The sequence below is a fragment of the Typha latifolia genome, chromosome 8, assembly GCF_019914945.1.
Source record: "Typha latifolia isolate L0001 chromosome 8, TyphaL0001v2, whole genome shotgun sequence".
In the NCBI taxonomy this organism is placed as follows: Eukaryota; Viridiplantae; Streptophyta; class Magnoliopsida; order Poales; family Typhaceae; genus Typha; species Typha latifolia.
In genome coordinates this window covers 2,376,170-2,508,511 of record NC_133093.1, presented here as the reverse complement: position 1 = coordinate 2,508,511, position 132,342 = coordinate 2,376,170, and the positions used below count along the sequence as shown (strand labels likewise).

Genomic DNA, 132,342 nt, shown 5'->3' with positions numbered 1-132,342 from the left:
TTTTACCATTATAATTTATATATAAATAAATAATAATTATACAGAATCATACTTTTGATTATTATTTGTTTCTATGTAAATTATAATGATGAAATATATAAATTATGGTTACTTAAATAACCAAAAGCATAACTCTGTATGATTATTATTTGTTTTCATATAAATTATAATGGTGAAATATGTAAATTCCGCAATGCATGGAAAAATTTATATTTTGCCGTCTTTTAACAACTTTAATTTTTTTTTCTTCTATACACATTTCATCGTTTTTTAACAACTTCAATAATGAAATAGATTAAGAAGAAGACGCAACAACAAAAATAAGAAGAAAAAAATATATTAACAATTTTCATAATAATAACAATTTCGCAAATGTAATAACAACTTTCGCAAATATAATAACAACTTTCCCAGATATAGTAACAACTTTTATTGTTTTTTCTATATAAGTATATATTAATCATTCTTTTTTTCTATATGTCTCTATAATCGCTCTTTAATTAATAAAGTAAGTGATTAATTAGAGACAGTAGTGAGAATTTATATTGTATTATCTTTTAACAACTTTTATTATTTTTTTTCTATATACATTTTATTATCTTTTAACAATTTAAGTAGTGAAGTAAATTAAGAAGAAGGAGCAACAACAGAAAAGAAGAAGAAGAAACATATTAATAATTTTCATAAATATAATAACAACTTTCATAAATATAATAACAACTTTCGTTATTTTTTCTATAAGCTTTCTATACAAATCTTCTTCTTTCTTCTTGTTCTTGTTATTCTTTTTATTCTTTTTATTTTTCTTCTTCATCTTCTTCTTCATCTTCTATGTCTTAATTATTCTTTCTTTTCTATACAAGTCTCTTTAATCACTCTTTAATTAATAAAAGTAAGTGATTAATTAGAGATAGTTGTGAAAATTTATATTTCGTTGTATTTTAACAACTTTTATTTTTTATTTTTCTTATATACACATATAAATTAAGAATAATAAGCAACAATAGAAAATAAGAAGAAGAAACATATTAACAACTTTCGTAAATATAATAACAACTTTCGTAAATATAATAACAACTTTTGTAAATATAATAACAACTTTTGTAAATATAATAACAACTTTTGTAAATATAATAGCAACTTTTACAAATATAATAACAACTTTTATTGTTTTTTCTATACAAGTCTCTATTAATCATTCTTTTTTCTATATAAGTCTCTATAATCACTCTTTAATTAATAAAATAAGATCTTAATTAGAGATAGTGGTGAAAATTTATATTTCATTATCTTTTAACAATGAATTAGATTAAGAAGAGTGAGTAATAACAGAAAATAAGAAGAAGAAACATATTAACAACTTTCGTAAATGTAATAACAATTTTCATAAATATAATAACAACTTTCGTTATTTTTTTTGTACGCTTTCTACTTAAGTCTTTATTAATCATTATCTTTTTTTTTACATAAAAGTCTATATAATCGCTCTTTAATTAATTAGAAATAGTGGTGAGAATTTACATTTCGTTATCTTTTAACAACTTTTATTTTTTTTTCATACCCATTTCGTTGTCTTTTAACAATTTTAATGGCGAAGTAGAAATAGCGATTAAAGATTTGTATAAGAAGAAGATTAGAGTTAGAAAGCAATTAGAGACTTATATAAAAAAATTAAGAGATAAAAAAATGAGCAATTGAAGAAGAGAATGATGATGACGAAGAAGAATTACCGCCATCATAAGCAAAAGAAGAAGAGTATGGCTCATTTCTCTCTCTTTTATAGTGTCTCATCAATATTTAATGATGCACTAAATGACAAAAAGGGCAAAGTTGGAAAAAAAAATTAAAAAAAACCTCAAGTGTAAGGAAAACCGAAAATGACCCTAGGCTGCCAAATCGAAAACCAGGTAGGTTTCAGTGCAAATAACCCAATACAAAATTGTAAGTTCATAATAAAACTATAAAACAAAAATAAAAGTATATAATAACTATAAATTGTGTAAAAAACAATGAAACAAAAAATAAAGATATTAACTACGAAATTTATAATAAAATTGTAAAATAAAAAATACAAGTGTTCAGTAAGTACGAAATTCATAATAAAATTATAAAACACAACTAATTTTTTTTATCAAACACTAATTGATCGACTACCAGACCTATCCCTTCATAGCATAATAGCAAAATCGAAAGAAAAATAAAAAGAACCTTCGCTTGCAAGAGAAAATAAAACAAATCTAAGTGACAAAATTAAAAAAATCTAAGCATATTTTTAGCAAATTACTCTCATCGTTTTTCCAATTATTGCCACTTACATGCTATGTCTTACCCCTAAACCAAGGGGTATTTATGTCATTTATATTTAATTAAGTTAAGATGATACGTGAGTTAGTCCTAACTAATCCAAGGGTATTTTTTTGGCAATTAAGTAAAATATAGGATTAAAAAAAAAGCATATGTAAATTGCAGAGTGTAAACCATAATATATGTAAAAGGAATGAGAAAAAAAATTAAGTACCTCAGAAGAACACTCACTGATCTTGCTATCTACTATATGCAATGTAAGAAAAATCTCTTTTTCTAACTAAGATTTAATTTATAGTGTAATTGGGACACCGCGAGTTCCAATTATTCCTTACAAAAATCTAAACAAAAAGAAAAAATTATCAAATTATCGGATTATAAATAAATCAAAGACAGTGTGAACCAAAAAAATTCCATAAAAACATTATCAGCAGAACCAAAAAAAAAAGGTTTAAATTATAGGCAAAAAATAAGGATCGGATTACAAATAACTCAAAGATAAGGTGTCAACTACTAAATCGCTAGGGTTTTATTCAAAAATTTTTTATAAGACATTATCAGCAGTAAAAGGGAGAACATGAAAAAAGAGGGGTCGAAAAAATTCCCAAAAATATAATCAGCAGAACAAATACAAGGTTTTATGTGAAAACTAAAATGAGATGGAGTGTTCACTATGAAATAACTAAATATAGGGTTTTATGTGAAAACTTTCACAAATATATTGCCAACAAAACAAAGAATTTTTTTTAAAAAAATATATGCAAAAAGAAAGTATCATACTACAAATAACTTAAGCAGACATTAGTGACAACCACAAAATCACTAAAATATAAAGTGTTATTTGAAAACTTCCCAAAATGATAACAATAGAATCCACCACCTTCTTTCTTCCATTAGAACAATAACCCATGAAAGTTTAAACCCTAACCAGCGCAAGCCATGTAAGCTATCGCAGCCCCTTCACGTGACATCGCCGGGCTCTCGCCGGCTCCTCCTTGGCGACTGCCGCTGCCGCCACCGCCGTTGCTCGAAGGGTTGGAAACAGGAATTAAAGGAGATATCTTTGACGCCATCTCTACGTTTGCATTCATTCTTTTCTCTGTTCTCTTCATCCCTCCCTCTCTCTCTCTCACCTGGGCAAAGAGAAGGAAAAAAGTTTAACATATGGAATATATATATATATATATATATATATATATATATACCATGTCATATGTTTGTAGCTTTCTATTTGGTTTAAATAACGATATCACTTTTCGTATGTATTATCTTTTTACTCGTGTTACATAACACATAAAATATGTTATTCATCGGATCAGAAGCATTTACAAGGACATAGTAAAGACTGGCCACGTATATCCCAACGAGATTTCTTTCATATTTGGTGATTATAATAATTAATAGGTTACCTTAGGTGAATAATACTTCATTGATAGAGCTTTTAAGATATTCTCTCCCAATCTTCCTTTAATTAATAGGTTACCATAGGTGAATAATACTTCATTGATAGTGCTTTTAAGATATTCTCTCGCTCTCTTCCTTTGGTTCGAGAGAGTATTCTCCAAAAGGAAAGAAAAATTAGAGTATGGTCTAACTTAGATTCGTGTTCAGGTTCGGATTTCGAGTCCAAAAATATGTCGAACTAGGGTTTGATATATAAATATCTATTATAACTAGCGGTAAAAACGAATTGGATATAGATCAAATATCTAATTTTTTTATACTAATCTAGATAGGATAGTAAACGGATAGTGAACTTAATTATTATATTCATTAATTATAATTAATAATTACCTATTAGGATTTGATGTGGGCTGATCTTGAGTTTGTCCGAGCAACTAATAGGATATTCGCCAATACATCAATCATGTTTATTCGATGATTTTGATCATGCTCACTAAAATCATATGAATCTCTTGTATTCCCTTTTGGATGGAACAAATATATATAATTAATGCGCCAACATATACAATGATATATATTCATTTCATTATGATAGCTTTAGGAATAATCAGGTTTCAACAATCTGAAAATCCCAAATTCTTCTTAGGGTGGAACTTTTGAGGACTGTGGAAGATCTAACCGTCCAATATATTTGTAACTTGGACAGTGTTCCTCTTGAAGTAAGGAATCCAACGCATCTGAGATCATGTTGATCGGACTTGTAGATCAAAAATTATGGGGGAAATACTGACTGTGGGTCAGATGGTGGAGTGGGGAACGTGAGTAATGGAATGGAAAAATAATGGTTAGGTTTTGTGGAAGATGGTGATTATGGTGGTGGGGTAGAACATTAAGCTAAACAAAAGGGGAGAGAGTGGACCAATCCTTGAGAGGCAAGGGGGCATGGTCAGATTGAGGGAGGAAGAAGACGATGTCCAAGATTGGATGATGTTGGAGGAAAGAGAGAGGGTTGGGGAGGATAACTCCAATATTTTATCGATAATTCTCAATTAGTTTGCCTTCCACATATTTAGAGGCTAACTTATTAAAAAAATAATTAAAAGATAATCCTAGGATAATGTAGTTCGTCGATTGCGTTCAAACGCGGATTTCACATTCTCTATTGTTGCGAACGTATGCAGACGTTCGAACGGCTTGTTCAAATACAGTCGAATGCATTTGAACGCATTTGAACGCATTAAACACGTTCTCTGTTTTTGCGAACGTATGCAAGTGTTCGATAGTCGCAATTATTTGTGGTGATGGTGGTCATAGCTCGGTGGTGAAACTGGTAGAGATAACAAAATCTAGATGATGAAAGTAGAAGGGATAATGAAGATGATGATAACATTGGATAGATCTGTGAATTAGAAAGAAAGGAGGAAGAGAAGATAGTTGGCCCTAAAGAAGAATGATGATCGACGGATGAGGAAGGAGGGGCTAACTAGCGGCTAGAGTTTGAGGAAGGGAGGAGAAGATGGCTGGCCCTATTAGGCTAGGGGGATCGGTAGTTGAGGAGGAAGGGTACAACATCGGCTTCATGGCATTCTTGGATCGAAGAGACGAGAGGGAAGGAGATCGGGAAAAGAGAGATAGGAGAAGGTAGAAAATATTAACATTCTTCCATAAATCCAAAATGATTGCCTTCACATATTTAGAAGCTAGACAAACATTAAAAAAATATTCAAATTAAATCTTAACACGCAGTGACCTTGGCGTCGCGTTTGAATGCTTTGTTTAAAATTCAAATATGCACTATCGGGTGTGGGCATTTGAATGACAAAGGCAGCTTTGTTTAGGGCGTTCAAATGCTTTGACAAAGAATGCTCTCAGGTTAGGGTGTTCAAATGCTATTGGTCAGGTGTTTGAACATCTCAACGTTCTGCTACTCTTGAATTGTGACGTTCGAACACCTCAACAAAGATTGCTCATATGTTTCGCTGTCCGAATAATATTCATCGGGCATTTGACCACACAAGTTTAGGGGCGTCAAAATAAATAAGTAGCTCAAGCTCGGCTCAACTAAAGGTTGAGCTCAAGTTGGCTCGGCTCATACTGATATGAGCTTGAGCTTACATTTTAGGCTCGATTTGAATTTCGAGCCGAGCATCATTCCAAGCCTGCTTGCAGGATCAGCTCACCCCGCTAAGTTTTTGGAGGTGCTTTCATTATTAGCCTCATTCATCACTACTACTGACTGGAAACTTCTTGAGAGGAGGAATCCAAGCGCATGGCCTACCACCGCGGCGATGAGCACGCCCCCTATGCGAGGCCCATCCGAATGCCATTGACGACGATGAGAGCACCACAGAAGACACCTCTCCAGCTGTCGTAGATGGCGAAGAGGGCTTTGTTGATGGCGATGATGAAGACGAGGGAGAGAAAGTACATGCCAAGGCCGCGGTCGCCGGACCAGCCGGCGAACAGGACCTGCGTGTGCTTCCCCAAGAAGAAGGTCATGTACATCATAGTGCCATCGCCATGGCCACCGCCCATGTCATGCCCAATGTTGGTATAGGGGGGGGGCATCATCATGCCCATGCCCATGCCCATGCCCATGTCCCATTGCCATTTTTATTAATATTGGTAGGCAAGGGAGTGGCAGTAGTAGACTAGCTACCGAAGATAGGTTTTAATGAGTTTTGAGAGAGAGAGAGGAGTGGCGGTAGTAGACTAGCTGAGGAGTAGGTTTTAGTGAGTTTAGGGAGAGAGAGTAAGAGGGAGACGTGAGACGATTTGTGGTGATCTTCCATGAGAGAAACTGGTCCATATCTCAAATCGGCCAGGAGAAACAATATAAAATTAAACATTTAATCATGGGCAAATTCTATCACATCATCCTCTCAATATTTATTAAAAGCAACCGATTTGGTCGAAATTAGGAACAAAATCTCCATTTATAGGGGTGTGGAAGAACTTGTAGGCTACGAATGTCAAACGTGTCACCGCCTTCCTCTCCTCCTTCGGCAAGTTGTTTTGGCCGCTAGCCCACCACCTCCTCCAATCTAGCTCGAACTAGGGCTTGGGCTCTAGCTGGCTCAGCTATGAGCTAAGTCGAGCCTAAATATTAAACTAGGTTAGAAATTAATTTCGAGCTGAGTTCGAGCTAGAGCCGGCTTGCTTATGCTCGGTTCATTTACACTCATGTACAAGTTTAATACTAGAAGTTTATTAAGTATTTTACAAATCATACTATACCTTTTATCTATTTTGTGATTCAGACACCACACCGTTTTTAACAATTTTATAACTCAATATATTCTTTTCTCTATAATTCTCATTAAACATCCTAACATTATTTTAACTAACTGACCAAATTATTAAAATACTATCACCACTATTTTTTCTCCTCTATGCCTCTCCTTTAAAGAAGGCATGGTAATTTAAGTATTTTAAAATTATTTTATACATTATAATGAAATATATTTTTATCGATACTATTTAAATTAACTGAGAGTGTTAAATGAGAATTATAAGAAAAAGTAGGGGTCAAGTTACAAAACCTCAAAAACGGAATATGAATCATAAAATATATAATATTATTTTATAAAAATAATTAATTAATAGTATGATAAATAAGTTCGACCAAACGAACCAAATCTCACGAGAACGAACCAAATCTCCCTCGTGAGATGATACGATTAGACTTGAATCACATCAATTTTTTATAATTTAATTGTATTTAATTTTTTAATTTAACTATATAAAATTAAGTATATATATTTTATTATAATAGCGTTGACACAATTTATATATATGGTGCACATGATTCCATTGTTATAAGTTAAAAGGATAAATTATAATAAAATTGCAAAAGCCCCGTATTTTTAGATAATCACGAGTTCACAACAAACAGCCCCGATATTTTTATGCAAATGATCTAAAACTTGAGGCTACTAAATTAGTATACACGTTTCATGCTATCAGTGGAAGTGCCATCTTGGATTTAATGAGACTCCTTTTCATGTCCACTTTTCATGTCCACTTTGTTATATAAAGAGAGAGCGAATCCCGCGGAGTACGTGACACAAAAACTCTATCCATTAAAATCATCTGAAATTTTTTCCCACCACGATCTCCAACCGTCCATTCAATATTTCAACAGATAATAACCCTCCGATTAGAGGCACATGATTAGATTACACTTTATTGCAGGACCACCAGAAAAGGACTCACGATAAGATGCGGGCGTTGCTTTTTTGCTTTTTTTTCTCTCCCTGTTCCTTTCCCTCCATTTCTCTCCCTCTCAATCTCTCCTAGAATTTCTTGAAGCCATCTGATAGGAATCGGACATCTGCTATACGACTCCACCGGGTGGTCTCCTTCTCGATGGTTCTTGTGGCCGGCGAGGCTGGTGCGCTTCAGGAACGATGGCCTTCGTATCCGCTGCTCTCTGCGGCAATCTGTCGAGCATGTCTCGTGCACATACCGCTTCGTCAAGTGTAACAATTCCGCACCCCAACTCTTCTCTCTTCGTCGCGACTGCGCTTCTTGGGCTCTTTTCATTTTCATCTGTTCCGTGAATTGCCTGTTAGAAGCTCATGTTTGGTTGATTAGTAGAGAATTGAGGATTTCGGACTTTATCCTTTCTTCATTCTGCGGCTCTTTCCGGAATCTATTCTTGTTTTACTTTTGCCTCTAATCTTCTAGGTGTTTTTCTAGACGAAAGAAGTTAAATTGTGTTTTCTTGTTGAGCAAATGGGTTCAGCTTTAGAAATTGTATGTAGTTGTAATGTTTTGCAATAAAAAATGGAGTTTTGTAGCTTGAGAGGATCAGTGATTTTCTGAAGATTGTCTATGATTGGCATGGTATCCGACCATGTAGATTGAGGAGTTCTCTAATAGAGGGGATAAGGAGCCGTGCCCAAGTTGATGATCTTTCCTAACTGGCCCTTCCTTATCACCTCGAAGGTTTCATCAACTTATGTAGAATATTTAACTGTAACAAGACTGAGATTCTTATCCAGTTAGACTTTGAAATATTCAACTGCTTCACTTTGTGAGAAAATATGGCTCACAAATTGCATGCCATTTCTTATCAAGGTTAAATTGTACTTCTTAATTTGAGTAGATTAAAATACACAGATCTGTCTTAAGTTCAAATAGAGATTGCTGGGTTAAGGATATATCTTGTATGCTTGGTTCATCATGAGTCTGACTTTACTATCCACAGAAATGAGTTTGGACTTTGGAGATGATTAAGTTGCTTCTTTATTTGTGTTGTCAATTTCAAAGTGCAGTTGTTTGAAAAACATATCTCATTACTATCAGGTGCTATGGTTGTCGTAATCTAGTACACTAGTCCTTACGACAACTTATGATTGATACTTTTTTCTGAAATTAGTCCTTGGGTACTTTACGTGTCCATCCTAAAGTTGCGAGCCATCAAGATAAATTAATTACTCCATAGTCCATAGAGTTCTTGGAATGCATTCTTCCTGGAGTTTACTCTCAGTAAACAAGAAAGGTTGTGAAGTTCTAACTTCTAAGCATGTTGGCATGATAAGAAGAGATTTTTATGACGTTCTCAGGATTCCAACAGCATGGTTTCAAGTTTTTGCCTCAGCCAATCTTATTCAGTTGAAATGTTCCGTTTTCTCTAGGGGTCAAAATCATAAACAGCCTTAACTAAAACTTCAAACTATTCAAATCACATATCAGAAGGACTGAGCAGTTGTATTTGATGGGACTACCACAAGTACCTTTAGAATGCAATAAACAGATTGACTTTTAACTCTGCACCGGATTACCGAAGTTGTTTTCTCATTTTCTGTACATGCTGTTAACTCTGCTTCTGATGAGCAATTTGTACATCGAATTAGCTTCCCTTTGAAGGTCCATCTCATTAGCTTTGTCACCTATATCTTCCTAGATGGACCTTTTCAGTTTTCATGTAAAAGCTCAAACAGTTGATGTAGTTAACATAGATTCGGTGTAACCATGGATTAATTCTCACTCCCAGTGGCCATATTGGGAGCTAACTAGATAAGGATCTCATAAGATTTGGATCGATATGGACCTATGGAACTTATAGGATCCCCCCCTGTAGATGGCCAAAGAATTGCCCCATAGCAAATTCTTGTATGCGACAATAAGGTTGGTGTGTATGCTGCCACTTTCAAGTTGGTTGAATGACTTGCATCAAATATATTTGTCAGGAACTCTACCATGGTTGGCTTTGCGAATTCTTGCCATTGTCATAATGTCTTCTTTGCCTCCTGTTTTTAGTTGCTAGATTACTAAATAAACTTGGTATCAACTTTCTGCAGCATTGTCATCTGATACTCAACCAGAACTCAGGAGTCTTTCTAAATCTTGAAACTCAAAAGAGAAACAACTGTTCTCCACTTTTGATCAGATCAGTTGTTAAAAAGACTAAATCAGAAATTAGTAATGGCAATAATAAATCAACTGAACCTGCCAGGGTCCTTTTGGAGAGACTGTTTGCAAAGAAACGAAACCTAGATTCTAATCTGTCCGCAGGAACTGACCAAAATATGGACCGTGAGGTTTTAAAACCAGTCCTTGAAGCTGCCTTGAGGAAGAAGGAAGAAGACCTTCAGGATGCTGAAAATGAAGTCTTGCTAGAGAAAAAGAAATTGAACTGCACAAAGCAGGACTTGGATAGCCGAGAGGAAGAAATTGCTGCTGCATTTGCTATGCAACAACAAATGGAGAAAGAACTGGAGAAGGCAAATAGTGATCTGGCTTCACAAGCCAGGCAGATTAAAGATCTGAAGCTTTTGGTTGAGGAGCAAGGCAAGAAAGTTGGCAGCTCACAATCTTCCCTTTGTCAGAAAGAGGCTGAAGTTGATAAACTTAACTATGAAGTAAGGAGGAAGAATGAGGAGGCAGCAATCATGCATTCAGAAATCATCTCCAAGGAGAGGCTTCTGTATCAAGCCAATGAGGTCATTGAAAAGCAAGAGGCAGAAATTGAAGCGCTTCAAAGAGAAGTGAAAGGAAAAGAACATGAACTAGCTGAATCACATAAATTGAGGAAATCTAGGGAAGATGCCCTGAAAGTTGTGGAGGCCGAACTAGAAAGCCGGACTGTGGAATGGTTGGCAGCACGAGAAGAGTTAAAGGAACTGGCAGAGCAGGCATCCAAGAACCTGAGTGATATGAAGGAGGCTTCTGAGGATTTCAAACGAGTGAGATCTATCCTTGCTTCTGTGAGGTCTGAACTGATCAATTCCCATGAATCGCTTGTTTCCTCTCGCAGAAAAATTGAGGATCAAGCCCTTCAGTTTGAAAAACTAGCCCAAGAACTCAGTGAGCAAAGGCTCTTACTAGTATCTTACTCTGAATACGTAAAAGTTGCTCGATTGGATCTTGACAACAAGAAAACTGAGTTGAATTCTGTGCACACTCGGTGTAAGGAACTTGAATCACAATTATCACATGAGAGGGAAATGTTAGAACATCTAAAAGTGGAGTTAGCCAGAGATAGAGAATCCCTCGAGCAAAGAACCAAGGATATAGTCTTGCTTCAAAGGGAACTCGCGCAAAAGGAAGTTGACTACAAGAACACACAAAGTCTTCTTGCCTTGAAAGAGTCTGAACTGGTAGATGCCAGAGTTCAAATCCAGAATATGAAATCCGAGCTGGCTTCTGTCCAACTTATTATGCAAGAAAAGGATGCTGATCTTGTTGATGCACATAGTGAATTGGTGGAGGTTAAACATGACATTGTAGAACTGCAGCAGCTAATGAATAGTAAAGAAGAGGAGCTTGTTCAAGCCAGGGTCAAGCTACAGGGTAAGGAAGAAAACATTCAAATTATGCAACATGAGTTGGATGATATGAGGCTTAGGTCCTCGGAAGCTACATCTGTTGTTCAAAAGATAGTCCAGCTCACAGACCAAATTATCATTTCTATGAAAGATGAGAAGAGCACAATTTCTGGCAGGTTAAATGATGAAAGTGTGACTGTTGACATAGATCATAATGCAGCTTTCAGCAAGCAGAAGCAATTGGAGACTGAGCTTGAGATGTTTAAAGAATCATTGAGACAGAAGGAAATGGAATTTCTTTCTGTACAGAAAGCCCTGACAATCAAAGAAGAAGAGCTCTCGGCACTTCTTCAAAGGTGGGATGTGAGGGAAAGAGGATTGGAAGTGATTGAAAAGGAGTTACATGGAGATGCTCAGGAGAGGATAGGGGACAGAAGTATGAGTAACTTGGCAATTGAAAAGCTTCAACTTGAGGCTGCACAGTTGGAGGCTGAAGCTGCAACGGCAGCATTGCATAAACTTGCTGACATGACTAATCAGCTCTTGAAAGATGCTAATACAAGTATGAATTCTCCTACCAGTTTACTTGTGCCTTCAAAGGAGGAAGTTCAAGCTAATGGTAGCTATGATTTAAATCTGGATAAGAAAATAGATGTCCTTTTATATGCTGAGAAAGAAGTTGCCCGACTCTTTGCTTTGACAGAGCACCTTGTGAAGGAGACAGGAATTAGTATTACTGAATAGCAGTTGTGAGCTGATAATTGATCTACTGATCTCTATCTGATAAGTGATAACTGTCAGCATGAGAAAGAATCACTAATTTATTTCAACTTTCCACAATGTCCTTTGCAGGAAAAGATGGTCTAATTTCATCTACTATCTTTGTAAACTGAAGTGTTTGTTCTTCGGTATACACCCGTATGGTCGGTTGTTATCAAATTTGACAGATAACTGGCTTGATTTGGTTCGAGTGTGGTCCTTCGACATGTTTTGTTAACAGTCAAGTATAGCAGGTAGTTCGAGCATTTCATAGGTTGTCGAAAGATGACATTCTTTCTTTTTTGTATATTCTGTACATCTTGGACAGTTCATCCAGGAAAGGAATAAAAGATTGTTCAATTTTCCTAGTTTGACAAAAAAAAAATATGGAGTTAAATCAAAGGAGTTGTGCACAATATTTTGACAAAAATAGCTCTGCCAATCAATTTATTTTTTTCTTCCAGTTGACCAGAAATTATATGGAACTCTTAACTTGAATCTGTGGCACTAATACAAAAGAGCACCACATTTGACATGCATGGTGTGTTGTTCAATTATCCATCAGAGAAGATTTCCAGGAAGATGCGTATAACCTACTTGCTTAGGCTCCCATTGCGTAGAAGCAACCAGGCTTGGCTAGAGGTGGTAAACATAAAACGGCATCTCCACATTACGCTTAGCCTAATGTCTCGTATAAAGCCAAAAGTTCAAGTGGTTCATGGGAAAGTAGGATTGATGGATTGCCGTGATAGCTAGATATATATTAGTGAATTATCGACATTGATATGAGAGGAATATCTCAATGCTCTATAATGGCCACCCAATCTGACACAATTTGAGATCTCTTTCATTCTCTTTTCATACCTGTTTGTCTTTTGATGTATGATCAATATAAATTACACTTCAAATTCTCGAAATCAAGAAAAATTTTAGTTTCCCTTATTTGCTCCATCTTAGAAAATCCGAGACGAATTAGAAAATATTATGAGATTAGAATAATCTAATTGTATGAGTTACACTAATATCCAGTGCTTAAAGAGTTTAAATTAGCTCCTAAAATCTATTTAATTTAAGGCCTAAAATGGTTCAGAAAAAATAATAATTTTGAAGCAATATTTCAAAATCATCTCGATACGACGTGTGCTAGTAATATGTAACAAATCTTGTGCTGCCAGCACGATAGTCCCTCGTATGATCATTTGAGATCACATATTCTCGCTATCATCTAAATAACTAAATTATGAGATTTTGCTTAGATTTGATCCACAAAAGATGCTAACAACATCCCTAAACTAGTGGGGCGATAAGTTGACTGATTTAATGGGGGGCATAAGGAATAGATAGGTACAACCGTACAATGAATAATATAATATCATTAGAATATTGCATTATGTCTAAACAATTTAATTCATTAGTCGTTTGGTGTTACTCCGATTCAAGACAACCAAACAGATAGCTCCAAAAAAAAAAAATTATAAAAGAATAATCTAGGAGGAGTCAAAAGTTGGTGTGTTGGATGCTATACCTATCTGGACCCAGAGTGATTCTACTTTATCTGTTCGAATAGGTTGAGCTAGATAAATTTTATGATTAATTACATCTATGCTCCTTGAACTATTGCATATCTTCACTTCAGTTAAGTCCTAGCTAAGTTGGTGGCTAATCGGTTTGGTCTAGTCAAGTTAGCCTCTATTGTGAAGCAAAACTTATTAGATATGAAATGATGAATTAAGTTTGTCTAATCTTCTCCCTATCTCTTTCACTTTTAGCTTCTCCCCCTCTCGGCACTAGCATGTTACCCTAGCTCCACATAGAATACTTCCCCTACCATCTTCACTTTCAACCAAGACTAGCCTCACGCCAAAGGTCGTTAGCCCCACAACCTTAACTACCTCCTTTCAACCTTGAATCACAAACCTTAATAGTAGTTTTGCAATGTGCACCACTCTTAGTCCATTTGAGACAAATCCAAGCTACTAGATCACCTCGGTGTGCATTGCTTTTGGTCAAATCATAACTGCTAACATGTCTCAGTACGCACCGCTGAGCCTAGGTGTGCCCCCTTTACAAACCAAATATGAGGTATCTCCTCTCTTGGTCCTAGGGCCGCATCAAATCCTCGCCCACTATACTAGCCTTGATATCACATCCCTGACGGGGATAATGTACACGATCGTGACTCCAAAGCCAACTAATGCTCCTTGGTCAGATGACTAAGATATTGGTGGACTGTGCTCCCCCCTCGATGAACTCATGCGGTTCCAATGTGCCCAGGGGCCAGAGCCAAATTTGTTCACGATCCTAGGGAATGAGCTGAGGTTAGTCGCGCGGCCTTTGCCAGATATGCCTAGTATGCATGCACTAGCTTGCCTAGTGTTGCCTCAATGTGCACCACCTTCGATTTTGAGCCAAGCCCTTTCTCTTTGTGAGCTTGGTCTAGCCCTAGCCCTAGCATGTGGGCACCCTCCATTATGCAGTTGCATTCTATCTTAGCTAAGCACACCTTAGTGAAGGTAACTTGACTAGGCCCATTCACTTGTAGATACCTTTTACTTGGCATGAGTGATGGAAGAGAAGCTTCAAGAGCCTCAAATGGTTTGCAAATCATCACGGACACCTATGGCGACGATGAATGACCAATGAGTGAAGCACTTGAATGATTGCATAGCTATATTCCTCAAGTTCTCATATTAATGACAAGATTATTGGAAGCGTGGTGGAATGTTATGTGCTAGACCGAGTCTGAGTCTATGAGTCGGTCGAGTCCGAGTTGAATCTTTTACTTATGGCATTTAGATTAGGCGATTCCTTATTGTACTAGCTTGAATCCTTATATGGTGCAATCTAAACCTATTTAATTATGCTTTGTTTTAGTTAGGTCCTAGCGGAGTCGTCTAGTAGGTTAGGTTTGACTAGGTTAGCCTCTATAAATTGTTATGGAGTGCAGCCTAGTACAATATAGAACGATGAATTGAGTTAGTATAGTTTTCTCCATATTTCTTGCTTCTTTGAACCCTTCCCCCTTGTCCCTCTTAGCTCTAGTCATCCCATCCCTTTATACAACTTCTTCCTTGCTCTAGCCACACCAATCTATTATTGTTGTCACGGAACATCTACCCATAATGACACTCTCTCACACACTGACCATCATCCATTTGAGAGTCGTACCACCCATCAACTCTCCTCCATTCTTCTCTTGCTTGCCATCTATCTGTCGGCTTTCTCCTCGCACATGCCACCTTTGCTCCATCGAGAAAACCTCCACTACCATCTCCTTCTTCGGTGAAGACTAGCTGCAGGCTAAGGGCCACTAGGTCACGGCCCTAACTACCTCCCTTCAACCCTTGGTCAAAAACCCTGGTACTAGTTCTGCATTGGCGTGCACTTCTCCCAATCCATATGGGACAAACCTAACTGCCAAGCCGCTCAGTGTGCGCTACTTCTAGTCAAATCCTATTCACCAACTCTCATTAGTGTGCATTGCTGAGCCTAGATGCACACCCCTTATAGTCCAGATTTGAGGTACCTCCTCTCGTGGCCCTTGATCCATATCACACGATAAATAAATTAGAAGTCCTAAATAAAAGGGCAATAGTTTAAACTATCTTAATATAATTATTCCTTAATTTCAAGTAATTTCTAACAACTTGGGTCTCAACTTCTCATATTCTGAGTAGTTTAACTATTATAAACAAAGACTTTTAAAAGAAGAAAAAGATATCACTAGCTTGTTACTTTTGTATCTAGGTGTGTTATTGTCTATCCTGGGCTCTCTCCCAACATTTTGGGGGGTTCTCATTTAGACTTTCTACTAATACTTTGTCCTCTTTTTCTCTCTGCTCTTTGTCTCTCTTGTCTTCTTCTATATGGAGTGCAAGCATAAGAACATCATGTGTCAAAACAAATGCCTCCAACCACATGAATCATAATTTAGATGTCTACCTAACTTAATTAGTTACAAATGCAGTAAGATTAAACAACATATACATAGTTTGGACTCACTGATTTTTTATATTTTATATTTAACACTTTCTCTCATTTTTTAATATGAGATATTTTAATAGGCCGAAGAAGTACATTTGATTTAAATTATAAAATTTTTATATTTTAATTAATAGATAGATCTGGCATGATTCAAACTCAAAAACTCTATTTTGATGCTATGTTAACTCATCAATTGCTCTAAAAACTTATTATGTTGTAAATGACAATAATTTTTTATATATATTTTATATTCTAATAATTTGTAACTTGGTATTGTGGCTCTCTTTTGGGACCTCAATTTGCTAATTCTTTAAACTATTCAATTCACAATTGTTAAATAGATATTATTTTTACACAGTAAATTATACTATTGATAGGGAGATGATAGTTGACAACTTTAAATCTAATTGGAATTTAATGAATCAGATTTGAGAAGCAACATTGCCATTATTTTTAAGGAGGTGGTTGTGATATTTAAACAGCCGATCTCTTGGATGCAAAGGACAAGTTTATCATCACAGAGAGAGACCCCCTCTTTTAAGTTATTTTTTGGACCTCATTTCTATAGTTATTAAATGACAATAGGGTGTTTAATTTATTAAAATCATTCTACAACTTGTCTTTATTATCATCCACACTCTACTAGTATTTTCCTTTCAATGCCACACAAACATTCCGAGTTAATTTTAAAATAACAATAGCTAGCAAGTTTTTTTTTTATTACTTTTTCAAATAAAAAAAACTATAATAAAAAAACTAAATTACTTCTCATTTACCTTAAATACTTGTCCTAACCTTGAAAACTTAATTGGGATGTTAAGATCATTTTGAATCGAAGGTTAATTTAACTCATCTTCTTTACAAAATCTAACTATAGAGTATTTTTTAGGGATTAAAAAACATAGTCAAATGATAAATATTCATATGGTAAGATATTGGTGATAATAAAAATAAATATAAGAGTGTTTTAATATGTATATTTTTAGCATAATTGATAACATATTCACTGGTTATTAGGAAAATTTATAAAAAACGCTAACTTTTACTTTTATTATTGTTTATAGTCAACCAGTCTACTGATATTTATCATTTGACCTCTATATTTTTACTTAAAATGCTTCAAAAACACTCTATCATTTGGTTTGTTAACTGCCAATTACGAACTCGCCATATGGATAAGTTGTCGTAATACCTTGAATAGGTTTTTTCGATTAAGATAAAAATAAATTAAAAACTAGATTTTATATTCAGATGAGATGAGGATTATATTAGGTCTTTCAATTTTTTTAATGAAATATTTCCTATTTCGGTTAAATGTTGTCAAGGTAAAGTGAGCCCATGGTGTTTTTAATGCCTTAAAAGAAAAATGAAGGGTTCTTATGATAAATATTGATATGCTAGGGTATAAAAGATAATAAAATCGAAAGACACAAGGTGTTTTTGTACATAGTAATGTTATATCCACAAACACTTTATAAACATTATATAAATAAGATGATGTGGTATCATTTTGTTCATTGATAGTTTTTATCTCCATCTTATAGCTATCACTAATAAGATGATGCTGCATCAAAAATATTTATAGAGTGTTTGTGGGCATATCAAATAAAATTTCCACACATTTAATTTAAAGTTCCAAATGGGCTTTATTGTCTGACTTGCTTATGGAGGTCCTCTAATTGTAGTTATCTATTGTGCCAAATATTAGTCCACTCTTATTGCAGAGGCTTCAGCGGTGAAAGATGCTACTAATGGTTGGGAGCTAGGCAAAGTTTGGGTTGAAACAGATTCTTTACTATTGGCTAACATGCTGAATGGGCATACCTGCTCAACCTTGACTATCAAAATATATCACTGATGATATACTCCTGCTTCAAAAATACTAAAATTACAAAATCACTTATGTCTTTCGCAAAGTCGACAAAGTTTGTTGATTGTCTCATGAACTTTGATAGTCCCACAGTTTCGACGACACCTAGATTAGGGGTTTTCCTATTTTGACCTTTTTGGTACATTATGACTCTTTGAACGATAAAAAATACCTCACCTCTTGACACTGTTGACGAATTAGTGAATTGATCAAATTGCCCTTTCACTTATAATAGTAGGATAATTAAGTGATTTAGTAATATTTTATTTATTTTAAAATTATGTCATTGCCCTTATGCCCTAATGCCCCTTCCTCCTAAAATTCCATCATTCATCTCTCTGTCTCCTCGACATCTCCCCCTCTCTTGAGGGTCACCAACCGTGGAGGATGGGGTCATGGCTAATAGCGAAGCTGGTGTTCTCCTTCTCAAGCGAGTCATCTCATTGGACCCAGGAGACGAAAGTTGGTGGTGGTGAAACTCGCTTCATCGTTGCACATGTCGAACATGACTAGCATGCTCTCCCCTATTCCGACCACTTCACTTTCCTAGCTCGTGCATGTCTACTTCTCTCTCCCCCTACTTCCTTCCTATGATCGCACCTTTAACCCTAGACAGAACGAGGGCATCCCAATCACCCACACCTAGGCAGTCGTGTGGAGCTAGGACCGCGTGGCCTGGTGCACGACCATCTCCAAGGTGCCCCTGCGAGCAATGTTGCCCTTGTTGTGGGCCCACGTATTAGGGTACTTGGGATGGGTTTGCCCATGTGCGGGGATGCCCCCATGCTGTGCAATGAGATGTGCCCATTCTCCCATATGTCAGCTTGACCACCTTGTCATACTCCGACATGGATACGACGATGACAAATAAGGTTTGGGGTTGGTGGACTGAAGGGAGCTTGACCATCTCGTCATTTACATTGACTCATTTCTATCTCTATCTCAATCTCTTCTTTTTCTCCTAGTTACTATGTGGACAAGCATTTGGAGCTGGTCAGGTTGGCATGCTTGGTGTCTACATGCAACATTCATGGATCATCCTCATCGTCCATAGATACTTTCTCTGCCCACTTCGTATTTGCCACCCCTATCTTGAGGCTTTTAGGCTAAGAAGCCATTGTCATCGAAGCCAACGAATTCACCATCAGCATCATTCCTCAGTATTTGCATTGGCTATCAACTTCCTTAGAAGTTTCTCAAGGCATTAAGCAAGATTTACAACTATTGCTTGGATTGCCTTTTATGGCGCTCATAATTCATTCCATACTGTCGGTCCTCTTCATCTTTGCCTTCAACTAGGGGTTAGCTGGTGGAGTGCTGGCCTTCCACTTGTCAGCGTGGTTGGTGGCTGTATTACATGGGTTGGTGCAAAGATGGATGGATAGCATTGTCCTTGTCTGTGCTTAATGAGCTATGTCCCTTGTTAAGTTGTTATTCGCTTTAGCTGTGATGCTTTGCCTCGAGATCTAGTACATGATGGTTCTTATCGTACTCACTAGTCACCTCAATAATGTGGAGATCGCTATCAATTCCATTTTGATCTAGTGAGCTCTCAGCGGTGACTCACCATTCAAATTGATGCATTCTGCTAACATTTATGCTTTTGTTTCAACATGAACATAAATGATTAGGGAGCATGCTTTTTATTGGTTTAAATGTTGCTATAAGATGCAACCAACAGTAGGAGCAAAAGTATCGGTTGGAGAGCTACTAGCATCAGAGAAGTGGAGAGGATTTTATTTGACTATCTAAGGATATTTCATCATCATAAAATCTCTCTTAAGCATCGGTGTCAAAATAAACAAGCGACTCGAGCTCGGCTTGAGCTGAACCAAGCTTGAGCCTAAATTTGAGGCTCAAAATTAATTTTGAGCTGAGCCTGAGCTAGAGCCGGCTCGCCTAGGTTTGACTCAATATGATCAATATATATCGAGCATTATTCACACAACCCTAAATTATTATCCCTAAATTTCCAAATCCTTATACTCACTTAGTCGTGCCTCTGAGTCCTCTTGCTCATGTTGCCGCATCATTGTCCTTATCATCCTCCTCCTCCTCCCTCGCTTCCTCACCTGGCCTCCTCGTCCTCCATAAGTAAGTCATGCATCGTCTAGATGGAGGAGAGCCTTGTTGGAGAAAACAAGGAGCAGGAAGTTGTACTCCACCCCCATGCCTTTCATCGTCGTTCCCTCATTCACGAGCTCGAGAAGCTTCGCCTCCCCCTTGATCGTCACCACCCTCACTAAGGAGGTCTCCCACCCACCACCGCCACGCCATCGAACCACGAGGAGAAGGGAGCTGAGGATTCTTTGGAGGATCTCATATTATTGATCAACCTATCCACCGTGGGGCTTCGATGACATGTGCGATTTGGACTTGTGACTTGTTGATCTCTTTGGATGGTGTTTATGTGTTGGTGGGTTTAGGATATTTGGTTTAATTAGTTGCTTTGTAGATACTGGTTTTAAGGAAGCTGAAGAAAACCTGGTGTCAAACTTCTTCAGCATCGTCCCCTTTGCCATTGCCTCTTCCTCCTCCTCCTCATCTAATCAAGCTTGAGCTTAGTTTGGCTCGGCTCGAGCTCGACTCGAGTTGAGCTAAGCCGAGCTTAAACATCAAAGTAGGACTCCAAAGTAATTTTGAGCTGAGACTAAGCTAGAGTCAGCTCGCTCAAACTTGGCTCATTTATCCCCCTACTCTTAAGTTGTCACGAGTGTATTTTCGTCATATTGTAGTCATCTGACTATCATATGATAACTTATGGACGAAAATAGATCACAGAACTCTAACGAAATAGGTCAATTGATATATTTCTAATAGTTTAGAAAGTCATTGTGTATCAAAAAATGTTCATAGAGTCATTGTGGAAAAGAGAGATAGTTCGGGAGTAAAAATGAGATTATCACTATCACTATTTGTAATCGTGAAAATTAATTTATCTTAATATAAATTTTCCTTTTTTGAAAGAGGAAATTGAAAGTCTCAAATTTACCACTTTAGTTGGATTGGGAAGTTATTGGTACTCGATTTTTGCTTTCTTGTATAAAGAAATCACTTTTTTTATTCTTCTCGAGAAAAGATTCGAAATAAAAATGGTATCTTTGGCATTAAAAAATTTAGCTCTCAGATTGAGACACCCTCATCCCGTCATCCCCAGCCCACGAAAGCGAAACCAACAAAAATCCAAACTTTATATAAAACACCAACCGCTCACGCCTCTCCTTCTTTCTCGCCTCCTCCTCTCCGAGGAATTTTATTCTACTTCTCTTCCTGTTTCTTTATTTCTTTTTCGGGTTTATTTGCTTTTGTTTCTTTGATCAATCAATTCGTCGACATCACTTGGAAGAAGATTGCCAGAAGGAAAAGGAAGAGGAAGGATCTTTAGGTGAGCAAGTCGGTTTTCTTTGTTGTGTGCCGAATCTTCCGAGGATCCACGTTGGTGGATTTTATTCTGTATAAAGATTCGACTTTTTTGTTCTTTGGTTAGTTTTGATTTAGTTTTCGGGTCCGTATAACGTGAATTTGATTTGCGCTTATGATCAGCGAATTTTTGGGTGTTGGACGATGGAAATGGAGTTACTTGTTATTTGGTTGATTACTTGATTAGTATTTTGTTGCTTTGATGAATTATATTAAAAAGGGTTTACAGTGGATCCAAGTAAATTTATTTTCGGTATCTAAGTTTAGCTATTTACTGTTTCTTGCTTATTTTGGATGGACCGTACTGTGTACGGTGGCATGAATGATCGAATGGTGGCAAAATTTATGATGTTTTGATTGTAGACTATAGAATGTTTGGATTTTGGATTGTGGCATTTTATGGGTTTGAATTTCCCATCTGACATAATTTATCGAGAGATTATGTGACAGAATTTACGGGCCACTGGGCTAAATCTAGTTCATATCTTGCAGTTCTTTTGTCGCGTTTGTTTCGACAAAACAGTATACTTTTGTAGGATGCATTCTCTTGTTTGTCTTGTTTTTCTTGTTTTGTGCTTATGATTGCTGCAGAACAAGCGACAAATATCTTTAACGAATTACATCAAGAGCAGGGATTGCAAAATGGAAACAATAGGATGTTATAGAATCTGATACTTTTGCTAGTTATTGATCCTAGATTTGTAGCTTCCTACTGCTACTTTTACTAGGTTTAATTCTGCATCCCAGATAATTTTTAAATTGGGGAGTTCTTGGATTTTCTAGAAATTCTCAAGTTTAAACTGAAGAATTTGTTCTTCTTGGCTGAAAGAGTTAGTTAATTGTTATGGAGACTTGGACATGGCCATGCTTATTCTGGGTCATTGCCCTGGAGATGAATACTCATATGTTGTTCCTTTGTTCTAAATCCTCTTCTGAACAATTTGGATTATGCATTATGAATCTAGTTATATTCCTTTGCTTCAACATAATATAAAGCAGTGAAATTTGGTGGCAACATGGTAAAGCTGGTACAGTGACGAAATGGAGGCTTTTACATTACTAACTTGTAACATTGGGGGATCTTTCATGTTTCAACTCTTTTGGTTGAATCAAATCAGCAAGTAGGCATCAATATTCAATCCACAAATTTCTGATTAATGTATAGATACCTCTTTGGGACATCGGGTAGCTCTAAGAGGATGATGAAACACAAGAATATGACAGTAAAGAAATTGAAAATTGTGGATGTTTAGAAGCCCTGAAGGAAAATACAATGGTAATGAAGAAATCAGACTATCTGAGATTCTAGTTGGCAATTGAAGGATGAGGCGACTTCCGAACATCCCTTTACCCTTTCCTTTTTTTTGTCCTTTGTTTGTGATATCAATCTCGAGTGATCTTATTCTTATCATCATATTTATTTCTCGTTATTCATATTTTATTATGCCTGCACACAACCATGGTTATTGTTTCTTGCAAAGAAGTCTTTCTCCCATAATATACTTATTTGGTTTCTATGTTTGAGCAATTGAGATCTTTCTCATAGTACAAACCTATTTGCCTAGCATTTTATCTAGTCAATGCTCTTTCTTTAGTGGAAATCTTCTACTTAACCATTCTTTTATACAATTTCCTGTATTTGTTGGAGCAGATCTGTTATCTTTACAGCATGACAACTTTGTTAAGAGGTCTCCTCCCTTCATGCATAATATGTGAAGTTTTTGTTTCTATGTAGGATTTATGCCAAGCAACATAACAGTTTTGATTGTCTGCCATGAATATTATCAAGGAAGTTGTCATTAAGAAACATGGATACTTCCATACTCTTGGAATATCTGTATCGAATATGATATTTGTCAGATACTTTTGGATGCATATCAGATATTTTCTTAAAAGTATCTAATTTTTAAAATAAAATTAATGTTGTGTATACTTCTTAGATACTTTCGAGATTCCTATCAATATTAGTCAAATTGAAGGAGGCTATTACATTTCATTTCTTATTAGATCTAGAAAGTTTCTCTTTGTGAAAAAATTGAGTTCGTTTATTTATTTGGTTATCTACATTACGAAATCATGTTACAATGGTCAAATTTCTTTTTTGATTTATAGATTAAATTCTCTTATTTATCTTACATCTTAGTTAGTAGTATGCTACATTGCTACAAATATGTTGGACCTTTGTTACAAATGATGGTTCTTCTAATCGATAAATTGGAGGTCTCCTTATATAAACTATCATATGCAACAATAATATGTAATTTCTCAATTAAGAAAATGTAAGTACACAAGTTCACTAGTATATATGTGTAGACATAAATATATACATATATTAGCTACATATCCTGAGCATATTGTATCCTTATTTTTCAAGTTTGCTCTATTGGCATATCTGTATGCTGTATCTATATCTATGTTCTATAGGCTGTCATTTGGGTTGATGATTAGTTAAAAAAAGGATGTTACAAAAGTAGAAGGATTTACTTTCAAAGAAGAATCTGCATCTCTATTACAGATTGACTTTTAGTAGTTTCAAGTTTGCTGTATTGGCATATCCATATGCCGTATCTGTATCTATGTTCTATAGGCTGTCATTTGGGTTGATGACTAGTTAAACAAGGATGTTACAAAAATAGAAGGATTTACTTTCAAAGAAGAACCTGCATCTCTATTACAGATTGACTTTTAGTAGTTTCACATGTCAATAAGACATCTTATCACTAGTCAACTGGGATCAACATCTTTTCTAAGTTGAGAGTTGATTCAAATCATGAAGTATAACCTAAAGGGAGAAGTTGCATTTGCATGACATCTACTCTTTTGCCATCATCTATTATCTTCTGTTCATGTCAGATTACATGATATGGTAACGATTTAACATTTTCGGTGGTTTTATAACTTGCCAAGTTTCATGTTAACGTAATGCCCAGTCACTTGCATAGGGTTCCATTATCTCAGTCAACTTGGACTTCCATGATAGCTTTTGAGATTGACATCTGAAATGTATATGTCCATTTTGTCTTATTTTTTATTTGAATTGACATGGTAATACTTTTGTGATTTGTGGTCTCTTTGGATTTTCTTTAGACCACTGAATCTCTATGATCCTCCATCATGCAACAGTTACGAGTTATTCCCTAAAATCTATCTTGACTTTGGAAGAGTTCTGCTTTAGAATTAATAGATGATAGTGGTCATTTTGAGCCTCCAGCAATTTTGCCTGACTGAATTGCCGTTTCTTTTGCCTGTTTCAAATGCCTGCTGCAATCTATGTTCTAATTGTGATCCTATATGGAAAGCTTCTGGTTAGAACTCAATTCATGCAGCTTAAAAGAGTGTCTGAAGATTTGCCATTTTTTAGTTGACAGCTTACCATACCTAATGAAGTGTACTTTATCTTAATAGGACCTCTGTAGCGTGCTATTCTGATTCTTTGAAGAAATCATCCAAGCTTTTTCCCTTTGCTCAGTAGAAGTTTGTGTTTCTGTTATCTTTCCTTTTGATATTCTTTATGAGCTTTATGCAGCTTTTTATATATTTATCCTTCATGTTTGTGTTTGTATTCATCATGGCTGCTGGTCACCTTGGTTTGATTAAATGTCCTTTTTCTCCTATGCATATCACTTTCATGTTTCATATGTGCACATCCTTGCTCTCTTTTCGGTTTTGTTCACAGTTCAATGATACTCTTTCTTCATATATGACCTACTAAATGTCAAATATTCTATCTTTTTCTCAAGTTGCATAATTTCGTAGGTTTCTTGTAGTTGCTACTGTTCAGGCACTTTTGGACATATAGTTTGGCAGCTAATATTAATTTGTAACCATAAGAACAAACATCTGATGCATTTGCCAGATATGGCCTGATTCCCAGAGACCTTGTTTGTTTCCTTGTATAATTCTCTGTACCTAATCATATTAGATTCAATTAATCATAATGATCTGCTGTTCACTGTATCTCCAGAGCTCATATGTTTTTCTAGTCTGGATCCATCTGGATCCATACCTTTCTGTGACTTTCTTTCTTGTGCTCATACTATTCTTTCAACTTGCTCAAATGCAAAAGGGTCAGCGCAATTACCTTTTTTGTTTCACTAATGCATTTGGGACATGTTTGTATCAGTTAGTGCCATGTATTCTTCCTCATTTAGCTGCTTCCTAAGTAATACACATATTAACAGTCATTGCTTTAGGTCTTTTATCTTTTGATTTTACCTAGAATATCTGTAGGTTCATGCTATTATTTTCTTAGTGGATCTTAACAGTTATTTTGGATGCTTGGCATTTTACCTGCTCTTCTTGGGTTTGATCTTCCTGTGAATGGTGCCACTGCCAGATTTTGCTAGTCTACCAGAACACTGACATGACTAAGATTAGGTGTTTGGTATTCATTTTATCTCTCATGGTTCTTGCTTATTAGCCTTTATTGCATTTTTGCATTGTGGAAATTCAGATGAGCAAACTAATGCCATCTTGCACATAGTTGCTGAATGCTGACTTTTCCGTTTGTTCGCTTAGTACTACAACAATGATCCTTACTGGATTTCATAATCAAATGCCACAAGACAAGTCAATTATTACAATTGATTTTTACATTATTGTCCTAGAAAATCCACAAGGGTTCTATCTCGTCTTGTGCTTTTGTGCCTTTAACATATGTAATGTGCTGTTGTATAACCAATTCATCACAATGCATCATGTGGGATCATTATGAGAACAAGTTGTAGTTGTGGAGTCCCAATATGTCAGTTGGTTCCATGTATCAGTGAAGTATGTGAGTGATATGAGGGTGAAAACGGATCGGATAGTGCTCAATCCATATCCGGATCCATATTTTTAGTCCGGATACGGATTCGGATATGGATATTAAACGGATAGCAAAATTTAAAACCATATCCTAACTAAACAGATACAGATAATTTTCGGATAGAGAATTGGATCTTAAACGGATATTGATTGAATTTAAAAGAATTATAATATTTTATTTAGATATAGTTAACACAAAAATATTAAGAGTTTTACAACAATAAGCAAACTAAAAATATTAATAATGTATCTAAATAAAATATTAATCTCTATAAATAATATATAATGTATTATTAGTAACAATATTAATATTTACTATTTAAATAAGCAAACTAAAAATTGTAAATCATTCAAAAAAATATGCGGGTAAACGGATATCCGATATCCGATATCCGTATCCGAATCCGAAAAATATATCCGACCCGTATCTGAATTTTTTTTCAAAAACTTTATCTGTATCCGAATCCGTATCCGAATCGGATAGAAATTTTCTATCCGAATCCGATCCGAATCGGGACGGATAACGGGTCGGATCGGATTTTTTCCGACCCGTTTTCACCCCTAGAGTGATGCAATAATGCATAAATTTCCCACAAGTAATATGCTGTTTATTTAGTTTATTACTCTATGGCATAATAGACTCTATTATGACATTACAACCTATTTGGAATTATAATTAACTATTTGAATGATTTATTCAGGTAAATTGCCATATTTGATTAAAGCAATGGCTGGACAAGTTGCTTCTTCGCAAACTGCTGAATCATTTGAATACATGTTGCTTGAGGAAGATCCAGATCATCTTAGAACTGTTTTCTCTACCCCAAACCAGATAAGTCCATGGATTGATCCAAGTGTGCTGAAACTGAAGCACCGTATAGGAAGAGGTCCTTTTGGTGATGTTTGGATAGCAACTCATCATCAGTGCACTGAAGATTATGATCGTTACCATGAAATTGCTGTCAAGATGTTATGCCCAATTAAAGATGACAATCTGCAGGCTTTTTCGGCCAGGTTTGATGAAGTATTCTCCAAATGCCAAGGAACAGAGAGTGTTTGCTTTCTGCATGGAATCTCCCTCCAAAATGGAAGGGTAAGTTATTTATGATGTCTGTGTCACTTGCTCTCAAACTCACTGCTGAGTTTGTGTCAGCTATATCATACTACATTGTAGAAAATCTTGAGGTTCTTTTATTGCTTTACAGCTCTGCATAGCAATGAAATTTTACGAAGGGTCAGTTGGAGACAAGATGGCTCGTCTTAAAGGTGGAAGACTTTCACTATCTGATGTTTTAAGGTATATGGTGACCAACGTTTCACATGTTCTCAAACATGTTTAACCATGCTTTATGGCATGTTTTAACTGTTTCAAACCTTACCATGCTAGTATGCTACATGTCAATGTGCACTAGCACATGGAAGGGACCATATTTGGGCATGCTGACCATTCTTGGTGAGGCTTGTGCCGTGCCAACAACCAGCATGCCCTTGTGTCAGAAGTCTATAGGCATTCTTCCATGGCTCAGCAAATAAACCTTCCTATCAGTAAACTGCAGAATTTTTTTTCTGGAGCATTTTTGTTATGTGCTTGTTTTTGTTCTCTATAGGTATGGTTATGATTTGGCTCAGGGAGTATTGGACCTCCACTCAAAAGGCATCCTGGTCCTTAATCTTAAGCCTTGCAACTTTCTTATTGATCAACACGACCGAGCAGTCCTTGGGGATTTTGGAATTCCATTTTTGCTGCTTGGACTTTCACTCCCGAATCCAGATCTAGTTCAAAGGTTTGGGACACCAAATTACATGGCTCCTGAACAATGGCAACCAAATGTCAGGGGTCCAATTAGTTTTGAGACAGATACGTGGGGATTTGGGTGCAGCATTGTGGAGATGTTGACTGGCATTCAGCCTTGGCGTGGAAAGTCAGCTGATGAAATCTATCAATTGGTTGTGATAAAGAAAGAAAAGCCAAATATCCCTAGTGGTTTGCCTCCTGAGGTTGAAGATGTTCTTTTTGGTTGTTTTGAGTATGACCTTCGTAATCGCCCTTTAATGACTGATATTCTTCGTGCATTTGAAAGGTATAAGCTCTCTGCTACTGTTTAGTGGTTTCAGAATGGTGCAGGTTCTCATAGCTTTAGCTATTCAATAATTGGTTATAATAAGAATGCTTCTCTTGGAGTGAAATTACTTTTTCTAAATAAATTTTCTTGGAGATAACTTGTTGAAAACATCAAATCTTTTATGCCTTTCTCCATCATAGGAATATAGCGCTCACAAGCCTCAGTTTGAGGAAGAACTTTGATCTCATCCAGAACTTTGGATATTCTCAGATATAACTCATGTTTGTTCTGCTGACCCTTTAAGTAAAGGAGCAGAGGATATTAGCTTGTCTCTAAACCCTATAAGCATTAGTACTTCATGCAAGTAATGTTCTATCTGTCTTTTCCCTTTCTTGGGGTTTAGAAGATAGGGTTTTTTTTTCAATAGAGATAATTTTATGTTTTAATCTCACATTATATCTGTGTAAATTAGTTATCTTTAAAGGAGTAAAGGATTCAAAGAAGTAGCTGAGTAATAGAAAAATAAGAAGATAATAGGAAAAGGTTTCTAAAAAATATTCAACATTAGTTATCTTTAAAGGAGTAGAGGATTCAAAGAAGTAACTGAGTAATAGAGAAAAAAGAATATGAAGTTTATAGGAAAAGGTTTTTAAATCATATTCAACATTAGTTGTGTTTAAAGGAGTTGAGGATTCAAAGAAGTAGCCGAGTATTAGAGAAAAAAGAATATAAAGATGATGATAGGAAAAGGTTTCTAAATCATATTCAACAGTCCCATCTTGAAAATAAGAGAATAATCGAACCATTGAAGTTAGTTAGCTTTACTTAATATGGGGTTGACATTTGGAGGCTAATATCCTGCATATGTGTGCGTAAGCTAATTAGCGAAGATGTTTGGTCCGCCATATATCAGGGGCTACATTTCAACTTTTTTTTCCCTGCACTGTACAATTGATTGCTAAGTTCTAATAACATGTCTGAGGGTTTAGAAAAAGATGAAAGTTGTAGGTTAAAGGTTGATCTACTGATTCATGTGAAGTGATAGTTGTACAAGCCGTTTTTTAAGTGAAAAGTTGCGTACTGTATAATTTTATGGAAACAAAGAAATAAGGCATTGGGTTTTTTTTGGGACTTTTTCTCTTATTTTTTTTTTGTTCTTGCTGTGTATGAGATTAGTCATTCCATTTGTTGCACATTTTTATCATTATTTGACTCTTTTTATAGCCTTTCCTCACTCATGGACTGGGAAAACCCCTCTAAACCCTCTCAGGCTCTCTTGGTTACACACTATCATATTATATGGCTATTGTGAGTAGTTCAGATAACTTCGTTATATGCCCTTCTTGTTTTGGAATAACCAGGAAATAACAGCTTGGGCAAATTGTATTTGCATTCAAAAACTACTTGAAATGGTTTTGCCTTTTCATTAGTGGTAATAGGAAAGAACAATCTCTTAAACTTACAACTGCATATTATTTTTTCTTTTTATTAGTTGAAGTATGTTTAACATGTTTCCTTATAAAGTTTGCATATATTTGCGATCAATTATCTATATGAGCAAACCAAAATGAACTAGATCATAATATGTATTAAGGTCTTTATTTTCTTAATCATGTTTATTGCATCTTAGTTATAAGTGTTAGCTTATCAATTACTCTAAAACTTTAGTTATTAGAGAATGGTTTATTTTATATTTTATATTTAACATTCTTTCTCACTTTGGGGATTCTTCCTCACTTTGGGGCTAAGATATTTGATGGTTCCATAAAGTGGGCTTGATTTAACTGGGTGAAAGTTTTTATATTTTAAATAATAGATGGGCTTAGTAATATTTGAACTCAAACCTACTGTTTTAATACCATGTTAACTTACTAACTACTCTAAAAGTTTAAGCCATTAGAGAACAATGGCATATTTAACATTGGGAAAATGTACTTGTTATCATTAGGAAGTGAAAATTGAGTGCTAAAAAATATCTGATCGTGTGATCAGAAACATTATTATTCTCACACAGCTATAGCTGGATGTTAATTGTTGATATCTTCTTTGCAGTTGTAAGGATGCAGACTTGAGCAACGGATGCTGGAATGATACTGAAAACAAGATAACCCGCACAAGTTACACCAATTGGTCCCTCTTAAAGGACCATTTCCAAGTGGGTGACATGGTCCGTTCAAGAAAGACTACGAGCTCTTGCAGACCTGAAAGCATGGAGATCCCAGAGGGAATGATAGTTGGCATGGAGAAAGATGGGGATCGTGATGGTTTCATTCTTGTCAGAGTCCATGGTCTACATGATCCTCTGCGGGTGCACCCTTCTACAGTTGAAAGGGTGACATATGGTTTCTCAGCTGGTGACTGGGTGCGACTAAGGGAGGACGACAAGAAGCGGTCTCAGGTGGGCATTCTTCACAGCATCGAGCGTTATGGTGCAGTAACTGTAGGTTTGATCGGGATGGACACTCTCTGGAAGGGGAGCTATTCTGAGCTTCAAATGGCTGAATCCTATTGCGTCGGTCAGTTCCTGAGGGTGAAAGCCAGCATATCAAGTCCCAGGTTCGACTGGCCACGTAAGAATGGCGGACCCTGGGCCACAGGCAAGATCTCGCAAGTACTTCCAAATGGATGCCTTGTCGTCAAATTCCCTGGAAGATTCAGCCTTGGAGAAGCATGCAGCTCTTTGGCTGATCCTTCAGAGGTGGAGGTGGTAAGCTTCGATACATGTGAGGGGGTGGTGAAGAAATATCAGCACCTTGAGGACTTCCACTGGGCTGTGAGGCCACTTCTTATTGCTTTGGGTTTGTTTACAGCGCTAAGAATGGGTTTATTTGTCGGGAAGAACATTGGAAGATCGAGGAGGAAGGTAGCTAACATCTCAGACCAGGCAGGCGAGCAGCAGCAGGATGGACAGAGTGCCAACAGCGCAGCCTGGCTCCCTCCGAAGGTGGCAAACATCCTCTTCAGAGAAGGTACTGCACCTTCCCGATGATTTGGAACAAATCTCCTGAACTTGCTTCAATCTTCGATGCTGTTTATAAGTAACTCCTGGATGTATGTAGTACAGGCCATAAACCTTTAGGTCTCATCTCTGGTGTATATATGCTTTGAATGTTTAACTGTTGTTTTATTGAAGTATCAAAGGATCATATGGATTCCCAAATAATTCTTTCATGTTAAACACTAATAGTGAAGTTCTCATGCATCTGGGCATTTTTTTTTGCAAAAATGCACATTTCAATTGATTAATATTAGTCTTAGTTACACTTTGTCTCCTTATTTTTTGACTTGGTATCACTTTATCTCCTGTATTATAAATGCGTACAAATACTTCTCCTAGACTTTTGAAAACTATTAGGTTTTATTAGCCAATAAATTAAAATTACGTATCTACTCTTAGATAGTATAGATTGGAGGTCCTAACAATAATTCTTAATCTACATTGGTAAAATACATCTTCAAGTGAGGCTGATTTGATGTTACTATTGTTTTTATTAAGTTTAGGGCTTGAGAGAAAAGATGGCTTGGAAAGAAGAGGGCAAAACTTTTTTTAGTTTAAGAAAGGAGATAAGGGCAAAATTATTCGAGGATTATTTTTTGACTTGATAGTCTACTGAAAATAACTTATCATTCAGATGTTTGGCACATGATTTTTAACTCAAGAAAGGCTAACATATAAGTTTAGTTGTAGCTTTTCAAAAATCTAGCGGGATATTCATATGCTGGCAAAGTTTAATTAAGCCTTAATATTATATATATATGTTTAGAACCTTTGTTAACATTGGTTCATTAGGGTAGTGATAGAAACATACTTGATACTTTCTATTATGTAGTTAATATTCGAATAAACGCTTGCAATCTTTCTATGGTACTCTCCCTAGCAATAGACAACCACAATATTGTTCAGGCTAAATGGGAAGGGAGACCCTCTTAATGGTTTAATCTTACATAATTAACATTTTAATGTCATTTTGGCTTGCTGCAGTGCTTGGTTCACTAACTATTATTTTCACTGACATTATACAAGTATGAATGTACCTATTATTTATAAGTAGGATTTTCTTTAATAACTATAATTGATTTTGAACTTCATGCTAGATAGAAACTACAACAGTCAAGGGCTTTGCAAGTAAGAAAATTTGTTTTAGTTAGAGATCACATGACATACATAAATTTGTAATTTTGTTTTAAAAAAAAATCAACCATTCGTTTGAAAAAAATGGGTAATCCATTAGATGAAGTATCACAAATTTTAAAGATTACATAAATGAGGGAAAAAAGAGAGTAAAATACAGAACATTTTTGTAGATAACCTCTTTAAATCCATTTACTACTAGTCATTCTGATACAAAGGCTTTATAAAAATGACATTTTTCTTTCATATGGCAGTAGGCTGCTGATAATTGAGAGTGAGGAGACTGAAGATTTTTTTTTTACTTCCAAAGCTTACAAAGAGATATGTGAACAACTTGGATAACATAACAAACTAGTTCTCCCCTCTCAAAAAATTACTGATTTCAATTCTCATATAGGGCAATAAACAATAACATGATTACATGTTGATGAGCATTGCTACACTTTAAGGATTAGTTTGTTGTAACTTTTATAGCTAAAACTTGGTTCTCATGTTTTGAGGACATTTTACATAGAAATTTTATAACATAGACATTCACGATGGCTTAGAAACTATTAGGAAAGGGTTCGAGAAGAAGATGAAAACTAATAACTTATTAGGCTCAAGTATAGTTGAGCCTCAAATTGTTTAGTGAAAACAAAGGGTCGAGTTTAGTTTACTCTAATATCTCAACGGAGTGATGGGAAATTGAGATTTTAATGCTATAAGAGCATTAAAAAAAAAAATCTATCAAAGGTTTCTCTTTAAACTCACAAAGATTTCTAGTTGAGAGTTCTGAGTGTTCCTAACTATCAGTTTCTTAAAAAAACTCTCTTTCTGCAGTAGTTTTATGGGGTAGTTGAGGAGTCATAAATTCTTACTCTCTCTTAAAAAAACAGTCTTTTTTTGTCTAAATTAGTTAGATAGCACGCAGAATTTATGACATGAAAAAGAAAAGAAAAGAGGAATTCTATAACAACATATGAGCCTCATAAAATAGTGTCTGCATGATCCTTATTAGTGTTGCATGATAAATATTATTATCTTCATTGACTGCAATAGAGCAATATTGAAATGTCATGAATAAATTTTTTGAATTATACCCACCCATTCCCTGACGATCTAGTCACGAGGATTCTACTATTATTACTGGCAGTATTCTACTACAATAAAAAGGAAAAAAATTTAAAAAAAAAAAAAGAGAAAAAATTTTACATTCACTATTTTGGATGCTCCAAAAAGAAGTTTTCCATTAAGTGGTGATTCATATACTGATTGATTCTATGCTGCCATTTAGTGTATATATGCTTTGAGTGTTAACTGGTGTTTTATTGAAGTATCTATGGATTTCCCAAATAATTCATTCATGGAGAACACTGGTAGTGAAGCTCTGATGCATCTTGGTGTTTCTTGCCAGAATGCATTTGGATATATATATATATATATATATATATATATATATTTGTTTAGTTTGTAAACGTTTGTTTACATTGGTGTGTTAGCGTAGTAATAGAAACATAAGATCATTTTGCTACCATAGAAATCTAATTTGTTATGTAAGAGTAGAGTAGGAAATACCTTCTATTATGTGATTAATTTTTGGATTACTCTCACTAGCAATATATATGCTTGGTATTAAGATTTAATATATTGTTGCAATGCTTGGTTCATAGATCATATGAAATACATAAATTTTTTTTTCTTTAAATAAAAACAAAATCAACCAAAGAGAGAAGTGCAAAACATAAACTATTTGTGTAGATAACTTCTTTAAATCTATTTACTATAATGGTTCGCTTATTTAAAATTCTATTATTTTTCTCTAACCACAACCATTGCTACTAAATCAAGCATAAGAGTATAAAAGAAAAAAGTCAAAATTTCTCATATGGAGGTAGGTTGTTTGCCTACAATTGAGAGCAAGAGATCAAAATTTTTTTACACACTTACAAAGATAGGATTAATGCTTTCATCCACATCAGCGTAGAGGATACAAGCTAGATCTCTCATCAACAATTTAGATAACATAATAATTAAACAATTGATCTAATTCAATTACTCAATCAATTAGTTCTCTCCTCTTAAAAAAAAAAGGACATTTCTTTCAATTCTCATAAAGGGCAATAAATGAAAACATGATACAGGTTGATGAGCATCTCTTCCTGTTTAGGGACTTTTTACATAGAAATTTTGTAGCATAGACATTTATTATGGCGTAGAGAAAGGAGAAGATGAAATATTAATAGCTTATTTAGCTTAAGTAGAGTTGAGCTTTGAAAAGTAATAAGTTTCCTCTAACATCTCAAGAGAATGATAGAAAATTGAGATTTTAATGCTACAAGGGCATAAAAAGTTGGGGCAAAATTGATAAATTAAAGGTTTTTGTTTAAACTCACATAATTTCTAGTTGATAGTTTGAGTAGTGTTCAACTCCTTATTAGTGGTATTTTATGGCTTAATTTAAGAGACATAAATGTTAGGAATAGTAATATTTCTATGGTGTTATTTTAAAATAAATAATTTTGTGAGTAGATATTTAGATTAGACACATTTTCATGATTATAACTATTTGTTAGTTATTTAACTACCATAACTATATTTTAGTTATCTGACTACTCTTTAGTTATTTAACTACCATAACTACCTTTTAGTTATCTAACTATTTTTATAGTTATCTAGCTACTAGCATCTTTTAGTAAATGTCCTTTCATTTTCTAAAAAAGATGGTGCTATTATTTTGGATAATTCTAAAAAGACTTTAGTGCTTACTTTGTTACAATTAACTCTTGTTCATATTAAGGTTCAATTTTGCGAGTTACACTTTGATTCGTGATGGTCTTGTATTCCGAGAATAAATTGCTCATAATTTCCAATTGCAACAAGTGGACGATAAATCTGTTCAAGAGATAGATTTATCTTCGCCTGACCATTGCAAGAGTCTAGCCATTTAATTTCATTTATCTCTACTTTTTAATTTCCCCCAACGATAAATTCTTGCTTTCTCTCAAAAACAAAAGGTTTTTTGGGGGTTAAATTAGCTAAATAGCACCCAGAATTTGTGACATGAGAAAAAAAAAAACCATTCCAAAGCATAAAAGCCTCATAAAATAGTGTCTCCATGACCCTCATTAGTATATGATTGCAATAGATCAATTTTGAAATGTTATGAATAAATTTTTGGAATTATACCCACCCAGGATCTTAGTCATGAGGATTGATACAGGCGATATAGATTCCCAAACAAATAGAGTCTACTGCAATAAATAAAATTAAAAATAAATAAGCACATTAGTTGATATTTATAGCATTATACATTTGGGGAAATTTGCATATCTTTTTACATCCTATTTTTACTATTTACAAATCGAACCCCATAATTAAGCAAATATATATAGAAAACACTATTATCGATAGATCGGTTAGTTAAACTTAATTAAATCTCTGAGTTAAATTAACTATACTAAAAATTTATAAAAATATCCTCAATCAAATCATACTAAGAACATTTTAATTATTTTAGAAATAAAAATATTTTTTCATTTTAGAAATAAAATATCTCTATTCAACAGAACATTTTGACGGTGTTAGTTCAAATCTAACTCAAAATATTTTCTGCACATATTCGTTAAATTATATAACTCGATTTGTAAATAATAAAAATATATAGTATAAACCTCAGTTATACTATAAAGCAGAGTGTTATATACAAAATTTGATTCACAAAATTTTCAGAAATCAAGTTTGCACAAAAAGTGGAGCAAATGAATGATGACAGCCTTCTGGCAGATAGCAATTAATTTTATTTTCAAAACTATACAAGGACCTATATCATTCTGCATAAGAGCAGGCAGACACAACTGATAATATCCTGTCAACTGCAGCTAATTTCGCTAAGAAAGAGAATACATATTTTGACAATTCTACAGGGGTAATACCTCTGGGCTATCTGTCTGCCTCTCACCACTAAAGAGATGAATCTTCCAGAATTAGAGTTGCAACAATAAGGGAGTGAACTACCTCTTCTTCTACTACAACGGAGAAAAATTCAAGTGTAAGGGATGGACAGCATGGCCTCAGAAGACATCAGGATGGAAATGTCCTGAGATGGGACTATTTTGCTGTGCGCGGTACATATGCATCGTTAGCGCATAATTGTTTACCTGCAAGGGAATGAGGCAAAATTAAGTTTAATAATCACAGAATGATCACATGCTTATGCTGAGAATCTACCTCTAGTGTCCGTATCTGCTCTTGGTATTGGAACACCGTCTGTTTCAAGTGTTGCAGTTGTTGGCTCTTTTCATCGTAATCCTTTTGGCGCTCGTGTTGGATTGCAACTGCCCGTTTCAGGACACTGTTCTCACGAAGCAAAGCCTCGACCTGTTCCTCCAGCTTCTTGTTTTCCTGGATACAAGTATAACAAAAATTACTCATCTAGGCAGATTGATGGTGAGAAGCTTACAAATTCACAAAAGCGAAGTTTAGACAACCTTGTGAAAGCTCTCTGCTGACCCACTGCCAGTATGAACCACAATGGACTTCTCCAAGATCTCTAGCAATTTGAAAGCACGATGTCTTGCATCAGCCAAGTTGGAAGCAGTAGAAATTTCCCTCACAAACAGATCCACCCATCCAGAACCATCTGTTGGGATGCTCTCCGTGAGTGATGTATGCGCAGCCATTCCTCCATCATAGTCAGCTGCAAACAGAGTCCAATCACACACAGATTCTAAATGCAATAGCATCAAAGGCAGAGGAAATAAGCTTTCCAGCAGAGATTAATAATACACAGATAATCCTACTCAGATTGTCATTCATAGTTATTCCTGAGGCTATATACCTTATGAACACTACAACTTGAAGAAACAAACTGAAAAAGAGAAAATGTAAGGCAATATTTTCGTCATATCATTCAATAGTTCAGTATATATTGAAAAAACAATCTACCTATTGCTTTGATAAAGAGAAACATAACAAACATAAAGATGATGTCAATGAGAGGGAAAAAGGGACCGGAAAATTTTACAATCACTTGCTGGAGCATCTATTCAACCTATGGAATGTGACTAAACAAGACCATGGCTCTTGATGATGCAGGAAGAGTAAACCATTCCCTTTTTCAGCCCAAATAATTTTATAAAGAACAAGTTAAAACTGTACTGAGTGTACTCATAATGAGTGATGACACTGGGCATCACAAACTAAAAGAGGTCAAACATAAAAAGAGGACACCGAAGTGAGCAATGGTTCCACCACTGCTGGGTCTAGAGATAAATCTAGGAAGTCTAATTACTGGAGAGGTTCTTTCCAGTTCCATGACTCAACCATGAGACAAATGATGCACAGTGCAAAGTGGAAACCTCAGTCACACTGTGTGGCACAACTAAAGTAAGTCAAATATAAGATGTGAGTACAAATGAATATATTAATTAAAAGTTCCAGCTCTTGTTGATTTCCAAATGTATGGGTGTTAGTCCAAACATCTCAATCTCAGTCAAAACTGTAGGTTTCAAATAAAAATTAGTCAAAGAAAGCAATACCTACTCATGAATTTGAATTGGCTGAAAATCCCACTCCATAGGCATTTGGAGTTTCTACCCATATATAAGAAATCATGGATGGTGATTTTGGCCGATTTTGATCCAGATCAACTGAAACATATCGGAATTGGTCATAGCTGATCCTGATCATGCCCCGATCCTAGCCAAGTGGCTGGTATTGGGCTGGGATCGATAGATTAGCCAAAACGACCCGATATGGGTTGTTTGAAGTTTCAATTTTGGATCAAACCCCCCAGCTACTGTCTTTTCAAATTTGTCTTATATATTCTCTCTCTCCCTCCCTCTCTCTCTCTCTCTCACACACACACACACACACAAATTCTCACCCCTCACATTTCACTGAGCTCATCTGATGGCTAATCAAGTGAATTCGCACTCCGGTGAATTTGGATGAGTGCTCTTTTTCTCTCTTTCGGTTTACCTTTTATTTTTATTTTTTTTCACTTCTCTCTCCCCCACTCTCTAACTCCCTCTCTAACTGTTGCAAAACATCAATGAAAAGAGAGATAGATCTCTCTTCATCTCACCTCTGTAATAGTAATTTGCAAGCACAGAAATTTATTAGGTCCTAATTGTAGTTTTGAGTAAGTAATTTTTTAGTTTTTTAACTTCATATATGAGTAAGTTCTATTTTCCTAACATATTTTCTAGATTTTCAAAATGTTATGTAATTAAATAGTCTAATACCATATCGACCCATACAGGTGGCCAATATGTATTATTTTTTCGAGCCTTCAATCCCGATCCCGATACTCGAAACTTTGCAAGAAATATAGTTGATATCCAAAAGTTTAGTACTTGTATCATAAGATTTAACAGTCTCTAGAAGAAATATGTTCTCAATTTTTTTCCATATATTTATTTCTCTAGTTACTTATTTATTTATGTAATCATCCAAAAAAGTTCTCACTTGAAAGACCAGAAATTCAAGTTCATGTTAGTCTTTAGACCCTGTAGACTTGTAGACAGCAAGCTGCACATATTGACTAAGGTGCTAAAAACCTCAAAATTGTCCAACTTAAAATAACCTTACTGCACACTCGAACATTAAAACTCATTATAGTAGATTACTATCAATCTGGGCAGACTTATATGTAATTCTATGACAAATTTGTGGCAGTCTTTCATCCAAGAGATTGGCACAGCTACCAAAACTAGCAGGAGGGATAAAGTAGGAAAATGAAGTATCTATAGTAAGTATGATGTAATATCTAAAGAACATATAATTGCCACAATGAATGAAGTTAATCAAGGCAACAACAAGACAGAAACCAAATCACAAAACTAGAAAAGATCAATACGTACAAAAGGATGGTGGCAATGAAATAGCAACATCGTAATTAATGCAGCAATAGTTTCTACATACCTTCAAGTGAAACTGTTACATTTGTTCCATTATCAGGTAAATATTTGCTTGTAGTTAAGCCTAAGTCCCTTCCTTCTGATCCCGATTGAAGTTTGTTGATACCCTTGATAGCATAATCCAAGTCATTCCCCGAGGCTTCAAGAACCTTTTCCAGAACCTAAAACAATTTAACAGAAATTTTCAGTACAAGGTACAATATGAATATGTCTCCCAGGTGAAATAACACAAAACGTACTTCCTCAATTTAACAAATTTAAAGTGTTTTGAAGAAAAGGTTTCATAAATGTCAAATCAAGTAATCAAATTAAGGGACCAATGTTACATGGTTCATGCAATTTGCAAGACTAGTTACTCACTTAGTTGTTAGAGATAACATACATTTAGAAGTGTACTGGTGGTAGATAGATTACAGATATGTTTCTTAATACGTCAATAAAACTAACAGAAATGAAAGACAAAAAGTTGTCAACTACTTTCTTTTCTCTTTCTTCCCACCTTATTTCTCTGCAAAGCACATATTTCTCCAAGCAATCAGAAATTTCATATTTACAACAAGATGTTCTTTCTGATACTATTAGCAAAATTCTTCTATTTGAAGAGCAATTTTCAGCCTCTATTTACATTTTATCAAATTGTCTACTGTTATATGTATCTTTGAAGTTTCTGCATATCCTAGATTACTTGGCACCAAGACATCCTACACAGGTTACTGCAATCTCAACCAAGCTTGCTTGGCACCTGTTACAAGAACCTCCAAACATCATACTTCTGTTATAAGAAAGAGGTCGATTCCGTGCTCAAAATTGCACGATGACTTTTTTAGGTCTGTCCCCTGAACCTGTCCAAGATCGCAGGCATCTTTGGTGATCTTTTCAGATTAGTTGGCATCTGCGAGCTAAATTCAACCTAATTATAAGTAGATAGAGGATGATTCACCAACTTCAACTTAATGGGTCATTTTCTGTAAAGCAGGTAACCAAACATAGGGTATAATGGAGAAGTAGAGAAAAATTAGGGCCAAAATTCAAAATATTAGAGAGGAAACAGATGTTTCATGCCTGATCCATTTCCATCACAGCAAGAACCTTTCTATCCAATCACATTTAGTCATTTTAATGTTCTTTGGTTAACCTTGCCACTTTTCATAACTTTGATTCCTATAATTTGGCCGATTGGTTGGTTTTGGACCATAAAAATTATAAATTAGGCTCCCCTGCTCTCATCTCAATTAGAAAAGGCATGAGTTTTTAGGATTTCATCTGCCTCAATTTGACCGCAAGATCCAACCACCCCTGGGCAGAAGTTACAACGTCCTAGTGCATCCACCATATATGAAATACAGGTTACCGTACAGATCAATCACAAAGCAAAAATTTGTAGCTATACTTTATTTAGCACATGCTTTGCTCCATATTTTCTAAGTAATCATACTCACTACAACTAAAAATGAACTTATAGTTTTTTAGTCCCAACAATCACAATTTCACCACAACTGAAGTAAAGACATGGCTTTCTAGTCCTCAAAATTCTCACCTTTATTCCAATCAAGAACACCCCTTAATCCCCTTCACACGGCTGCAATCTTCTAATTGATGCCTTCCTTTATCTAATTTCAAATCTAGGGTCGTTCTATCAAGATAATGTGCCAACTCCAACTTACAATTTGGCCAAGAGAAACCAATCTTTGTCTCCCAACGCAAATAAACCCCAAATAATCACAAATAACACCAAACAAGATCACATCAACAAAAGAACAGATCTTTTTCATCCATTCGGAGAGAATAAGAAACCTGCGGGGGCACGTCCGGGAAGACAAGCCGGAGACACCCGAGGGGAGTCTCCTCACGGCCACCACAGCCGGAGCCAAAGGCATCGGTTGTCGTCGGAGGATTAAGCGGCAGCGGTGCAGAAGAGTGAGCGCTATCCTCGTCGCCGCCGGGGGAGGACCGGATCCGCTTGGATAAAGGGAGAGGCGATAGAATCAAATCGTCGACGAAGACTGAGGCGTCCCTCTTCCGGCCCTCCACGACGGTCGGCATTGATTGCCTCGATATCCGTGGGGCCGCAGAGATAGAAGATTCTAAGAGAGAGAGAGAGAGAGAGAGAGAGAGAGAGAGGTTTCTTGCGGAGGAGTTCGGAACGGAGGGGGAGTCGGAAGTATTAAAAAGAAGAGGAGATGATATTCTCACCCCCTCTTTTATCAGTCCAGAACTCGGAAAGAGGGATACGATGGATCCGGCCGTGGTATATATAACAATTATCTTTTGGACTTTGTCATAATTGCCATTGAAAACTTTTCAAATATTATTATAATTACTAATATATTCTTTAAATAAAATATTATCCATCAAAATAACTGAGCTCTTTGAAAGACAATTAGTCAGTTAAACTCAACTAATCATGATTAAACTAAATTTATATATGATAAAGTGTCTTGACCTTGTATAAATTTTCTTAAATAACTAGAAAGCTATCTAATATTTATTATTTTATTAATGCAACATAAAAAATCATTGATAAATATTATTTTTTACACTCTAAACTTCAGAAAAAAAAAGGTATTTTAGTCAGTTAAATTCTTTGTTAACTTTAAAAATTATCTGTTTGAAAATCTTATAGACAATCAGAATGATAATTCTAAAAAAATATATAAAATTTAAGTGGCAATTATGATGTTTTAAATAAGTTAAAATTAAAAAAAAAATCTTATGATATATGAAGAGGTGGAGAGGGGGAGTTGGTGGGTCGATATATCAATTTGCCGCTTAGAACTAGCAAGTTATATAAGGTAGTCTTTTTTGCAACTAACCACCTAACTTTTAATCTCATTGCGAAAACCCACCTAACTTTTGCATAATTATATAATTACCACTAAAAACTTTTAAAATATTATAATTGCTGCTACATTCTTTAAAATATTATAATTGCCACTGAAATCTTTTAGATTTTTTTTAAAATTTTAATTATAATTAGTTTTTTAACTAAATAGTAATGAAATATTTCTAACTAATGGTTGCTGAAGTTATGTAAATTACTATAATTTTCTTCTTTCACGAAGCTTAGAGTATGAAATATATGATAAAAGAGATGTTCTTGTACTGCGAGAACCGATTAATATTATGAGATAGATTAGTTAGATTTGAGTGATAGAATGATATTTTTTGAACGAAAATTATAATATTTTGAAAAATGTAATGGCAAATATTATAATATTTTAAAAGTTTTGACTGGCAATTAATGTAAACTCACAATAATAAATTTTATATCATTTTATAAAAATGCCCTTCTCTCTCAATTTCGTCTCAAGGAAGAGTGCATTCATTTGTAAAAGTCCCTATAATTATTATAAGGATAGTAATGAGTTGATCTTAGAGTGTCGAGTTTAATATAAGAACTGATTTTAGTGAAGTGAATATTTTTTTTTAAGAAAAAAAAGTCAAAATGAGAAAGTAAAATTATTTAGTAGATAAGAAAGTGACTTCTTAGTCTTACTTTTTGCAACTAAAAATTAAAATTAAAGTGAATATTTTTTTTCTTTCACTTTCTAAGAACGGCCCCCTTAAGCTAAAGGTGCAAATAGATGTGCAACAAAGATTTGTCTCAATGCTTTCTCTGATGCTGGATACATCCAAGCTTGTTCTGTAGAACCAATGGAATAGTGCTAAGATAGCTAAAAAGGAATATTTGCTAATGAGATTATAAAGTAAGACATCATTAAGTTCTCACTAATCTTAAAAATAAAAACCTCAAAAGGAAAAAAAACAATTGTTAAGTTTATATTTGCTAATGAGATTATAAAGAAAAATCATCTTGCAAATCATTGGGTTAACAACTTTATAGTAAGATCTCTGATATCTCTTCAATAAAATTCCATTGGTACAAGGTAACGGCGCATTATGCAAAACAGTGAAAAATCCAGAAGTAAAACCACTTGATTCAATTATATGATACACAAATTGCAGTGTAAATAAGTCAGTAGATCAATCAGTAATATAAAAGAAAATTACAGGGGCTAAATTTATGAAGTTGGAACAGCAGCAGTGTTATCTGAAAAGGTGCTGATATTTCGAACTAGTTCACCTTAGATTACAATAGATATTTCAATTATTTTTCTGCCACTCCCGGTTTGGGCTACTTCCATGACAAGCTAAAATCCAGAAGGGCAAGTTTCTCAACCAACACAGAGAAAAAGAAAAAGAAGGAACAAAAAAAAGAGCAGCTGCACAAGATATAAGTTCTGTAGTGATCTGAGTTACAATTTGAACACAGCAAGTACTATGCAAGGCTTCTGAATAGCATTTTCCTTTTCTGCTGATGTTTGTAAAAGGCCAGACTAATTCTATAATTTTCATTGATCACTATGTTTCCATCGCAATGTTTTCTGAAAGGAACTGTAAGCCGAAACTGTTAAACAAAACTCATTTTAAGGACTTATTCTATAGACAAAGCTATGAGTGATAACATTACAGGAAAAGCTGGCTTCGCAGACCCGAGTATTTTGGCCCTCAAATAGGATTAGGTTCAATATATTCCTACTGTGATTGTTGACGAGGGCTCATGAATCTAAGAACAAGCACTTCAAAAGAATTTACAGCAGGCCTGTTTCATCTCTCCAAGAACCGGTTGAGAACAGTTTTTCTGGAAGGTACTTCCTCACTCTCTTCTTTCTCTGGCTTAATAAGTGTACTTAGGGCAGACCGCATTACGGAATTAAGCTTCTTCCTCAGCTGTGCATTTTCTATTAAGATATCAGTCAGTACTTTCCTTGTCTCATCACCTGCAGTGATTGGATTTACACCATTCATTGCAAGAAGCGATTCAGAGGATTTGCTATTTGTATCATCGGCATCTGAAGAGTCATGCTCATCTTCTTGTGCAAGAAGTTGTGCCTAGGGAGAGGGTTAGAGAATAAGCACTTCATCACTTAAAATAATTACACAGTTGCCATATTCACATAATTACTTTTGAGTTGATGTCCAAGGAAATGAAAATTAAGACAATCAAGTTGAATTTCAAGTTTGTTTCCGCTTTATTTACTAATTAAGGTAAATAAAGTGGTCAAACTTCCTTCACCTAAACTAGAACTTGATTTAGCGGTTCTTTCAAAAACGTGTCATGTGATTACATTGTGATCAATTCGAGCTGGACAATGAGAAGTTTATTAAAAAATTAGCACAAATTATCATTCTTTTACCATCCATCATGCAGAAGTTTACAGTTTTCTTGATCAATTTAAAAAAGCTGGACTTCCCATAGGACCCATTTCTCTGACAGGATTTATCACTACTTTATCTACTTTAGCAGCTTGGCCAATTACTCTAAATTTGTTGTTGTTCTACTTCCTGTTGCTAGCAATGTATAATGGTGTGAATGGTCAAATATGTACAGTCTAATGAGTATACTACAAAATATTTACTAATGGGTGAGGCAAGCTCTTTTATTCTGGTTCATGGTTTCTCTTGGCTATATGGTTCATCTGGTGGGAGATCAAGCTAGTGCATTGTCTTATCAGTAACAAATGTATAAATCTCAACCCTGCTGAAAACCCAACATTGTCTTCTGCACCTTGTTAAAATTTATATCTTGACAGCAACATTGTCTTCTAGGTTAAGTTATCAACTATCCTCAATACCCTATCTTCGACTCAAACCTAAACCTAAAATGAATTTAAAAATAAAAGATATGATTAAGATGGGCTTTTTTTTTCAGCCTGCTTAAAAGTAAAGGCCAGCAATATCTTCTCCACCCACTTAAATGTCAAAACCAGCATTATCTTCTAGATTGACTTATCATCTACCTCAAACTCAATTTTAGACTCAATTGTAAACCTCAAATGGTATAAAGAAAAGAAAATCAAAAGGCATGATTAAGTTACTCTACGTGTCTCCCTGGTACTTTTGCACAGTATCAAAAATGATAATCTAATAACTGCTTCCGTTTCAGGCTTAGTGGTTGACGCTAGGAATGCTTGAGTGGCTCCTGTTCAATCAAGGAGTACGATAAATTGGGAGATCCACACAATAAATCAAACCAGTGCTTTTGTAGTGCTGCAATTGATGAGTCAGGATGACAGGAAGGTTGACTTCATCTAACTGCTCCTTGCTAGTGTGTTAGATTGTCTCTCTCACATGATATAACTATTTTGAATGATCTGCTTGTATTGTATAGATTAGTGCGACTTTTAACTTAGTCAATAGAGCAAGTTCTAATTCGGCCATTATGGTACGCCACTTATTCTTAGTTTCCCACAGTCAGACAAAGATTCCAGATCACATAATCAACTTATATAATTTCGTTACAGCTTAAAGGCATACTATGCAAACAAGACATAAACCAGAAAAGGATTCTCTACCTCAACAAATTGCATGATATGCCAAAGGGATATTTTCCTTTTTACCCCATAAACTTTCACCTTCTTTTACAACGATCTCTTAAATTTTTTTTAGTACATAATACCCTCTGAACTATTAGAAATACTTTACTTGAACAATTTCATTAAGGGATCATTATGTACTTAAAAAAAAGTTTAAGAAATTATTATGTACAAAAAAAAAAGTTCAGGAGATTATTGTCAAAAAAAAGTAATAGTTCAAGGGGTGAAAAAAGAATTATCTCTACACTAGACTTCAAGAGGAAGATCCTAATTAGTATTTAGTTATCTATTTACACAACATGTGCAGATAGCAAGAATATGAATAACGACTATCAAAATCATTTTGTTAAATGGAGCAAAGACATAAAACCTAATCCAGTCAAGCAAGTCTGAGCAAAATATGAGAACAATTCCAACTATTTACTTCTAAAGAAAAAGATATAGCAAAATTAGTAGATGTTATAAAAAGTAAAAAACTCCTCTTAGGTGTCAGTCAAGTTGAAAGATCACAAAGTTACCTCAGCAAGAAGGAGACCTATTCTGTTATCTGATGTTGCCAGAAGATCCAATGCATCTGGCAATGATGAATGGTTCATGATGAACTTGTCTTCTTCTAGTGGAAAATTAACACTACATTCTTGTAACCGATCACGAAGAATTCTGCACTCGTGAAGAAGTTTCCTCCAAGCCAATTTTGCATGTTCCCTCTTTTGTTTCTCATTATGAAGAACTCTCTAGAAGTATACATGCAAAATGCAAGCAAGATGGGTAAGAAGAACTGATAGATCATACTAGGAAATGAGAAATAGTTACAAACATAAAAACTGTAACCACTGAAAATACAAAGAAAACAAGATTCCTTCTAATTTATGTCATCAAAATATATGGTCTTCCCAACAGGATTGCTTCTTGCATTCTGGTATCCAATATAGAGAGCAGTAGAAATACTGTACTTCTAGGGCCATCATTTAGTTGACTTCAATTAAAACCACACAAGCATATCCATATAGCACTTCAGGATTTGTTAGGGGTGAGCCCGGCACCAATTCAGCCCTAATTCCAGTATTCTAAGTTTCTAATAAGTACCTAACCCATCCTACGCAACATAAAAACCCAACCAAATTTCATATGCATATAAATTGTACATTTATCTGTAAGGGCTTGTTTTTTTATAGAGATTTATAAATAATCCAAGAAATCCTATAGTGTCAAGGTCCTCACATTAAAAGCTACTATTTTATGTACAGCATCTCAATTGCTTTATGTTCAAACTATACTTTTATGTTACAGCACCTTATATACTTTATGGCAAGTGAGATCAACCTCGTCTTTAACATTACTTAAGACTGTGCAATGACCTAGGATGCTGATAACCCATCATATACTTGGGTGCAGGACTGGATTGAAAGATTCCCAATGTTGAAGTTGGTGGATCATTTTTGCCCTTCAACTTGATTAGACTCAATCAACTGGAAACTTGCATCCTCCATGGTAGATGATACAGGAGCCAATAGGATTATGGGAGTCAGATTTGCAAATGTTTCAGAGTAAGTTTCAGATGCATAAACTCCACCCTAAATCTTAACGCTGTTTCGTCTTTTCCTTCTTTTAAAAAGCTTACAAGGGAATCTGAGAGTTAGAGTTAATTCTGAACTCTAGGCATTCCCATAATGAATACCATATTAGATAATATCCTTGTTGGGTACTTTTGGATACATGTTGGATACTTTCTTGAGGTATCTGGCTTTTATGTTAACTTGTAAAGAAAACTTGTCGTTTCACACACTACAGCCTAGTGACCAGAGATATAATCATCCTACCTATGCTTTCACTATTTACAAAATTGACCCCTATGATTTTACCCAAAATCTGCCCAATGTGAGATCTAACCACAATCGTCCAATTCAAAGATGTCAATACATTATATTCAGTTTGTTTAAATTTATTGACTTGATTGCTGGATTTGAATACCAATAAGATGTCTCCAAACCAACTGGCTGTCACTGTTTCTGACCACTACACTGTGAAAGCTTCTACTGATACACTTGGTCCTGACCACTTTGCGCCGTTAGCCCACTACTCTTTGTTATTTTGTGACTGAGGGCACTTTGGTAAAAAAGCATACATAGTCTGAGTTAATACCGAAACTATGGTAAATTATGTTTAATGAACTAATTATATGGATTCTTCTAAACAGTAACTTGAAATTTTCAAGAGTCCTGTGAAACAAAAAGTACATTTTCAATAATTTTTTGTTAGGTTTTGGGGTTTCAACAACTTTTGTTAGACAATTACTATCCATATATAATATGAAACAAAATTTTCCCTAAATAAAATATATATAGTGTCATAGTGAATAGGCATACTTAATATAAATTGAAGGACACCACTAAATTTTGTTTCTGGTTAGATACATAGTTATGGAAAGTATATAGAGAACACAATTTATGGATTTGAAGGAGACGTTAGATTAGGATCTTATATGCATGCATTAATATATATATATATATATACACACAAACACATCCATGTCTTATGTATCCATGTAATATCATTGTTTTTTAAAGATATGTTGTAGCAAGGTATTCATACCCTGTATTATGTCAATGTTTCACAAATGCAAAACAGCAATATTTTATTCAGTTGATCTAAGGTTTGCTTTAATGAGGTAAGAGTAGATAGTCAAGGCAATTCCAGCAGGAAATTTTAAAAAATACCTCTAATTCAGTCTTTTCTTTTAAATTTCGGTTTAGCACTTCCTTCAACTCTGCTTGAGAATTCCTGAGAAACTTCACCTCCTTGACAAGAACTTTAATATCTGCTTTTGATTTCATCTCTACTTCTTCAAGATGCCTTTGCATGCTCTTTAATTCTTCTTTTTTACTCTCTATCTCCTGTATTAATGATTCCTTTTCACCACTAGCAGTTTCTTTTTCGGACTCCACACGAGTCTTTTCAATCTGCAAAATCATCAAGATGGGAAACTTTGTAACAATTTGTAGATCAAATAATAATTGTAAAATGAGATGATGAGAAAACCAACTTGTTCAAACTTGAATTTTGACTCCATCTCAGAGTACTTCCGGCGAATTTCATCCATATCCCACTGCATTTGTGTGACTCTCTCTCTTTCAACTAAGATGGCCTCTTGTAAAGTTTCTCTACCCTTCTGTTTAGTAACTTCCAATTCTACCTCTAAATCCTTGACCTACATCCACAAAAGTTCACTTAACAGGATGTGCTGAATAGCCGAAGAAATTGAACAAGACTCAATTAAAATGAGTATAGCAAAGATAAAGATTATAAAAGAAATGTTTAACAAGCTCAAAAAGGTCATCAGTGAGACTGATTTGATATGCTTAAAAGTAGCTCATCAGAAAAATAGATCACTGGAGAAAGTTTTCACATAGTCATATAAATGAGAAAGCTACAGGATTACAAGGTTTGTGAAAAACATTTAGAAATGTAAATAAAAAAAAGTAAAAAAGAAATTCATGTTGAAGTGAAAGCAGAAAGGATAACTGAAAATGCACCTTTGTTGTAAGGTACTCTTTTACAGCCATTTCTTGATTTAATCGAGCAATGAGATCCTCCATATCAGTTTTTGTTGTCACTACTCTGCGTTGTACAGTGACAAGAAGTCTATTCAGTTTGTGCCTTTGATCAAGTGGAAGGACAATTTGTGCATCATTCTGAAATTGCCTCTCCAATGTAGTAAGAGCTTCCATGTAATTTGATGCTTCAGCACCACCAGGAAGATCAGTAGCACTATCCCAAATTGAATTAGTAACCCCAGGAACAGATAGTTCACTGCCTCTGATGGAACTTATGTCACTGCCTATACTTTCAGCAGAATTTTTTCGAGCATGACCAAAAAGTTTATGGTGGTCCTGTTTAGACATGGAGTCTAAATTCTCACTGTAAAGAGATGTTGCCTTCAAATGATTTCCACTATATTCATCCCTCTCTAAAACAAGAGCATCTTTCGCGTGTTGCAAATCACTAATAACATATGTGTCTGACTGGTCAAGGATTGATTCTCCCAGCACACCGTTGCTGGTTGCTCCTAGTGTACTTGAATCGTGATTATGTGGCAGATCTTCTCTACTAGAAACAATGGCATGAACCTTTCCTTTCCCAGGAGTTCCTATATCTGTTGTTTCATATACATTATCACTACCAATTTCTGATGATACAGACTGAGGTTTGGATGAAACTGTTGAATACTCAGCATAAGAAGCACTTGAGCTGGGCCTTACGGTTGTAAGTGACGAGGATATAGTATTAGCATTTTCTGGAGAGCTTGTCTCTGGAGTCGCATCCTGGAAAGCTGAACATAACATTCAGATGTAAGGAGATCTGAAGGAGAAATAATAAGTAGATTGTCCAATAAAAGCCACTATCAACTATAAAGTACCAAGTGATAGGAAACAAGAAGTCAACATAAGTTTATGTATTTGTTCAATTAGATATCAGGAATTAGATGAACACATTTTCACGTTGATGTACATGCAAGAAAGTAAAAATACTACGTGGCTTCTCTAAGCTGTATATATCACATAACACATACATGACCTTGCAGCAGCTTCAAGTTCAAGAAAACCTGCTACAGTAGCACTCCTAGACAAGTCAATATCTGAAAGTAGTTTTCCTATCCATTCCTCCAAAGCACGCCTTCTCTGCAGCAAGTTATTTAGTTGAGAATCATTTCTCATCTCGTAACAAAGAAATGAATTGTAAAAGAGAAGAAAGACATCAAATATGAAATTTCAACCTTCTATTTTTACACCAAATATTAAGATCACATGTAATGTTGTTGAGAATATTAGACTGAAGAAAAAGTACATTTAGAACAATTAAAGATGGTCTTCTGGCAGCTTATGAGAATATATAACAATAATAATCAAATCTTTTTAGTTCAAACTATTTAGGGCCACCACAAATAGACCCTTTTGAGAGAATATTGGCATAGTTATTATTGTTATTGGCCACAATAATTGTGCCAATTGGCAGCAGAGTCCTGCAAAAATTTCAACTGTAGGTTACAGTAGATGTGCCAATTACTGTTTTAGCTAAGAAACTGTAGATTTGTAGGAATTTAAATATGCAACGAGTAAGACAAATCAGAACAGGGAATACTGAGAAACAGTACCACTTAAAAATAGCATAATTATCAAATGCCTACCTCTTCCAAGAGCAACCTGCTGGAATTTATTCTCGAGAAAGAATTCTTTGGTGGGGCAGGGGGGATATCTTTTTTGGGGAATGACCTCTTCAGCTACAAAGAGAAAAGGAACTCAGTATAGAAAACTGTATAAACCTTAATCTACATGTATACAAATATCCTTTCATGAAATATTGTAACAAACTTCATCATTATATAGTTCTGAAATAAGAAGAAATTCCCTAAGTGTGATGCTAATGAAAAATTGAAGCAAGAGAACTTGGTATGCATGATATCATGAACTGAGAGTGTAGTCTGCATTAGAATTGTGCATTTCCAGAGGACCAAGAAAATTTAAACTGGAAAGAGAAACTATGACTCTCCAAAGACTTGAGATTAATCAATGCATGGCAACCAAGGGCCACTAAAGACTCCTCCACTTTTTAGGAAGAAAGTTTGATTAAGGTGATTCCACTGAAGGGCTCCATTTCTTCTCAAATTTGTATCTCCACACTACGGGGAAGAAGAGTTTTATACTTCCATGGAATGCATTATGTGAAATTAGAATATTGTGGTCTATGATAACATCGTAATGCTGCACAGTACTTTAATTGGTAGAGAGAATACCAGAATATGTTTAGGCAGATATTTCACTGAATGCAAAGTTCTTTATACCTTGCAAGTTCTTGCACATTCTTTATCTAACTACACCATCAAATGAAGTAAACCTTACAGAAACAATGGTTGAATGCATATATGCTTCGTTTTGGTTTGAACCATGTTCAAGGTACAATATGGAAAAACCAAAATCTAATCTGTCCAATAGGAAGGGGCAAAAACAGATATAAAAGGAAATTAGAGAAAAGAATAATAGAAACAGAAAAAATGACTCAACTGACACTTCAGCGCAGAATCAGCAGATAACAGCAGAATATTTAACCCAACCAAGATGACCAAAGTCACCAAACAATGCTCTCTGTTACAAATATTCTAAAACTTTTCCTGAATGAGATTGTATTGTGTGTGGCTGTGTTGGCCGGGTGTGGGGGGGGGATAGTATGCTCATAGATTGAAAGGAGGAGGTAGAGCGAGAACGAGAGAGAGAGCGGAAGTGAGCGAGAGAGAGAGCGGAAGTGAGCGAGAGAGAGAGCGGAAGCGAGAGAGCGAGAGCGAGAGAGAGAGAGGTCAGCATGCATTTTCTAATCTTCCTTGTATTTTATATGGCACAGAACAAGAATCTCACTGTACATTTTGCATGCATTTAACTCTATTAGCAAGCTTATTAGTTATTAGTTATTACTGTATTGAAAGCTCTCTTAATATTTCAAGACAAACTACAGACAAGTTCGACAAATGGACAAATGAAGGATTCAATATCAAGAATAAAAGAAAATGAATGATTTCTTTGTGTCCAACAGAAAATTCTAATTTTATACTTACAGCAGAATAGAATTTCAAGAAGTCACTGAATCTTCGAAGTACTTCATGGATAGAACTGACTCCTTCTGGAGATTGTATGCCAACATGGATCCTGTAAAACTGTCCTTTATGAATGTTAAAAGAGAAGTGAGAGCGGGACTATAGTACTTTTAGATCCATTTCTCTACCAAAGAGTAATCTGCCACAAAGTGCTTATTCGGGAAAAAAAAAGTCCACTTCATAAACCATAAGAAGCTAGAATCTAACAGAACAATTAAAATAATGGTATTGCTAAGACCTAAGAGGAAACAACAAAGTACCTCAGAAATTCATAGGTCCTAGATAGACTAGAAAGATTTTACAGTTGTTTGTCATAGGCAACTCATTAAGCTATAGCACATCCCTCCTAGAATTAAGATTTAAGTGAAGAACACATCCACAGCAGAGAAAAATATGTCTGACATAACAATGTGAAGATCAACAACACAAATATCTGAAAGACTGAACTTACAAATGAAAAAACACACTCATATCAATTAAATATCTTAATAATCTATCTAGAAGGCTTTGCATTAACCCTGTTTAAAGTTTGGAGAAAAAACTCTATCCAACATAAAAGATTATATATCAATATCACTGGAAAAATATAATTGCCCTAGAATATTGATTATATGCTCCAGAGAATACTCAAAATTATAGTAATAGTAGACAAGCAACATAGCATAGTGCTTGTTATCAATTCAAAAGCTAAATGATCTCCGCAATACTTTTTCTCAAGCCTATTTTTGATTCTTTTTCTACTACATGGAAATTAGAAAACTAAAGAAATTCACCTGCTTCTTTTTACGCAGCTCCTATTACTTCAGGGCATTTCACTTACCCAGATTTCTAAGATTTCTAGACGTGAAATTAGTACAGCTCAAAGAAGTGGCAGAGCAAATCCAGCAGTTACCTCTCATTCTCCCTCTCATAACCTCATATTCTATCCAATATCTTTAGGTTCCTTCATGTTTTTTATTTCAGCAAATAAAAAAATGGCATCTTCTAAAATGAAAAGTCAAAAGCAAGGGATAATAATGTCAAAAAAGTCTCCAGTTGCTTTGTGACAAACAAAAAACATAGTCCATTTTCTGGCATCAAACAGTTTTGAAATTTGAACTATTACGTGTTTGGAATCCCTGCTTTAATGTCTCTCTGCTCCATTCACATGGATAGAAATTTTGAAATAAAAGGTAGTGCAGTGAACTTCATTACCAATTTACCAGTATCAAGCCTTTTACTTATAATACTAGTCAGGTCATAACAAAACACAAAAGTGAGCAGGCCAAATATTGGACTGTCAATGGAAGGGGCAACGAAATAAAAAAGAAAAATCCAGAATAAATAAAGAAAGAAGTAGTTCATCCATTTTAGCACTCAGACTCAAGAATTGTCAAATACAGCTTAATTAAGTCTGAGCCGAGCCTTGTTTGAGGCTTATTGTAAAATGAATTTGGACCCTGAACAGACATAGTCCAGCTTGAAGACTAGCACAATCAGGTCCTACTTCAGGTCTGGTTGTGAAGACAAGTTTTGGTTTTGCTTCTCTTCGAACTTCCATGTAAATCCAAATGAGGCCTGAGCATGACCCTCATGACCAACTACATGAAAGGATCAAATAAATTTATTTGGCAGCTTTCAACCTAGCATCAAGCCATTAAAATTACTGCCATCTATCTCACAATAATAAAATTAAGTGGAGCAATTGGAAGGTGAAATGATCTACCTTAAAGGTTACAACTTAGTTCCACATAATTAATATAGAGGTGCCCCAGTAAATGACACTCCAATTTCTATTTCCAGGAAGACTAAGAAGTTCGCAGCCTTACGCCCATTTATGTAAATGTTGTTTCTTTTCAATGCCACCAAAGTGCACATGACGATCCTTGATCCTCATTCCAAGCAAGATAACGAACTGACAGGGCTTCTATCTTATACCAAAATAAAAAAGAAAAAGAAAAGTTGAAGGAATAAAAGTGCAATACAGCAATCACAGAAGGATAACCCTTCATATAATGCATTGTTGAATTTGATTATATCAAGAATAACAATAGTTCTAGCACCAAGGCAGCTTCAAAAAGGCAAAAACTAATTCTCCAGCACTAACCAAGTATGATCTACCTCTAATGTTATTGCAAACTTTTCCAACCTTTACAATGTGTTGCATCACCTACTTACTTGCCCCAATTCCTCTATAATTTGTATTATAATTTACGGGAAATTATATTTTCCTCCCAAGTGATTAGGCTTAAATTCACTTCACACCTAATATAAATTCATTTGTATCATTTTATCCCCTTCTAGTTATATCCAAACTGAAACTATTATTTTTTCACATATTTAAGTAACTTGCAAGTCAAATTTGAAGAAGCTCATTAGAGACAAAGTTGTAGAGTATTTAATAAGCTTTCTAGCGCATCAGAAATAATACTGATCGAATTTTAGATACAAAGATATAACAAAAACATAAATCTATTCAATATATTTGTATTATCTTTATCATATGAAATTTAATCAACATTATTTTCGACGCGTTGGAAAACTTATCTAATCATCTACAACTTTGCATCATTAACTTTGAATCTAATGAATATCTTCAAATTTAATCTATGGTTTAGTTAAATATGATAAATAAAATAATGGTTGTATTTTGATTTAAACTATAAAGGGGTAAAATAACAAAAATAAAACTATAGGAGGTGAAGTGAATTTGGACTTAACTGCATGGCGTAAAATTTAATTTCCCCTATAATTTATAGGCTTAAGTATACTTTGCCCCCATGTGCTTTGACATGGTGTTACTTTGCCCCCCCCTCCTCCCTCCCTCACCCTCATATACTAAAAAAGCATACAAATACCATCTTAGACCTTTGAAAAGCTACAATTAAATCCATCTGGTAGCCTTTCGTGAGTTAAAACTCATATGCCAAGCACGTGAACATCATGTTATTTTTAGATAGACAAAATTATCCTTATAAAGGTCAAAAAGAGGAAGAAGATAGGATGAGAAGAAGAAGAAGAAGAAGAAGAAGAAGGTAAAGTAAGTAAGGGTACATTAATTAAGTTATCAACTAATAAAACTTAATATTTTCCTCCAACAATAGAGGGATAGGAAGATAACTTTAGGGTATCATTAACGATGTCTAAGGGATTGTAGCTTTTCAAAAGTCTAAAAATACTTATATGATATTATAGTATAGGGGGCAAAGTAATACCGGGTCAAAGTACATAAGAAAAAATATAATTAAGCCTAATTTATATGTGAACTTGAACTCTACTGTTAATACGAGAAATTTAAACTCTGTAAATAGATTTCAATACCATCGCAATTAGGCCCCCGTCACTTTTTCCTAAATTCAACTCATAAACCTCCTTTTACATCTTCTCTTTTGATTATATGCAAATACAGGATATGGTACGACAAAATAAGAATACACAAATAAGACAGATCTTTAAAAATAAGAATATAATAAGATAAGGACATGCAGTAAATAAATAGAAATAAATATATGTATATGCTTGCGATATGAAATAATATGATTGGTTATCCTTAATAGATGATAGTATATACCCAAAACACATCTTTAATTTATCCATCAAACGAAATTTTACATCAAAACAAATAACTCAAGACACTACCTAATACATTAGTTACTCAAATGCAAGAGTAGAAGAAAATTCAATCTATAAATCACAAGAGGTTATTACTGTAACATGAAATCCTCCTAACCATCTTTCAAATCATAAATGATGCAATAAAATAACATTTATCTCAAACTAGAACTTTCCAGTCCTAAACAGAAATGAAAGACAGTAATCTTATTCAATTTGTCTTATCTTCATCGGACTCTTGTTAGTAATGATCCTATGTCTTAAAAGTTCTCTAAAAGTATCCAAACTCAGAAAACTGCATATTGGCAGTTTGGCACTAAACGAAGGAAAAAAGATGATTTTATCTTCCAAAAGGAAATAAATACCAAATTACTAAATATTTCAATTTTTAATTTCTTCAGGAAGAGAACTTTTCCTTCTATTATTAGCATATCCACATAAAATCTTCTCTAGAAAAGGGAGATCTACACTGCTTGGCGAAAGCACTTTTTGCATGCTTAAATGATGTGGAAAGCAGAAAGCAAAGGAAAGAATATTACAATTATAGGATTCAAGAAGCCATCATTGGACGTTCCAGGTTCTCTAAGGGTCCAAGAAGGAATCATGACACAGTAACTCCAACCAGTTCGAGGATTGTGCGGCCACGTAGTGTTTCTTCCTTCCTACATCAAGAATAAATATTTGAAAATATAGACAATATACAAACATGAAAATTAAATAATAATTATGCCTCATAAGAAAGTCCTCATTCTCCGAATATCAGGAACTTAAAAATTGCACACTAACAACAGTAAATTTAGAAAGAGAGAGAAAACACAAAAGAGCAGGAAATAAATTTATATGTAACTAGACAACACCTTGGAAAAGATATTTAAGAATTGCACACTAACAACAGTAAATTTAGAAAGAGAGAGAAAACCCAAAAGAGCAGGAAATAAATTTATATATAACTAGACAACACCTTGAAAAAGGTTTTTATTTTTTTAAGAACTAACGCTCTTTCAGTATTTTTCTCATCAATCAAATAGAGCATTTAATTATTTAGAGACCTTCTGAGTAGGATTATAATCTTAAGAAACTAACTATGGTCTAGAATGAGTTACATTTCAGGGATCAAGAAATGGTGATACCGCATAGTGGCACAAAAGCACCAACACATTAGCATTATAAGATCCTTTCAACAAGCATAACAAGAAACATCCCACTAAAACAGCTCTCTATGATCCTTGCATGTTTAAATGCATTAAGATAACTAATAATCCTGAAAAGTGTCTAAATATCAAGAGAGAGAGAATAAAATTAGGAATTGATATCATACGGGAAACAGCAACTAATTTAAAAGAAGGGCTTGATCACTATTAATTGATAATTCTATGAAAGAAAGCTGGCATTAGAAGAAGAAAAGAAGAATTACGACTTCATTGCACCAAATGATGAACCAAGAAGTAAACTATCGAGCTGTTGATACTTATAATGCTCAATGAATTTTCATTATATGACTATATAAACTAGAGAGACAGCAAATGTGGTGCATATGAGATGGTAGAAAAATTGCAAAAGGCAAATATACCAAGAAAATGAATGATAAATGACCACAAAAGATGAAGCATGAAGAAGGATACTGAATAAGTCCATCACGATCTACAATATGAAGTTCCTAGCTAAATCCAACATTAAGCTGAAATTCACTAATAATATGCATATCAAGAATAAGTGACGAAAAACATCTGCCCATAATATATTCATGGAGGATCAAGTAGTGAATCTTTTGAAAATGACTACAAGTTCCAGGCTAGATTATTAAAAATTCTGAAATAGTCAATGCGAATTCATTAGAAACTCCCATGAATCATTCATAGTTATAATGGCCATAAAAAGCAATTCCTTTTTTTCTATTATCAAAGTGAAATAACTGCAGATACTCACCAAGGACAATATTAATGAAATGCTCTCTTAAGTCTTAGTGAAGAAAAACAATGTGATTGTTCATTTTCAGTTCAATTACCATAAATTGACATCTCAATGCTTCTAATCTTTAAGTAACTAAGTCAATGACTTTGCCAAGATTTCCATCCATTAGTTGCATAGCGATTCAGCAGATTGTTTCTATCATAGCAACTATCAAAGCCTGAAAGCCTAAAGTAGTACCCCACGTGAATGCTGGTAGATATTTAACTTGTGATCTAAAGAGCTTTTGCTAATTGTTGCAACTGGATTAGTTTCCAGATGAATATCAAATTTCCTTAATGCTCACTGGCAGGCAAGGTGGTTTTGTTCTCATAGAAGGTTTTGCTCCTTCAGCATAAGGAAATCTTTCATATGTTTTACCTTCTTGATAGGCAGCCAGTTCTCAAATTTTTCCTTATTGTCTATTCTGTCTTCAAAACAACAATTGATGCAGGAAAAATAAGTCATGAAAGTTTCGGTTCAACCTTATTTAAGTACAATTAACGCGAAAATGTTTATATTATGATACTGCTGATCTGAAGCTTTTGACAAAATCCAAAAGAGGTAAATACTAGAACATTCACCTCAATTATCCCATATACTGGATTATTTACATGCAGATGCTTCAAATCAACCAGCTCCGTGGCATTGAGCTAAAATTATTTAAACAGAAAATAACTAAGTGCATTCCCTTCGCCAAATTAGAAGTCATTAGATTTTGAAAAATCAAATAAAAATAAGAAGAAGAGAAAAATCAAACCCTGAAGTCAAAAACACAATGGACTGATGCAAAATCCAAACTTTTTCACAGAAGAACAAAATCTCAGCTCAAATTCTCTCATCAGAAGGCAAATTAACACAAAACCCAACTTTAACACATCTACATCCAAATACCAATCTAGAGATGCGATCAGGATCGGAGGTGGGTTTACCCATCTCCTGGGAGGAGGGCTCCAATCCATGCCCAACGGAAGCGGCGAGGTGCCGTCATGGCGATGCTTCGGGGGGCTATTCCTCGGCATCGCCTCCACCTACATAGAGATCGGCCCAGCCCAAGCGGCGGAGATCCAAAGGAGATTGCGAATTTGCGATCCGATCAGGGAGAAGGCTACGGAGGAGGGTGAAACGAGAGGGGAATCGATCCAGCCGTCGACTTGGGTAATTTGCTGAAAGAGAATCCCAAGACTCCGCACACCTAACTGTCTTCTTCTCGTCTCAGGCCCCTTATTTTTACCACTGCAGAAGACGGTGTCGGATCTGATCTCGGATCAGTCTTCGGATCCGATCTCTATTCCGAAACTTTACCTACTAATCGGATCCAATACTGATGGAATCCAATAATCCGAATCCCACTCGACGGCTTATTGGGTTGAAACTGTAATATCCGAACCCGATAAGTTAGGGCTTGCAAAGTACATACGCGGATACAGTATTAGACTATATCTATATTCTAAATAGTTAATTACACTTAGCCCCCCTAAAAACTTTTTTATTATTCACATAGAACCCCTGAAATAAAATAAATAATTAGATAGAGGTAGAAGAAGAAACATGGAAGGAGGAGGAGTTGGGTATAGTGAGAATATTTTAGTCATTCTTTGCTAATAGCCTAATTGAAATTCTAACGTGCATAATTTTATCCACTTGTGATAAGATTTTTTACTTAACTTATTATGTGACTAATTTTATACATAGTTTGACTAAAATATATATAAAAGAATAGATTTTTATAAAATATATTTAAAGGAGATCTAATTCATGAATAAATATCAACCTAAAAAATTTCTTAAGTCAAAGGATCTATGTAGTAAAAAAAAAAATCAGGGGATATATGTGAAAAAGGGTAATAGTCCAAGAGGACTAAATGTAATAAATCCTATTTTAAATCTATAAGAACATATGATCATAGCATGGTCAGTAATTATGTAAAAAAAAATATATATATATATAGTAGATTAAGATCCATGCAAAATTAGGGAGTAATTTTTGTGGAAATTCTTTTGTAATATTTCAAACTATGTGAGTATATATGAATATTGATTCAAATATTATTCTTTAGTTTATATTTATACCCACATAGACTATTATCTAAATATGAATATAAATTCAAATAAGAAATCAGATTAGATGGAAATCTATGTTCACCGTTTATATTGATTGATGTTAAAAACTCAAATAGAAACTGACTCAACTAACTTATATTGATTGAACCAAAACAGCTTATATTAAAGCCAATTTCGATTAGAATGATTATTGGAAATCATATAAGAAGGTACTCATTTTCAAAAACTTCTCTACTTTTAATATTTAGTTTTAAAAATAAATTATAAATCATTTTACTATTAACTTTGCTATAATAATTTTCTCTTAAATAAAGGTAAAATAATCTCTAGATAGTCTCTAAAAGACCTAATTTAATTATGTGGCACTGACATTTCATTCTTTAATAAAAAAAATCTAACAGATAACTTTAAAAAAATATTTTAGAAGTTTTCCATAATTAAGGAGTCAATGTGTTATGAAAAAGAAATAATAGAATCAGTGTAAAAATGGGTAACATTTTAGAAATCAAGGTTAATTATACTTAAATAAATTTGATTAATATCTTGATGTTCAATGATAGAAGAGTCCTACTACCCTTATCATCTTATTAAACTTTTAATTTAGGGGAGCATTTTGTTGCTAGAAAGTGAGGGAAGAAAGTATTCAGTTTCTATAACTTCTCTATTTTTAATATTTAATTATAAAAATTAAATTATATAACTACTAAAAATAGTTTTACTTTTTTTTTTTCTTTTTGAAAGAAGACAGCCACTTTATTAAACTCGAGTAATTTATTGAATTTTATTTTCTAGCAATCAAACACATCTAAAGTAAAATTAATAAGCTACTTGCCTCACTATATAAAAATGGTTATAATCTAAGTTTGAAGAAGTGGAGACATCCACTTTACATCAACATGATTAGTCAAGTTCTATCATTAATGGCCACTAGGCTTATAATTGGTGTTTAGTGATAACTTTTTTCATAGTGAATTGATTAGATTAGTCTCTAACTCTGTATGCATACCATATATACACATCTTCATCTTTTCCTTTTCTTAATTGCCACTGAAATTTTTTAGATATTATAATTGAAACTTATAAAAGCTTTTATAAAACTTTTGGATTGGTTTTGAATGTATATTCATAGAATATTACTAACATATATGGTTAATTAATAACAAATGCAATAAATGACAAAAATCCCCATTGTTTCTTAAAGATTAGAATATATAATATTTATCAATGAAATTTGTTATGCCTGAAAAAAAGATTTTATTTTCTTGTAGTATGATATTAGGCAACATTAGATAGCTGCAAAACTATTTTAAACAACTTTTAGTTTAACCCAAGGAGTGGCATTTTTAAAAGAGCTCAATGGCACTTATTGTCTTTTAAAAAATGTTATCAATAATAATCACATAAAAAGAATCCCTTGCGTTAGGTAAACGTAAAGCTCTTAAACATGCCAAGAGGTAAACGTGCAATAGTAATCAAAAGGTACATCATGATCCAAAATTATGATAGGGGAGTTAAAACTTTAATGAAAAAAAAAAAAAAACTATCTTTCATTCTCATTTGGAAGTATTAATTGTAGGTCTACAAAATACTCTAAGGTGACAATCCTAGACACATTCTGAGATGCTTTAACAATTTATTTACAATTAATTTTTTTTATTCGCAATAATAAATATTAATGTGCACCTAGGGGTGAAAATGGGTCGGATTTTATATAGTTAAATTGTGTACACCATTATAATAAAATATGTCTCATCTATATAACATATATGCACTAAATTTTATATACTAAAAAACAAAAACCCTCCACATTCTGATGGCATCTCACAATACATAAATCTAGTGGAAAGATGGCCAATAAATCAAAATGCAATTCTTGCTAGGGGCAGCAAAAGATTATGAAAGCAATCCTCAAAGATGGCCCAATAAATAAAATGCAATTTCTTGCTAGTGGCTGCAAAAAATTATGAAAGCAATCCTCTTGAATACCATGATATTCCACCACAAGATATACTTAGCATACCCTATAATCGATCTCCCATAGATGATGCGGATGAAAGCAATCCTCTTGAATACCATGATATTCCATCACAAGATATACTTAGCATACCCTATAATCGATCTCCCGTAGATGATGCGGATGCATTGACACTTGACATAGATACGAATAAAAATGTAAAAACTGTATCTCCTTCCATTAATAGTTTTGTTGCCTCCATTTCACTATTCCAACACGGCCGTATCCGTGTTGGGTAAAATTGAGGGCAATTGTAGCAATGCACTTCTATCACCACGTTCTATTCCATTTCTTAGATTTTGTAACCATATAGCAATATAAGAGACAATACAAAGAATTCGTACAAGTTCTCTGAGAAAGTTCTGCAGGGTTGAAGATTTCTCAACAACATAAAGGCCATAAATTCTAGCATCATTATTGGTGAACTTTTCTGTTCATTAAATGACAGACAAGGTTGCAAAGCCTAGATCTTATATCACATCACCCACATGACAATCTCAGTATGTATTGTTTAGTACAATGATATCTACAGATACATCAATTAACCGTTCTCTGGCATATAATCATAATATAGAGCAGTTTGCAAGAGTTCAGCAAAGAGGTATTAAAGCCCTGAAAAGATTGAAATTAAAAGGAATCAGTACGCATAAACATTTTGCTACGTCTTGACATAATAACCAAACTTTAATAAAGGTTCAGCAAAAATTAGATATAGCAAAACAAGAACCGACATGAGATGCAGATAATAAAAACTGGGTTGTTCATGTAGTCACAGCATTTTAAGTGCCTTAGTTACTACTAGTAACAACACAAAGTGCTAGTACATAAGTGTTCGAAAATCACTTGGCAGGCAGCTGAGAGGTTTTATGGTGCTCAGTGGATGGCCTTGGTCAATTTTTCTAATTCCATTTGTCTAAATAATCTATGCTCTACAAAACTAGATCAAAAATAAGTAATTAGTAATATTTCACATCAAATATTCAAACCAAAGAAAAAGACTAGAATAAAGAATAAGAAGTCACAAGAGAAAAACGAAATATAACTGCAGCCCTACAGGTATTAAGAAGAGTATCAATTTTCTATGGCAGAAACAACTAGTGAGAACAGTAATAGAGTAAAAGAAGGATGACGACAGTCAGCACAGGTTGATTAGGTGCTTATTGCTAATACACTGAATATTGACGACTGTAAGAACTAAAGGTACTTATACTGAAGTGTGCTTCAATCTAAGACTCCATTGATGTTGAAACATGTGGCCATCTTCTCCTCATATCCATAAAATCACTAGCTTGCATTTCTTTCTATGAATGAAGCTGGAGCAGAGAACATGTAGAGTAGCACATGTATCAGTGAACCTATCAATAAATTGAAGCAATGTTTTGGAACTCTCTACAATCCAAAAACTAGATTGTTAACCTGTTACCTACTCAATACCAACAATTCCACGATTTAGCGAATTGTTGTCTTTCATGCCATTTATCTTTGGCAATGAACATGTATATATGTGACAAAGCAGTTGGTGCAAAGTGCTAGATGCACCTCAAATATTCTTATTCTTGGGATGGAAACGGAAGATAAAGTAGCATATACTAAGTTCATGGAACTTTACACTAAAAGGCAGACACTCATGCGGTTGGTGCAAAGTGCTAGATGAACCTCAAATATTCTTGGGATGGAAATGGACGATAAAGCAGCATATACTAAGTTCATGGAACTTTACACTAAAGGGCAGATGCTTACGTGAGGAATCTTAACGCTGCCAATTCTATGCTCTCATACATACCCCTGCAGCACGATCGACTGTATCCTCAGACAAAATGGCATGGATGAGAGCAGCTCTGTCTTGACTAATAGATCTATGTTGAGTCTTACATGTGATAAGATACAGACAAATGAGGTGAAGAATCCTAACTACTGGAGTAAGACATGCATACAGAACCATATTGCTATCCCAAAGATCATTTGGCCCTAGAACAGTCTTGACAATCTCAGGTAAAGTAGGAGCAGCACCATGTTTGTACAGAAAGACAAACTCTCCTAAAGGTAACTTAAAGTACTGCCTGATCACATCAGGAAATACATAACTGAAAAGCCATGAGCTTTGGAATGCATTAATCTTTAAAATATAAAGCATTTGCATAAAACTCTCAAGCTAATTCAACAAACGCAACCCCATCAATTTTGTATAGTTTTGTCCATCTTCTGTTAGTAAAAATATGTGAAATACCTAAGGGAAGCAAAATCTAATAACATCGCATGTCTCTCAACCACAATGAGCATAGATTTGATAATATAGTTATATTAATCCTCGGCTTCCTTGGAGGCAAATTTCTTTCATAAAGATTGTGAGGAAGAAGGTCCCTCAGTAATTCTTGGTCTTTCGGAGACAACCCCTTTCTTAAGCATGATGACTAAAATATGAAAAAAAAAGAGAAAAACAAGTCATCACCGTCAACCTCAAGACAAACACAAGTTATCCTCTTTTAAACCAATTTTCGAGATGAAAAACCTCATGATCTAACTTGAAATCTTGAAAATATACATCAAAATCATATGGAGAAGAGTTTTCTTATTTCAAATTCAAAAGAAAACAACAAAATTAATCATCCATGAAAATCTATCTGAAATCAAGGAAACTAGGAAGGCATGATGTAAATCTTGATAAAGGAAAGGAAAATGATAAGAAAACAAGTAACATACCTTGATAAGTGTTTAAACTTTAAAGGATATTTTGGAGGAGAAACCGACTAGAAAGAGAAACAAGTGGAGGATGTGGTGGGAGATCAAAGTTTAGAGTTGGAAGTTGAGATTTTTAGGGTTCATATGTGTATATAAGGTACAAACTTTGACCAATAACACATGGTTGACCATGAAGGTAACATAAGGTACGAAGTTTGGCATTCGCAGGATCATTCTATAGTCTTAGTCAAACGAGGTAGAGTGAAAGATTTGCCAGGTGTGAAATCCCAGATACATAAAGGCCTATCAAACACTCAGGAAGAACCATAAGACTCCCAGATATTCAAGGCAACAGTCAGCAGAATTCAACAATGATGCTACCAATAGGACTTCTACAAACTTCATAAATATTCTGAGTATCTTGAAGGTTTCAGCTTATAATGATCAAATCTGCAACCATTTTTGTACTTGGGGCATTCTAAATTTGTAGTTACTGAAACCAAAGGATCCTCAACATATCATATCTTTAAAAGGTCAGCTCAAAGTATCACATATGTTGTAATTTCAAAAGTTAAGAGAGGAAATTATATAGTGTGCACTTTACGGCATAGGCATATCAGAATTAATGCAAACCAGATTCTAAAGATAATGAAGACCAATTAAAAAGTTCAATGAGAACAAAGCATGCAAAGAAACCACACAGAATTTCGCATGGAGCAACTACTACCAATATCTTAGGCTTGCGACATATAAAATAACCAAAAAATTGCATTTTAATATGCAATCAACAGGAAGTAGGTTTATTATGGTAGAATGGTGCTTTCTGAAACTGTGAAATAAATAACAAGGGGATATGAAAAAAAAAACCTAAGATGGTAACCAAGTACGAACAAATCAAAATATAGTGCGACAGTACATGCATCAAGGATGGAGATAATGGGGGTGATAATCATGTAACAAGCTAATTGAATGAAATAGCTGATTGAATCCTCTGCTTATATTTCCCTTTTAGACAATCATGTTCCATCATATTGATGCTGAGTAGAGCTGACTTCCACTAAATGTGGCACATTGCAACACTTACCACTGAAACTCAAGGACATACACAGATGATGACGGTAAGTTACATGTAGAAAATAGAATTGCTTGGTCAATGGAAGAGTATTGTCCGCATCAACCTTCTTCCATTTGTGGCAAAACAGAATGGGCTAAGCAAAGGGTAAAAGAGAGTACGAAATTATTCCAAGGCCCAAATAACGAGCATGATTTCAAAAGAGTGGTCTTAGAAGTCTGAGAAGCATTCGGTGAGTTTAACTGTTGCTAGTCCCATTTATGTTAAGTTAAGCAAGACTAAACATGACAGATCCTCATACAGGAATCCCACCTTAAAGACATAAAACGAGATATCTCCTTTCCAACATTACTATAAAGGAAAAGTTTACAGATTTCATACCCTAGCCGCGGGCCTTGAGTTCTGCAAGACGCCTCGAGAGATCCTCCTCATCAACCTTCTCCTTCTCCTTGGCCGGGATGGCATGGGACGCAGCTTGCGGCAACCCAACCGAGACCTCAAGCCCGTAGTCATCCGCGACCTGCTGCATCAGGCTATTGACCTCGCCTTCGGGGGTAGATAAACTAGTAGATCCAGCCATGGCCCCCTCCATGAACTCGGCTTGCACCTCCATGTTCACAAATTGCTTCTCGAACTGATCCATAGTCTCCGACATCTTCTGCAAATTCCCGGAGGCGAGTGCGGAATCAAGAGACTTGACGATCGATCCCATCGACTTGCCGATCACTTGCATCTTGGCCTGGGTGTCGAGGCGGGCGACGACAGCGTCGAGGCGGGAGGAGAGGCGGAGGTAGTTCATCTGCTCGGTGCGCTTGCGGATGGCGTTCTCGGCGTAGATCCGAGCGCCGTCCATGTTTCCCTTCTCGATGGCCTTCTTGACCTTGAGCTTCTCGGACTTCTCCTCCTTCTCGCATTTGCGGGCCTGGCGCTGGAGGCTCTTGGAAGTGAACTTGAGCTCCATGATCTGGTTCATTAGCTTCTCTGTATTCCCCATGGAAGAAGGTGGAAGGAGGAAGAGGAGATCGAGGGGATTAGGGTTAGGGCTTGGTGAAGAAGAGAGGACAGATCGAGAGAGAGGAAAAGGGGAAGAGGAGCGAAAGAGGCGTCAGATACGGGGATAGTATATGGGCAACGCGGTTATCCCGGTCTAGCGGAGATATATTGACCGTTACGTTTAATAGTGACGGCCGTTAGGAGTGCAGCCACGCATCCGGTCTACTGTAATGCCATTTGAAATTAGTTTTAGAGTTAATTAGGCTAACACCCTTGAATTATACCCGATTTTTACGAAGATCATCTGAACTTTTTTAGATTACAATGTCACTCGCAAACTTTGAGAAATTTTAATGTCACCATTCTGTTAGTAGTGCTGTAAGTAAAATTGGACAAGTCAACTTACGTGGCAATCATATTTTTCAAAAATAACCTAGATGCCATCATAAATCTTTTAATTAAATTAGAATAAAAGGGGATATATATTATTATAATTAAATTAACTTATTATAAAAAAATTTATCATCTTCCTCCCCCACCACCATCACCTACTTCTCCCCTTCATCATCATCGACCACTAACATCACCTCCCCGCCGTCAGCTTGCAATAGCCAGGAACTAACCAGCCAACCTCCCTGCCATTGTCTTGCCGTCTCCCCCTTCCCTCATCTCATCGTCGGCAACATCAGCGAGGGACAACGCCGGCTGATCCGTCCGCCAACCTTGAGGAGAAGCTTCCACCTGAGGTAAGGGTGAGGGCAAGGGTTGAGCTGGCCTCGTCCAAGTCTTCCTCGAGGGACAGCGTCGCCCCACCCGCCACGGAATCCGACAGCATCCAAAGAGTGGCGATGATGAGGCTTCAAGAGAGAGGTTCATCCGAATCGACAACAATTGGTTCGCCGCCTCCGTCGGAATACTCCAACGAGGTGATCGGTGTGGGTTTGGTGTAGGAGACATGTGGTTTGAGATTATTTCGGTCATTTATTTATTTTCTTACTAAATTGATGAAGTCTTTAATTTATTAGGGGTATAGTTGGTCATTACGCATTTATTATCATCGCAGTTACCCATTTCACTTTGCCCAAAGTTTAGAGATGATATTGTAACCTAAAAAAGTTTACAGGGTCCCCGTAAAAACCGGGCATACTTTAGGGGGTGTCAGCATAATTAACCCTTAGTTTTATTGTTATACACCTACTAAAAGTATTTTATTATTAAAAATACTAAATAAGAAAGATATGAGTAAAATTATAAAGAAAAAATATCTAATGCCATAACTTTGTGCTCGATTATCCATTTTAGTCATAAAATATATCATTTGTGAAGATATGAAATAGTTCTATATATTAAATAATATAACTATTCCTCAAAGCCAACTGTGTTCTATATTATTTTGTTCTCTTTTATTATCTCTTTCACCATATTAGAGTGCCATGAAAGGATGTGAGGCTAGTCATATGTATTTGTTTCATTAGGTTAAGAGTTTCTCGGCAAAGATACTTTTACCAAAGACTCGGAAATCCTAGAAAATCCTTGATGGAATTTTGAGAGTAGTCACAAGGATGTTCCTTATTCTGAATAATGTTATTGTTAGCGTCGTCTAGTTTCTATCACACCCGTACTACAGACAATACACTAGAAAATGCGTAACCAGCCACAACCAATTGTCTATGCCTAATATAATGCAAGGCTTAGAAAACACTTGCCATAATATTTTATCTGCCGAAAATGACACAAATGCCAAAATAGCACAACTGTACACTTTAGCATCTCTATATTAAATAAAATTTATATGTCTCCTTTATAATAATAAGTCAAAACTTCTATACAATGTCATAAGTATTAGTTTTGACGTACAAATACAAGCTACATGGGTCTAACAGCTACCCTTGATACTATTCAGATGATTCAATAACAATAAAAATAATTTTAAAAATAATAACTATAGCAAGTAAAAGTTCTAGTTGGATTTCTCCGTATTGGATTTTCCACTGAAACAAGTTACTCTAGAATGCGGGCTTGAGGTATAGTGTCTATTTAGAAACTCTATTGTGATATGTTTTTGATGGGTCTGTCATGTAACTAGGTTTCAATTCACAAATACAATTATACTGCTAAATATGAAAATAAATCATAGGAAAACTGAAAAGTAATAAACTAAGAAAATTGGAGAAAAATCTAATTGTTTAGAAGTACATGCCATTCTTTATTTGTATTAACAATGGCATACTAAGCTTTTATAATGTTGATATGAGAAACATATCAACGTTTTTATGATCAAATAAATATATAATTTTTTCTGCCATGACATAATATGGTAAGAACTTTGATGAGAGCTTTCACATCCGAGGCTTTGAGCTGTCTAATTTTTCTATGGGCCTCTTTTATCTTTGAGTTCTGTTGTAATGTCTCATTGGTTCATAGGATATTATCAAGTACTTTGAAATTTTTTTTTTCGTCGTGTATTAAACAAAAATGATAGTGGAATTATAAATCAACACAAGTCTTCAAACCAGATAAAAGTTTCTACAAGTAACAACAATGCATCTGATGCCTATAGTTCAAATTCATGTGCTAGCAGTGCAAATGCTTCTGAAAACTCTCTGGTTGGAAATTTATTAGATGATGCATTAGAATAAGAAACCTTGTACTCAATCTTGGATAATGGAAATTAGAATTTGGTGCGGTCTATTTTGAATGATCTCTCTAAGACATTATCCTATCTACCTAATGCAACTGATCTAAATTTAAAATTATAACTATATAAGATCCGTCTTCTACTTCTGACTAGAAATGTAAAAGTTGTAAAGCACGACCTTAAGCTTGCTATGAACATGTCACATAGTAGAGATTTATCCGTAGAGCTCTTCTTGAAATTTCAATTAGAGTTTGCATGTGGAAACTACCGAAAGACTTATAGACTCTTGGGTGCTCCTAGTAATCGAGAAGAACCAGCAATGTTTGCTATTTTCAGTAACAATCTTGGTTGTATACTTCACCAGCAAAGATCCCATCACTTGTCAAGCTGGTTCGTTAGCAAAGCACTATGAAGTAGCACATTAGTCCGATCAAAGAAACCTTTGAAGTTAGCAACCTTTTCATAGGATAAATCCCACCTTATTTCTTATAACTGTGGCCTCCAGCACCTGGTCTGTGGAAAGCCACTGCATGCAGCTTCTTGCTTTCATGAAGCCCTTCCATTGTTCGACAACTGACCACTATTTTGGCTATATTTTGTGGAATGTTGTTTACAAGCATTGGAAATGGGTCTCCTAAATCCAAATCATGCTCATTCACATAGAGAGATTAAAGTTATTGTTGTTGGTTTGGGTAAATAGAGACAGGTAGCTATCATCCATGTAATCTCAATAGATAGATATTCAAATTTAGGAGAAGTTGATGGTCTAATCAGTTGTAAAATTAAGGGCTTGATCTCGCTTATGTTCGCTCGGCAGTGTCTGATCAATGCTTTGATATTGTTTCTCAACAGAAAATAACAAAATATGGTTCAACTCCTGGACCATATGTGGAAGATCCAAGACAAGCAGTAAACATAAGCAACAAGAATTCTAGCCAGAAGAAGACAACAAGTGGAGATTCAACAGTATCAAGTACAATGCCAACATCCACAGCATCCAATCTAAATGATGGTTTTAAGAGTGGCGTGAATTCAAATGACACCTTGCAGAGCTCTACTTTTTCTTTTGAGAACATCTGCGGGAAGAAATGCACAAAATAAAGGAGGACGTCCTAGGAGACCTAGCATATGTCGAGTTGTGCTTACAAAATCCCTTAAAAGCACCATCTGTTGTAAAGACACTTCAGCAACTCCTAGGCTGCTCCAAAATTAACAGTTTCCTCAGCCATATATATGCAGTTGAAGCACTTTGTCAGCTGAACCGACCTAAAGCAGCAGCAGAGCAGTTGTCCATCTATATTGTAGGTCGGAACAACATCAATTTCCCGTATAGTGATTAAGACCGAGAGAAATGGCTCATAAGAAAAATGGCGATGTTGAAGATTTGAACTGTCCGGTAGCTTTAGAATATTCCTAGGGTATGGGGTTTCTAAAGCCTGGGGAGGCTTGTGGGGTGCTCTACACAAATCTAGCTACCATGTTCGCTTTGCAGGGTGACCTTGAGTGAGCTAGCTACTTTGTAAATTAGGGTCTTTCCTTATTGTCCAATGACCCAACAATGTTGCTTGCAGTGGTATATTTGGATCTTTTAGAAGGAAAAAACTCAAGAAGCTCTTCCCAAGTTGAGAGAGCACAGACATGTGAGGTTCATCCGAAGAAGTGTTATAGTAAACAACTAATTGATTAATGTTGTTTGAATGCTTGTGTCAATAGATGCCGCTGATTCGACTTTAACCCCGACTCTAATGATTGTTCAGCTGTAGGAGGTATTCAAGATTAATCTGTCTCGTATAAAAGATGTGTTTTAGTGTAAGCATTTTGTTCCCCCCTTTTCTCTTCATTTTCAATGATTAGTGTTGAGACACATTATCTTATGCTCCTAAAGATCTCTGTCAACACATTTGAAAAAAAAAACAAAATCATTGATTTACAATAGTTGATATCAAGCCTTTCCGTTCTAAAAAATTCTTTGATTTTTTAAGTATAGTTGGCGATTTTACAGCTGCCAACTTGAAAAATATTGTGGGGGTGATTGTTTCGTAATTCTCAGAATGTTAAAAGAGATGGCTTAAGATGGCAAGCCCAATCTTTTGGTCAAAATCTTAAAATTGGCATGAACATGTAGACATGCAACAATTCACCTTTGGAGATTGGCAGACAAGATGTAGTTATTAGTCCATCTAACATTGTAAATTAATTTTCTTGCCATAGAGAAGGGCCTTATCATATGGTAGCTTGTGTTTGAAGTGAAATCTTTTTAACAGAATTAATGAAGCATATATATTAGATTTTATTATGGCCATAATGTTGTTACAGTATACATGATAATTTACGTTACACAAAGGAAAAATAAGGTGCGCCAAATTTAGAGTCCATCTAAAGTCACGATTCTATTTAGAAGGGTGAGTAGGGAGACGAGCAGCCAAGACCCTCAAAGTCATAGAGTTGTTCAAAAAAAAAGAAAGAAAAAGAAAATATTATGTTCCGATATAGTTGAGAAATAAAATAATATAATATTTAAAAATAAAGAACATATGTTAAAAATATAAATAGAAAATTAAATATTAACTTCTAAAGGATATAGATAAAAAAGACAGTTAGGTCGACAACTAAACAGAGATTTAAAAATATAAAAGAAAAGAAAGAATATATTTAATAAAAGCATAAATAAAAAGGTGTCTAATAAGAAAAAAAAGTAATCATAAAAAATATTTTACATATATTATGTCCATAATATTTCAGTGTCAACTATGTTAAATTTTTGGTTAATGGTGTAACCCTCTATAGAAACTATGATTAGTTAATAAGGTTTTATATTAGTATTTCTTTGGAGGGTGTAAGTGATATTATAGATAATTCAGAGGGTTTAGGTGTAATTTATTCCGTTATAATTAATACGACCTGTTAAAAATAATGGGGAGTAGAGTATCCGACGTTCCAATACGGACCTGGAGAGAAGGAAGTATCAAGTAGACACGGATGCGGTTTTGACACTATTCGGCGTCGTATAACGTAGTCCGACGGAACATAATATTGACACAACGAGAACAACGCTACCGTCCCCGCTAATTTCGAGCCTCCTCCTCGCTTCCTTCTTCTCCTCCTCTATCGAGAAGAGAGAGAGAGAGAGAGAGAGAGAGAGAGAGAGAGAGAGAGTTGGGAATGGCGATACAGTACTCGATGGTGGCTCGTGGAGTCGTGGTATTGTCGGAGTTCAACTCCGGACCCTCCAACGCCAGCTCCATCGCGCGCCAGATACTGGAGAAGGTCGCCGCCGCCGCGAGCAACGACGCGCACGTGTCATACTCGCAGGACCGTCACGTGTTCCACGTAAGGAGAACCGACGGGATCACCGTCCTCTGCATGGCCGACGAGACCGCCGGAAGTGAGTACCTCATTCTTTCTTCTTTATCTACGATTAGATCGAAAGGAATCGGTATTTGATGGGTTTGGGCGTAATTTGTAATCGGTTTTCTTCAAAATGCCATCTTGGTTTAGGGAAACGAGGACCTTCATGATCGTCTAGTTTGTTTTTATTTTCCAAAGAATACTTCTTTTCCTACTTTTGTGCCTAGAGAAGATATATTTTTCTAGGTTTTTTATATTTTTAAAATCCACCGTTTTCTAACAGCTTAATAGTTAGTGAGTTAATAGAGAGTAGATTTTAACGTTAGTGGTTTGATTGATTTGATAATTTGTCAATGCCATTGTGGTGATCATCTTGCGAGACTGTCAACATAGAGAGATATTTGGGCATGGAGAACAAGCTAAATTTTGGATTAACAATTCACTATCTGATTTCAAAAATCCTTTTGACATTGTTTTCACCAAATCCTAGTGGAGGAAAACTTCGGTTAGAGAAGAGACTGCAGGGGAGTGTATAATAATGACTGGTGGTTAAGGTGAATCTCTTTTACCTTTTGTATCATGCTCATATGACTCTGATGTCTGAACAACCATCTAATGATCTTAGATGGAAATGTTTACATGAGGGAACACTGGGAACTTTTTGATTGAGGAAGCCAAGTCTTTGCAAGGTATAAACCCTATATACGGATCTTTCAACTTCAGAGAGATTAGTGCCTTTGACAAACCTCTCGTGAATTCCAGAGAGTGGACTTGATTTTTTCCGGTTGTTTCAGAACTATGGGGCTATTAGGGCAGTGATTAACATTTTTGGTACAACATCACGTTATTGAAACTTTAATGGTACATACATTGGTTTGAAGTTTCACCTGAGACGAAACAGTAACGGCCGAAACTTAATGAAAACTAAAGTCGAAAGTCATTGTTTAAGGACACAACTATCAAGATTTTTTGTTTTGATATTTATTTTGGACCACAATAGGCTAAAAGTATTATTTTTTTTCTTGGGGTAAAATCCGAAACCAACTAAAACTGAAACCAAAATCTCAAACCAATTTAATAGAATTACGAAGATGGATGACATTTTAATCTAAACGTCCATATCATGTTCATCATCCTTTTGATTTCCTTAGTTATATCAAGGCCATTCTCAATGACAAATGACATATAATTTTTTATAATCTCATAAACTTGCACATTTTCAAGTATTCAACAATTTCTCTAATAAAATTTTGTGTATGAATATATTAGCATTATGAAATATTAAAAGATTTGAGAAGTCTCATCCTGCAGGGAAAAATTGTCGAACTTGCCCTGCTTGATATAAATTAGACTCACTCTCCATGAAACCTGAAAACTTTGTTTTGTTCTTCCTAATTGTATCTACTCATGGAATTCTAGTCTTTTGGTGTTGGGCCTGTTGGCTTATTATGTCTTCCTTGATTATTTATAAATATTTTAGGACAACTATAGCATGTCAAACTTGAAGCATTTGTTAAGCATGATTCTTGTGAGGCAAAAGTAACTATACTAAGACAAAGTTGTTTGATGCATTAGGAATTTGTAATTTCATATTACTACTCAAATTGATTTGTATAATTAGTCTCAAGTTATTTTCCCTTTTGGAGTTACTATGTGCTTGAATTACCTGAGGCATGGAATTGTATTTGGATATACTGCATTGTTTGTGATAATGAATCACATTGTCCAATTTCACTTGTGGGATGCAGTATCTAGATTCACTGCCTTCCTATATTCTTTAGAAAAAAAATTATTTACAAAATTTATTATTATTTATATCTATAATTCATATGGAATACAAACTTTAATACTGATATTTTCTTAATATATCTACAGGAAGGGTTCCATTCTTCTTTCTCGAAGACATTCATGGGAGATTTGTGAAGACATATGGCCATGCTTGCCAGACTGCTCTTGCTTATGCAATGAATGATGAGTTTTCAAGAGTCTTAGACCAACAGATGGATTTTTATTCAACTGATCCTAATGCGGATAGGATAAACCGCATAAAAGGTGAAATGAGTGAGGTATGTTTGAATCCTTAGTCAGTGTGCTGGTTATAAAATATTAGCTAAGATGTGATGGCCATCGCTCATTTCCATTGTGTTGACAAATCTATGCCTCAAATTGATTCGATCTTTCTCAAAGCTCAAATGGATACAGTTTCATACCCTTAGCTGAGTTATACACAAAAGTGCAGTCATCATCCAAACATTTTCCCAACAATATCGAGCTGGCTTGATTAATCTAGTAGGATGTCGATGAAGAAACTGTAAAACAGTACATCTCCTTCATAGAACTTCTGTTCATTAAGATATTTTCCTTGTGTGTTAATCCAATGTCTCATGTTCTTTTAAAATCTCCGTCTTAAACTTTTCTGGTATATCAGAAATATGTCTAACTTTTACAGGACAAACATTCTATGATATTGCTCTATTCTGACTATAGCTGTGGGATAATACTCTAGCATTTACTTCTTTTCTCAAAAAAATAAAATAATAAAGTACAAAATAAAACTTCCAACGTTTACTTCCAGAAAAATATATTTATCTACTTGCAACTTGCAAATTTATGTACAAAATTTTTGCTCTGGTACATTAATATGCTTCACTTTAAAAAAAAAAAAAGGCTCTTTTCAAAACTGTTCTGCAATTTCTTTAATAATCATTGTGCTATAAGCCTATACATCTTTTATTGATTTTAGGAACTGCTCCAGTATGAAATTTTTGTCCACTCAATTGCATTAGAGTGAATACCTTTTTTAGTTTTATCACTACAATGGTTATGATAAAGTCATATAGATAGAAAGCTAATATGTACATTTGATAGCTTTTCTTTTTGTAGGTCCACAATATAATGATAGAAAACATTGACAAAGTCTTGGAAAGAGGAGACAGGTTGGAACTGTTGGTTGATAAAACTGCAATTATGCAAGGAAATACTATTCGCTTCAAGAGGCAAGCTCGTCGCTTCAGGAATAGTGTTTGGTGGCAGAATATCAAACTTACGTATGCATCTACTTGATCCAAATTGTTCTTTCTTTATCTCTATCTTTGTAACTTATGCTTAATGTGATAGGAGTGGTTGCTATATACATAGTCAAATATAGGATATTAATTATCAAAAAGGTGCATGCACACCAAATAGTTAACTAGCAACTGGTCCATCATTGCATGATTAGGTCCAAGTTACTATGCAAACTAGGAGTTCTTTTACTAATATAAGCATGCACACCAAATACTCATATTGGTGAGTTTCAAACTTGTTTACATGAATAGGTGACTTTTAATCCACATGGATGATGGATGCAATGTAGATATATTAAATAAAAGGGATATTTGCATATAACATCATGTCTTTTAATGAAATTGTAGTTTACACCTTATATTTTTATTATTTGCAAATCGAATTTAAAATTTAGTGAATATGTGCCGAAAATACTCTGGGTTAAATTTGAACTAACACCGTGAGAATATTTTATTAATTAGATATATTTTATTTCTAAATGATTAAAATATCTTTAGTATAGGTTGGGTGTAGTTGAGTTGAGTTTACTTAAGTTGGGTTTAGTTGGGTTAGGTTTATTTAGGTTAGGTTGAGTTATTATAGGTTGAGTAAGTATAATTTGGCTGAGTGTATTTTCGTAATCTTCTTAGTATAGTTAATTTAACTCAGATGTTTGGTTAATTTTAACTAATAGATTTATCAGTACGATGTTCTACACATATTCGCTAAATTATAGAATTCGATTTGTAAATAATAAACATGTAAGATGTAAATCACAATTTCGTTATAAGACAATGTAACATGCAAATTTCCCTAAATAAAATCACTTTCTAAAATAATGATTTTATTCAATAAGAGTCACTAACATGGTGAGCATTTTTAGTACTTTTAACAAATTAGAAAGGGTGAATATAAATTGCTGAACTATTCAACCACTTATGTATATCTAATACTCCTCTATCTATGTATACCAAAAATCGTTCACTGAGAAAGTAATTTATAGTAAGTGAAATTGCTGACTTGAACAACAATTTTTCTACATGTAACCCCAACCAACATGCCATACATGTGGATTAAAACTTAGTTGGTTATATTGTTTGGTTTGCAGAAATACATTGTTAAAAAACTATGCAGATTTGACCTTTAGGATGCCTTCAACGGTATAAAGCTAGACTTTTTTTAGTATCTTGGAGAATAGACTTCAGAATGTTTATTTTATTTTTTAATTTTTAATTTTTATTGCTATACATGACTTGTTCCAAAGGAAAGAGACTTATCGCTGTGTTTAATGAAATATAATTTAATATACCTGGACTTTGAATGGGAAGATTGCATGCTTTTATGTAGATTCTGTAAGAGGAATAGACATAATAGTTTAATTGCAAAATATTTTATGTATAAATTATGAGTTCATTTCATGGGTTTTTCTGATTCATAATATCACCATTTTGGTTTATTTTCTTCTCATTCTTGTCAAAAATATCTATATCAAGCACCTAGCGATCACTAGGGAGCCTATATGATCACATTAAATAGCTTATAGCAGTTTTGAAATTATTCCTTAAAATGATGTAGAAAAGAATTAGCCACATACACATCAACTCTAGCGTACATTCTCGTAAGGGATATATGAAAAAGAAATCACCCTGAGAAGGGAACTCTGACATCTGAAGACAAGATAAGAAAGAATAAACTAAGAACTGTTTATCCATCAAATATGAAGTTTGCTAATGTGGCTGATCATATGCTCAATACTTTTAGTACTTTAATTTATAAAAATCTCCTCCTTGTGGCAGTAGCAACTTGGAATCAGATAACTGGCAATCAAGATGTTAAAGTTGACTACGCTAACTTTATTCACCTATCATTGATTTTGATATTGCAGTGAAACAAAAAGCTTTTATTTCACCATATTGCTATGACTTTTTTGTGTATTGAAATCCATCAGATTAACTAATCGAAGTTTTAAATAACTCAAAGTTTAACATTTTTTCATATAAATTTGGTATCATGTTATTGCTATTACCAACTGCTATGCCTATCATTTATCTTACTCTTGTCTTATTATTCTTTTTTCTTTGTTGTGCTAAGATTTTTTTTGTTTTGCAGGGTCACATTAATTTTCCTCCTTTTGGTCATAATCTACGTCATTCTCTCTTTTGTATGCCAAGGGATCACACTGCCATCATGTATAAGATAAAATTAGGGTTTTGCACTCTTCTCTTAGGTTGATATCATATTGGTGTTGACATGAGCAAGTGTTTAACCTATTGTATACTTAACTTGACAAGCTACCATTTATTGATGACATGTATTTATGACTTCAGTAATTCAAGTTGTATAATTCATAATTTCTATTACAATATTGTTGCTAAATATCCTTCCTCAAATGGCTTATTTGAAAATATGCTTAAAATAATCATGCGAATGTGCTTAATAACCTCGGGTTACAGCCACCATTTGGCTTGTATATCTTCTTTTGTGAATGTTAATACTATTACTAATAAAACAGTAGTTAGTGGGCTCATTTCTAATAGTTGCTAAGATAAGCCCCAAATAAGAAAAGCTTTTGGACTTACCCTCCAAACCTCCATCTGAACCTTAAAGGTTGGGCCTTTAGAAGATAAGTGGATTTGGTGACTTGGCCTTAAAGGGAAAGCCTGTGCAAAGTCTATATACTATTTTCTAAGGGCCAAATTATTCTTATAGAAAATTTTGTGTGGAAGAGTATCCACAAGAGTGTTATTCTATAGTCAACACATTGGGCTAGTAGAATCATGCCCAATGTGTGGCCTATAGAAAGAGGGTGTGGAACATCTCTTCTATAACTCAGCCATCACCTTTAACCTGGACAACAATTGGATCAACTATAACTGGGGCCACTTAGGTGAGAACCAAAGGAAATTTATGGCTATTGTGGCTAAGAATAAACTATACTGCGAAGGTGTAAAGGGAAGCTTGCACATACTAAGTAGATGGCTCTCTAAATAGCTGTCAAACTATGATAAAAGAGGTGGTGCACAGCCTACCTTCAACATGATGGATTGAATGGCCAACTAGGTGCTTCAACCGACGAATACTTCAAATTTAACTTTGATAGGTCCTAGGACCGTCTGGTAAACCTAAGGGTTTCAACGTCATTGGTAGAGATGATCATACCAACTTGCTCCACATCTTTGCTGAGCCAATTACTATGGGCTCAACCTTGGAAGTGAATGCCATTGCTATCTTGAAGGCCCTCACCTCGGTAGCCTAACTCAACATTGCTTTCATCATTGTCGAAGGTGACACTGGTATAGTCATTGATGCTACAAACAAAATTGAAGATGCCCCTTGGGCTATTCTAGACATCATTTGTTAATGCAACCAATTATTGGACTACTTGCTAATAATTCTAATTATTCTAGAAAATTGAAGATCAAAAGAATCCGCTTAATAAGGAATCATTACTTAATTATAATGAATTTTGTTTTGAACCCACATCTAATTTTTATTTGAAACTTGTTTTTTCTTCAAAAAATTTCTTATCTCTAGTGGACCTCTCAATAGGATTCAAACCTAGATGAAGTTTTGACCATCTATCCGGAAAAAAAAGAACGAATTGATCTCATAGGATACCCAAGAAATTCTTTGATTTCTTCTGGAAGTAGATGATTATTCATCTGCTTCTCATATTCTGTGAATAGCCGGGACATTGAGAAAGATTAAAAAAAATAATTCGGGAAGCAATCTGATTCTATCTCTATTCCTTTAGTTTGAAGAAAAGGAGAATCCTCGAAATTCTTGATTAATGGCGGAACAATTTTTCCATTTTTGGTAAAAAAGATACCAAAGTGGATGATTGACATTCTAGACTAGAAATAATACCAGGAAATTCTTTGATAACACGGATTCCAGCTAAAATATCTTCTTCTATATATAATTATCAATCAACTAAAATATTATTCTATATATCAATCTTTACATCCTACAACTAATGGAGTAACAACTTAGTTTTTTTGATCTTGGAAGATGTCATTATTGCTGAACCTAATACTTACATTGCTTTTGCGGGTAAAAGAGTAATTGAACAAATATTGAATAAGACAATACCCGATGGTTCACAAATAGCGGATTATTTATTCGTAAAAGCTTATTCGACCCAATCGTACTTAGTTATTTCAGCTCCACAACTTATTTCTCTTCAATCAAAACTCCAAAAATTAAAATATAGTGCCAGATTATATTCAATTATTTTATTTGTAGTGAACAAGTATTTAGTTTATCATAGTAAAAAAAAATAAAGAAAAACGTTACTTGGTGACATAACTTTCAATTTTTAGGAGTCAAAAGTTTCGAATATTTTTTTTTTCTTCCGAATCTATTCAGATACTTTTCTCTCTCCAACTCATATCTGTATCAAAGATAGTTTATCTATATCAGATTGCTATCTTATCCAAGTTTTGTAGCAGATGAGTCTAGATTTTCCTATATGTTTTAATATCTGAATTTGTACATATATCTAAATAAATTATGTGGATATATGGGTTAAAGAAAATAGTATCAGAATCGTATTTGTATATCTATATAGTTCATGAAAATAGTGATATAAATGATTTCCTTTTTCTTTACTAGGTGAGTCTCTGATCTAATTTTCATATATATAGTTTTCATTAGTATCACAAGTTCTTATCTAAATATGGATATATCTGATACTGGATATGAAAATAAAAAATATAAAGATTTTACCATCAACTCGGAGACTTAAAAAGATAGGGAGATATTCATTTCATGTTTGAAACAATCATTTTCTCCTTATTTTATATTTTTATTATAAATTCTTTCTATTTATTGTCTTTGTAGCAACTCTACAATTTATTTAATAAATTATAGAGAAATAAAAAGATATATTCGCAAAATATATAGTATTTTAGAGAGAAACTCATAATAAGAGACTGAGTGTGACATAACAAGTGGGAATATTTTTTAAGCTCTTTATTCTTATCCCCATCTTTCTTCCTATCAAAAGACACAAAAATTGGTCTCATTCATCTCCTTATCTAAATAATTTTTATTCACTATTTTGCTAATATTATTCATTTTTAATAAGTATTTTTAAATTTGACAAGTTCAGAGGTTTAAAATTGAAATTTGCTAATTTGAATAATAAAATTATTTTTAATTCACTCCTTTTGTTATATCCTTTTCATATGAACTATGATATTTTATATGCGTTAGAAAACTTCTTCAGTCCTTTACAACTTCATCTGTATCTTCAATTACGATTTAAAATTTATTTAAAAATTATAACTTAAAAAAATCTTACATTGGTTCAACATAACTTGGTAAATTGACTTAATTTTTTAAAAAATAAATTTTAAGCTATCGAAATGATCAAATTTGAAGATACTAGTTACGAGATAAAATTACAGAGTAACAAGCTTTCCAACACATAAAATATCATCAATCTTAGTTCATTTGAAAAAAATATGAGCAAAGAGGAATAATATTATTTTGCTCGTATCTTTATCATATTAACTTCGATTGATATTATTTTATATACGTTGCAAAATTTATTTAGTCAACTTTATCTATATTAAAATTTTATTATTTCGGTGATTTAAAATTTATAACTTAAAAAACTAAGAAATACTTCGGAAAGCTATAATTTCGTTCGCCAAAAAAGCGAATTAAAGCTATTTATTAATTTAAAAAAAAGCAACAAATAAATTATAAATAGGAGAGGGGTTCGTTTGCTCAGCGCCATCCTTTTAAGGCCTACCGAGCCTTGGAAATCTCTCTCCCTCATCGTTTTGGCTCTTCGAGATCAAGTAAGGCTGCTACTCTTTTGAATCCTGGCAGTATTTGATTGATCGGTGCCGTTTTTAACTGGAGGAAAATCGCGATTTTGATCCAACTTTCACGTTTCCATTGAGTTTTGGGGTTGGATTGCCTCAAGAATTGGGACTTTGATCTAATTTTCGTGTTTCCGTTCAGTTTGGTGGTCTGATTGGTCGAGATCTTGTAGATCGTGGTTGTATTTCTTGGTAAAGCCTTCTTTAGGGTTTGGTTGCATTCGGTTTCTGGCTCTTGATTGGATTGTCGGTGCTATTAGGTTTTTGGGAATTAAGATTTGGGTGCTAGTGGACGAGGTATGATGGCGAATTTTTGAACTTTTAGCTTGTTTTTGCTATCTGAGGAGGAGTATGAGATGGTATTGTTTTGATTACTATTATTATTAGTATTTTGTTTCTTCTTTTTGCTGCATATATATTGTGAATTTGCCTAACTTTGGTTGTAGGAATTAGCTGGAACGCTCATTTGATGGATGATGACTGTTCCAATGAATAGTTCGCCTGCTCCCTCATCACGGGAGCTTGTACAGCGTCTTTACAAGAAGGTTTGTCTATTAATCCCTCTTCCAGTTTCTTTTCTTTGTTTGTGCACTTTGATGTGTTTAAATTGTCTATGATTGAGTGCATGCACTATTCTAGTTCTGGATCTTTATCATGTCTATATCTGTTGCAAATAGTCACTCATGTTTTGCATACATTTGATTGGTTTCTTGTTACTTCTGAATGTTGAATTCTGCGATGACTGAGCTTTTCTGCATCGTCAACATTAGCTCAGAAAAATACAGAAACCTTGATAAGGAGCTAGGTGTGTTCCATAGAATAATGTTCTGTTGTAATTTCTCAATAAGGAGCATTAAAAGATGAGTACATCATTCATTGAAGTTTGAACCTGCTATACGTTCATAACAATCCATTGAGTTCTTCTTCCTTATGGTATAATGATCCTGCTATGTCAATGTGGTACTTCTGTTTTGCCATGGGTGATAATGTAGTTATGGCCAATTTTTGTTCCATAGTAATTGAGTTAAGCTCACTAATTCATACTGTTTACCTAGAATATCCAATTGGAGAATGCTCTGCAGAGATCAGCACAGTCAAAAGTTCCTGCAGATGCTAACGCATGGCTTCAAATGCGTGAAAACTATGAGGTTATTATTCTTAAAGATCGTGATTTTTCTGAGAAGTATGAGATAGAGCTTCTTCTTTGGCAATTGCACTACAAGAGAATTGAGGAATTCCGATCCCGCATCAGCGCTGCAGCTTCCAGGGATTCAGGTGCATCAGAAATTGGAAAGAATAATGCCCAGCCTGATCGAATTAAAAGGATCCGATCTTTCTTCAAAAGTTTCCTTTCAGAAGCAACAGGCTTTTATCATGACCTCATACTGAAAATTAGAGCCAAATGTGGTCTGCCGTTGGATTACTTTCTGGAGGGCCCTGAGGGTCAAAGTCTTCCAATGGATGAAAAAAGATCAGCTGAGATGAAGAAAGGCCTTGTATCTTGTCAACGCTGTCTGATATACTTGGGAGACCTTGCACGTTACAAGGGTTTGTATGGAGAAGGTGATTCTATCATTCGTGATTATGCACCTGCTTCTAGTTACTATATGCAGGCTGCTTCACTCTGTCCTTCAAGCGGCAATCCACATAATCAGGTATTTTAAGTAATTTTTGGCAATTTGAGATTAATCTCAACTTCATTTTGGACTAGTAAGTAAATCTGATTGAAGAGTGATTCTCTTCTCTAAAACTTATGAGATGTCTAATACATAGATTAATGCCATAATTTGTAGCTTGCAATTTTAGCATCATACTCGGGCGATGATCTGGTGGCCATCTATCGATACTCTCGAAGCTTGGCAGTGGAGACTCCTTTTCCAACAGCAAGAGACAACTTGATTATCGCGTTTGAGAAGGTATGACATTCATCTAAACTTAACCTGCCAAGGGATGCTTTTTAATACTACTTTTTTCTCTATGGGTTATTGAATTAAGATTTGATGCGTATGCATTTACATGGAGGAGTATCAGTTCCTACATCAATTAGTTCAACAAACTTGTGAGATATATCATATGCTCTTGTGCATTGTTTTGAATCTCTTGTCAGCAATATTATGCTGAAGCTTAATCTACTTCTTTCTGCGGGCATTATATTGACCATCCTCATATGAAGACATTAGAAAGATAAAAAGCATTTGTAGGAATATCATATGTCTAGTTTGTTTGACTTGAACTCATGTTCTCTTAGATGCTGGTACAAGCCTTACTGTCAAATCAAGTGGCGCTCTCGTTTTCACATATTGTTGTGATGGTTATGGAGCTTCATTTTGTTTTCTTCTAATGGTACATGTTCCATTGCTACAAGGCAGCCAGTGTACCAATAGGGACATTAGCATAACTCTTATAAGCAAGGGATAAAACTTGCTCAATAAGAAATCTAATGATGACTCAGATAGTGTCCTCTCAGTTAATGTTCTTTTTATATGCAGCTCTAGTTGATGTTTACAGTTCTGTAATATGATTCTTTAAATTTTTATGGATGCATCTATAATCTATTTATCTCGCTATTTCTGGACGTTTTTCTTTCCTTTTTTTTTTTTTGTTAATTAGCTTTTGTTGGAAACCAGTAGTCTGTTCAGACGTGCTGTAACTTCAAATTTTCCTTAATCATGTGAGGATGATTTTGGCTGCTAAAGTAAGATCCTCGAAAATTTTCCGTGTACACTGATTATGCTAAAAATGCATGCAGAATCGACAAAGTTATTCCCAGTTGCCTAGTAATACAAAAGTGCCTCCATCTAGGATAGTACCCTCGCGATCAGCTGGAAGACGTAAAGGAAGAGGTGATACTAGGCTTCTGGCAAAAGATACCAGAACTGAAGCAAATGTTGTTAAAGGAGAGTGCAACACTTCTGAAATATTCAAAGTCTTCTCTACTCGATTTGTTCGACTAAATGGCATCCTTTTCACACGAACCAGGTATTGGCCAGAATTTATCCTTTTCTTGTTTAACATAGAGCATCTTTCAGTGGTTTGGGCTTAGTCTTTCTAATTTTCTTTCTTATTGTGCTTTACTTGATAACGACATTTTTATGTGTGATTTAACAGCTTAGAGACATTTGAAGATATATTTTCATTAGTAATCAGTGATATGCATGAGCTCCTTTCTTCTGGTCCTGAAGAGGAGCTTAACTTTGGCACTGATGCAGCTGAAAATGCACTTGTTGGTTTAAGACTTATTGCCATTCTCATATTCACAGTCCACAATGTGGTAAGGGAGTCGGAAGGCCAGTCATATGCTGAAATTTTGCAGAGGACAGTGATTCTTAAGAATGCATTTACAGCTGCATTTGAGTTTGTTGGATATATTCTTAGGAGATGTACACAACTGCATGATGCTGCATCAAGCTTCTTTTTGCCAGCCATTATGGTTTTCATTGAATGGCTTGCTTGTTGTCATCCAGATGTAGCAGCAGGTTCCAATGTGGAGGAAAAACAAGCAAAAGCAAGATCATTCTTCTGGAACCAATGCGTATCATTCATGAATAAGCTCGTTCTGACAGGACTTGCATCTATTGATCATGATGATGATGATACATGCTTTTCTGATATGAGCATGTATGATGAAGGTGAAACTAGTAACAGGTGTGCACTGTGGGAGGATTATGAATTGAGAGGTTTTTTACCCTTAATTCCAGCACAACTTATTCTGGACTTTTCAAGGAAGCATACATTTGGAATTGATGGGAGTACCAAGGAGAAAAGAGCCCGTGTCCAGAGGATTGTTGCAGCAGGAAGGGCTCTTATGGATGTCGTTCGAATTGATGAGAAAAAGATATTTTTTGATCCACATTTAAAGAAATTCATTATGTGTGTATATCCTTCAGCTTGTGAAGTGTCCGAGCCAAATGGCTTGACCAATATGTCTGAATCAAATAACAATATATCTGAATCAAATATTACTGAAGGAGGAAGTCAAAATGAGCACAGAGTTGAACTTGGGGCAAAAATTGTGAGCCCGGGTAATCTTAGAGGGACAAAGTCAAAGGCACTAGTAAATGTTGAAGGAGAAGAAGATGAGGTAATTGTTTTCAAGCCTGCAGGTTCTGGGAAGCTTAACGGGTTAACTACTTCAGTATTAAATGCTGCTGGAATCAATCAGGCTGTGCAAATGTCTGCTGCTTGTCGGACAACTTATGATGCACCTCTTTCTGCTCCCCTGAGTAATGTTCAGACATCAACTGTTTCCAATGCCACTTCGCATCTCTGTGCCACTACTACAATCTCACAACTGCCTCATTCTAGCAATACTGATGTTTCAGAATGGCTTATTGAGGGAGATTCACTCTTTTCTGATGGGTTTAAAAATTTGAATATCACTGGAAATGATCTCTTAGATGAGCAAAGATCGCATAGGGGCTTGAGCAGTTCGCAGCCTCTAACTTTTTGGCCACAAATATCTTCTGCAGCAAATTTAGATACTATGAATGTGTTGTCTAGTCAGATTAAAGCTACTGAAGTTGCTATACCATCTACACTTGATTCTGTGGTTTTTTCAGGAGCAACTTCTGATGGCATAAACCTGAAGTTTGCATCAGCATTACAAACATTACCAAAGAAAAATCCTGTAAGTCGTCCCACTAGGCACATTGGACCACCTCCAGGATTCAGCCATGCTCCTAGGCAACAGGAGAAACCTGCTTCTATTTCTGTTATGGAAGATCAGCAGCCTCACATTGGGGACTACAGCTGGTTAGATGGGTATCAACCATCATCAACAAAAGGCATGGGGGCGGAGAAGTCAATAGATAAAACAAGATCAGCATATCCAAATATCAATTCTACCAGTAGTGTCTTTAATGAAAATACCAGCTTCCCTTTCCCTGGGAAACAAGTTTCCTCTGTGCAGCCTGATGCACTCAATGAGAAGAAATGGCAAGATCTCCTACGTTTTGAGCAACTAAAACCTTATGCAGAACAACAGTTTCAGGAAATTAAACCACAACATCTGCTGCCAGAACAGCAGCCAACACGATCTCTTTGGTCTGGAAATTTCTTTGTGTGAAGTTGGCAATAGTAAGATGATGCAGGTAATGTATCTGGCCTTTCTATGCTGTCAGAAATAAGATGATATAGTATTCTACTATTGAATTTATTTTCTATAGCTTCATTCTTCTTTTTCTTGTGCAAACAAATCTTTTATGATGGCAAGGAGAAATATGAAGTTCTCTTAGCTACTTATTTTCTTTCTCTTATTTTATCTTTTTATTTTGACATCAGAAGCTTGAGATTGCAGTGAATGGCCTGCACCTTGGCATCTACTGAATTCAGCTGTCAACATTTGCATCCCTCTTAATATCTTTAAGGATTGATCTGGAAAGTAGTTGGTCTATGGAGCAATAGCGAGTGCTTCCTTAGATTTGGTAAGCCTTGATGCATCAGCTATTATTCATGCTTTCCTACTGTCTTTTTCCTGGACTTGGATTTATTTATGAACTTTATTTTACCAAGTATCTCAGAGAAGGATTGCCTTAGCCGTTTATACACAGCACAGTTGGGCAACTTGATGCTAAATCATTGCTCACATTGCATATTTAAGCTGGAATGCTAATACTGGTTGGAAATATATATGTACTTTGCTTGTAGTCTTTCCAATACTTCTGCAAAGCTATTTATAATCCATAAACAGTTCTCTTTTCTACAATCTGCAATTCCACTAACCCTCTTTTTATCATTTTGAAAAGAAAAAAATCAAGTTTACTTTTTCACCTTTCCTCTTGCTGTGTATATCTTGAGCTTATATACAAAGGAAAAACTTAGGCTCTGATTCAGTGCATAGGGAGATTCAGATTTAGTAAAGACTTGAACTGTTTTCTGCTCAAAGGTAAACAAGCAAAGTGAAAATCTATTTTTCGGAAGATTGGATATTTTCTTTTTGTGCATTAACAATCTGTTGTTTTTAGTAGGTAGCTTATCACTCAGAAAAAAAATATGTTCTAAAGTTTGTAAGGTTAATATTTTTTGTCTAGCTGTTGTCTGATATGGTTAAATCAATAGTAGTATCTTTTCAGGATTGATAATTATAGATCCCTTACTGCACTTGCTGAGACTGGTCTGTCTGAGAGGGTTACCCCTATTGTATGCTAGTGAGATGGATTTCCTTCTATGGTCTATTTATGGAAGTATACATCATTTGATTTCCTAGAAATTTCTACCTACACTTTCCTTGCAGGGTTGCAGGGACCTCCAGGCTGGAAGGGAAGAAGGATCTTCTGGAACTTGATGGTGGTGAGTCTCAAAATTGCTCTAGCTTTGGGTGATGGTCCAGAGGTTTATGGTTATGAGCTTACAACTATATGGGCTGGACCCAAGTTCATGCTGTAGAGAGAATTCTTCCATCTTATGCTTCTCTCTCGATCATTGGTCTTCAGTTGTTGCAACAATGACTTTGTTGAGTAATTAAAAGAGGAGTTGGCACTGCTTGAAAGACCGAAGAACTGGAAGCTGCATGGTGACCTTAGCAGTACCTAAATCAGAATGTCATTGAAAATAAAATAAAATTTACCTTTGCTATTTCTAGATTTCAGTCTATTGGACCAGTATGTATTTTCATTTTTCATTTGGTGAGGTTTAATAACGGTGCCAGATACAGTGACACTTTAACGACTGCAATCTACTTTATTTGAGGAAAGATTGTTCATTCTTTCTTCGAATTGCATTCTTAATACTGCTTTTTTCTCGATTAAGATAGAATTATTGCTTTCGTGGATTTTGAGTTTTGGCTGTTTAATGTCTGCTGGAATCGGAGACTACACTTGCAGTTCAGTCGTCCGCTTACGAATTGGAAGGAGCCTCAACCTCTCGTCTGATATAGCTTGGCTTTGACTTGATGCCTGAATCAACCTCTGTTCGACTTTAAATGAGCTAGCCAAGCTGAAAGTCAAGCTTAATAAGTTCCAAGTTTGACTTTAATCAAGCTTGAAGAATTAAGCTCAGTTGAAGCGTACGCACAAAAGCAAGATTGAACCATGCTTAATTTGTCTCTTCGACTTGAAATTGGCTAAAAATAAAGCACAGAGAGGGGGAGCAATGCTAAGTATATAAGATGAAATTTTGTTAACTGGTCTAATAGGTTAGCTGGCCTACCTAACAAAATGGCCAACCAAGAAGTGACCAGCAAAATCTACTAACTTTTTGTGCTAGGCATCAGTAGAACCATGCATGCGTACAGAAATGGTGTCATGAATGCCTAATCCTGCGAAGAGGTGGGTAACACTGAAACAACGTACCAAAAGATGAACCATGGGTTTCTTCTGCAGATCTACTATAAATTAATAGAGCTTTTGCTTGCTATTTCCGTGTTCTCGTCCTCTGCTGCATGCTGGTTTCATTAGATTTTGCTCCTTTATTTGATGATTTCTTCGCCACTTTTACTTGCTTCTTTGATGCTCCTGCTGCTGCTCCCTGTAGATCTTCATCATCGTCACTGCTGCTGTTTTTTACTTGCCGTTTCTTAGAACCTTTGGAGGCATTGGCGCTCTTTTTTGACTTCGGCTTGTCATCAGTTTCCTCCTCACTATCCGAGTCTTTCTTGTCCTGACCAGCTTTCCTGGCTTTTCTAGATTTACTAGGTGCCATATCACCAGATTGAGTTCCAGTTAACTTTTGCAACTCTGGCACATAAGCTGTGGTCTGAGCAAATAGAGAAGTTAGCAAAAGTAAGAGATTAAGGCATGAGCACTAAAACATGGGATAACTTACCCTGCCACCAACTGTGATGAATTCAATTTTCTTTCCTGCAGATGATAAGAATCTCATTAAATTTAATAATGTTCATAACTGAACGAGAGAGCAAAAGAAGAAGAGTATGTTTACATAGTCCAACTGTCCATCTAGTAGATTTGATATAATTAAAATGTGTCAGAAAAGAGGGGATGTATTGAACCCATCAACTGATACAGATAAATCTTGCAAGATGAATGACCAAGTTTCAGAAGGTTCTGATATAACTACACCGATTGCCACATTGAACTTTGTATGTTACACCGTCAATCATAAGAATTTTTATTCACATGATACTCGATTCCATGGTCTGCATATATAAATAGAACTAGGCATAATAGAAGGTTTGGCTTGTAATATTGCTGTCCAAAGTTGTTACGTGCAGAAGAACCACACCACTCATGAATAATCATGTTATTGCATCATCCTAATTAAGTTTTCTTTTGGTAGTATAGATATTACAGTGCCAAACAGTGAAAATAATAAAGTCGAACAGCTCATTTTAATAGCTTTCTGCAATGAAATGGTTCTCACTACTAGTGCCAATTATTTCAGTGGACGAGTTTTGAGATTCCTTTTCAGCATCAAATGCCAACTTTGATGCCTTTCCAAGTTGTAAAAAAGATGGGAGCTAATCAATTCATGTATATAGATATGTATATATAGTGATGACTGTTGTATCTGCAAGAAAATTTAATGGAAAGAAAGTTATTAAATCTTTTCTTAAAGCTTCAATCTGAAGTGTAGAGACTAGCCCAACAGATATGTTAAATATTTGAATGTGCCTTGAGTCTGAAATACTCATCCCATTGTGAAAAATTAGAGCACATTCCCTATATCCATCTGTCTATAAATATATGCATGTGTGTTTGTCTGATATCCAGAACAATGTTTCATTATAGGTTCCATAATTTTAAAGAGACCTCGCACTTTTCTAACAAATATATACACATAGTACTAACCTTAACAAATAAGTGCTAACTTGTATTATACACTTAATCAAGAATGAAGAATATCTATCTGACTGATGAGAACGTAAATTTTTAGGTACAATAATGATCTGAAATAGGATAGGAGACTTCATGAAAATAACTCTTAAACGTAAAAGAGCATGTTGTGCAATTTAGGATAGTCAATCTTATAAGTTGAGGAGCCAAACCATCAACAACGGCCTTTCCAGGTTTCTTTTCACGAGAATGAAAAATCCAATCTTTAGGAAACTGACTACTATCAGCTCCAACTTCGAGGGCCTTTTCAATCACCTGTAAAATTATTTGATCAACAGGTCATGAGGAGTATCTTACCATTCACTTTTCCAGACTTTTTCCCCCATCGAAAATGAAACAACCATTCAACTGGAAAACGTCCAGAGTCAGCATCAACTTCAACAGCATATTGTATAACCTACAGATATCTCTATTTCTTTCTTATAAAGCATGGAGTATGTCCTTCAGAAATACAAAGTTCTCCAATACCAAGGGGATGTCACACAATAAATAGGACTAACCTCCTTGATGCACTGATGCAGTGACTCACAGCTCTCTTTTGACAGGCTTGCAGCCACTTGAAGGGGATGAATTCTAGCCTGAAAATATAAGAAATGTCAAAAGCTTAGATGCTTATACTAAGCAGAAACCTGTTGGAGACATACTACAACATCACTTACCACAAGTTATATGATAAATGGATCACATCAAGGAATGGGAAGAAATGTCAAAAGCTTAGATTCTTACACTAAGCAGAATCCTGTTGGAGACATACTACAACATCACTTACCACAAGTTATATGATAAATGGATCAAATCCAGGAATGGGATACTTTTAGCAAAGTTAATTTGATGAATCATATCAAACAATTTTCACCATCAAAAAATTAAGAAGCACCACATTTAAAGGTAGTGATTATCCTATAGGGTTGTTAAGAAGTTTAACTTCATTTTTTTTCCTTAGTAAAGGGGTATTTCCTATGGAAATATTTCCCTCGAAAATGACATCACATATATAGGAAATGTTTCCTCTATCTGGAATTTTCTGAGGATTGAATTCCCACAGATTGCTATGGAAATTATGGCTATTCAAGCAGGCCCTAGGTTAGAAACTACAAATACCTATTTTAAAGTAATATTGACATTATGTACAAACCTGATAAAGCACTTCATCTGCAAGCCAGTTACCAATACCTGATATGTATCCCTGCATTCAAAGGAACATGTCCAGATTCAAAAGATAACTTATTAAGGGAACAAGTTTTTTGTTATGGGATATGAAACAACTGCCTCTTAAATCTTTCACCCATCAGGAAAGTGAAAAGTTTGTATTTTACACATAATTATATACAGAAACTAAAAGAGTAAATCTCAACTGAGATAACAACTTGAAATAGTAATATTTCCCCAAATAGCTGAGTAAAGTGGCCGTAATTGGTTCCCTAGAAATCCTATGGCTTAAATGCTTAATTAATTTCTTCGACACAAAGCAGTGAACCAGAAATATAGCAAAATTTTTGTGTCAGAAAGCTATAATATTATGAATCTCAAGTCACTATAGATCATCATATATAGTTCTGTTGGTACGAACAGATGTGCCATGAATTCTAACTCAATATCTTCATCTTTACCATCTTAACTAAATCCATCACTTTGATCTACTAAATCAAGTTGTCAAATTAGAATAACAGTATCTCTATTTTTGTTTCTAGAGAACGGAAATAAGAACCCTTAAATTCCACACTTGATAATAAAACTTCAAGGGATTTATCTTCAAAGCCTATGCTCCATGTCTGGTGTGACATGGTGAGCAACCTTAGAATTGACTGCTGCTATTGAGTGCTCATAGAAGTATAGAACAATATGAAGGAAATTTGATAAAGCATTCAAAGTTTCCACATTAATTGAAATATAAAAAAGCAAGCTGATAATCACATACTAGTCACACTCTAAATTACAATGTTTTTGCTGAAAGTAATATACCATGAAAAATTGTTGTATGAGATTAACTTTATTTATGCACGAGATACCATTAACATCAAGCCTTTAATTTTCTTTCACCAAATTCTGATATAGGGTACAAGGAAGTTGTGTCCATTTCTTGTTTCACTAAGTTTGGGAAAGTTAAATATTCAGAGAAGCTCCAAATGTTTATTTTGCTTTGAATGGGTTGTTATACTCTTATTATAACAAGTTGATTTCAACTTAGCATTTGAACAATTTTGACTTTGACATTCTTAATGAACTTGCAACCTTTTAACTATACATCGGGGCCCCTTTCTAGGGACGAAGTTATGGTCGGTGCTGCAACAGGCAAAGTTCAAGTCCAACCAGACCCAAGGATTATGATGACAGTGAAGAAAACTTAAAAAATGTAAAAGAAGAGAACTTTAATCACTTATATATCAGTTTTCATTCAAGGTAAGTACATGTTCAGTTGACTCGATAAGAGAAATGTAACATAAAGGTTCAAGCTTATGCAAAATAATTGAAGATATCACAGAAAAAAGGGAATCTATGAAGGATAAGAAATTCAGATTCAGCCAATAACAGGAATGGGACTATAAATGAATTAAGTATATCATAGCAACATAGAGTTATATGTACAGTGCTTTTCATTGCACAATGGTATAAGGACAAAATGACTGCAAGACTTCTAAATTACTGATATAAGTGTCCACAATCCACATATAAAATTTAAATAATATATTTCTGACCTGATCAAGTAAAAGAACCTTTATTGCAATCTTCTTTTTGCTCAGGGAGTCCATAAATTCATTGACTTGCATTGGATCAAACAGGGCATCTGGTCCTAGCTCAGAAATTGGAGGCACAGTTTCTGGCTATAAAGAACAATATTATAAGGGAAACAAGACAGTTATCAAGGATTCAAGAAAAAGGTTTATATGGGAGATGAACACAGAAGAAGAAGCATACATCTTCAAGCAAGCGAACTCTTGCAAAACGCCTCTTATCAGTGAAGGAAAATTCTAAACCATCATCTAGCTGTACAAGACAGTTGAAGGAGAAGATTACATGATCCTTAGAATGAATGAGAGCATGAATATGCAATAAAATATTAGACAATGTGAACAAGATGAGTACATGCATCAAATTAAAAAGGTGCCTAGTTACTGATCCATATACTTGTTAATAATTTTAGGAGATTCAAGCGCACACAATCTATAAAACATTGAAGAGCTCCAAAATACAGGTATGATAAACCCAACAAAATCTAATGCAATCACTTACTTTCACCATATGTACTATAGTATTCCAAACATTTACGGTGTAGTCTGCATGCATTATTTATATCTTCCACCACTCAAAATAAGAGTCTCCAAGGCACAAGCCTACAAGCATTATTATAAGGAAGTCTTTACCAAAATGTAGTAATAAAGAAAATAGATTAAAAGTACCCTGAAAATCACCATATTGTTATCATTTTGCCAGTATTAAGTCAAAACTAAGGTCCTTTCTTAAATGGCTTCATTATGTCAGGATTTCTGGTCTCTGGGTATAATGTGCCATAAAGATGAATCATCAGAACAAAGTCTTCATATTAAGCCATGGTGTGAGATCTAAATATGATCTTGCAATAATTTGTCAAATAACTTGGAAGTCAGACCAAGATTCTGTCAATGGAGGGAATAAATTTATCACGCTTTTAGAGTTCTTTGACAGTTTGACTTGATCAGTGCATGCTGTTGGTAGAGAAGGTGACAACTATTGGCCGAATCTTACGATCAATGGCCCATTCATTTGAGCATTATAATATGTATTGGCATTGCCACAACATTTGTAAAGAGGTCCTGTAAAGGCTGTAATAGTACATTAAATTCGATCATGATCAAGAGAACATTGGTCAGAAACTTATATCTCTTTGATATAAGTCAATGAGTATTTCTCATTTGTTTGATCATGATCTGTGTTCTTTTGATCTCATGACTACACTAGGTTGGACCTGGTTGAACCCAACATATTGCTTTTTGAAATCCATAAGCTTGTTATATCGGGCATTGTGTATCTGCGGTGCAAGTAATCAGAGTTCAACATACATAAACGTCATCGAATAACATGGATAACATGGATGGCGAGGAAAATAAACATAACCATACTTCAACAAAAACTTTGGAGTATTTCGAAGGCCATTCCTCCGTCGAGCTCACCGCCGACCTACAATAATTCACAATTAACTCAAAGAATTGTTAAACAGACATTTCAACAAACAATAAGCCGACGATTACCTCTTGTACTTGGTCACTGCCACACCCTTGATGTAGATCGCCCCAGCCATTCCTAGACCGCAGAAAAATGAGAAAAAGATGAAATTTTGACAGAAGGGTGGGTATCGAAAGATCAAATTAATGGCAAAACCGAAGCCAAGGTGGGATGTTTGATCGACGAGTATATGAACACTGACCGAACTGGAAAGTGGGAAAGGGCGGGGAATCGAGGCGGAGCCAGAGATTTTTGCCCTTGCGGCGGGCGGCGACTATGGTCTTGCCGACGAGGGCGGATTCGAACTGGGAAGCGGAGACGCCATCGATGACTTTTGGGTCGTCGGCAACGGTGCATCCGGAGATCCTCTTGCCCACGCAGTGCTCCTCGATGGCTCGCCTCGCCGCTTCCACTTCCGGGAGCTCTGGCATTGTAAGTTGTACCTGGCTTCTTGCAAGACTTCTATGTTTTCTATTAAGAAATACTTCTCACGAACTGACTCAAAAAAAGGTGTCAAGCCATCGCTCGAAATTAGACCAATTTTAGTAGGTGTTTTTTTTTTTCTCATTCTGTGTAAATTAGTGGGGGATTCGCAGTAAAAAGTTTTTAATTTTTTAATTAACAGAAATAGGCTCCTATATTATCAAATTACAAATTCAATTTTTTTTAATAATTTAGACTAATTTATTATTTTTCTAATCTAACTTAATTATTTAATCTCGATACGCATATCGTTAAAAATTAAAACATAACATTTTCAAAAGCGACCCATATAAAAGTTATATAAGTGATGCGTTACATTTTTTTTTTAAATTATACTTTTTGTATGAGCGATGTGTATGACTTTTTTTTTAAATCTCGATAAGCATATTTATAAAAATTAAAGCATACATTTTATATAAGCGATGTGTATAAATTATATAGGTGATGTGTGACGAATTTGTAGGACACAATAGTATTTTTGAAATTTGTTAGCATTAAATCAGTAAAAATAATGAGCAGGCCTATTTCTGTCTACTAGAACACTGAAAGATATTATTTTCTCTATTATATTTTTATTCGTAATTATCCTGCTGTAATTATGAGTATAAAATTGATAACCATGAGAGCAAATTGCTTTTATCAATGTGATCTAACATAATATTATAAATAGTTTGAAAACTCACATATTTGTCCAATAAGCTTTAAAAAATAGGCTTATATTTTTAAAAAATAATATTTAATTTACTTCATACTCATGTTTGTAGGCAAATAACTTCATTAATACTGCTGAAACTATTACAAGCTTGATACACAATAAAGAAACGGAAGATTGGGCGACAATACTTAAATATACAAGCTTCACATTTGGTAATCATTTCTAGCACAGTAAATAAATACATTATGTCATATAGAGAGTAATATAAAAGATCTAATGGCACAGTTTCTCTCTCTTTATAGTTGAATTAGGTTTTATTTTAAGCTTGATTTAAGTCCAAATAAATTCAAGTTTGCCCAGGCTAGAAAATGGCTTGAATTGATCAGACTTGAAATTTGAAACACCAAAACTTCCAAATACACGTGTAAACCGCGTGGGTAAATCCCCCCACGCGGTGCATCACATGACCTATCAGTACAAGGATTTCACAAGGCACATAACAACACAATTTCACCATAAATAAACTCAACTATAAGAGTCCGGATACAAGTTCCACAGGCCACAACAAGCCTTCCAAATATACATCCAAAATACAATACTAAAGTCCAAAATACATCGTCAATCGTAACGCCCTCGCAGGGGCTTAATACAACTAGAAGACATACAGAAAAGAAAAGCAGCTACTCCTCACTACCCGCACCTGCGTCCCCTAGCTCTGAAATAATGTCACCAACCAGCGAGTAGGATTCATAACATCTAAAATAATGACATCGCATGTGTATATGCATGATATGACTATATTCGCTAGCAGTAACAATATACTTGTTGAGATGACTTAACATGAGTTACTAAATCAATACAATCGATAAAAATTATCAGTCACTATCCTAGAACATGCTAGTTCTTAACGTATCAAGATAAGTCCACAGAGATATAAATCTTGTTACAATCTCTTATTCGTACACATCTCAATCATAGGTTTTACATGTATATATAGCAATAAAATAACAGTTTAGTCATCTCATGTCTACCAAAGCATTAATCATACTTATCATCGCTCACCGAGCTATTCAACACACAGGATAAATACTCTCGAGAAACAATTATCCATCATCTCATACATCGAGGAGAGATGTATACACATCTAGCAGTAATGTCACCTACACGTGTATGACGACACTACAAGTGACCGGTTGTCTGTGGCCATCAGACTAAGAACTCCAGTCGTAAGCCCATATCTTACTCTCTCTAAATCATCATCGCTCTTAGCAGGAGAATCGGGAGCCATCGGCTCATCAATAGATGCCTTAACCCTGCGTCGTCGGGTACCGCTAGAGTTATATCCCCGCCTCCCGCCTCACAATCATGTTATTCTATCATCATAATCTAGTCCTGACTATACAGTATAACCACCTGAATGCCACACAGGCTCCCGACCTCAGGTGTAGGCCGCTAATGGTATAGTCATATAAAATACACTCTACCCTTAACCCTGGGCTGAGTGAGTAAGGGTACTGCCTAGTCAGAATCCGACTACTAATGATAGGTGGAAGTGGTGTAGTGTCTATACGTGTATAAAGTATGTCATAGTCATCATGATCGTTACATTCTATATTCACAACAATTATACATCTATGCAATGGTATACCATACAGGATATATTCACAACAATTATACATCTATGCAATGGTATACCATACAGGATACATGTAAAGCATTATCACACTAATGTTTATGCCACATTAACATTCTCATAATATTATGATGAGCAAGTTATCAATAACTGCATATGCAAAGACATGGTGTACTAAATGCATGCATTAATATCGACATTTCCTATAGTGTCATGACAAGTATAATGACTGTAATTATATTATTCTAGATTTGTATAACTCTACTCACCTGGGGGGTCTCCACGGTATGGTAAATCTCGTCAGCTAGTCGGATCCTCCGGAATCCCAAAATCTTCCTCGCGGTGTCAATCATATTAATTCACGCAAGTAATGCCATACGTAAGATTAGCGAACTAATAGAATTAATCATCTTATTAGCGCATTTATGCTTGGCAAATACATGAGTCGAGGTCTCCTAGGATAAGTCTTATGTTATCTTATAATTCACATGATACAAAATTATCATTACGACGGATCAGGCTAATTAAATCAGGTAAAAAAGATAAACATGGTTATAGGGTCTAAATGACCCCAAATAAGCTAAGCTAGAGGCAATGGGTAGGCTCAAACCCAAAAAGCAAGAGGGCCTTGGTGGGCTGGGGGGCCCAGCCACAGCCCACCAAGGTTGGAATAGTGGGCTGCAGACTGCAGCCCACCCAACATTGGGTTAGTGTGCTGCAGCCTGCAGCCCACTCGGGTCCAAGGCCAGGTGGGCTGCGCCCTACAGCCCACCCGAGTCCAGGTGGTGGGCTGCGGTCTGCAGCCCACCCAAAACTAGCTTAGTGGGCTGCAGACCACTGCAGCCCACTAAGGGGGAATGGGTGGGGGTTAAACCCCCACCCTTCCACCCCATCTCCTCCCGAGGGAAAGAGGTCGAGGCGGTGAGAGGGATCCACGGGGTTGCGGGGCTGCGGGCGGCGCGGCACGAGGCTGGCGGCGCAGCACGAGGTCAACGACACGACCACGAGGCCGACGGGTAAGTGAAAGGGGAAAAGGGAAAGAAAAAGGGAAGGAGGTGGACTCGACGGCGACGACCGCGCTCCATGGCCGGCGGCCATGGGGAGTCCATCCTCCCTCCATCACCAAGGGCCCGAAGCCTAGAGATGGCCTCTCTCCCTCCACCGGGGCTTCTCAGATCGGCGAATAGACGCGAGGTCGCTGGCCGCCGTGGGCTCCGACGACGGCGAGGGAAGGGGGTTACACTATCAAAATTAATAGCAGGGGGGAAGGCTTAATGGGGGGTTGGCCGACAGGCTCGGCAGCTCTCAGTCCGGCTTCGGCGGCAACGGCACTTCGTCGACTCCGGCCTCGGCAATCCGCGAAAGAGGGAGAGAGGTGAGGTGGAGGAGAAGATGAGAGGCGGGGTGGGATGGCTGTTGTGAGGGGAAGAAAGAGATAGAGGAGGTGGGGAAGGTGGCGTGCACGGCTAGGGAAAGGGAAGAAGAAGGAGAAGAGAGGACGCGGGCAGGGTGGCAGGGCTGACGCACGTGCTCGGCGCGTGTCAGTCAGAGGGATTTTTTTAAATTTTTTTATTTATTTATTTTGGGGTGTTACAAAATTGCTAATTGAACAGCTCGTTTAAGCTTAAGCTCAGCTCGAATTGAAATGATTTTAGTTCAAACTTAATCACAAATCTAAGCTTGAAATTAATTTTAATTCATATTTAATCAGAACCAAACTCGATAAAAGTCGGCTCGTTTACACCTCTAGAGAAGAGGAGAGGAGAGGAGAAGTAGGCATCGGCGCTCGGGTGAGACGGAGAGAGAGGTGGAGCGAGAAGCTCATACATAAGTATAACATCTACACAACAAATCTAAATATCAAGAATATGTCAATCTTTAAATTAAACCATTAATTTATTGTTCTTATATATAACATTTTACAATTGAAAAAAGTTGCAGAAAAAAAATTAAAAAGAAAAAATAAAACCTTTCTGTAATCTTCACACCATATAACAACAAAGAATTGATACATAATAAAACTAAGCACCCAAATTAATTAATGGCCTGCATCACACCCTACCTGGTCTCTAAACTGTAGGAAGACAGTGGCAGCTCCATAGTGTGCAAGAGCTCCTGCCATAACAAACACATGGAATATCTGGTGGCTATGCCCGGTGACGTCGAACATCCCCGGCTTCCACCTCTCCGGCACCCGGCTGACGTAAAAGATCGTCCCCACCAAGTAGCTCACCGCCATCGCCGCCTCGTAGGCCAACGTGACGTTCCTCTTCGGCTCCCCCCAGTTGACTACCACCGCATGCACGGCCGGCACGAGTCCCGAGAGGCCCATGCCGACGAAGAGCAGGGCACGGTAGGAGCGGAACTTGCCGGTGCTGAGGTGCGGGGAGAGGAGGGTGTAGACGGTGAGGAGGCCCATGGCGGAGATGGCGGCGAGGTAGACGAGCTGCCAGTGGGGCTCGCATTGGAAGATGTAGTAGATTGGGGGGAAGAAGGAAGCGACGATCATGACGGCGATGCCGACGTAGTCGAGGCGGGCGAGGAAGAGGTTGAGCCGGCGGGAGTGGCAGCAGAGGAGGTGGCAGGCGCTGCTGGTGAGGAGGCAGAACATGGAGCCCGCCAGGAAGACGAAGAACGGCCAGCGAGAGGCCGCCGGCGACGAGGAGATGGAGGAGGAGGAAGAGGAGGAGAGTGGTGTGCTCAAGTTGATGAGTGCAGCAGCTCCCTACCAAAAACAAGGAACAAGTGTTAATTAGCTAATTGTTTTTTTTCTTTTATTAATAAAGGAGTAATTAATTTTTAGAAAATTTATTAATCTTAAATTTTTAACATTCAAAATATCATAATTACTATTACATTCTTTAAAATATCATAATTGCTACTAACATCATTTTACTCTTTTTTAAAAATCTAATTAATTAAAATTAAAATCCAATTTAGATTTAAAAAGATTATTTATCTCAAAAGACTATTTTCCTTGTATAAATTATTTAAAATGGTTAGAAAACTAGATAATATTACTCAATATTATATTACAAGAAAAAAATCATTTTTGTCTCAAGGAAAAAAATCTTGATAAATATTTTACACTCTAAAATTTTAAAAAAAAGAGCAACCATTTCTGTAAAAAGACCATTTTCCTTTCTATAAATTGTTTAAAATGATAAAAAAAAAACTACATAATATTACTCAATATTATATTAGAAGAACCAAAGTCATTTTGCCTTCAAGGAAAAATTATTGATAAATATTTTACACTTCAAAGTTCAAAAAAGAAGAGCAGTTTAGTTATTTATATGCATTTGTTAACTTAACAAGAATCTATTATGAATATTATATGTTAAAAGCTAACCTAAATAGCAGTTCTGGAAAGGTCAAGATTTCAGCCAAATTATGATATTTTAAAGAATGCAATGAGAATCATATTATATTGAAATGTTTTAGTGGCAATGATATAAAAGAATTAAAAAAACACTATAATTTCAACATAGATTAAACAAAAGACTATTTTATTCTATTATATATTTGTTTAAATATAATTAAAGCCATCTGATTACTTTACCAGATATCTAGTATAAGAAAAGAAAATCTTATCATTCCATCAGAAAGAATTTAACAATTATTATTTTATGATCTAAACTGTAAGAAAGCAGAATATTTTAGTCATGCATATAAGTTTATTAACTTTAACAACTATCTGCAACTATCTGGTAGGAGGAATATTATTCAAATATTTCAGCAAAAATTATGTAAAAAAAATTAAAAAAATACCCCTATTTTTATTGCAATGAAGAAAAAACAATGATTTTAGAAATATTTGCAAATCAAGAATATAGTTGGAATATCCTAATAAATCTTTTGATATAAATCTCCTTCATTTGTAAGAGGGAAAAGAGAAAGAAAAACTTTAGATATTCTTTTATATATCTAATAAAGAACCAGGAACCAATTAATAAATATAAAAAGGTTATTATTTTTTTTTCTAGAAAGGATGGAAACTAGGGAAAAAAATTATAGATAGATTTTATTTTCTTCTAGTAAAATTGTCCTTCAATTTATTTTTTTCTCTTAATTTTAGAGGAAGCCATTTTAATCGAAATTTAAAAAAAAAATATATGCTGTGGATATTCATTTTGCAGAAAGACATAAAAGAGAACCAAAATCTTCTTCTTTTCCTTCTTACTGCCGAAAGGTCAGTTCAATGTCAATGGCTTGATTTCAGAAGCATTTTTATATATTTATGGTGGTAGGTCACAATCTCATCAAAGGAAGCAATTAAAGCCCTTTCCAGCACACCAATATGTTTCAATCCATGCACACAATTAATGAGCCAGCAAACCTCAATAAATGATACCAAAGAAGAAACTTAAGGCCCCCTAAACTTATGTTTATGATGATAAATAACCTAAATTATTAGCTTAATGAAATGGTTAATTATGACTTACATTAAAGATATTCCCCAGGTTGCAGGAGGTATTTTCCACTGCAGCTGTTGATATACACCTGCAACCAGACACATACACATCAACAAATTAAAAAAAAAAAAAAAAGAAACAAAATAAACTTGAATTTAAAGAACCTTCATAAAGACTAACTGACTGAAGCCCAATGATTATGTATGCGTATAATTTAGACACAATTTGGCCTATTTCTTTTAAAAAAGAATGGAGGTATTTCTCTAAATGAAGTACTAAGTTACTCACCAGGGAAGATGGCCAAGGAGATCAGCAATTTGAGGAATATAATAGCTCAGATGCACAAGGGTCAATCCCAGGAATATAAAGAACCCCACAAGATGCCTAATCATAAATAATAATTAAACCCAAAAAAAATTAATCAAAAAAATAATCTTCCAATTAAGTAGAACCAAAAGAAAGAAAAGGGGGCAATCTCTTACGTCCAAATGTTGATGGTCTCATTATGCCAAGAGAAGAGGCTAAGCAAAGCATTGGGTATGGGCCACTCAGCCCTATAATGCCCCAGAATGTACTCATTCTCCTTCATGTACTCTGGCAGCTCTTCATAGCTCACCAGTTCATACTTCTTCACCTCCACCATCTCCATCTTCTTCTGCCTCCTCTTCCTCTTCTTGTCTGCCTTCTTCTCCATTACTACTTCCCGAGGCTCAGATTCCACCACCATACTCCTCCTCTCTCCCTCCCTCTACCTCTTTTATCTCTTCCTTGATTCCTCTCTGATGGTGTTTGTGGTGGTTAAGAAAAGGAGAGTTTGGGAAGAGAGAACTTTTTTTTTTTTCTTTTGTGAAGTGGTTGAGTGTGGTGTTGCTGCTAACTTGTTATTGGGTCTAAAATTTAGGTCATTTAAGTGAGCTACTGACCATCTACCCCATCTGTCTCATTTATTTCCAACTGAGACTTGGTCACAGCAAAACTTTGATATATATATATATATATATATATATATAAAGATTGGTAGGATTATTTATTTGATGACAACCAATTTAATTTAATTTCTCAAACACAAGCAAACTTGTTCTCTTCATTCAGAGAGGACCCAGGTAGGCAAGGGCAGTTGATCCTCTTCAGACCCGGGTTGTCGGAACTTTCTTTCAAATTAATTTTATGATTTTAGGGTAAATTTTATAAAATTTTCTTTCAAATAAAAATTTATAATTATGGTGGCATATTCTATTTTTGATACTTGTCAGTGAGAAAGTGTTTGTTTTGAGATCTAACTATTGAAAAGTGGTTGGCAACCATAAATTCGTAAAAATGCAGGGTGTTAAATGTAATTCTCCCTTTGAATTGGCATCAATTATCACAATATAATTAGTTAAATTTCAACTTTTAGACTATTAATGAGCTGCAAGTCCACAGTTCATTTAGAATAATGCTAATACTAATATAGTTATTCTAATTTTTCATACTATGTATAAAAAAGCATGCTCGGGTTTAAGCCATTTTAGCGTTTACTAATATCTTCTTTAATAGTTATAAAATAATAGTTGATTAAACTAATATCGCCTAAGTAATTATTTACTTCTTCTACCAGTATAAAGAGGATTATACCAGAATAAACTTATTCTTATTCTGCAAAGTGAACAGGGCTGAGTAGATGTTTGTGGAAAATATATAAATTTTTAGGGTTAGAGACATCAAATAATGGGATTAGAAATTGAGAGACATCTCACATGCTATGTTGCTTGCTTGAAGGAGAGGCATGAGAGAAGTGTGCAGAGGAGTGTCAGTTTGTACAATGCCTAAGACTTGCCTCAGTTTGTGGTGGTGGACCTCAGACTTAGAATATAAAATATTTGTTTCTTCTACTAACTTAAGCTTTTAAAGCAGTCGGTGAGTTAGTAATTATATATTTAACCTATGGCTCAGTATTAAATGTATAAAGTTGATCAGCGATTTTATCGCAACAAAAATCTCATAGAGTGATTTATAGAATTATTTTGGAGACAATTTATCTTATGCATGACACTTACATGCAACTACTATAATACTTTAGTAAATTATTTGAAAACTATAGCAAAATAGTAACTTAGTCAAAAGTTGTAATCTCCACCTTAATAAAAACTGTAACTTAGTCAAAAAGTTCTTAACCTCCACCCTTAATAAAAACAGTCACTTAGTCTTAGTCAAAATTCTAACCTCCACCCTTAATAAAAACAGTAACTTAGTCTTAGTCAAAATTCTAACCTCCACCCTTAATAAAAGGATGTTGTGTTTCATTTAGAGATAGCAAGGTTTAAATTTTAAGTCAAAATTCTAACCTCCACCCTTGATAAAAACTTTAACTTAGTCTTAGTCAAAATTCTAACCTCCACCCTTAATAAAAGGATGTTGTGTTTCATTTAGAGATAGCAAGGGTTAAATTTTAAGCTTTTATTCTTCTAAAAATAATAATAATATGATATTAGCTCATAACTATCTTAAGCTGAATTGGGTCATAAGATACTGGGATAATTATATCTAAACTCATATCCTCATTTCTCTTCTAAAAAGTAGCATATAAATATCATATAATTAATTTTAAGCTCTCTAAAAATTATTTTCCTCTTATTTTAGAAGAAAAAAAGAGAGCAAATTTGAGGATAGAATAAACATTTAATGTTTGCAATTAACAGTACCATAAAAGAAATAGATTTTCTATAGTTTAAGAGGATAAATGTGTACCCAAGAAAAAAAATTGAAAAGGTTAAGCATAATTATCTCTTTTATTAGGAATAAGGCTTCTAATTTTTTTGACACATTTTTTAGTATAAATTGGGGGTTAATTGTTACCTTGGCCTCTAAATTTTCTCTAAATTAAGATAAATCCCCACCAATCACTTAGAAATACTATGCTTATGCCAAAGGTCAAACCACCTGATTAATTAATTGTCTAAAAATATCAAATAAAGGAAGTGGATTAATTAGGCCACCATGTATGTCATTTTCCTTGTGGTGGTATTTGATCCTCATTTTGACACCAAACAAAACAAAAAAACAAGTGATATAGATGGCCAACCGTGGAAAATATCTATTTATTATTTCTTAACAATATCTTTGATGGATGGATGACCAAGACTTATGCCAACCTTTTAATGTCATTAATCTAATTTGACTAGAAATTAATAATAGAGTGGATAACAGTAGGAATCATAAAATAAGTTTGATGTAATCTTACCAACATTTTTGGAGAGATGCAAGATTTGGGTTCTAAATAAATTAATAACTTAGGGAAATTCATAGTTTATATCGTGTGTTTTCTTTAGTGTATTTATCATTCGACCTCTATCTTTTAGTTTTTTAAAAGAATAAAAAGTTAATGTTTAAAATAGTCCACAACAAAGTTATTTATTAGTGATGATAAAAGAAAATGGTTGGGTGATTTCTATAAAAGATGGAGTTTATATTGTTCCTTTTAGTTTGATCACCTAAGAAGGCTAAGATCATTTCTTTTCTTTTATTTTTTCATAATATAACTTGTTTGATTGATCTATATTTAAGTTATATGACCTTTGAAATCCTTAAACTTATCTCCTTTCTTTGTTCTGATCACAGTAACATTCTATATCTAAGCCTTAACCTATGGAAACTTATATTTTTCTAAAATACTTTGATCTAATATAGTTTTTATTTATTACTTTTTTGTGTGACAATTATGGCCCACTAATGCCAACCACCTTGAGTTTCGTACATGACAAAAGATTACCATAGTTCTTAATTGGATTAGCTTAGTCAACCATATATAGATTGATTATAACATACAAAAAGGAATACAAGTAGTTAGGGGGATGCTTCCACTAATTAAATCTAGTGGCGTGTTCCACATTCCAAATGGATACTAAGTTGATGGCCAACAAGTAGTTTAGACTTTTGAGGATGTAATCATTTAACCACTAATTAATGCAACTTTGGTGTTAAACTTGCATCATTGTAGACTTTGTAGTCAATGTGATGCAATCTAGGTGGTCAAGCTTGATCAATTTAGGAAATCTTTGTAATTAAAGTTGATCCTATTTAAGGTCCTATAAGGGTAGTATTAATAATGTAGGAAACTTATACAAGAAATACCATATGTTTTATTTTTATTATCATTCACGCCCTATTATATGAATATTTATTATTTGATGCATATATTTTGCTTTTAATTCTTCAAAAAAAAATCTCTCGTTAAAGTTAACGCAATAGTAATAGATGGAATATGTAATATTCTATTACTTTCAAAATTGAAGCTAATATCTTTTACGGCTTTGAAGCTAGAGGCAAATCCTTTAGATGATGGCCCAATTCCTCCTAGGGTTGCAAAGATCTTGAAGGATTTAGGGGCATGGTGTTGCCTGAGTTGCAAGCCAAAGGCCTTACCACCTCATTGAGCAGTGGATCATTAGATCGAATTGGAGTCGGGGGGCAAAGCCACTAGCTCGTGCACCTATCGCATGTCTCCTCCAGAGTTGGTGGAATTTTGGAAGCAACTTGATGAGCTACTTAAATGTGGACTAATTCACAGCTCAAAAGCACCGTTCATGGCATTGATGTTATTCCAAAAAGAAGCATAATGAAAGTTTACCATTGTGTAGACTATTGTGCCCTGAATAAGGTAACTAACTATCAAAACAAGTATCAAATACTTCCTATTGCAAACTTTTTTGATCAACTTTCAAGAGCAATGCTTTTCCAATCTGGGCTTGCGATTAGGATATTGCAAGTCTAAATCCCGAAAGGTGATGAGGCAAAGATAATGTGCGTAGGAATATTCATATTTTTAGTGATGTCGTTTGACTTGAGGAATCCTACACAACCTTCTGCACACTAAAGAACCAACTGTTTGATGGCTATCTCATACCTCAACGATATTATTGTACATCAAAACGTTGGAAGAGCACATCTAGTATGTTATGATCTGACCATGAGGGTCGAGTCAGTTGGATCGAGTCGAGTCAAGTTAGTGATTTTGCTTATTGCTTTTCAATTTCAAATTAAATCGGAACTAAGCCCAATAGGATAAATTCGATCTGACCCACTATGACTCTACTCCTATAAATAGGAGAAGTCATGGGTTATTTTTAGAGGTGGAATGAATAATGAGTTTCATTATTTTTATTATCTCACGTTTACCATTTATTTATAGCCGTTAGATTGTCTTTATTTTTCGATGAGTAGGATCTTAACCTTAAAACCCTTCCAAGCTTCCAAGCCTGTGCCACTATCTTCCTCCACAAGCCACATACTCTTACTATTGACCTCCACTATCCTGTGACTGTCCGCCACCCTCCAACGACCACCGCAATGTTGGATAATTCACTTCAATTTGATTTTAACCTTCTCTTACCCTTTTGGCTATAATTTCTTGCTCTGAATCCAAATCCACTCAAACCAAAGCCAAAAGACCCTAATTCGTGAGGCTGTCGTCCATTAAATTTTCATAATTTTTTGACAAGCGGATCATTCCAGATGTAGTTTGTAATACAACACCATAGAGCGATCTTCAAGATTCTACGAGACAACTTACTCTATCTGAAGAGGAAAAAAAATGTAATTTTGCCTGAGAGAAGATCATGTTCCTTAGCCATCAGGTTAGTGGTGGTTGCATTTACATGGACAAGGAGAAGGTTCATGTGATTCGCAATTGGTGAACCCCTTCAAAGTTAAAGGAACTTTATTCTTTTTTTGGGGACTTGTCAACTACACAGGAGGTTCATTGCAGGTTGCTTGCAGAGAGTTGTGATGTAGACAGACTTGCTAAAGAAAGATTATTCATGGGATTGATTTTATCAAATGCCAAGCCTTCACTTATTTGAAGCAAGTAGTGATAGAGGAGGCCTTGTTGTGGTTGTGAACGGCTTTTTCCCATTTTTTTGTTTGAAGTTCACATGGATGTATCCAATTATGCCATTAGAAGGGTCATTGTGCAAGAGGGACATTCAGATGCTTATAAATTATAAGTTGAATGACATGGAGCAAAGATCCATTGAGATACATGGTGCATGAGAAGGAAATGATAGCGGTTGTCTGTTGCTTCACATTTGCAAGCATTATTTCTTAGGGCCTCATTTAATTGTAAAAATAATAATATTGCCTTAAGTTATTTTCAAACTTAGAAGAAGCTCTTACCAAAGTGAGGTGCCAAGACTTCTTGGCGAAGTTGGCATGATCCTCAAGTACAAGCCGGAACAAATAAACTAGGTTATGGATGCCTTAAGCCGCAAAGATGAACTCGTCGTTAACAAGTGTTGCTTCCAAGAAAAATTCATGACGAGATGCAAAATGATCTGGCGATGAAAAATCTTAAGAAGCTTATGTATGAAGGAAAGACACGATAATTTTGGGTCTAGGAAGGGCTCATTATGACAGTGAAATCATGTGTACGTGTCATGGGCAAACAACTTGTGAAGAGAACTACTCAAAGGGTGTTAGGATAGTTTGTGAGTAGGTCACCTATGCGTATATTGAACTTTGGCTCTTATGGAAATAATTTGTTATTGGTTAAAGATGGAAGAAGACATCAAATAGTATATTCACACTTGTTTTATTTGCCAACATGATAAAATAGACCAAGCAAAGCCATATGGAATATTGTAGCCACTCCTTGTTCCTGAGTGTTATGATCCAACCATGGGAGTCGAGTCAGTTCGGTTGAGTCAAGTCGAGTCAACTTGAGTTAGTTAGTTTTATCTTATTGTTTTGAATTTTAAATAAATCGGATAATCTGCATGTGGATTCGATACGCTAGGATTGTTATCATATAAATGGGAGTTGTCATTTGTTGATTATTATGAATCATGAAATGGTAATTAAGTTAAGTTATTTTTACTATCTCATTTTTATCTTTTAGCCGTAGAAAGCATTCCGATCTCTCAAACCTTAGCCACCTTCCTCTACCAGCAACCACCATACCTTACGACGATCCACCATTACTTTTCGCCGTCCGCCACTCTCCGAGGACTGCCACAATATTGGGTATTTACCATTCTGACCTTCCTCTATTATTTTATTTATAACTTTTCATTTCGAAGTCATATTCTCGTGAAACTAGAACCATTAGAATTCTAACTCATGAGGCTATCAGTATATAAAATATCATAATTTTATTACATCCGGATTGGTCCAAATCTGATTCGTAACACTAAGTGACCATGGAAAAATGTCTCTTTAAATTTCATCGTGAGCTTGCCAAAGCCTAGGACATTGTTATAAATAAGTTATGGTGGATTGATTTCTAAAGTATGTGACCTTCACACTAGCTTTGCTATATTACATCACTAAAAAAGTAGCTTGTCTGTTTATAAGTCATGTGGCCAAGTATTGGGGAGTTCTATAAAATATAATGAGCGATAGGGATTCTTAATTCTTACGTCGATTTAGGATAGAGTTGTTCAAACTTTTGAGATCAAAACTCTACTTTTCCACAAGTTGTCATCCCCGAACTCATGGCCAAACTCAAAAAATAAAAGCATTTGTTGAGCAATATTTGTGACATTTCATAAGTACCAATTAATGAGATTTGGACAAGTTATTTGACATTGCCCAATTCTTGTATAACGTGTAGTGGAGCTCATAAAAAAAATCATTTCAAAATTGTTGTGAGTCAATAACCTTCCACACTGCATACTTTGGTGGTTGACCACATATGCAACAGTTTTTTGACATATAATCTTGCCAATGAGTGACATCAAAATATAGAGATTGTGAAAGGCTATTTTAAAAAGGCATCGCAAAAGATAAAGAAGTGGGCAAATAAAAATCGAAGGCCTTAAAACTTCAAAGAAAGGTGACATAGTGATAGTGAAACTCGAACATTCTAGTGAAGCCTTTGCTCAAATTTTTTTACAAAGTGCATAAGGATGTAACACCCAATAAAAAAAATATTGTGTGCATGTATTAGTCACGCGCGAATCCCTACCAAAATTTTTCTTTTTTCTTTTTTTCTTCTCTTGCCCTCCACCTGTAATCACCATCCTTTTTTCCTTTCTTCTTGTTGCGCCAAACTTGTTGTTAGAGCATCGATAGTGTGAGCAGAACCCATTTTTGGAACCGTCAATGAGTCATCTTTCTCCTCCTTAAGTTAATTTCACTTGGTTGCATGTATAGCCTTCCAACTTTTTTTTGTATTTTGACTTTGTTAGAGAGATTGTTGGCTTGCGACCTCATGTTCTCCTGCACCAGCCTAGAAAACTTTTCCTTGATGTCCTTGTGTTGTACGTGCACTTCATGGGTACTCTAGACTTTGAGGGTTACACCTTGTAGCCTCATGTCGCTGGTTTCTTAGGGTATTTTCATCAACAGTCGTGTTCCTCTCCTCTAGACAAAGCTATAGGTGCATTTTCATTAGAGCCCTCAAGGCTTGCTTGGCTATAGTAGAAATATCCATGATTGTTGGCCATGGAGTGGGTGTTCTCTTACCGTTGGCTACACTGACCGACTCTCCCGGCCTTGTGCATCCTTCCCTGACTCATTGTAGGCGACATAGGATGTTATTGCTCGTGATCGCTGGCAGCTACCTCTTTATCCTCCCTTGGCTTGTCTCTTGTTGAGGGCAAGGAAGAGGGTAAGTTAGGCTTGGGTTGAGCCTTAACCCAACCTAGTTGCCTATAAGTGGGCTACGAGTAGCATAACCCAATGGGGTTGGGTTTGGTTGCAACCCAACATATTATTTTAGACCTAAGGCTAGACCAAGTCTACCCATAATAATTGTTATGAGTCAACTAATTTTTGCATAATAGTGAATTAGGGGTACCTATTAATTAGTCCTAATTGTGCCTAAGACTAGTAATACTAATATTGTTATTAAATGGGTAATAAAAAGAAGAGTTTGTGGTATATCCACCTAATAATCTTTTGAGAGTGTGGGGCTTATCTATGATTTAGTTCTAATTGTGCCTAAGACTAGTAATACTAATATTGTTATTAAATGGGTAATAAAAAGAAGAGTTTGTAGTATATCCACCTAATAATCTTTTGAGAGTGTGGGGCTTATCTATGATTTAGTTCTAATTGTGCCTAAGACTAGTAATACTAATATTGTTATTAAATGGGTAATAAAAAGAAGAGTTTGTAGTATATCCACCTAATAATCTTTTGAGAGTGTGGGGCTTATCTATGATTTAGTTCTATATATGTATTATTTTTATGCATGCATGATTACTTTCATAACTTTGATAGATTCATCACGGCACGAGAAATTAGAGGTACCTATTAATTAGTCCTAATAGTGCCTAAGACTTGTAATACTAATATTGTTATTTTTGGGTAATAAAAAGAAGAGTTTGTGGTATATCCACCTAATAATCTTTTGAAAGTGTGGGTGCTTATCTATGATTTAGTTCTATATATGTATTATTCTTATGTATGCATGATTATTTTCATAATTTTGATAGATTCATCACTGCATAAGAAATTAGGTGTATCTATTAATTAGTCCTAATGGTGCCTAAGACTTGTAATACTGATATTGTTATTTTTAGGTAATAAAAAGAAGAGTTTGTGGTATATCCACCTAATAATCTCTTGTTATATATGTATTATTCTTATATATGCATGATTACTTTCATAACTTTGATAGATTCATCACTGCACGAGAAATAGTTATAGTGACAGCATATTTATAGTGAGATGCAAGCAAGTCAGGCAACTGAATTTTTCATAGTCCAAAAGTAGTATAGACATTATAGTGATAGTATATTTTATGTTTTATGGTACTCAAGTCATGCATGTGCATATGCTTATTTAATATTCAATGTAATTATGCACACTTTATTGTTTCATTCAACTTGATTACACTTTATTATTTTATTTATGACATTTATAATGATGTCAACCATTGCACTGACCACTTGCACGTATGGCCAAGTAGTTAAGTTCTATATCAGCAGTGCCCATTTACTCACTCAGCATAAGGTTAGGAGATAGAGTATATATCTAGTACATCATAAAATTGCAAGGTCTGGGTGGCTAATATTGTGTATCAGGGATGGCAATTAAATCGAATTAAGTGGGTTTGGGTCAAGTCAAATTCGGGTCGGGTTAACTTTACCCAAACATGAATACGATCCAATTAATAAACGGGTTGCATTTGATAGGCATGAACACAATTAGATTATTAAACGGGTAACACGACATATCTAATCCGTTTAATATGAATCGTGTTAACATGATGTCTAACCTATTTATTAAACAGGATGTATTAACACAACATGTTAACACAACCTGTTTAACCCGTTTAATAAATAACACAATAATATTAACCTTATATTTAATATTTATATTTTCCTAGTATTATATAAACAAAATAATCTATTTCTAACTTAAAACTGATACAAATATAAAAATTACAATTCTAATAATTCACGATAACACATCCATACAACAAAATTTGAAATTTAGAACAAAGTTTCAACTCTAAGCCCAAATCCATTGCATTTAACAAAGTTTAGAACAATTAGAATAAATATATACAACAAATTTTAGTTCTAACTCTCAAATCTAACATTCTCAAGAACGATCAGAATAAACCTTAAAGTTTACAATTCATTATAAATAGCTTAAAATAAGTAAACAACAACGTTAAGCCCTTTTATTTTATTGCCCAAATATCATAACCCTGTCAAAAAGAATAAAAGAGAATATAAATAATCAAGATAGAAGATAGAAAGAAAGATAAATGTGAGATTCTCATATCAAACATTAATATTAAATATATAAGAGAAATAATATTATAACATGGAACTAAAGCCATAAAACTAAATTAAATTTAAACTAAAAACACTGCAGTAAACATTTGATGCTAAGTAATTAAACTAAAAACACTATAGTAAACATTTGATGCTAAGTAATTACACAGATCTAATAAGTAATTAAACAATAATGTAGTAAAACAAGTGATTAAATAATAAACAGTAATTAGACAGATCAGAAACTTCAAACATTACATTAAAAAGATCAGACACTTCAAACATTTTGTCTGCCTTTTTCTTCTTCTTCTTCTTCAGATGGTCACCTTCGATCCTTGAGGCACCTCTTCTCCTAAGTTCTTTCACAAGAAAGAAATGGAAACAACAAATGCATTGAACTTATCTCTGCAGCCTTCTTCTCCATGTCAATATCTTCTCTCATATCTTCATTCTCTAACCTGCTAAAAGAATTATAATAATCGAATCTTTTCCATGAAAGCAAGATATATCACATTAAAGATCTACAATACCCACTTGGGAGATTTATCAAAGAAAAATAACTTCAACTGAAATCTACACCAAGAAAAGAGGGATTTTGCACCGAAATCAACAAGACCAAGCAAAGAAAGAGATAACAATAATATAAATAAACAAGAAGACACATTGAAGAATTGACCCCGTTACTTCAAGTGGTAACCATTCTTATCATTTGAAGTTATTGTTCAGAAAGATTAGGCATATAGAAAGTATGGTCTTGATTAAGATTTAAACAATAAGTGATTACTATTGCATTCTTCTTACAGAAGTTCAGCAGGACATCATCGCTGAAGCAGTTACTCCATCAGTGACTAGAACACAAAATGAAGCTAATGGATCTAATGTGACAGAGGAGACCTCTTTTGATGAAGCTACCAAAATGGACTCCAAAGAACTCTCATATATTATTATAAATGGTAATATTCTCTCAGTTTGAAGCTAATATCTAGATAGCCAAGCTAAATTACTAAATGAGGTCCAGTACCGGAAGTAGCTCAATATTTCCAAGCTGCACTGGAATTTCCGAGGCCGGAGAGATCGTCCGAAGACCCTCTAATCCACTGGAATCCAAGCCCCCCGACGAAATCGTTCGAAGAGGAGTTCAAATAGGTGACGTCCGGGGGCTCGCAAATCTAGGACGGGAACTCTCCGGTGAGATTGTTGTAGGAGTCGAATCCCACGAGATTGGAGCAGTTTCCCATCGAGTTGGGGACGGGGCCGGAGAGATCGCTGTGCGCGAGCAAGACGAACCGGGTCTTGGCCTTGTAGAGGGAGTCGACGGCGATCTCCCTGCGGCAGATGAAGGACATGGTGTGGAAGGAGGAGAGGAGCTCGCCGAGGGTGGTGTTGACGGAGCAAGAAGGGACTCGATCTTGTAGCCGATGAAGGGGACGAGGGGTTCGTCGTTGGAGGAGAAGAGTGGGAGTGGGAGTGGGAGGCGGCTACAAGTGAAGTGAGGCTGTGGAACGAGCCAAAACCCAACAGTTTCCTCTATTTGTCACACTTAAATATCGAGGAAAAACTACTAGTTTCCCTATCATGGAGTTACGAGGAAGGAGCAGGGCCACTCAATGGCCGCTTTATTCAACGACACTATCCTTGACGTCGGCTTGTACGAGTGGTTCTGATGAAAGAACGTGTTTGGTGCGCATTTGCACAAAGCGTACAAACGGAAGACGGCAAGCCGGAACTGGGCTTCCTAAAGATAAGATAGAAGGAGAGCTAGCTATTCTCTTTGTTCTACTCCTCCAGTTGTAAGGAAGAAGGAGGAACAGAGCTTCTACAATGACGGTGAGCTTGGTAGTCGGTGGATGGTTAGAGTCGAGCATCGTTAGTAACCTCGTCACTTCCCTCCTATTCTATGTTACAGAGGACCAGTCCAAGAGGCAGCTCAGCCTTAAGGCAGAGCTGAAAAGGATAGAGAAGGCCCTTCCCAAGATCCAAGCAGTGATGGACGTGGTCGATAGCGGCCATATCAAGGAGGAGAACCCAGAGCTGGCGCGTTGGTTGTGGCAGTTTAGAGATGCGGTTAACGAGGCAGAGGACTTCATAGATGAGATGGACTACTACCAACTGGAAGAAGAAATCAAGGGGAAGAAGAGCAAGGTGAGTCATGCTGCCTCCCGCCTCAAAACTATTTTTGAGCGTGCCGTGCGTAAGGATACCACTTTAGAAAGGTTGAAGAATATAGTTAAGGGATTAGATGAGGTTGCAGCTGATGTAGGGCATTTTGTTCATTTGGTGGGCAAATTAAAGCACAAGCAACCTTCGAACACGAGTAACCGTTATACTAGTTCCCTTTTACCTGTTGAACACAAAGTGGTTGGGCGAGATGATGAGAAAGACAACTTAATAAACAAATTGCTATGTTTCAGTTCTGCATCTGTTAGGAGGAATTTTTCCATTCTACCTATAGTTGGGGTTGGAGGGATTGGGAAGACTACTCTTGCACAATTTGTATACAACGACGAGAGAATAGAGAAGCACTTTAGCCCGAGGATATGGGTGTGTGTCTCTAATAATTTTGATGTTCTCTCACTTACAAAGAAGATTTATGAAAGTTTAAAGCTTCATCAAAATCATACCATCGATAATCTTGATTTGCTTCAACGGGAGATTTTAGAAAGTTTGAAGTCGAAAAAAATTCTGCTTGTGTTGGATGATGTCTGGAATGATGATGATAGAGAAAGTTGGGGTAAGTTACTAGCACCTTTCAGTTCAGTAGAGGGTGGAAGCATGGTCTTATTAACAACACGAATGGAAAAAATTACAAAGATGATGACAGGTACCATGGAACCTATATTATTAAGTGGTTTGAGTGAAGAAAATTACTGGGATTTCTTTAAGAACTGTGCATTTGGTGGTGAGGACCCCAAGAATTATAACAAACTGCAAGACATTGGAAAGAAAATTGTAGGAAAGTTAAAAGGGTCCCCCTTAGCTGCAAAGACTGTGGGAGGGATATTGAGGAACAATTTAGATGATGAGCACTGGGAAGATATCTTAAATAGTGAAATTTGGGAACTAGAACAAAGCCAGAATGACATAGTGCCAGCTCTGAGATTAAGTTATCAGCATCTCTCTTCACACTTGAAGCCTTGCTTTAGGTTTTGTAGCATATTTCCTCAAGATTATGAGTTTGATAAGGAGCAAATTATCTACATGTGGATGGCTCTAGGTCTGGTTCGGAAGCCTATGAAAGGAAATAGACGACCAGAGGATATAGGACATGAGTACTTCGATGATCTGGTGAAAAAATCATTTTTTGATTGTAAAACGAGTTACGCAAGAGAGCACTATGTTATGCATGATCTACTCCACGAGCTTGCAGAATTTGTTTCCCAGGGTGAATGCTTTAGAATTGATGAGAGCTCTGGGCCCAAAAGTATACCAACAAGTATTCGTCACTTATCAATCTGTAATTATGTTGCTCTTCCTATACCTGAGATCATCAAACTCAAAAACTTGCGCACACTTTTGATAAATTCAGATTCCAGTGAAGATGACATTCTTAAGGTGCTCAAAGGTCTGAAAAGCCTGTGCATATTGGTAGTGAGAAATTTTAATATCATTGATGACTGTATTAGTAGCCTAATACACCTCCGCTACTTAGCTAATCATGATATTTCTCATGTCCCTAAATCAGTGAATAAGCTTTACCACCTCCAGTTCTTGTATTATCATGAAAGTTTCTACCGTCATTTCTCAGATTTACCAGTAGATTCAATCGACAACCTTATTAACCTTAGAATCCTAAGTACTCCGAATACTCGGTGCGGCAAAACATCTGGTATAGGGAGACTAACCTCACTTCAGATTTTGGAAAAGTTCATTGTTGCAATGAATGAGAATAACTTTTTGGAGTTGAAAAATTTGCGAGAGCTCCGTGAACTAGGTATTGAGAGCCTCAAAAACGTATCAAGGGTTGAAGATATCTTTGAAGCCAATTTGAAGGAAAAAGAGCACATCCAAAAACTGACTTTAAACTGGACTGAGGGATATGATAAATGTAGTAGAAGCCTTGAGGTTGATGAGCAGGTACTTGACACCGTTGAACCACATTCCAATCTCAAGAAATTGACAATAGAATATTATATGGGCCGCAGGAGTCCACATTGGATGTCTCTTCAATCTCTATCAAAGTTAGTATCTATTAAACTTCGCAAATGCGATGGATGGGAAGACCTATCACCTCTTGGACAGCTACCCTACCTTGAGTCTCTACAATTATATGGCATGCGTTCGTTAAAGTCAGTTGGCTGTGCACCCGACAGAGGAACTGTTTTCCCATCGTTGAAACTGCTATCTATTGAAAACATGCCGGCACTAGAAGAGTTCTATGGAGGAGCGACCCAATGGCTTCTATGTTTGAAAACTCTAGAGGTTTCTAATTGCCCCAAGCTGAGAGTGTTTCCAAATCTGCCTTGTGGCTTAATTAAATTGTCTATTAACAATGTGAGTTGGGTTACTCTTCCACAACTGTGCCACGACCAGGTAGAGGCATCATCGTCATCATCATCTCTTTCCTCACTGGAAATCTACTCTTGTGGAGACCTCGTGTCCTTAGCCGAGGGTTTGTTACTGCATCCTCAGCTTTTTACATCTCTCGTGGAGTTGGTCATTCAGAACTGTAGTGAGCTGACACATTTACCTATCGGAGGATTCGGGAAATTCACCTCTCTCAAGGAACTCATGGTAACGGGTTGTCCGAAACTGCGGAACGGCTCAACATCAGGAAGGTTCCTTCCTTCGTCGCTGCACACCCTTGTTATACAGCATTGCGATGCACTGGATCCATTACCTAACAAAGCTCCGCAAGACCTCGGCTTTCTCACTAGAGTGATTATAGTTGGCTGTGCAAACATCAAATCCCTTCCCTTGGCAGAAGTGCTTGGAAGATGGAAAGCTCTAGACCATTTGTCGATTAAGGATTGCTCACAGCTAGAATCCCTGGGGGGTCTGCAAGCACTCCCATCCCTCAAGTATTTGGAAGTGAACAAATGCCCCAGTTTAGTTGCAGATGCTTCATCATCATTGTCAACGTCGCTAGCGGAACATCCCTCTTCCTCAACTTCCTTAATATTGGACGCGATTCGCATCGACGATCCCTCGCTGTTATGCACTGTGCCATTGAAAAGCATCTCCGCCCGAAATTTGCATCTTGAATGCTGTATTGGAATCCGATCCTCAGCACTAGAAGAATGGGCGTTGAAGAACCGCACCTTGCTGCGAGCGCTATATATAAGAGATGTATCCTCTTGGCAGTTCCTGCTTGAAGAAGAGCAAAGCCTCTCTTGTCTCCTAGTTCTACGGGTATACCACTCCAGAGAGCTCCAGTCACTGCCAAAACTTCCATCATCGCTAAAAGAACTGCGGTTACATGATTGTTCCCCAGAGTTGGTAGAGAGGTGCCTACGACATTCCGGTCCGGATTGGCCCAAGATTCAACACATCCCTGATGTACAAATAAGCAGTTACAACAAAAAGAAATTAGCAACTATTACTCTAGAAGAACACAATTGCCAAACCCGGGTATGAGTTCTTTCACCGTCCCCTTAATATTTAATTCCTCGGGATATAACAATGAATTTCCCATTCGTCCGTCCTTATATTTACATTTCTCCATTGTCTGTTCTTTTTATATATCCAATGAAACTTTTCGGTGCCTTTATAGCATTCCCTGTAGTCTAGTGCACCAGGATGCCCATTCTTCTTAAATTTTTAGTTAGTTAAATTCGTATAGGCGAGATCGTAGCACGTCCTCTCTCATTAACTATTTTCCTAGTTGGTCATTTTAGATTACTGAGAAACATGCTACACATTAGATGTTTCAGTAACATCAATACTACTTGGATTTTTCTGTTTGGTCAATAACCAGTTTGCAATTCAGAAATGATGTAGCAAATTTTAATTTCTGAGTTCACATTTCAGATTAGTCTTGTGAGAACTTTATGAGATTCACATGTTTTTCCGAAAAATAGTAACTTACTTATAGTTGATGTCAATAATTCAACTAATCACGATGATGCCTCTTCATCCTTATATTTGTTGAAATAAAAATGGATTTTTTTATGGTCCTATTCCAAAGAATTGTACAATTCCTACTGTGTTTATACGGTGATGACAGTACAGAATAGATCCATATCAAATAATTTGATTTAGGTTTGAAAAACAGATACTGATTATTGCTCTATATAGATTTCAATCTTTCTGAAGATTTTAAACAAGAAGTGTGATTTCGTGACAAAAACCCAAAAGACCATCAACTCATGATGTTGAAAAGATAAGAAGTGTTAAGTAGAGATTGTGGTGGTCAGCTTGTATCTGGTGCACTTGGCTACATAGAAATAGTAAAAATTATTAATTTCCCGACAAGAAGGGACATGTCGAGCTTCTACATCAGATTAATATTAATACTATGTTACTTTGCTGGGCAGGAAGCAAGAATCCCGTTTTCGAAGTCGAGGCAGATGGTATGGCAATAGTTTTTGTTTTAATTTTGATAGTGATACTGTTTTGCTTGGTTTATTTTGTTCGGTTTTGTGGTGAAGTGATGTGATATTGTTGTTTTGGATGTTGAAACTTTATTTGGTGTGGGGTTATAATGTTTAAACAGTGGACTAGGAGGTTTGTGGGGGTTATAATGTTTATGTTTTTCCTTTAGAAAAAAAATAAACTCCTAATGTTAAACTGGAGTGACGGAAACTGTACCGATCCATTTTCATGTAGTGGTTTTGTGGAATTTTTCAAGGTAATTAATTGTAAGTCTTCTGAGAAGATCAAAGCAAGAGTGAAATGATTATTGCATACTTTGTTATTCAACATCTCCGAGTGGCACATTTCAAGTTGTATTAAAGATAATACGAGTGAGAAATTTGATGCTTGTATTTACGCTCTTCTAGATTCATGATGACTTTCAGAAGTAAAAGATCGTCGTCTTTACATCTGATATCATTATCAATCTTGCAACTGGTAAATGCTTATTTCGCGTACTTATCTTAGCTCTCAAATACTGCAACTTTGGCAAACAATAGACTACATAGAACATTAAAGGGATAATTATTTCTCTAAAAAGAATCATTACAGCCAAATCCTTCAAAATATTTATTCTCACAAATAACCCCATCAATTATGAATTTGAATAAAGATTGACTTGTACCATTTTACCTCTCCTCTAAACTGTCCCTTTTCCTAGCCTTCTCCCTAGATATCACACTCTGATAGGGATCGTGTAGGAGATGAGGAGGTGGATGTCAGTAAGTTCCAAGAGGGATTATGATATAAGTCCAAAATTTGTCGGGTATTTTTATAATAAAACAGTTATTCAGTGTTAGGTGCAATCCATTCTAAGAACTTCATTTACATTTTTTTCCCTCTTTCTGGATGACATAATCATTGACCGTCAGATCCTTGTGAGAGAAACACGAAACTTGGTGAGGTACAATTTCTGGCTTCGATACGACCATAATGGGATTTGACCGGATAGTGATATGGGAGCGATCTGAGTCTCCATGGCAGGGGGCTTCCCACTAGCTCCGGAGCCAAGGGGAGGAGATGTTAACTTGGGGAGTGAACCACCACCTCAACCGGGACTAGGAGGGACGAGTACACTAAAGTGCTCATGGGCGTCGATGGCTGCGGGAAGTCTGAAAGGGACGAGAGGTCCCATCCCTGATGAAATCTTGGCTAGGCTAAAGGAGAAAATGAAGGATTGCATCATCATAGACCGAAGGTGCTTGAGAAATGCCATAGTCAATGGAAGCTTACACTATTCAGTATATTTTTGGGGAGAGGTGTACCACTAGACAGGCTGAAGAATATGCTAACGAGACTGTGGAATGGAATAGATGCCTTCGCGGCCTCGTACATGTCCGGGGGCTACTATCTGTTCAGGTTTGAGAAAGAGGAGGACCTGACCTATGTGCTCACGAAAGGCCCATGGACCATACAAGGTAGGGTCCTTAGCCTTATCCCATGGAGGAACAACTTTTGACCAACGGCGGAAGCTTTTGTAATGGCGCCGGTTTGGGTCTAGCTGCATAACCTCCCACAAGAATATTGGGAACTAGAAGCGCTGGTATTGGTGGCAGGTTATTTTAGGAAGCCTCTGAGGGTGGATGAGACTACTCTTGACCACACAAGAAGTAGATTTGCTTAGGTGTGCGTGAAAATTGATCTCAGGAAACCTCTAAAGACGGTGGTTTGGGTGGGTCCAAAGGATGACAGGGTGGACCTCAGGGTGGTGTATGAGAACATTCCAATTTTCTGCTACCACTGTGGGAGAATTGGCCATAGAGCAGACGCCTGCGAACCCAAAAATGATGGAGCTAAGGGCGAAAAGGCCGGAGAGGAAGTGTTCAAGGGAGACTAAAATTGAGGGGATGCGGAGACAACACAACTAAGGCTTGTGTTCACGGAGGAGAGCAACCCGTCGTACAGGCTGTGGTGCACAATGCAAAGGCGGCGATGAAGAAGGGTAGTGCAACCCTAGAGGGGCAGATGCAATTTTGGGAGGAGATGGTGGAGCTTTTGATGCTAAGCATCCCATGGATAGTCGTTGGTGACTTCAAGGCCATCCTAGTGACTAGGGAGAAGAGTCGGACTTAGGTCGTTATGGGGCCAAAGTCCAAGGAGTTTGCGAGGTTCATGGATACCGCTAGGCTTTATGACCTAGGGTACCAAGGGCTTCCTTTCACTTGGTACAATAACCAGCAGGGGGAGAAGCAAGTTTGGGTTAGATTGGACATGGCACTCGCTAACTCGGAGTGGATCCGCCTCCACTCGAGAAGCCGTGTTATGCACTGGATTGGTCCGCCTTCAGACCATGCCCCCATCCTAGTCTCTACTCCGAAGGGAAAGACGGCAGGAGGAGACCGTTCATATTTGAATTGTACTGGGTGGAATATGAGGACTGTAGCCACATTATCAATAGAGCGTGGTCGCGTGACGTGCATGGGAACCCCATGCATGATTTTTATCACCACATGGTTGCCATGTAGCGTCACCTACGTGGTTGGAGTAAATCAGCTTCGGGCCACTTGGAGACTTGCCTTCAAGTGGTCAACCGAGAAATCATGGTGCTGGAGGAGATCGATGCCTCGAAAGGTCTAGAGGAGGAAGGTATCGCCAAACTAAGAAGCTGCTACAACCGGAAGATAGCGCTGAGCTGGCAAATCAATATTAAGTGGCTGCAGCGATCGCGACTGAAGTGAGTGAAGGATGGAGATATGAATACGACCTTTTTCCACTTAATGGCCAGGCTTTGTGGAAGAAGGAACCGCATCTAGGGGCTCTGCTCGGAGGATGGCGAGTGGATCTAAGGCCAGGAGGGGGTCAAAAAGTTGTTCTTAGATCACTATGGAAGATTGTGGGGTCTAAAGGATACCGGGGAGTGGCAACTCCCTAAGGGACTATCCTTACCTACAATCACCAACCTAGGAGCGGAGGAGCTACTCAAACCGGTAGCGACGGAGGAGATTCTTGCGGCCATTAGTAGCATGCCTACAGGTCGAGCTCCCGGCCCAGATGACATTCCGGTGGAGGTGTACTCCTAATACTGGAGGGAGGTAGGAGATAACCTAAGCCGAGCAATCAAATTCTTCTTTGAGAATGGTAAGCTCCCTGGCCACTGGGGAAGGACCTACATCACCCTCGTTTCGAAGGTTGACAAGCTAGTTCAGGTGAGGGATTATCGACCAATATCCTTGTGTAACGTGGCATGCAAGATCATAGCCAAGATATTAGTGGGCCGTCTAAGAGGTTTGTTGCCCAGGGTCGTGGATCATGATCAGGTGGCTTTCGTTGGTGGCCGAATCATCACGGATAATATTCTGGGTGGCACAGAACTTGCGCATTCCATGGCAAGTTGCAAAAGGGAGTACCCGACGATGATGCTCAAGCTCGACATGGAGAAGGCCTATGACAAGGTGAGCTAGAAGGCAGTATTGGGTGTCATGGATGGCATGGGTTTCCCAGCAAAGTGGTGTAGCTAGATTCGTGCTTGTCTTGAATCACCGAAGTTCGCAATTCTTATGAATGGCTCACCATCGAGTTGGATCACTCCTCACCATGGACTGCTACAAGGTGACCTTTTGTCACCTTAACTATTTATCTAGTCTCCTAGGTGCTCACGACGTTATTCAATGATAAGATAGCTCGAGGTCATCTTTGAGGATTTCAGGTGAGAGGAGTGCAACTGTCACACTTATTTGCCGACGACTTACTGGTTATGGTGGAAGCGTCAGAGAGGAATGTTGAGGTGATCCAAGACTACCTCCAACTCTATCAAGAGATTACCAACCAAAAGGTAACACGGCTAAATCGGAGCTTTTCCTACCGGACATGATCGAGCCGAGGCTGGCAAGCTAACTCAGTGCAAGGTTGGGTCTTAGTGTTGCTAAGATGTCTTTTGTGTACCTCAGGGTACCCATCTCTGGAAGGAGGATGAGTGTGAAAGAGCATGGTTGGCTTGTTGAGCGGGTTGCTAGGAAACTGGCTGGGTGGAAAAGAAATTGCCTATCTCTGGCTGGGCACTTTATGCTCCTTAATGCAGTACTAATGGCAATTCCAATATATTGGCTCGGTTGCTCGTGGGTGCCCAACACCATTCTAGAGGCTATCAACAAGGTGGCAAGGGCTTTCCTCTGGGACAATGGGAGAGGGAAGGGTCTTCATTTCGTGTGTTGAGATACGATGATGCAACAACGATGAGCTGGCGGACTCGGAGTGCACAAGTTAGCCGCTGCCAGATGGGGCTTGATGGGGAAGCTCGTGTTCGGAGTTCTAAACGACGACGGTGCGTCATGGGTGCAAATAGTGAAAGCAAAGTATGGAGGCCTCCATCCCTAAAACAAAAGGGAAGACGACCTCACGAAGGCGCTGATAGCAACCACGTGCTGGGAAGTTTGGAAGTGATGGAGTAGACGTGCCTTCGATAGGACCAAGGAAGCTACATGTGTGGTGGCCCAGCGGGCAGTCCGTATGATCGAAAGCTATGCCAACACCAATGCTAAAGAGCCACAAGTGGTACCGGTGGAAGGGATTAGGTGGTCCAAACCAAAGAGATGGTGGATCAAACTAAACGTGGATGGAGCCTACAAAGAAGGTTTTTGCCAAGCGGGCACAGAAGCCGTTATCCAAGATGGGCGGGGGAATGTCTTGAAGGTTGCGTGGGCACCGTTGGAGGTGGTATCACCTCTACATGCTAAAGCGTATGCCATGAGACTGGGCTTAAGTCTATTGGCTTTCGACGTGCATGTGGAGGTGGAGACGGACTCGGAGCATCTGGTTAGGATACTAAGGGAGGAATGTGCTTGCCCATGGCAAATCTGCAATATTATCAATGAGTGTAAACCTTTAATTAAGGGTTTTTTGGGTGTTGTGTGTCCCATGTACGTAGAAAGGGTAACGCGGCCACTGATTGGGCAGCGAGCCGAGGAATGGGTGCCAACTAGACAATGGTCCTTGAATGTGGCGAACCACTTCCTCCCTATCTACAAGTTTTGATTGAGATGGAGGTTTCTTCATTCGAAGTAGTTAAAGATAGCTGAGTAAGCTCTTTAGACCAAAAAAAAAAAAAACACACGACACTCTTTTGCTAAAGAATTTCTTGACTTCGATGAGGAAAAAGGGAATGCTAGTTTATTTTATTATAATATGGGTAAAATATAAATTACCAATTGTAATTTCACTATTAATATGTATGACATATTAATCACTAAATCCAAAACCCTAATGGCCCAAACTATTGATCCACAATTTATTGGCTTATCAGGGTATTTTTGTAACTTTGTTGATGGAGTCATATAAACCCATTTTTCTCAAAAGGTAAGGTTAATGATAACACATTGCAAAAGACGGCCTTAGTAGGAAATTATATATATATATATATATATATATATACCTTTTTGTTCTAAATTCTAATCATATAAGAAATGGCAAATGATTCAATAAGAACTATTAATTTCTCTCTCCTAATCGAATGGTTAAGATTAAATGATATAACTAAAAATACTAGTCATATGAATTGAAAGTATACTTTTCTAAATTGTAAGGGTAAATTAGTTATATTTTATTTCTCTCTTAGCTATCCATTTTTTATAAATAATAAAAATAATAATAAATTAATAGAAGTTGACACTCCTATTATTAAGGATAAGCAATAAGAAAATATTTAAATTCTAATTTTTCATCTATTAATCTAGTCATATATGTAAAATGTCTTATATACCTTTTTAACTTATTCAGATGAAAATTATTTTTAATAACTAATTGGTTAATATCGAATCATTACTCATAAGAAATACCACACTTGAAGCTCTTTTGGACTTGAGGACCCCACGCCAAAAGTGAAAATAGGAAAGGAGGAGCCGAGAGTAATGGATCCTAGTTGTCCTAGACGATCGAACCCGCCGTCAAAAGAACTTTTCTCCGGCACGACTTCTCTCCCCTGAAGATGAGGTCATTCCTATTTTTCCATAGATTCCATAAGATGGAAAAGCAATAGGCTATATCATTTGGACTAGAAAGAGATGAACAAATGGAATTCAGCCATTTGTCCAAAGAAGAAGCTATTCTCTAGTCTAAGTCCTAGACGATAGCTAAACAAACCGCCCTCGCGTAGTTGTAATGAAGGAGGACTTGCTCAATGGATTCTAATCAGCTCCACAAATTTTATTCCATCTTAAGAGTTCCTCTTGGACAAGTCCAAGCTTATCACTAAGAAAGAAGAGGAGAGGCAATCGTTTCCATAAGTTTGCAATTAAAACATTCACTTCCGGATATTCAAACCAAAACCATTCAAGTCTGAAAAAGAGTTTTCTAATTCGTTCAAAGGCTCCAAGAGTGAGCAAAATGGGAGCATGATTTGATGCAATACGAGGGTTCCATAGTAAAATGTGAAAATAAGTCTATTAGCGCAGAATTAGTAAAGATTTGATCAAGTCAAACAAGAACTCTAGTTTCCCCATGCCTATTGTTACACCAGGTATATGGTAGGCCAGAGAAACCAAGTTGATAAGACCAAAACGACGAATAAGTTCACGAAAACTTTAAACCGAAAAGGAAAGTGAAAAAGACTGACCTCGTATTTTATCTTCAGGATTTAAAAGACAATTAAAATTGTCAAGTGAAATCGATGGTAGACTTTCTAAAACAAAACCTAATTCATGCCACAACCAATTCCTATTTAAAGCTGAACTACTTGCATAGACCACAAAGACAAGGCATAGTTTCTTACCTGCTTTCGAGACTACGTCATGTAAAATTTGGGTCTCACAGTGGATTGGGGAGATCTTCATAGAGAAGGATTACCAGCACAGCATGATCCTGCCAGCGGGACCCATTCTCGATAGAAAGGTTCTGCTCCACTCTGGCCTAATTCCTCGAAGGAAAGCATCCATAATATTTACATCAATATGAGTTTCCATGAGAGCAAACATATCACGGGCATGACTACTAATAAATTAAAAAAGGTTAACTTGGCCTTCCCTTTTCAAAAGCCCTTGCATATTATAGGAGAGAATACGCATCAGGACACCATTGGAGCAGGAAGATCTTGCTCGGAATCGATTGAGGCACCCGCAACAATAGCATGGTCCCCATTTTTCCCCTGAGGGGTCTTCTATTTCTTGTTATGTCGAGGTCTGAGCAGGTCACCTCCTTGATTAAGGAAGATGGGTTCTGAAGTTTATGTTGCTAGAAGGACTTTAGTAGGCGAAGTCCGAGTTTGGTGGATCATCAAGGATATCCACATCGGCCTACTTAGCAATAACTTTAGCTCTTTCCGAGCATTGGATAGCAAGGGCCACCATGTCCTCATGCTCCAAGCCACCATCAGGATTTGAAGAGGGGGTTGGAAGGACCGAGAGTCTCGAGGGGAAGTGGAACCCAGGGCCCAACACTTCACTTTGAGGGCAAGGAGTAACATCGAAGTAGGAACAAGAAGGATCCAAAGAGGGGTGAGAAGAGTAATGTGTAAGAAGGCAAGTAGCAGCGGTAAAATGGGGTAACGTATCAGAGATGTTTTGATTAGAAAGGTGAGGTGTTGGGTTGGGGTGGGCTGCGATCCTAACAGCTCATCAATAACCATATCAAAGGAAGGATTTAGATTGTTGGATGGCATACCACATCCCCAACAGTAGTGGGGATTTCTAGTGAGTTCAATATGCTATAAGTGCCTAGGGATGACACATGTGGCTCCTCGATAACCTACACTACATAAGAGACGTACTTAGTCAGGTGAGCATTAACTTTCATAGTAGGTGAAACGATGTGCATAGATGGTGTGGTGTGAGAGGCCATAACAGTGGTAGGCATTGGGTGAGGGAACGTGGTACTAGAAGGGAGCAAACTTGAAGGGGCCAGCCCATACCGCATGTCCCTCTCTAGGCCTTCTATCCAATCGAGCAAGCCTGTTTACCTCAGCCATAAAGTCCTTGGTAAGCTTACTGTTTCCCTTGCTAGAGACAACAGTAACCTTACCGTTAGTTCTGAGAACCACCTCTGTCTTACCGATTACAGTCTCCCCCAACCTGGCCCACCTGAATAGCCGGGTCATTGCCAGTTGCACTAGGGGCAATACCATATGGGTGGCGACCGCATTGACCCTTTTTCTGGACACAAATCGAATGACCAAAAATGTTGGATTTACTCAAGTCGTCATTACTTGTAGGGGCAACGGGCTAAGTACCCTGACTGCTTATCATGGCCAAGGAAGAAGGAACATCAACCATTACCTACGTAGGGGAAGCATTCTTGGCAGCAAGCATATCTGGACACACAGTCAGCCTATGGCCGACATGGCCGCACCAAAAGCAAACCGCCAAAAGGTTTTCGTAAGCCATTGTCTGTTGAATTTATTCACCCAGTAGAACTACAAGTTTTGTTTTCTTCAAAGGTTTTGTTAGATTAATTTCTATACAAAGCATAGCAAACTAATCTCTAGACCGAGCTAAGGTGTACCCATCAATCTTTAGAGGACGACCCAAATCTGAGGCAACCTCCAAGAGGAGGTCCTCAAGCTAGTATTCCCCTAGTAATCCAACCAATTGAACCCACACAGGGCCTGAGAGGATCTCCTCGGTTAGAGGCTGGAAATTTAGATGCCAGGGAATCAAATTATCATACCTCTAAAGTTCTATGGATCTCTAGTTAGAATATTAATCATGTCACCTTCAAACAAAAACTTAAATATAGAAAATCCAGAAGCCATGTCTATCACCTAAGAGTACTTGTCGATTTCCAACGACGGGTCATTTCCTAAACAAGGTAGGTCAAAGGTGGCAGCCGACCAAGGAACTTATCGGTGAGATTAAACTGCCACTCCTCATGGCTCTGCTTGACTTTCTTCGGATCCATCGCAACCGTATCCGTCTGAGGCTTCTTGTATTTTTTGTAGTACTGAGGCATAGGCTTTGGTGAAACCCGACAACCCATGGAGGAGTGAGCTGCCTTGAACAGGTGAGCCCGAGAGGACGGAATGGGCTTGTGCCCCTTAGGAGCATTCTTTACGGTAGGATCAGGACCCACAACAACATTCCCAAATGCCTTTGACACATTGGGAAGTTCGTTATCCCTAGCGGGGCTTTCCCCAGATAGACCAATAACTTTTGTAGGGGCTTTGAAAGCGGCATTTATTTCTCCAACCACCTGAGCAAGGTTAGGGGAGTCAGGAGGAATAGCGATGGGAGGAGGGGAATGTTCCAAAATTGCCACAGGGACTGCTCATCTTTTTCCTGCCTGTAGTTGTATGAATTCACTCACTATTAGAAGTTAATTGGATTGATCTAGAAAAGCAATTTTGAACGACACTATTGGATAGATCCATATTGAGATTTGCTTCTTGGATTAAACTATACGTATTTTGTTGTGCTCTGATGTGGGCCAAAATGTGATCAGCTCTAGATTGCCCAAGCTTTCTTGCATCCCTTGTACTCTTATATCATCTGATAGATGTGAAAGGAGTGATTAAGATCTGATAATAAGGAAAACTCATTAAGGACTTTTGTTGCATTATTTGTCTGCATTCTTCTACATTCTTTTGTATTATTTGGACGAAGGTTTTAACCAAGAAATGTGATTTCGTCGTGAAAATCCAAATGACCGTCAACTCCTAATGTTCGATATTGAAAAGATAAAAAGTGTTAGTCGAGAATATGACAGTCGTCTTGTATCTGGTGCACTTGACTAGATAAGAAAGGGACCTGTCGAGCATCTTCACTAAATTGACGTTATGTATGTTTCTTTGCTGGGTAGGGAATGAAGAATGAGGAGCTTATGCTTCTATGAAAAGTAGAATGTGGAGCTAGGTTGCTAATGAAGATTGTTCTGAACTCAAGTCCTTGCTAGCTAACTGGTGTTTAAAATAAAAAAAATCATGCCTTGAAGCAAGAGCTAAGAGTTTCTGGAGTAATTTCTTAACATCTCCCACCTATATACCTGCTGGTACTTCCATCATTGTTGAAAATTCTGTGCATATTCTGTGTGGCCTGATGTCTGAGGAGGTGACGAATAAAAGATTAGCTGCTTTCTTGCATCCCTTGTATTGTTGTATTATTGTAAACGTGCAAATAAAGATGATTATCTAATAGAATATGAAAGCTATCATTGCACCTAAGTACTTTCTTAAAAAAAAATGGTACATATGAATAAAAAAAAAATGAAATGATACTTGTCAATTGTGTGTGAGTGAATGGAATTAGGTTTGACTTCAGCCTAAAGTTTCATTCTATTTAGTGCAGTCTTAAAATCTATCTAATGTTTGAGTATCTTACTAGGTTGAAGTATCGAGACTCTATAATTGATTTACAATTGAGATGGATAGGTGTGAAAATATCGTCCACTACTTAATATGCATTTGCTTACATTTGTGGATCTATTCGTTTTGGATTTTATAATTATGAGGGACTTATCACATTACGTCTATAAAATTATTTTAAGAAAAAAATAAACACATATGAATGCAACTTTTTGTACTAAAATGAATGAAATTGTTCTGATGTGACTTACAGATTTTAGAGGATTCATATAGTTTGATTCGTATATTTCGAAGATTTGCAGTTAAAATTTATGACATGAAATTTTTTGTTTATCTCCTACTTGGTTTAAGGTTCTTTAATAATATCTGATAAAGAAAAGGATAGAATGTTTTGGATTTGGATTGTTCTGCACTTGACTTGGTTGACGTTAATGTGCAATATGTTATTATATGACTCGTTAATTATGCTTATGTGAAAAACTGTATGTAATGTGATTTTCTATGTGATGCTTATATGAACGGTACTTGATATTATTTTTTCTTCCACACATGCATTTCACATGATATCTAGTGTTTGTGATTGTTTTATGTTTATTGAAAAATTCTAGATGTCTGTATCATGCTCAATTGACAACTTTGTAATTTAGATATTTTTAGAAAAGTTGTAGGTTTTTGTCATCAAATTGTCAAAGAATGAGATTGTTAGATTTTTATATTGGCAATTTGTGTATAAAAGAACATCTCTAGATGTATTTAGAATATTTTCTATGATCATTATAAAAGGCTTGAACTTATATTTAACACACACTTTATAATAGTTGGAATGATTTAAAGATATCTTCTAAAAGGGTGTTCAAATGATTTTATAACATTTCAAGCAGTATAAAAGATCATTTTGAAGTATTCAAATGGTGTATAACCTTTGGAGTAGTATGGAAAATACTCATAGGAATTGAAATGGCCATTCTATGTTCAATTGACTACTCCGCAGTTCGAATAGAATTTCGGGAGTTCAAACAATTTTGGCAGAGAATATAAATGTTGTAAAGTTTTTGAACGGCTTCTCAAGCATTCGAATACTCGAGCCATAGATGACTTAGAGAGTCTGACATAAAGTAATTTTCTGGTTATTAAATTACAATATTTTATATATTTAGTAGTAATTTTATATTTTTTATTACTAAAATATAAAGCAGCATAAAAATTATTTGCTGCAGCAAATGCTGTCGCTAAATCATAGCAACAAATTAATATTCACTACTAAAATTATAATCTATAATAATAAATATATTTGCTATTATAGGTAGAGTTTATAGTAATGATTATAAATGCTGCTATCACTAACTTTTAAGATGACAAAAAACTTATAAGTAAATCTCATTTGTCATTGAAAACTATTTAGTGGCAACTAGATTTGTTTGTTGCGGTTTTGATTTAGATATAGATTGGATACGATCAAACTGCTTCAAATTGTCTATCTTTGTTTTTAAAAAAATAAGATGATTTCTAGCAGGTGCTTTCGAACGCAAGTAGAGGGCGTTCAAATGCGTCATTCAAACGCATGATTCACAGTCGCACATACAGAGTCCTGTTTTAGGGCGTTCAAACGTTTAAACAACGTTCACATATGCAAAGCATAGTTTTTGGCTGTTCAAACGCGAGCAAAGTGCATTAGAATGCCGCGTTTGAATGCTTGATTTGCGTTCGTATATCTAGAGCCCTATTTTTAGCCGTTCGAACGCGATCGAGTGGCATTCGAACACACGTCGGATAAGTTATTTCGTATTAGTATTTATTTAGGGTTTTTCTTGGATGATTGGCTAGCCTCCAAATATGTGGAAAGGCATCCATCTTTTGATTATTGAAAATTGAACTTTATTTTACATCTAGGCTTTAGCCAGCTTCTCCTCCTTCCTCCCCCTCAGTATCCAACAGGAGCTTTTGTCTATAGTCGGGGTTAATCCTCCGTCGCTTCTCGGCCAACGGAGTGTTGGTGTAACGCCCCCCGCCCGGCATGGACACGTGCACGCCCACGCGCCCACACGGCACGCGCGGCGCACGCGACAGGACGGGCGGGGCCCGTCACTCACAGATACAGTCATGTGCACATACAATCATGACATCATCAAATAACACCTGCTATCACATTCATACTCACATAATCCAATACCAAATACATCATACATTCAACTAAACAAATTTGCTAAAATATGAATATCCAAGTCCATAATGATATACACTATACCACTACCTACTCTGGCAGGACCCACACAGGCCACAACAAACCATCAAGATACAATTAAACAACTATTACACGAGTACACTATAATTTAACCTGTATTATACAAATCATCGTCTCATACAAAATAGTACAAATATCAAATACTGGTACAACTCAATTTCTATATAAACTATCATCTGTACTGTCTCACATCTATAGCTCACCTCATCATCGCTCTAAAATATCTTTTCAAGATATCACAAGTCGCTATCACTGTACCACATATCTGAGGGGTTAGAAAAGAAATAAATAGAGTCATGAGCTAAAGGCTCAGTGAATAGACCTTACCCCAAATCAGTGATGCCAAATAGAGAGTAAATCAAGTACTGGATAATATGAATCAGAAAGAGTATCATGTCATGAATGAGTAAATGAATGTGTCCTCAATACTACATAAATGAAATATAGATAACATGCCATAACTGATAAGAATACATAATCCTCGATAATGACTAAATAGATCACCACGTCATATGATCATCATAACTCTCTCTCAAATATGACACATGATGCATGCCGACCATGACAATGCTATGACATCAAATACAATCATATATGATGTATATTGACCACTCAATAATCAGTATGTTCAGATAATAATGAAATCATATGCATTTCTCAACATCACGATCATCACTGACATCTCGGTATAATATCATCATATTAGACCACTGTGCACAGTCAACACCCGGTACCCGGTCTCAACATCATGCCCGAAGGCTCCG

The 132,342-nt window shown here is 35.9% G+C and overlaps 10 protein-coding genes and 1 long non-coding RNA gene across 24 annotated transcripts; 5 read left to right on the top strand and 6 right to left on the bottom strand.

Annotated features, from left to right (window-relative positions):
* Positions 1–7,972: 7,972 nt before the first annotated feature.
* LOC140794311 (uncharacterized) lies at positions 7,973–12,602 on the top strand. Its single transcript, XM_073146296.1, has 2 exons — positions 7,973–8,189; positions 10,017–12,602. The coding sequence occupies exons 1-2, from the start codon at positions 8,118–8,120 to the stop codon at positions 12,225–12,227; spliced, it is 2,283 nt and encodes a 760-aa protein (XP_073002397.1). The 5' UTR covers positions 7,973–8,117; the 3' UTR covers positions 12,228–12,602.
* An 8,565-nt stretch (positions 12,603–21,167) lies between these two features.
* LOC140793792 (protein KINASE OF THE OUTER CHLOROPLAST MEMBRANE 1) lies at positions 21,168–31,563 on the top strand. Its single transcript, XM_073145491.1, has 5 exons — positions 21,168–21,481; positions 27,024–27,415; positions 27,528–27,619; positions 27,930–28,403; positions 30,438–31,563. The coding sequence occupies exons 2-5, from the start codon at positions 27,050–27,052 to the stop codon at positions 31,372–31,374; spliced, it is 1,869 nt and encodes a 622-aa protein (XP_073001592.1). The 5' UTR covers positions 21,168–21,481; positions 27,024–27,049; the 3' UTR covers positions 31,375–31,563.
* A 4,686-nt stretch (positions 31,564–36,249) lies between these two features.
* On the bottom strand, positions 36,250–41,565 carry LOC140793364 (uncharacterized). Of its 2 annotated transcripts, none has more exons than XM_073144804.1 (5): positions 41,214–41,565; positions 39,424–39,580; positions 36,987–37,225; positions 36,727–36,900; positions 36,250–36,656 (listed from the first exon to the last, which is right to left on the bottom strand). In XM_073144804.1, the coding sequence occupies exons 1-5, from the start codon at positions 41,460–41,462 to the stop codon at positions 36,570–36,572; spliced, it is 906 nt and encodes a 301-aa protein (XP_073000905.1). In that variant the 5' UTR covers positions 41,463–41,565; the 3' UTR covers positions 36,250–36,569. The 2 variants fall into 2 exon arrangements, with proteins under 2 accessions (XP_073000905.1, XP_073000906.1); XM_073144805.1 differs by having other exon boundaries at positions 36,987–37,195.
* A 1,770-nt stretch (positions 41,566–43,335) lies between these two features.
* LOC140793783 (PX domain-containing protein EREL1) lies at positions 43,336–59,181 on the bottom strand. Of its 2 annotated transcripts, none has more exons than XM_073145476.1 (10): positions 58,910–59,181; positions 56,570–56,692; positions 52,401–52,499; positions 50,982–51,074; positions 50,367–50,475; positions 49,330–50,126; positions 48,840–49,004; positions 48,514–48,756; positions 46,315–46,530; positions 43,336–44,312 (listed from the first exon to the last, which is right to left on the bottom strand). In XM_073145476.1, the coding sequence occupies exons 1-10, from the start codon at positions 58,997–58,999 to the stop codon at positions 44,028–44,030; spliced, it is 2,220 nt and encodes a 739-aa protein (XP_073001577.1). In that variant the 5' UTR covers positions 59,000–59,181; the 3' UTR covers positions 43,336–44,027. The 2 variants fall into 2 exon arrangements, with proteins under 2 accessions (XP_073001577.1, XP_073001578.1); XM_073145477.1 differs by having other exon boundaries at positions 56,570–56,688; positions 58,910–59,174.
* Positions 59,182–62,431: 3,250 nt separating this feature from the next.
* LOC140793509 (ESCRT-related protein CHMP1) lies at positions 62,432–66,938 on the bottom strand. Its single transcript, XM_073145021.1, has 2 exons — positions 66,187–66,938; positions 62,432–62,666 (listed from the first exon to the last, which is right to left on the bottom strand). Exon 1 carries the CDS (start codon positions 66,797–66,799, stop codon positions 66,188–66,190), a length of 612 nt encoding a protein of 203 aa, XP_073001122.1. The 5' UTR covers positions 66,800–66,938; the 3' UTR covers positions 62,432–62,666; position 66,187.
* Positions 66,939–72,538: 5,600 nt separating this feature from the next.
* Positions 72,539–78,157, top strand: LOC140794092 (vesicle-associated membrane protein 711-like). Its single transcript, XM_073145955.1, has 4 exons — positions 72,539–72,821; positions 74,660–74,850; positions 75,668–75,831; positions 77,939–78,157. Exons 1-4 carry the CDS (start codon positions 72,599–72,601, stop codon positions 78,027–78,029), a joined length of 669 nt encoding a protein of 222 aa, XP_073002056.1. The 5' UTR covers positions 72,539–72,598; the 3' UTR covers positions 78,030–78,157.
* A 3,398-nt stretch (positions 78,158–81,555) lies between these two features.
* Positions 81,556–88,388, top strand: LOC140793866 (nonsense-mediated mRNA decay factor SMG7-like). 5 transcript variants are annotated; one of them, XM_073145616.1, is made up of 9 exons: positions 81,579–81,639; positions 81,924–82,022; positions 82,110–82,208; positions 82,719–83,318; positions 83,457–83,579; positions 84,413–84,642; positions 84,772–86,753; positions 86,944–87,086; positions 87,896–88,388. In XM_073145616.1, the coding sequence occupies exons 3-7, from the start codon at positions 82,137–82,139 to the stop codon at positions 86,726–86,728; spliced, it is 2,982 nt and encodes a 993-aa protein (XP_073001717.1). In that variant the 5' UTR covers positions 81,579–81,639; positions 81,924–82,022; positions 82,110–82,136; the 3' UTR covers positions 86,729–86,753; positions 86,944–87,086; positions 87,896–88,388. The 5 variants fall into 5 exon arrangements, with proteins under 5 accessions (XP_073001719.1, XP_073001715.1, XP_073001717.1 ...); XM_073145615.1 differs by lacking the exon at positions 81,579–81,639 and adding an exon at positions 81,748–81,855; XM_073145618.1 differs by lacking the exon at positions 81,924–82,022 and having other exon boundaries at positions 81,556–81,639; positions 86,960–87,086.
* A 357-nt stretch (positions 88,389–88,745) lies between these two features.
* Positions 88,746–95,167, bottom strand: LOC140794339 (formamidopyrimidine-DNA glycosylase). 5 transcript variants are annotated; one of them, XR_012110122.1, is made up of 10 exons: positions 94,855–95,136; positions 94,679–94,730; positions 94,550–94,607; positions 93,369–93,437; positions 93,149–93,274; positions 91,588–91,638; positions 90,953–91,030; positions 90,605–90,849; positions 89,425–89,459; positions 88,746–89,355 (listed from the first exon to the last, which is right to left on the bottom strand). XR_012110122.1 is itself a non-coding variant. In XM_073146348.1 (10 exons), the coding sequence occupies exons 1-10, from the start codon at positions 95,081–95,083 to the stop codon at positions 89,014–89,016; spliced, it is 1,143 nt and encodes a 380-aa protein (XP_073002449.1). In that variant the 5' UTR covers positions 95,084–95,167; the 3' UTR covers positions 88,746–89,013. The 5 variants fall into 5 exon arrangements, 3 of the variants coding, with proteins under 3 accessions (XP_073002449.1, XP_073002450.1, XP_073002451.1); XR_012110124.1 differs by having other exon boundaries at positions 90,605–90,800; positions 94,855–95,135; XM_073146348.1 differs by having other exon boundaries at positions 90,605–90,707; positions 94,855–95,167.
* Positions 95,168–99,300: 4,133 nt separating this feature from the next.
* LOC140794275 (heptahelical transmembrane protein ADIPOR1-like) lies at positions 99,301–102,713 on the bottom strand. Its single transcript, XM_073146236.1, has 4 exons — positions 102,321–102,713; positions 102,127–102,222; positions 101,869–101,926; positions 99,301–100,148 (listed from the first exon to the last, which is right to left on the bottom strand). The coding sequence occupies exons 1-4, from the start codon at positions 102,563–102,565 to the stop codon at positions 99,462–99,464; spliced, it is 1,086 nt and encodes a 361-aa protein (XP_073002337.1). The 5' UTR covers positions 102,566–102,713; the 3' UTR covers positions 99,301–99,461.
* Positions 102,714–112,273: 9,560 nt separating this feature from the next.
* Positions 112,274–114,222, bottom strand: LOC140793861 (uncharacterized). 3 transcript variants are annotated; one of them, XR_012110025.1, is made up of 3 exons: positions 113,566–114,127; positions 112,803–113,005; positions 112,274–112,474 (listed from the first exon to the last, which is right to left on the bottom strand). It is a non-coding gene; the product is annotated as an uncharacterized lncRNA (long non-coding RNA). The 3 variants fall into 3 exon arrangements; XR_012110024.1 differs by having other exon boundaries at positions 112,803–113,002; positions 113,566–114,126; XR_012110023.1 differs by having other exon boundaries at positions 112,803–114,222.
* LOC140793860 (putative disease resistance protein RGA1) lies at positions 114,139–119,364 on the top strand. 2 transcript variants are annotated; one of them, XM_073145609.1, is made up of 3 exons: positions 114,139–114,371; positions 114,451–118,112; positions 119,018–119,364. In XM_073145609.1, the coding sequence occupies exons 2-3, from the start codon at positions 114,531–114,533 to the stop codon at positions 119,063–119,065; spliced, it is 3,630 nt and encodes a 1,209-aa protein (XP_073001710.1). In that variant the 5' UTR covers positions 114,139–114,371; positions 114,451–114,530; the 3' UTR covers positions 119,066–119,364. The 2 variants fall into 2 exon arrangements, with proteins under 2 accessions (XP_073001710.1, XP_073001709.1); XM_073145608.1 differs by having other exon boundaries at positions 114,139–118,112.
* Positions 119,365–132,342: the final 12,978 nt, after the last annotated feature.

What these genes read in the sequence shown, in the direction of transcription:
- LOC140793364 (XM_073144804.1), bottom strand. Translation starts at nt 41,462, where the DNA reads ATGCCGACCGTCGTGGAGGGCCGGAAGAGGGACGCCTCAGTCTTCGTC. An exon ending in TGTAACAGTTTCACTTGAAG is followed by an intron (nt 37,226 to 39,423) that starts GTATGTAGAAAC and finishes TATTGCATTTAG; the next exon opens with AATCTGTGTGTGATTGGACT. An exon ending in CAGCAGAGAGCTTTCACAAG is followed by an intron (nt 36,901 to 36,986) that starts GTTGTCTAAACT and finishes ACTTGTATCCAG; the next exon opens with GAAAACAAGAAGCTGGAGGA.
- LOC140793860 (XM_073145608.1), top strand. Translation starts at nt 114,366, where the DNA reads ATGACGGTGAGCTTGGTAGTCGGTGGATGGTTAGAGTCGAGCATCGTT. An exon ending in AACACAATTGCCAAACCCGG is followed by an intron (nt 118,113 to 119,017) that starts GTATGAGTTCTT and finishes TTTGCTGGGCAG; the next exon opens with GAAGCAAGAATCCCGTTTTC.
- LOC140793783 (XM_073145476.1), bottom strand. Translation starts at nt 58,999, where the DNA reads ATGCCGAGGAATAGCCCCCCGAAGCATCGCCATGACGGCACCTCGCCG. An exon ending in GCCCTCCTCCCAGGAGATGG is followed by an intron (nt 56,693 to 58,909) that starts GTAAACCCACCT and finishes TTCTTGATGTAG; the next exon opens with GAAGGAAGAAACACTACGTG. An exon ending in AAGAAAAGACTGAATTAGAG is followed by an intron (nt 46,531 to 48,513) that starts GTATTTTTTAAA and finishes GTATACTTCTAG; the next exon opens with AGAGTTCTTCATAATGAGAA.
- LOC140794092 (XM_073145955.1), top strand. Translation starts at nt 72,599, where the DNA reads ATGGCGATACAGTACTCGATGGTGGCTCGTGGAGTCGTGGTATTGTCG. An exon ending in TAAAAGGTGAAATGAGTGAG is followed by an intron (nt 74,851 to 75,667) that starts GTATGTTTGAAT and finishes TTCTTTTTGTAG; the next exon opens with GTCCACAATATAATGATAGA. An exon ending in TGGCAGAATATCAAACTTAC is followed by an intron (nt 75,832 to 77,938) that starts GTATGCATCTAC and finishes TTTGTTTTGCAG; the next exon opens with GGTCACATTAATTTTCCTCC.
- LOC140793509 (XM_073145021.1), bottom strand. Translation starts at nt 66,799, where the DNA reads ATGGGGAATACAGAGAAGCTAATGAACCAGATCATGGAGCTCAAGTTC.
- LOC140793866 (XM_073145618.1), top strand. Translation starts at nt 82,137, where the DNA reads ATGATGACTGTTCCAATGAATAGTTCGCCTGCTCCCTCATCACGGGAG. An exon ending in TACAGCGTCTTTACAAGAAG is followed by an intron (nt 82,209 to 82,718) that starts GTTTGTCTATTA and finishes CTGTTTACCTAG; the next exon opens with AATATCCAATTGGAGAATGC. An exon ending in GCGGCAATCCACATAATCAG is followed by an intron (nt 83,319 to 83,456) that starts GTATTTTAAGTA and finishes CATAATTTGTAG; the next exon opens with CTTGCAATTTTAGCATCATA.
- LOC140794339 (XM_073146348.1), bottom strand. Translation starts at nt 95,083, where the DNA reads ATGCCAGAGCTCCCGGAAGTGGAAGCGGCGAGGCGAGCCATCGAGGAG. An exon ending in CTTTCCCACTTTCCAGTTCG is followed by an intron (nt 94,731 to 94,854) that starts GTCAGTGTTCAT and finishes TCTGCGGTCTAG; the next exon opens with GAATGGCTGGGGCGATCTAC. An exon ending in TGCATCAGTGCATCAAGGAG is followed by an intron (nt 90,708 to 90,952) that starts GTTAGTCCTATT and finishes ATAATTTTACAG; the next exon opens with GTGATTGAAAAGGCCCTCGA.
- LOC140793792 (XM_073145491.1), top strand. Translation starts at nt 27,050, where the DNA reads ATGGCTGGACAAGTTGCTTCTTCGCAAACTGCTGAATCATTTGAATAC. An exon ending in TCACTATCTGATGTTTTAAG is followed by an intron (nt 27,620 to 27,929) that starts GTATATGGTGAC and finishes TGTTCTCTATAG; the next exon opens with GTATGGTTATGATTTGGCTC. An exon ending in ATTCTTCGTGCATTTGAAAG is followed by an intron (nt 28,404 to 30,437) that starts GTATAAGCTCTC and finishes TCTTCTTTGCAG; the next exon opens with TTGTAAGGATGCAGACTTGA.
- LOC140794311 (XM_073146296.1), top strand. Translation starts at nt 8,118, where the DNA reads ATGGCCTTCGTATCCGCTGCTCTCTGCGGCAATCTGTCGAGCATGTCT. An exon ending in CACATACCGCTTCGTCAAGT is followed by an intron (nt 8,190 to 10,016) that starts GTAACAATTCCG and finishes AACTTTCTGCAG; the next exon opens with CATTGTCATCTGATACTCAA.
- LOC140794275 (XM_073146236.1), bottom strand. Translation starts at nt 102,565, where the DNA reads ATGGTGGTGGAATCTGAGCCTCGGGAAGTAGTAATGGAGAAGAAGGCA. An exon ending in GAGACCATCAACATTTGGAC is followed by an intron (nt 102,223 to 102,320) that starts GTAAGAGATTGC and finishes ATTTATGATTAG; the next exon opens with GCATCTTGTGGGGTTCTTTA. An exon ending in ACCTGGGGAATATCTTTAAT is followed by an intron (nt 100,149 to 101,868) that starts GTAAGTCATAAT and finishes TGTTTTTGGTAG; the next exon opens with GGAGCTGCTGCACTCATCAA.